Source organism: Mustela erminea, chromosome 11 (genome assembly GCF_009829155.1).
Source record: "Mustela erminea isolate mMusErm1 chromosome 11, mMusErm1.Pri, whole genome shotgun sequence".
In the NCBI taxonomy this organism is placed as follows: Eukaryota; Metazoa; Chordata; class Mammalia; order Carnivora; family Mustelidae; genus Mustela; species Mustela erminea.
This window is the reverse complement of record NC_045624.1, coordinates 91,481,190-91,613,345: the sequence shown is the minus strand read 5'-3', so window position 1 is coordinate 91,613,345 and position 132,156 is coordinate 91,481,190. Positions and strand designations below refer to the sequence as shown.

General features: G+C 39.4%; 2 gene segments (V, D, J or C); both read left to right on the top strand.

The window, feature by feature from the left end:
* Positions 1-7,407: 7,407 nt before the first annotated feature.
* Positions 7,408-61,648, top strand: LOC116568651. The segment is given in 9 exon segments: positions 7,408-7,780; positions 7,875-8,191; positions 16,818-16,822; positions 38,133-38,182; positions 45,052-45,381; positions 54,816-54,941; positions 59,387-59,434; positions 61,237-61,395; positions 61,520-61,648. Coding segments are annotated over 8 exon segments (1,062 nt in total).
* Positions 61,649-76,469: 14,821 nt separating this feature from the next.
* On the top strand, positions 76,470-128,173 carry LOC116568650. The segment is given in 7 exon segments: positions 76,470-76,512; positions 76,608-76,924; positions 104,116-104,179; positions 110,462-110,791; positions 119,906-120,031; positions 125,114-125,161; positions 127,575-128,173. Coding segments are annotated over 7 exon segments (1,071 nt in total).
* Positions 128,174-132,156: the final 3,983 nt, after the last annotated feature.

Sequence of the window (132,156 nt, the reverse complement as noted above, 5' to 3'; positions counted from 1 at the left end):
AAAACACTTTTAAAATACTCATTAGGATCACAGCTTTGTTCTTGGTGGCTGCTAAGGCATCCCTCCCACATCCTTAGTTGGAGCCGAAGCGAGGGAAAGGCGCCTTTGCCACCGCTGCCACAGCCACTGCCCCAATGCAGCTGGTACCAGGGCCTCTGTGCCTCGCCCCGCAGCCGGGCCCATCACACTGTGAGCCAGGGAGGGAGCCCTGCTTCGCGCGGGGGATGCCCTGCCCCTTGCACGCCCCATGCGCCCATAGCTATAAAGCATGAGCGGCGCCAGGGCGGGGACCTATAAAGGCCGTTGTCCCATTTGCCGCCATTGCTGTTGCGGGCTTTGGCGTTAGAGTCTGGCACTGGCAGCATCAGTTGGGTGGTGGCCCTGGGCCCTGGGCTCCCTATGCACGCTGGTGATACAGGGTGAGCAGGGGCGAGCTCAGCTTCAGACTGGGCATCAGCCCCACCTGCACGCTGCTGCTCTACCTGGACCATGGTGACTGCGACTTCCTGGACCTGCTGGTGGTGGACAGGAGCCAAAAATCAATCAATAAATGAAATAAATACAAAAAGCCAAAAATGCATATTGTTACAAGTATACCAAAGTTACAACACAAACATGTATTTAAAAGAAATAAAATCTAGAATAGAAAACTTGTAACCCGAAATGAAATATTCACTAGAGAGCTTAAGAGAATAGTTCCATTGGCAGAAGAAACAATATCAACACAGAGGAACACCTTCAACCTGATAAAGGACATCTATGAAAACCCACAGCTGACATCATACTTAACGCTGAAGGACTGAATGCTTTTCCCCAAAGAACAGGAACCAGACCTGGATGTTTGCTCTTGACCCTTCTATTCAACATGGTAATACAGATTCTAGAGAGTGCGACTAGAAAAAATATGAATATCTCTAGCAGATGGAAAAGGAAATGCCAAAATGTCTTCATCCACAGATGACATGGTCTTGTTTGTAGGTAATTCCATAGAATCTACACGCACACAAAACCAAAAGTAGAGCTCATGAACAAGGTCAGCATCATCACAAGGTACACAATCAATATACAAAATATCAGTTGTATTTCTATACACTGGCTTGACCACTTGAAAATGAAATTTAGGGCGTGCCTGGGTGGCTCAGTGGGTTAAAGCCCCTGCCTTCGGCTCAGGTCATGATCCCAGGGTCCTGGGATCGAGCCCCACATCGGGCTCTCTGCTCAGCGGGGAGCCTGCTTCCTCCTCTCTCTCTGCCTGCCTCTCTGCCTACTTGTGATCTCTGTCTGTCAAATAAATAAATAAAATTTAAAAAAAAATTTAAAAAAAAATAAAAAAAAATAAAAAAAAAAAGAAAATGAAATTTAGGAAACAACTTCATTTACAATAGAACCAAAAGAAATAAAATATTTAGGAATCAATTTAAGAAAAGAAGAGTAAATCTTGTATGTGGAAAATTACAAATATTGCAGAGAAAAAAATTGAAGAATATCTAAATAAGTCCAGAGAGGATCTTGTTATAGGTTAGAAGACTCAATATTGTCATGATGGTAGTTCTTAGCAAATTCATTAAAGATTCAGTGGAACAGGGATTTGGGGCACAAGTTATCAAGCGTACACTAAAATTAACATTAATACCCAAAACACCTTGAAGGAGAAGAAAGTTAGAGGAATGATAATGTTCACCCTTTAGAAGCAGTATGGGGAAGGGGCTCACCCAATATTAGGTTTGGAAGATGAGACTGATGATGCTGCACACAGAGGATGTAGAAAGCTTTGTCCCTGGCACATCAAGTCTGAGGGGCTATAGGTGGGCCTTTCTAGCACAGGCTTACAGCACCTATGAAACCACAGGGGACTCGAGGGTCGCTGACTCTTAGAGCTGCTGTCTCAGCTCAGCCTGACTGCTTTCCATCTCTCTTTCCCTGAGGGGCAGGGCCGTTCAGATGCTCACAGTGCTTAGTGTCCTGGGACTGGGATCACCAGGAACAAAGAGGCACTGGCTATTTCAGGTGTTGGAATGTCCTTTCCCCTGGGGCTCACACTGTCTTCTAGGGAAGCCTGGCCTGACAGCTGGAGAGAGGAGCCACGTTCTCTCCCCACCTTGTCTTCCAGCTGCTCTGGATTTCTTCTGGGCTCACTGAAGAATGGAGATCGGAGACCCACTTCACACACACACCCACACCCCTACCCCCGTTGAATGCAACTCCCTTCAAATCAGCCCTTCCAGGGTCTTCCTTCTAGCTCAGTCCCAGCTGCTCTCAGGAGCCTAAACCAGGGAGACACTAACTGGTTCTTCTTCTGCCTCTTGAAGTGATATTTGGAAATCAAGTAACCACATCAGCATCCAGGCAAGAAGGGAATGGGATGATGGGGAACTCCCAGCCGAAAGCCCCTGAGGAAAAAGCTAGAAGGATAGTCGTGACCAGGAGAGAGAATTGCAGTCTCCAGGAGCTCACACTGCAAAACGAGGCTTCACCATTATAGACAGTGATGGTACAGAACATATATGAGGCTGGACCTGTGACAAGATCACTTTGGGAGTAAAAGGCACTGGTCACTGCTATCATCAGCTGACAGACACATAATCCAGCACCATCTGAACTAGACATTTAACATTGGGAAGGCACCTGTTGCCAAAAGACACCTGTCTGAGTCAGAAGCTCCTAATGCCTAGAAAAGCTCTGCCAGGCTGGGCTCCTGCCCACATCACTCTGTCTCCAGCCCTTGAAAACACACCAGGCCAATGTGGGCTTCTCCGTGGTGCCACATCCCTCCCTGGATGTTGGTGCTCTCCCTCCTCCCAGGGTCCAGCAGGTTAGTATGTTGGCAAGCTAACTTTGTTTCCCACAAGATGCAGCAGGCAAAAGCAGTCTCCCCACAGAAGAGAGCCCTGAAATGCAGAGGTCAGGCTCCCCTACTTGTTGGGGAGCCCAGAAATCATCCCACAGGACTTTGACCCTCCATCCCCCAGCTAAGATTCCCAATAACATGACACCTGGCCAGAGTCATGTCAACAGTAGACTGACTGACAGCATGGGGGTCAGGGGACTCCCAGTGTACAGAGCCCCTGAGCTGTCAGGGACAGCCTTGCTGCTGACAGCCAGTCTGGGCAGCAGCACGAGTGTCTGTCACTGTTGGTGGATGAATTAATGCAGTGGCTGCAACCAGGGGCACCAAGAGCAGCACCGAGGAGCAATGAATTGGGGGAAAGACAGATGGACAGACATGGATTGACAGGAACGCTCTTCCATGTATATGAATGTAAATATTCATATTCACAAGCAGATCTCTGTAGTTTTTACAGGTACATATGACACCAAGCCTATCATTCTATTTTCTCATTTGAGGCTAGCGAAATGGGGCATTGCAAGGATGAGCCAATCACCGAAAACTACCACTCACACTGAGTACACAGTTGGAGAAAACAGTTTTCCTGCTTTGTATTTCTGGGCCCTTCCACTCCTAAGTGACTGTTTGCTGTAATAGACTTCACTGACCTGATGAGCAATACTGAAGATGATCAGGTGCAGGACGTACCTGCAATGGCCAGGAGGGGGTGGTAGAAGTCAGCATAAATAATAAAACAATGCAGTTCTTAAGAGGGAAGCACATTATTTAAAACAAATAAGAAACCTATCTAACCTATTAGGTTAAATCACAATTCGCATTCAAAGCAACAACTCAGAGAGAACGTACATTAATATCTTAGTGAAAAACATCCAACGTGTTACATAGTGCACATGCTTCATTAACCTATTAACCTGGCTGACTTGAAGACCTGGGTGAGCTCTTCTTAGTGGGGCTACTCAACCTCCTGAAGACTCTGTCATCTTCAGAATGAGATGAATTACACATACTTTAGACTTGCAAGGAAGGAATCCATATGTACTGTATATTGCATTCAATAAAGTGTATTTGACACTATTTAATGGATCAATGATTACTGTTATGAAATTAAAATATAAATATATATATATTAGTCTCTCTAGAAGGCAAGCAGCTATTAATTCACCAGTGCTAGAAGAATTTCTATTGTGTTCTGTGGTCCAACACTGTTACCGGAATGACGGCTCTTCAAGAACAGCTTCTGCTCTTTGCTCTCTTGACATGTGAGAGATATTGCTAAGTTCTGCAACCTCTCTGAAATCTTTCTCATGACCTTACTTACTTAAACGTAACTCTCTGTGTCTCTGTGTATGTGTATATATATATATATAGAGAGAGAGAGAGAGAGAGAGAGAGAATTCTATGTATAGAATGGATGCTGTGACAAGTTTGCATTTATTAGTCTTGTGTTTAAATCAAGGCTCCATTACTTATGTGACTGCACAGATGAAGTATTTTAAGATTTCAATGAGCTGCTCTGAAAAATCTGGTTGTTATAACTATGTTGGCATGTTATACGAAACAAGTGGTTATAAGAATCACATAGTACTTCAGACTGGCTGGTAATATTGATTTACAAAGCAACTAAATTGGCCCAATCCTAGGCCCATGGTGGATGGTGTCTGGAGATTGAGCATTATTATTCCCATTTACAGGGATTTTACTAAGGACACACATCCTCCAGGTGGCAGGGCATGGACTGGAGCCGTCATTCTATCCTTGTCAGTGCAATAAATCCTCCCAGGGTTACAAGGTATCATTCAGACTCTCCCAAGTATCGAATTTGGCACTCTGAACTGAGAGGGACGTCCCCCCTCAGCGCATCATTGATCAGACGACATCGTGGGCTGTGGAGGGAACCGGCCTCCCAGGCTGAACCCCATGTCTGGACATTCCCCAGGTCAGCAGGTCTGTAAGGCTTCCATGCACGTGGATCAATCTGAACCTGCTGTTCCCTGCAGACAACATATCAATGGCTTTCCTGGTTTGGGTTTTTAAGCTTTTCATGCTCACTAAGAGTTGACATCGCTTGTACATCCAACTTACTCCCTGTGACCTAGAGAAGAAGTCAAACTGGATTAGGTCTCACATTCTCCCAGGGGCAAAAGGGAGCTGTCCCTGATCAGGGAAAGCACACCTGCCTCTCTGAGTTTCGATGAAATGTCCAAGCTTCAGTACCTGGCTCTTTGCACAGGTCTGCCTGAGTCCACACCTGCTCTGACCCCCTGTCTCTCCCCTGGAGCTGAGGTCTGGGGGCATCAGAGCAGTTTCATTCATGGCAGCAGCAGGATGACCTGGGCAGGAAGTGTTGCTCCCACAAGGGCCACCTGATTTTCCTCTTCCTGGAGAACACAGGGTCTTGCTCAGGACCCTCCACTCTCTACATGAGTGGGGGGTAAAGTCTTGGCTACCCTTTGTGTCTTGCTCAAAAGTTTCCCTTATTATTTTTTTTTAAATATGCCCATCTTTAACATATGACCTTTCAGCACCACTTACACAAGAGCACAGATGCACCACAGCAAGAAGAGAAGTAAAAGAACACAACTGTCACCTGGTGAAATGCGTTTCCAGACCCAGGATGGATCCATTCCTGCCTGGGGGTTCAAGTCAGCAAACCGAAACTTAGGTAAATTCCCTGTCCCTGTAAATGTTGTCCTTGACCAAAAACACAGTATGTCCCAACTAGGCAGGCACCAAACACCAGGAATCTGCAATGATTCCCCTGTTCTAAGTAAGATCAGGTATGCAGCCCCGGCCAATCAACCTAAGCCAAACACTCTCTCCTTATCCACTGACTGACCTGCTATTCCTCCTTGTTTTCCCTTTACTGTTTTGAAGTCTCTATAAAACTCCCTCTTGCCCAAAATCCCTGGGGCAGAGTGTTCCCCTGCTTGTGAGACTCTGAGCTCCCCCAACCCAGGGCCTGTTCTCCTTTGAAGAAAGGGCACTACACCCTCCAGGCTGAATTGTTTTACTTTTGTCATTTGTCTCACCCAGGAGAGCATTTGGCTGGAGGTTTGGCAGGAACTAAGACTGCTCATAGCCAACAGGTGTTGAGCCCTTAATGTCAGCAGTGTTTGTAGACAAATGGGAACAGTAGTTGAGAGAAACAGAGTTCTGAATGTTGACAATGTGACATAAAATTTATTTTCATGAAAGAATAGAAGGTTATGGATTTTCTCCCCCAAAGGAAGATTTCCTTACTGGTGAAAATCTAGAAAAGAGAGAAAGCAAGAAGAGAAGAATCTATGGGCTTTCTCACCCCCCTACACTGCTCATCTTCCATATGCAAACTCTTTCCCCCTGTTGTTATGCTGTGCAGATGTCAGTCCCCATTGTCACCACCATTCTCAGTCTCTTTCCTACTTAACATTTAGCAGGGCTGCCCTAGACACCTGCTGAGTGTCTGAATGATGGGCCTGGATTATTCTTTTAGCAGAATATTCTACTCAACACCTCACCAGATTAGCACAACCTCAAAGCCTGCATTTTAGGACACTTGAGCCTTGAATCTTGGTTAGAGCTCAGCATGTGTGCCTCTCAGTGTTTACCAAGAGGAGGAGCTCAGAAGCTGGGTCTAGTAGTGGGTGTGAGGGACCCACACCTCCCTGCCCTAGTCAAGTCCCCTTCCTGCCTTCTACCAGGCAAAGAGGCTCTCATTAGCATAGCTAATTACCATAACTGGACCCAGGAGGTCCTCCTCTACTTTAGATAACTGGCAAGGAAACCTGTACTTACTTTACTAGCTTTACCTCTGAAAACTTCATTTCAGATGCCTGATGCCTTTCTCAGCTGACCCTCCTGAGGCCCTGCTTTTACCATTTCTAAGGATTTCACACAGGATCTGACAGGTCCTGCCCCCTGGTCGCCTCTGCCCCCTGGCTCAATGCAGGTTTCTTCCTTTGACCATACACCCCCGCCCCACACACACACAAACACACGCCTGGTTTTACAGGACTATCATATTTCCTGAAATTCTACACTATGGGGACCCCAGAAATCATTTACTGCAACCAATCCAGTTTTAAGATGAAACACGGATCCCCAACATTTCTTGAGCTTTTTCTATGCATTTGGGACAGACTACAAGCTTTGCTCACATTCCCTGCTCACTCTGCATGCAACCTAATAAGGTCCTTTTGACAAATGAGGAAAAGGAGAAGACTAGCTAGCCGGACTGCAGAGCTGTCATGTCACGTTAGGGCATTTCCATCTTCTAAAGAGACCTCTGGGAGAAATGGTCCAGGACTAGCTCAGGGGACCTATTGCTTTTTCAGCAGGGACCTCTGCACTGTGCTTATCCCTGCCTCCGGAGCAGCCTGCACACCCATTGCTCTGTCGGTACTGAGTGGCCATTGGAGGCTTGAGATGTGTCTCCAGCCAGACCTGGCTCACATCCCCACCGAATTCCCTGTAGGCATGCAGCCTCGGAAGAGTTACTTAAATAACAACCAGGATTTCCCCATTTCTAAATTGAGGGTAGTAACAGTCATGTCAAGGGTGACTTTCAGGATTTGGTCAAACAATGAGCAGAAACCAGTTAGTGTGGTGCTTAGGTCCAATCAAGGATTGCTGTTATATCACTGGTGCCCTCCTTGCACCAACAGTCCTCAGTGATTCTGAGCAGCCTAATCATTGATGTTCCCTCCTGCCTTGTGGTCAGACCTGTCCCAGCCCTCTGGCCCCTCCCTCTCTCCTCCCAGCCTCTTTCTCACTAGTAACTGCAGGTGCCTCTGGGAAACAGACACTCAGGTCTTAACCTGCCCTCTTCAACACACCCAGACAGTCTCTTCCTAGCAGGTGCCGCCAGGAGGTCACCCAGGGTTTCTCTTCACCAGGTGGGAGCCAGAACCATGCTGTGTCCCCTTGCCATCCTGTGTGCTCTCCTGTTTCCAGGTAGGTCCTGACTTGTTCCCAGTGCAGAGTACAGGGTTCACCCTGAGGTTCCTGGCCATCACTGTCTTACAGCTGTTCCCCTCTTCCCTGGCAGGTGGTGGAGCAGGGCTCAAGCTGCGTCAGACTGCTTTGTTGGTGGCACGTGTGGGCAGTTCATGTTCTCTGGATTGCCAAGTGGACAGCTTGGTCAGCTACATCCACTGGTACCGCCACCAGGAGGGTACGGCACCGAAGAGGCTCCTCTACCTAGACATGTCCAGGTCCCTTGTGCAACGGGATTTTGTCCTGAAAGCAGACAAAGTTTATGCCCAGAAGGGCAAGGATAGCTACAGCTGCACTCTGTCACTGCTGAAACTAGAGAAAAGCGACGAAGGCGTGTACTACTGCGCTGCCTGGGCATACCACAGCCCTGTGCTCTGACCAGGTCCCTGAGCAAAAAGGTCTCTGTCTCCCAGGGCACTGAAGACTGGCACATTCCAATGACTCTGGGTCTCTGGGGATGTCCTGGGGTCAGCTCTCAGCACCCCGACTCTCGCTAATGCCCCTTCCCTCTCCATTGGTGCACTGCACAGAAACCTGGAAACTAAGAAGCCCCTGGCATGCAGGCGAGCGCAAACCCAGGGAGTTGTCCAGTCTGTAGGGACTGCTCTGAAGGTCATCCAGCACTGTGTTTCTGAAGCATTTGGAGCAGAATCTAAGCTGCTCAATGCAGTGGCCACTAGCCACTAGCCACATGTGACTCCTGGGCACTTGAAACATAGCTAGTTCAACCTTAGATGGGCTGCTTGTATAACATACAAGCCATGTTCTGGACATTATTAAAAAAAAAAAAACATGGAATACCTTCTTAATAATTTTTATATTAATTACGTGTTGAAGTAAAGAAGTCGTCCTTGAGATGAATGCTACTACCCTCAATTTAGAAATGGGGAAATCCTGTTTTGATATCTCACAGTAAATAAAATAATCCTGAATTTTATTTGTTTCTTTAATGTTTTTGAAATGCAACTTTAGAAAATGTGTCTCATATTGTGACTTATCTTTATTTCTACTGAACGGATCTGTGACAGGCTGGTGATTGAAGATTCTGGCCATCTCCAAAGAAGAATGTGGGAGTAAAATATTGTGCAAATCATTTCAGAGAGAGATTTACCATAAAATAATTGAAAACTGAAATAGGAAGTTGACTCTTGATTCCAGTTTTCAAACTGTTGTCCTGCCCACTGCTTATTACTTTGCAGTAGAGACTCCATGAGCAAAGCACAGGAAGCAGTTGGTAGGACCTAACTTCTCAGCACCCTCATGCACTGGCATATTTGGTGATCAACTCATGTGGGGGGACATGATCCTCAGGCAGGTTGATGCAACAGCCCTGGATGAGACCTGGGGCCCTCACTTCCAATTCTCCTTGAATGTTACTCCATATGGGATTTGGGGGCCATATTCCTTGGACTTCTGTTATGTCATCTGTACAGGGAGGAAGTTTAAGTACGACAGTAATGGGGTCGATCCTCTGTAATAAACAAAATTACACCAATAAGATATCACAATGTTTACTAAATTCTTATAAAATTTGTCAACTTCTTGAGGGAAAAAAAAAGAAAAGAAAAACTATATTACTGATCCTCCAGTCCCAAACAGGAATATACCTGCTACCATACGTGGGGGGAAAGAAAAAGCTCTCTGAGGAAGTCAAAGCTGAAATAAATGCCTTTTCAATTGAAGATTCACAGTTTATGTACAACTTAATAGCACTGATAAACATGATTGCTGAAAGGAAAGCCCAAAACATTTGTAGGTAATTAGTCCCTCAGATTCATTAACTCCTCATATGTCTCCCAGAATTTTTGCACTAGGAGATTTATATTGAACACATGCCTGATTGTGAAAAAGGCCGACACCCCTTTCCTCTAAGGAAGCCTGGGTCAAGATGAAGACCTCCACCATGTACAGAAGGTGGAGGAGGGGGAGAGACTTACTTTTGCTCTGTTTGGGGGATATTCCTTCATTTGTCTTCCCCATATCCTAATACCCCTGAACCCTTTCCTCTCAGTGCCTGACTCCATAGGGGAGTGACTCTGAGACCTGAGTATTAGAGTTTTGTTAGAGAGAAATTAGCTACATATGAAGACACTGTCAGAGAAGTCATCCCAGGTCAATGTAAATCTCAGTTTTCAACATGGGTCCATAGTGTCTTTGAGTTACAACCTAAAAAGAGAGTGGCCCTGTGTGTTGAGCAAACAACCCCTATGTGGAAGGAAAAATGAGTCATATTTGGAGTCATTTCCTCTAGCTGCCCTTCTCCTTGTGGATAAGTGAAGCTTCACCAAGGACACTTGGGCCACACACAGTAAAGCTAAACCATCCAGAGACCAACAAAACCTCCTATCCTAAGTAAATGGTTGTTAATTAAATGGTTGTTTAAATGGCTGATTCTAACAACACTGAAAGCATCTTATTAGAATGTACAGGACCAAGTACAGTGTTGACTCCATTGATGTCTGCTGAACTGAGACTGACATTTTGACAATTAGAGAGGGGCTCACATTACCTCATGGGTGGAGGATTTTGCATAGATGGATACTTGAAGTATCCTGATGACCTGGGCTCAACTCATTTATTTCATTTTTGAGGTGGGTGAGACACAATGATTTTGACTAATAGAAGCAGCATTATATTATGAAATTAATGCTGAATAATGTCTAAGGACATCTCATAAAATCATGTTTTTTTTTCTTTCTTATGTTTTTTGTTGTTGTTGTTGTTTAGATTATTTATTTATTTGAAATAGATCACAAGGAGACAGAGAGGCAGGCATAGAGGAAGGAAAGCAGGCTCTCTGCTTAGCACACAGCTTGATGCAGGGCTTGATCCCAGGACCCTGGGACCATGACCTGAGCTGAGGTCAGATGCTTTAACCCACTGAGCCATCCAGGTGCCCCATAAAAACATAGTTTCCATAGTTCTATTATCCATTACCAACTGATCACACACATTAGTACTGTGGAAAAATTAATGTCTGTTACATCAGAGTCATTTTCTAAGAATCACAATTCTGAAAATTTCTGGGCACGCGTGGAGATCTATGTTGACTGTTTTGTGTTGGATGTTCTTCGTGTTCCACTCCCCAGAATGGGTTCAGGAACACAGTTTTGGGTAGAGGAAAGGCCACACCTTGGAGACGTCACTTCTAAACACTGGGAACAGGAGAGTTTTTACCATGCCACTCATACCCTTATTGATTCATAGAAAAACCTGTATGGCTTTTGATTTTTATATTCAAATTTACTGTTAAACAGAATTCACATTTTACTTAATATTCAAATTCTTGCATGTTACTGAGCAGTTAGGCATACCATGTGACATCTGATGGTTAGAAATATGTGGAATAGCCTTTGTCTTAACCACTCATTTTCTGCTCTTCTCCATAAAACTTTGCTTCATTTACAAAACAAAATCTTTTTTCTCTGCTGATTCCTACTGACTCCATGTGCCAAGTTAAAGACAAGGTTCATGCCCGCAGAGCTCTGTGTACCTTCGTGGCCTGAGTGTTTCTTTGTGTCTCTGTAGAACAGATACCAGGTATAGACGGTGACACCAATACTGAGTCTTCCTATTAACACTGTATTTTCATTTCCTCATTTTTGTTTTTATTTTTTTATATCTCTTTTGTCTATTTGCAGATGAGAGAATAAGACCATCTCAAGCAGAATTGTACGCAACCATAGTTTTGTTCAACAAAGTTGTTTCCTACTTTTTTTTTTTTTTTTTGCCTGAATGCCTTTCATAGAAGGTTGCTATAAAATCAACCTCATGTGTTCATCTGAAGACGGAGAGGAAGATACGCTTTCAAGTATAACCCTGTGTGTCTCCTGCTGTGGGGGCATGGATTTCTCTTCCAGGCAAATTAACAGTATGGATGCCGAGGGGCACAAAGAAGGGATATGTGAAATTTCCCGTTTCCTCCTCAGGATTAATGCTCCACTCTCCATCCCCCGGCCCCATTGCTCTGTGACCCAGGATCCTTAATCTTTGTGGAAACAGTCATGGGAATCTTTCTTCTGTTTTCAAATGGAAAGTTGACCAATGGAAACTGAAGCTCAAAAAAACAATCACCATGTCACCTGACAAAAGCATTTCTTCTTGGACACTAGAATTCCAAGCTAGTGGGCCCTGGGATAAAGAAACAAATCCCTCCGTGGGTTAAGTGGTATAAAAAGGAATGACTTCTCCCACATGCACTTCTTGTTCCTGAACATGAACCTCTGGTTGTGGCAGGAGTTGGCACTATATGTTGGCCCCTGTGAGAATGCAGTCCCCCTTCAGGGAGGGAACCCAGACCTCACTCTCTTCCACTTCCCAGTCTCTTGCTGATGCTTCCACTGGCTACTCCCAAACAGCAACCAGAGAATAAGGAAACCATCTGTGCAGTCCCTGAAGATCCACCTCATAATGCCCAGGGCAAGGTAAGGAGAGGACCACTGTCCACGTGGAGAAGCAAAAGAATAAAAATCAAGTAGTAGTCAAATAACTGTTTTATATTTGTCCCCAAATAAGTAAAACAAATTGCAGAGTTGTGATTTTATCTAGTTCCTTTCATTTCACCTTCCACAAAGCCACCAAAGTCCCATCTTTAACAGAACAGGATGTGCCCTGTTCCCTCAGTAAGAAAAGAGGAAACTATACAAGTATTGATAAATTATCTTTAAATGTTGTGCTTTTCTAGTTGACCAGCTTAATAGAGAGGAGTGTATAGATTTTTTTTAATGCTTTTATTCTTCAGGTAAATGAAGGATTCTGAGGGATTTGTCAAGTTATTAGTTAAGTCATCATCACCTATGTTGCAAAAAGTAAAGAGATCTCTATCTCTGTGTCAATAAGTGATTATAGGACTTTATGAACCAGTATTATGATGAATTCAATTCAGTGTTCTTGATGTTCTTTAATATAATAAACAAGTGTGAAGTAGTGTAACAATTGTAACTCTTACAAAAAGAAAGTAGAAAAATGCCTGCCACTTTCATGTCAATGAAAATCCAGCTTCTCACATTGCTTATAATTGATGTATCTTTTCTGTCCTTCCTTCATCTACCTTTTTCTCTTGTATGAGTAAATATTTAAATGTTTGATCACAAAACTACCTACTGCGAGTTCTGACCCTTTGAATTTTTTTTTAACTTTTAAATTGAAGTTACCAAACAGTGACCAAAAAGTCTAGTTTTATTCTGGAAGTGATAGAATAATAATAATAATAATAATAATAATAATAATAATAATCCATAGGTCAATAGATTTCTTTGATTCTTTCCTTTGTTCATTCAAAGAAAAAGAGTTAAGCTCCTTACGCAATTTAATAAACATAATGTTCCAGATAAGATGTTAATAATAGCTATTTTTTACTGAAAATTCCTTATAAACTAGGTAGGCATTCTATTAAGCAGTTTATACACATCTAGCTGTGTAATGCCTCAGTATCAGAGGAAAGAGAAAAGGGACTCTGATGGATTCAATTTACCCCCCACCACAGATGTCACTAACCCTGTCCTAAGTGTCTGGTTTGACATAATTTCCCATTACTTACATTCATAGTTGTAGACTATTATGTTGAAATTGTATGATTATCACAGAGAGAAGTAAGCTGTTCAGAGATTTTCAGTAGTCGTGAAAAGCTCATTCTGAAGGTGCTGGCAATGAACAAAATGGAATTCCACCCATTTAGCTGCCAGATAATATGCTTGATGTTCAGTCTCTGGAGGAAATCTCATGATCACCATGAGAATCCTACAAATGTTCATATTTCATGGCAGAAAGAATTGATGCTTCAACAAGAACAGAAGCTGCAGGGTGGAAACTTTACATCCCATGGCATGGTGTGAGTCAGTGGTGGGTTCAGAGCTGGTTATTGCACAAGAAGGTTCTGATGAAGAGATCGATCCCAAAGACCAGCAGGGCAAAGGGCTGGAAGACAGTGGGAGGAAGAATGGAAGAAGGAACTCTCTCCCCTTGCATAGTGATGTCATCATGAGAATGAGCACGAGACAGAGAAACAGAAACGATAAGGAATGTGCCCAAGGAGATTGTCCTAACTTGAAAGAATCTGTTCTAAACCAGAGGAATCGATTTTCAATTGGTAAGGTTAGCACCTCCCTCCAAAATCAGAATGAGAAAGAAATGACATGTATATGTTACTAACAATAATGACACTTCCTTCCCCTGTAGCAAACCCAGAGTTGCAGCCTCTGTTTGGTGTTACCAGTGTGCCCTGCTCATATATGCCTAAGTGAAGGGGCACCATGGGGGCCAAAACCCATCCCACGCCCACCCTACACCCTATACCCTGAGCAGGGCTATGTCAACCTGGAGCAAAAGTGACTTTTTCTAATTATTCTGCAAAGACTGTGTCCTTTTTGATTTACTTAAAAAAGGAAACTTCTGTGCTAAGAGACTGTTCAGAAGGTAGTAACTACATAGAGTTATGTAGAAAAGATACAGCATTTTAAAAAATTTAACCTGTAAGGTTTCTGACTCTTAAAAAAATAATTTATAAAAACATATTGTCAAAGAACCAATGAAAATACTATTGTTTGAATCTAGGAACCAAATTTTCCAATTTATAGCCTTCAGAAAAACTGACCGTCATGAGCAATACAGTAAAATAGCAACAACAAAAGTCAGTGTTTGCATAGACCCCATGGGTCCCAGACTGTAGAGTCAGAGTAGATCAGCTGGAGCATCTCCAGTTGTCTTCTGTGGAGGAGATGCTCCCTCCCCAGTAACTGCTTTCAGATTCAGAGATGAGAAATCCAAGAACTAAGCATACAGCCTAGAGGAGGACTCAGTATTATCATTGGTACTTCTTTTAAATTTCACATCTGTCTCTACTCCTTACCATGAAATAATTGGGACAATTAATTTAGAAAGGTCTTCCTTGACACCCATTTGCACTATTTCTATCTATACTAGATATACCTGTTTCTGCGTATCTGTCAGTGTCTGTCTCCATATCGATGTCTATCTACATATCTGTGTCTATATCTCTGTCTCACTCTCTCTCTTTCCAATTAGTAGCCAAAATGATACAACCAGAAATATCTATATCTATATCCACAGTAGAAAAAAAGATAATTACTCAATGCTGTATTTACAAAAAAGGTGATTTATTGGTACAAAAAAAAAAAAAAAAGAATCAGGCTTTGGGTATCTGATGTGTCAGATGTACTTGGTCTCCTAAGACACATGCTTAGAGGCATTATGATGAGAACAAGAAATAGGCAGCACTGAGACATCCTGTCCCCTCTACTGAAATTTTTTTTTACAGTCCAGAGAAAGAGTAGATGAAGCCACATGCAAATGTACAAAGTATTAGAGGAGCCTGACTGTCAGCCCCAGGAACCTCTCTTCAGTTCTGGACTCTCATCATTTCCACAGGACAACTTAGCCCAGTCTCAGCCTCAGCCTCAGCCCCCTCCCTGTGCTCTCTGACAGGTACCTCAGTCCTAGAATCAAGGGGGAAAGAAGCAGACAACCACCAGCTGTGCCCTCAGGATGCCAGGCTTCCTGCTGCAACTTCCCATTGACCTGATTGCCTACTGTGGAGAGCTTCTGCCTGAGAGTCAGGACATATCAGTTCTTTCCCTGAGATTTCCAGGGAATATCTATGGTTCAGGCTGCATGAGAAGGGGCTTGAAATGGAGAGAGGGCACAGGACTGAGGTCATAGACTTGAGTATGAGGGCCAGGTGTGGTGCCATATGAAGGAAGATGAATACAAGTGCTCCTGGGTTACAAGTGCTCCCAAGTAGGACCTTTTTCTCTGTGTCTGTGACCTTCCCAGGGTCTGTACAAGCCTTGTCTCTAGTGCAGCCTCCATACATTCTTGCCGAATTAATCTGTGAATCAATGAATCTTAGGAAGCATTACTGAGGAAGCACATTTAGAGTATTTCCTGTAATGAATCCTAAGCACGAATTCTGGTACATTAAGAGAAATATATAGACCCCTCTGAAAATACCTACATACTTATGTACATATACATGCATATTCTTATTACATAGTGGTATATAATATATTATATATTAAAAGTATTTATGGAAGAAATAAAATATCTTACTTAAGATTGTGTGTTCTAGACATAGATCCTCTGGTACAGATTATTGTTCTGCCACTTACTCATGTCAGACCTTTGATAAAATAACTGATGTGTCCAATGTCTCCATTTTCTCATATAAAATATGGAACCAATAATAAAATCACCCACTTAGTAGGCTTTGTGAAGATTAAATGAGATAATGGAGCCAATGTATCCACCTACCATGTAGAAAATGCCTACAATATTGAAAGCTATTAAAGTTATGAAAAATAAAAAAAATAAAATCTCTATTTTTGAAAGTGTTTAAAATAATAAATAAAAGATAAATTCTGCCTTTGTTTACCTCCATGTTTGAAATAATTCAAGATGAGAAAACACATTTTTCCATGAATGTGTCTGAAATGACCATTTATCTCCCTTCTAGGCTCCTAGCATCTGAAACCCTTATCTATGTTCAGGAAATACCACACCTTATGAATCTGAGTGAAAGAATGAACTTGTTCTCACTATAGGAAGGAAAAATGTCAGATACTGTTTCTCAGCCTTCCTTAACATACAGTCAGGTAGAAATTTTGGGTTCCCCCAATTAGACATATTCATACAACTGCTACCTCTTAATACAACACATACACAGAGACACACATATGCACAAACACATAGGACAGAGAGTGATGCAAATGCATATGCACACTCACACATGCACACACACAGACAGATATAAACAGACGTAAACACAAACACAGACACAGGGACTGTAAAGAAATGCCTAGTAGCCATGGTGGACCAGGGGACCTCTCTCCAGCGTGACCATGGATGCCTTCTTTCTGTCTCCTAGTCCTTTTCATTCCCAGGATGAACCTCCCAGCATAGGAAGAGTCAGTCCTCTTAGTTGTAGGCCATTGGCCTTCTGGTCTACCGTCCTCCACCTCCACAACATTCAACTACCCAGTATGGGTCACTTCAGAAATGGTATTTATTGGAAAAGAGGGAAAACAGAGCAGCTGCCTCAGGAGGAAAACTCAGCCATCCTGGCTTCTTCCTCTCTTTTCTCCTCAGGCAGGACTCAAGCCAGAGTTCACATCAACTTCACATGGTATGTGACAGAGCCACACACAAGTTTTAGGCAGAACTGTTTCAAGTTTTAAGTCATGCATACATTTAGAGAAAACCATATGGAAATCACAAAAGGCAAGCTAAAAAGCTCTGCCGAAGACAAGATGGAGGAAAACAGGAATATGGAGAAATAAATGCATAAAAATAAAATAATAATAATATGTGACTGATTTTCAAAGTTAGTACTACAAAAGGGTCACTGAAGCTTTTTCACATGAAAATTTGGTGTAAATAATAATGGTTGAAAATATGAGGACATTGAATTTGTGAAACAATAGCAGTAGAAAACATATAATTATTATCAAAAGTCTACTGTATTTCAGAACCTGGACTAGCAGTTATTAGACTGAAAGGCTCTTAGTTATTTAATGTACACTAACTTCTGTGATAGGATTGCTATCACATCTATTTTCAGATGAGAATTTTTGAGGCAGAAGGAGATTAAGAAATCTGCACAGATTCGGGCAGCTCCTAAGTGACATGAAAAAATGCTTTAGTGACATGGTGAGTTGCTCAGAATATAATGTGAACTGAAAGAAGAAGAATGCAAAACCCTGTGTGTATTGCATCTATGACTCATCAAGGAATTTGCAGCCTACAAAACAGCATTTATGTCCATGTATCTTCAAAGAAGAAATCGAGAAGTCCAGAGACCATAATAGAGAGAGTTTCCACTCCTGGTGAGATGTTCAAGGGAATTTTTATCATCATCTTTGTCTTTTTCTCTGTTTCTTCAAGGATAATATTTAACCACATGTCCTACTTAGCAGCTTTGTGAATTACCTTGATTCAGTTGTCACTCCTCTGACCCTCGTTGCCCTGTTCTATGGAATGAAAACTGCAAGCATCCATATCATGTAATTGCTGCGAGGATGGAAAAGGTGAAGGACATCTAGCATTATACTTCAAGAATAAAAAATACTTGTTAAGTATTAGCTCATATTTTAGAGGGGTGGGGAGAGGCAGAGGGAGAGAGAATCTTAAGCATGCTCCTCACTCAGCACAAGCCCAATGTGTGGCTCAATCTTAAGACTCTGAGATCTGAGTCAAAATCAAGAGTCAGACACTTACCAACTCAGCCAGCCAAGTGCCCTAAATATTTCCTCTTCTGACAGTTAGCATTTATTAAACATGCAATATTTTAAAATATTATATTGAGAAAGTATGTTCATAGAATAGCTCCTGGCAAGTAGAAAGAATTCTCATTTGCACAAAAATCAAGATTCTTTCATAGTCCCTTCACATTTATGTCAGCAGTCTTCCAGATACCACCAGTCTTATGTTGAGAAGGGCACAGCAGCAAGAAGCCTACAAAACACAGTGCCCTCATTCCCTCCAAGTCTGCGGCCAGCACTAAAGTGCCAGCAATCGACCTCATCAACCACTTTTTTCATCCTCCCCATTTCAGGCCATGCCCTCCTGCCACTAAGGCAGGAGGCATCCAGCCACCAGGTCCCCACTATCCTGCCTGCTTCTATAGGACACAGCCTGGCAGATAGAGTGTCATGGCTCTAAACATTCACTTTCTTCTTCTTCTGAGCTCTTGAGTCACACTCCTGGACCATTTCAATCTAGATGAGAGGGCAAAGACATTCTGTAATGTTTCTTATAATTATTAGAAGTTTGGGGAGCCTGGGTGGCTTAATTGGTTAAGTGTCATCCTTCATCTCAGGTCATGATCTCAGGGTTGTAGAATTGAGCCCTATGTTGGTTTCCTTACTCAGCAGGGAATATGCTTCTCCTTTCCCCTCTTCTCGCACTCTCTCTCTGTCTGTGTCTCTCTTTCAAATAAATAAATAAAATATTTTAAATGGAAGTTCATTGGAAATGCTCTTCTTTTATTTACAGTTCCATCAATGATGGAACATTTCCACATATGCATTTCACAAAACTAAAGAAAAAAAATTTTTAAGTAAAGAGACATATTGACATATATTGCAAGAAATCGAGAATGATTTTTGAAAAGGTAGTTATTCACTGATTTGAGCAAAAACACAATCAGGCTTTGGAACATCAGATTTTTGAAAGGTCAATAAAAATCCCTACTCAAAGTCATGTAGTTGGGAAGAACAAAGTTGAAGCAAAAGATTTCTCACATTATTACTTCAATCCCTGCCATAAATTTCAAGAAAAAGAGGATGTTGTCATTTACTACTGTTCCAATGGTACTCACCACCCTAGAACTGTGAAGACAACCAACAGAAGATCTTCTCGCATCTGTACAATCCACATCCTTCCCTACAGTGGCCACCACAACCAGCCTCCCAGCTAGGGTCCCAGCCTCACTCTCCCCTGGCCTGAAACTCTTCTGGAGCGTTCCAGGAAGCCATTTGGCATTATACTTGCACATATTTCCAGCTGACCTCAGGAGATGTGCTTTCAAAGTGCTCTTGGAGTGAAAGTTCTGTGGGGGTTGACAGCACACAGGCTGTACCACTGTCCATCATCTCAGCATCCAGAGACTGGTAAAGTTCATGCTGACAGGGAATCACTGTGTGCCATTATTAGTGCATGTAAAAGATCATACTGTAATTTAATTATTATTGGTTAATTTTAAAACTAAAAAAAATTAGAGCTTAATGAATTTAGGTTTAATGTTGAGCCAAAGGTATTAAGTTCATGCCTTCTGAACTGGAATTCACCAAAAGGTTTAAGGACTGCAATTCCTTAACTGAACACTAGAGGTCCAATAAATTAGCCCTTTTGCTGGGGGGTGTGGGGAGATTGGTGACAGCATGATGTCATCACAACAGAGCTCAAATTTCATTGAGGTTGTTAGAGGGGCCACCATATTGGGACACTGTTATTTTTCCTTGTGAAAGATGAGAGGGAACCTGCCAATACCAGAAAAGCCTACCTGCATGTGGATGGAGGGAGGGCTCAGGGAGGAGGTGGGTGTGGGTGGGTGTGTCCAAGTTCTCTCTCCATGTTCACATTCAGCACTTTTTAGCCCCTGTAAGCCAGATCACCTAAATGTTCTGTTGCAGTATTAGCAAGCACGTCTGACTCCTGAGGTAACTGAAGTACTACGGGGTCAGTGACTTGTCCAGGTCACAGAGCTAGTACAGGGTGAGGTGGCAGAGAAAGGGAGTGACCCAGATCAATTGGCTTCTCTTGATTATTGAACTAAACCATTCTTCACTGCAGGACAATACAAGGAACACTACATTGTCCCCAGCACCAGGGGCAGATTAATATAGAACATTGAGTGACACAGATCATTCCAATGTGTTACAACACAAATGCAGGTATTAGCTGTCTTCAGAGAATAAGTAAAATGCCAATAAGCCATCAATTGACTTTTCTATATAAAATACCTGTCTTCATGCTTCTGAGCAAGGTTCTGCAGTATGAGATTGCAGGGAATGATTGAGTGGGTATGAGAATGATCCTGCCAAACCCCAAAAAGATCCATTTACCAGGAATTCTTTTCCGGTCTGGGAGCCCACTTACACAGGGCACAGAAAGCCCCAGACCTGCTCACATCTGGGACAGATCAGGAACAACCCAGGGAAATACCTAAGCCACTACTTCTTCAGAGAAACTTGAAGCAGTCCCACCCTTCAGCCCCTGACCTGAGGAGTTCTGTAACAGGAACCTCACTTCTTACTTTGTCACTGGAAAGTCATCCCAGCCAACGAGATGCCACAGCTGAAAGTATTCATTTTCTTGTCTCCCGGGCCTATGACTTGTCCCCCAGGAATTTCTGTCTACAGAAGAAACTCAGGAAATTATTTATGTTGTTTTTTTTTTCCCCATATAATTTTTTCATAGGAATTTCTCTTCTTTGCTTGCAGTTGGCTTTGGGTAGGCAAAGTTGGAGCAACCCACATCAATCTCCAGAGCAAGAGATGAGTGTGCCCGTATATCTTACAAGGTTACCACTGAGGACATTAACAAAGAAGTCATATATTGGTGCTGACTGAAGCAAGATCGGGGATAGATTATCTCACATTTGTCTCAACACATCTTACCTAGGGTCACTTAAGTGGGAAGAACAACACTTCCACTTCAACCTTGAAAATAATTATCCTAAGGAAACAAGATGGGACCATGTACTTCTGTGGCAGCTGGATTAGGACCCACAGTATTAAAGCGGCCAAGAGACGCTGCACTAGAACCAACTTCTAGACTGACCCACCCACATGCTTCTTAATATGGGCAACCACAGAGGCTGCACAGCTGGGACCCGGGCCTGAGTCTCTCTCTCTGTTGTATTTCCTGAGGTTGGCAGGAAAACATCTTAGATTCTGTTCACATGGTGAGCCCATATGAGGTTGACAATTATGGTACAAATTAAAGTAGTTTGAACTGTTATCCCACTAAATTAGGCTGTCAGGGAACTCAAAATATACATAGTGAATGGTACAAAGGAAAACCCATTTGTCTGTTAATGCATGGTAAAGGGAGATTTCTAGTCCCTAAATGGCTCACAATAAAGACAGTAAGGCCATATAAAGACTACATAAGTATTTCTTATTATTACTTTCCAATTTTATTCATGGGCATTACAGTTTTTTGGAGTTACAATGATCTGTGAAACATAAAAATTCCATGCTTTTATTATCATCCTATGGTCATATTGAGGAGTCCACTGATTGTTATATCCCCAAGTAAATGGCAGGTATCTTAGTTATAGATGACACCAGGGTATAAATCTCGTACCATAGAGGTAGAAGCAACACTTCACTCCACATTCAGGGTCAATACTAGGACAAAAGGAGCACTACGCCATTGGAACATGTCCTTACTACATCAGGCACCTCCAACATGGTAGAAACACCTGTAAGAACTTTTTCTCTAGGATTCTGCAAGGAAAATAAAAATCCTGAATACAGATCAGATGATTAAAAAGGATAACATATGCTACTTTTATCTTGTAAAGAAAAGATGGTGAAAGACTTTCACAAATTACTAAGGTTAAAAATCATGGTTGAGAATAAAATTCTATAGTTAGTAGCTTGATGGTCACCAGTTTTCAACATAGTGATACACAGAAGTAATGTGTGAAATTACAAAGCCTCCTCCCCCATCTCCTTAGAGTCCACTTTCAAATGCAGAGGAAATATCTTTACTTCAGTAAAATTTGATACTTGTGGTAATTGGAGATCTGACCACATAGTCAGTATGCACAGTTTACCTTTGGTTCCCTGAGATCATGACAACAGCTTCATTCTCTGCTTCTCCTTCTAAGAATCAGGTGGTGCCATCAAGTGCAGAGATGTTATGGAAGCAGCATGAATTCCTGACCCAGCAATGTCAGAACCTTCTCAAGGGCAAACTGAGAATCTTTGTGTTCCATACCATGCCCATCATGATTCTTGTCTGGGGTGGGTTCCAGGGGAATGAATCTGAGGGCCTAGATCTCAACAAGGCCTCTCCTGTCTCCTAACACATCTACAGAAGAAAGGTCAGAAGACCCCCGAATGAAATATGGAGTCAGAGAACAATGAACTCTTTTAAGAAAGAAGTGAATGAAAAGAGGGATTAAGCTTCTCAGAGTATCTCTTTTGAATATTTTCCACAGATTATTCTATTTAATCCTCAGAAGAGTAGTACATGAATGTACTGAATTGCCCACTTGGGGAGATGGAGCCACTGTGACTTTTCAGTACAGGACAACCATGATAAACTACAATGATGAGTAGGAGTAAAAGGACAGACTTATTTATGTCGCTTTGAAGTGACAAGATACTATGCAGCCATTGAAAACCTGTTTTTAGAAGAATTATCAATGGAATTTACAAATTTAGTGAGGGCCAGAGCAAATTTTTTCCAATTTCAGCATTTCTAAGACGTGAATGTTAAGTTCCAAGAGACCCAGAACATGTCACCCCAAGAGAGGACTTGATCAAGATGGAGGGCAAAGGTAGAGTCAGTATTTTCAGCACTAATGCTGTCAATATTTTTGTTTGTTTTTTTGTGAATTTAATAATGATATTATTTATATAACAATGTAAAACATATTTGTATATATAACATTTAAAATGGTTATTTTTTTAACTTTTTTTGTTGTAATTTTTTTTTCAGAAGTACCCAGTGAACTTTTTATTTTTTATTTATTTATTTTTAATTTTTTTATTTTTTATAAACATATATTTTTATCCCCAGGGGTACAGGTCTGTGAATCGCCAGGTTCACAGCACTCACCAAAGCACATACCCTCCCCAATGTCCATAACCCTACCCCCCTTCTCCCAACCCCCCTCCCCCCAGCAACCCTCAGTTTGTTTTGTGAGATTAAGAGTCACTTATGGCTTGTCTCCCTCCCAATCCCATCTTGTTTCATTTATTCTTCTCCTACAAACTTAAGCCCCCATGTTGCATTACTGTTTCCTTATATGAGGGAGATCATATGATAGTTGTCTTTCTCTGCTTGACTTATTTCACTAAGCATGATACGCTCTAGTTCCATCCATGTTGTCGCAAATGGCAAGATTTCATTTCTTTTGATGGCTGCATAGTATTCCATTGTGTATACATACCACATCTTCTTTATCCATTCATCTGTTGATGGACATCTAGGTTTTGTTGTAATTTTTTAAAAAAAATTTTATAAATATATAATGTGTTTTTAGCCCCAGGGGTACAGCTCTGTGAATCACCAGGTTTACACACTTCACAGCCCTCATCATAGGACATACCCTCCCCAGTGTCCATAACCCCACCCCCCTCTCTCAACCTCCTACCCCCAGCAACCCTCAGTTTGTTTTGTGAAATTCAGAGTCACTTATGGTTTGTCTCCCTTCCGAATCCATCTTCTTTCACTTATTTTTTTTCTACCCCCAAAACCCCCCATATTGCATCTCTACTTCCTCATATCAGGGAGATCATATGATAGTTTTCTCTCTCTGATTGACTTATTTCGATAAGCATACTCTCTAGTTCCATCCACATCATTGTAAATAGCAATATTTCATTTCTTTTGATGCCTGCATAGTATTCCATTGTATATGTACACCACATCTTCTTTATCCATTCATCTGTTGATGGACATCTAGGTACTTTCCATAGTTTGGCTATTGTAGATATTGCTGCTGTAAACATTTGGGTGCATTGCCCCTTTGGATCACTATGTTTGTATCTTTAGGGTAAATACCCAGTAGTACAATTGCTGAGTCATAGGTTAGCTCTATTTTCAAGTTTTTGAGGAACCTCCATGCTGTTTTCCAGAGTGGCTGCACCAGCTTGCATTCCCACCAACAGTGTAGGAGGATTCCCCTTTCTCCACATCCTTGCCAGTATCTGTCATTTCCTGACTTGTTAATTTTAGCCATTCTGACTGGTGTGAGGTGATATCTCATTGTGGTTTTGATTTGTATTTTAATGATGCTGACTGATATAGAGCATTTTTTCATGTGTCTGTTGGCCATCTGGATGTCTTCTTTGCAGAAATGTCTGTTCACGCCCTCTGCTCATTTCTTGGCTGGATTATTTGTTCTTTGGATGTTAAGTTTGCTAAGTTCTTTATAGATTTTGGACACTAGCCCTTTATCTGATATGTCACTTGCAAATATCTTCTTCCATTCTGTCAGCTGCCTTTAAGTTTTGTTAACTGTTTCCTTTGCTGTGCAAAAGCTTTTGATCTTGATGAAATCCTAATAGTTCATTTTTGCCTTTGCTTCCCTGGCCTTTGGCGATGTTCCTAGGAAGACGTTGCTGCAGCTGAGGTCAAAGAGGTTGCTGCCTGTGTTCTCCTCAAGGATTTTGATGGATTCCTTTCTCACATTGAGGTCCTTCCTCCATTTTGAGTCTATTTTTATGTGTGGTGTAAGGAAATGATCCAATTTCATTCTTCTGCATGTGGCCGTCCAATTTTCCCAACACCATTTATTGAAGAGGCTGTCTTTTTCCCATTGGACATTCATTCCTGCTTTGTTGAAGATTAGTTGACCAGAGAGTTGAGGTTCTATTTCTGGGGTCTCTATTCTGTTCCATTGATCTATGTGTCTGTTTTTGTGACACTACCATACTGTCTTGATGATGACAGCTTTGTAATAGAGCTTGAAGTCTGGGATTGTGATGCCACCAACTTTGGCTTGCTTTTTCAATATTCCTTTGGCTATTCGAGGTCTTTTATGGTTCCATATAAATTTTAGGATTATTTATTCCATTTATTTGAAAGAATGGATGGGATTTTGATAGGGATTGCATTAAATGGGTAGATTGCTTTAGGTAGCATAGACATTTTCACAATATTTTTTCTTCCAAACAATGAGCATGGAACATTTTTTCCATTTCTTTGTGTCTTCCTCAATTTCTTTCATGAGTACTTTACAGTTTTCTGAGTCTAGATTCTTTGCCTCTTTGGTTAGGTTTATTCCTAGGTATCTTATGGTTCTGGGTGCAATTGTACATGGCATTGACTCCTTAATTTCTTTTTATTCTGTCTTTTTGTTGGTGTAAAGAAATACAACTGATTTCTGTGCATTGATTTTATATCCTGACACTTTACTGAATTCTTGTACAAGTTCTAGCAGTTTTGGAGTGGAGTATTTTGGGTATTCCACATGTAGTATCATATCATCTGCAAAGAGTGATAGTTTGACTTCTTTTTTGCTGATTTGGATGCCTTTAATTTCCTTTTGTTGTCTGATTGCTGAGGCTAGGACTTCTAGTACTATGTTGAATAGCAGTGGTGATAATGGACATCCCTGCCCTGTTCCTGACCTAAGAGGAAAAGCTTTCAGTTTTTCTCTATTGAGAATGTTTCATTTGCAGTGGGTTCTTCATAGATGGCTTTGATAATGTTGAGGTATATGCCCTATATCCCTACACTTTGAAGAGTTTTGATCAGGCAGGCATGCTGTTCTTTGTCAAATGCTTTTTCAGCATCTATTGAGAATATCCTATGGTTTTTCTTCTTTCTTTTATTAATGTATTGTATCACATTGATTGCTTTATGGATGTTGAACTAACCTTGCAGCCCTAGAATAAATCCCACTCGGTCTTGATGAATAATACTTTTAATGTACTGTTGGATCCTATTGGGTAGTATTTTGGTGAGAATTTTTGCATCTGTGTTCATCAAGGATATTGGTCTGTCATTCTCTTTCTTGATGGGATCCTTTTCTGGTTTGGGGATCAAGGTGATGCTGGCCTCATAAAATGAGTTTGGAAGTTTTCCTTCCATTTCTATTTTTTGGAACAGTTTAAGGAGAATAGTAATTAATTCTTCTTTAAATGTTTGGCAGAATTCATCTGAGATGCCATCTGGCCCTGGGTTTGGTTTGTTTGGAGATTTTTGATGACTATTTCAGTCTCCTTACTGGTTATGGGTCTGTTCAGGGTTTCTATTTCTTCCTGGTTCAGTTGTGGTAGTTTATATGTCTCTAGGAATGCATCCATTTCTTCCAGATTGTCAAATTTGTTGGCGTAGAGTTGCTCATAGTATGTTCTTATAATTGTTTGTATTTCTTTGGTTTTGGTTGTGATATCTCCTCTTTCATTTGTGATTTTATTTATTTGGGTCCTTTCTCTTTTCTTTTTGATAAATCTGGCCAGGGATTTGTCAATCTTATTAATTCTTTCAAAGATCCAGCTCCTAGTTTTGTTGATTGGTTGTATTGGTTTTTCTGGTATCTATTTCATTGATTTCTGCTCTGATCTTTATTATTTCTCTTCTCCTGCTGGGTTAGGCTTTCTTTGTTTTTCTTTCTCCAGCTCCTTTAAGTGTAGGGTTAGGTTGTGTACTTGAGACCTTTTTTGTTTCTTAAGAAAGGCTTGCACCACTATATATTTTCGTCTCAGGACTGCCTTTGCCGTGTCCCACCGATTTTGAACTGTTGTGTTTTCATTATCATTTGTTTCCATTCTTCTTCTGATTCCATTCTTCTTCAATTCTTCTTTAATTTCCTGGTTGACCCATTCATTTTTTAGAAGGATGCTGTTTAGTCTCAATGTATTTGTGTTCTTTCCAAATTTCCTCTTGTGATTGAGTTCTAGGTTCAGAGCATTGTGGTCTGAAAATATGCAGGGAATGATCCCAATCTTTTGATACCGGTTGAGACCTGATTTATGACCCAGGATGTGATCTATTCTGGAGAATGTTCCATGTGCACTAGAGAAGAGTGTGTATTCTGTTGCTTTGGGATAGAATGTTCTGAATATATCTGTGATGTCCATCTGGTCCAATGTGTCATTTAAGGCCTTTATTTCCTTGTTGATCTTTTGCTTGGATGATCTGTCCATTTCAGTGAGGGAAGTGTTAAAGTCCCCTACTATTACTGTATTATTGTCAATGTGTTTCTTTGATTTTGTTATTCATTGGTTTATATAGTCGGCTGCTTCCATGTTAGGGGTATAGATATTTAAAATTGTTGAATCTTGTTGTTGGATATACCCTTTGATTATGATATAGTGTCCTTCCTTATCTCTTATTATAGTCTTTGGCTTAAAATCTAATTGATCTGATATAAGGATTGCCACCCCAGCTTTCTTCTGATGTCCTTTAGCATGGTAAATTGTCTCCCCCCCCCACTTCCAAACTGGAGGTGTCTTTGGGTCTAAAATGAGTCTCTTCTAGGCATTATATTGATGGGTTTTGTTTTTTTACCCGTTCTGATAACCTGCATCTTTTGATTGGGGCATGTAGCCCATTAATATTCAGGGTAACTATCGAGAGATATGAATTTAGTGACATTGTATTGCCTGTAAGGTGACTGTTACTGTATATTGTCTCTGTTCCTTTCTGATCTACTACTTGTAGGGTCTCTCTTTGTTTAGGGGACCCCTTTCAATATTTCCTGTAGAGCTGGTTTGGTGTTTGCAAATTCTTTCAGTTTTTGATTGTCCTGGAAGTTTTTATCTCTCCTATTTTCAATGATAGCCTAGCTGGTTATAGTATTTTTGGCTGCACGTTTTTCTCATTTAGTGCTCTGAATATATCATTCCAGTTCTTTCTGGCCTGCCAGGTCTCTGTGGATAAGTCTGCTGCCAATCTAATATTTTTACCCTTGTATGTTACAGACTTCTTTTCCCAGGTGGCTTTCAGGATTTTCTCTTTGTCGCTAAGACTTGTAAATTTTACTATTAGGTGATGGGGTGTGGACCCATTCTTGTTGATTTTGAGGGAGGTTCTCTGCACCTCCTGATTTTGATGCTTGTTCCCTTTTCCATATTAGGGAAATTCTTTACAATAATTTTCTCCAATATACCTTCTGCTCCCATTTCTCTTTCTTCTTCTTCTGGAATCCCAGTTATTCTCATGTTGTTTCATCTTATGGTGTCACTTATCTCTCAAATTCTCCCCTCGTGCTCCAGTAGCTGTTTGTCACTATTATGTTCAGCTTCTTTATTCTCTGTCATTTGGTCTTCTATATCACTAATTCTTTCTTCTGCCTCATTTATCCTAGCAGTGAGAGCCTCCATTTTTGATTGCACCTCAATAATAGCTTTTTTGATTTCAACTTGGTTAGATTTTAGTTCTTTTATTTCTCCAGAAGGGGCTTTTATGTCTCTGGGTAGGGTTTCTCTAATATCATCCATGCCTTTTTCGAGCCTGGCTAGAACCTTGAGAATCGTCATTCTGAACTCTAGATCTGACATATTACCAATGTCTGTATTGATTAAGTCTCTAGCCTTTGGTACTGCCTCTTGTTCTTTTTTTTGTGGTGAATTTTTCTCCCTTGTCATTTTGTCCAGATAAGAGTATATGAGGGAGCAAGTAAAATACTAAGGTGGCAAAGACCCCAGGAAAATACACTTTAATGAAATCAGAAGAGATCCCAAATCGTGGCGGGGGGGGGGGGAGAAGGGAATAAAAAGAGGTTCAGAAAAAAAAAGAAACAATTAAAAAAAGAAAATGAACAAAGAAAAAATATAATAAAGAAATATATATATATATATATATATATATATATATAAGATAAACTAGTTTAAAAACGTTAAAAAAGAAAAGGGTAAAAGTTTAAAAAAGTTAGCAGAAGAAGAAAAAAAAATTTGAAAAAAAAAAGAAAAAAAATTAACTATAAGACTGATAGAAAGCCGTGAGTTCTGTGCTTTGCTTTCTCCTCTGGAATTCTGCTGCTCTCCTTGGTATTGAACCTTCACTCCTTGGTAGGTGAATTTGGTCCTGGCTGGATTTCTTGTTGATCTCCTGGAGGAGGGGCCTATTGTAGTGATTCTCAAGTGTCTTTGCCCCAGGCATAATTGCACCACCCTTACCAGGAGCCAGGCTGATTAATCAGCTCCGGTATGCTTTTAGGAGCTTTTGTTCCCTGAATGATTTCCGTAGAATTCTGGAGGACGGGAATGAAGATGGCGGCCTCCCAGTCTCCAGCCCCAAGGAGCCGAGAGCTTGGGGCCCCACTCCTAAGTGCACCCTCGAGAATAGCGCCCAATTACTCCCGTCTCCCTGGCCTCTGGCCGCACTCCGAGCTCACCGAGCCTGCGACCAGTTCAAGGTAACCCCAAGCTGAGAGCTCACTCCTCAGCTCTGTCTCTGTAGCCAGCTTCCCCGTTTTAATACCTGCGAGCTCTGTGACACCCAGACACCCCCAATCCTTCTGTGACCCTGCGGGACCTAAGCCCATGCTACCCTGCATGGGTTTCACCCTGGTTTAGCCTCTGGAACAATGTCCCTCAGTGGAACAGACTTTTTAAATGTCCTGATTTAGTGACCCGTTGCTCTGCTGCTTGCCGGGACCCGGCCCCTCCCCCTGCGGTCTATCTTCCTATTGCTTTGGATTCACTTCTCTGCTGGTCCTACCTTTCAGAAAGTGGTTGATTTTCTGTTTCTAGAATTTCTGTTCTTCTTCTCTTCGATCTCCCGTTGGATTTGTAGGTGTTTGCAATCTTTAGATAAGCTATCTAGCTGATCTCCTGCTATCTGATGTAGTCTCAGCCTGCTACTTCTCCGCCATCTTGACTCCTCCCTCAAAAATACATTTTAAATATGGAGGTAAGACATTTAAAATATCCCATAAGAAAATGACAAAAGATATGGAAAGGTTATTTATGAAAACAAAATTTACAAATGGCTTTTAAATTTATACAAAGTTAATAAAAGAATAAAAGTTTATAATTTCTCTGTTGATAAAGCTGTGAAAGAAAACAGGCAATCATACATTTCCAGTAAGATGTAAAATACAGCCATTTCATTGAGAAATTTGGAAATATTGAACAAAGGTTCATAGACATTTGCCTTTCAACCTAGCAAAAATACTTTCAGAAATTTACTTTAAAGGCACAATCTCAACACTTTGAAAAAATTATGCCAAAGTTATTCATTGGGTAACTGCAAAATGCGAAATTACATAAATATCCAGACATAGTAGACTGCTTAAGTAAATGATGACACATGCTCACAATGGAGGACTATACACTGTAAAATAGATGTGAGAGTCAAAATCAATTGTGTTTATATACTAGCAATTCACGTTTGGAAACTGAAATATTAAAAAATATGGGGGTGCCTGGGTGGGTTGAAAAAGTATCATTTATTATAGCCACTACTACAATATTAAAAAAAAAAGTTAAGATACATAGTGAAAATTTTTCTAAAAATATGAAGGATTTGTATGCTTAAAACAATAAAACTTTAATGAGAGAGTTGAAGAAGAACTAAATACATGGGGAGGTATACCATGTGCATAGATTGGAAGACTTAATATATATTAGATGTCAAAAGTCCTCCAAAGGGTAAGTAGATTCAGTGTAATCCCAATGAAAATCCAGGAGGAGTTTTCATAGAAATCAATAAGCTGGTTGCAAAATTCATACAGGTAGGTAAAGGGCATACCATCATCAGACCAGTTTGGAGAAGAGTTTTAACACTACTATAAAACTTCAAAGAGAAGACAGTAGAATATTAGTGACATAGATACATAGCTAAGAGGAAAATAATTCAGAGCTAATGTGACACATAAGTGCTTAACTAATTTTAAACATGTTACCAAGGTAATCCAATGAAAAGAAAATAGATTTTTCAACAAATGATATTGGAACCATTGTTCACCTATGTGAAGAAAACAACAACAACAACAAATAAAAAAGTAAAAATCAATACTAACCACCATATATACAATCTAATTAAAAATTTTTTATAGGTTGTAAATGTATAACTTAAAAAATGAAAGTTCTGGATGAAAATACAGAAGAAATTTTTTGTGACCTTGGGTTTAGCTAAGATTGCTCGATTAGGACACCAAAAACAAGTTCATAAAAGAAAGGTTTGAGAAACTGCACTTCCTCAAATTTAACATTTCTCATTTGCAAGACTTAACAAAAAAAAAAAAAAAAAGGAAAATAGGAAATGTCAGGAAAATGGAAGGAAAAGTCAAGTACTAGAAGAAAATATTTTAAAAAGACAAACCAGGGATAAGACTAGTGTTAAGAGTAGTAAGAGAAATGTCACAACTCAGTAAGGAAATAAACCCAATTTAACAATGGAAAAGACAAACAGTACAATTTAGGCGAAAATCACTTGAAAGTTACTTCTCTGAATTTTATTTTATTTTATTATTTATTATTATTCTTTAAATTTGAGAATATAAGACACTCTACAAAATGATAGGTCAGTGTCTTCAAGAAAAATAATCAAGTCATTGAGAACAAACAAGCAAAGTGCAAGCAGAATAGAAAAGAGAGAGAGGCAGAGGCAGAGGCAGAGGGGTCAATGCTGGACTTAACCCCAGGACCCTGGGATCATGTCCTGAGCTGAAGGCTTAACTAACTGAAACACCCAGGTGCCCAGCTTTTTAGACTTTTAATGGAAGGAAAATAGAAAAACAACAACAAATCAAAATATATTGCACAGGAGCCACCTGAGTTCAGAGATGTAGAGAGGTGAAAATGGCACTGCTACAATTTTACAATAATATTCAAAAAAAGTAGGAATAAAACTTAATAATTTGTTTGAGTCCTTCAGGGAATTGAGGTTGCAGTGTATATGAATTTTTGAAAAACTGAAGACACACAGGCACTTTCAGGGAGAAACAGGATATGAGCCTTTGCTCACCTTGGACAGATGTTGTCAAACACATTCACCTGATCAGATGATTCAAATAGAATTTGTTAATTCAATAATAAAAGCCCCAGAGACTGGAGGAAGAGTGTGAACCTTAGGAATATATAAGGGGTATTTTTGTGTCTTCTCCAGAACCCCACAAAATTCTTACATGGAAGATCAGGGACAATTCAGAGAAAGCTTCCCTTGGAGCTGCAAGAGGGGAACAAGAGCTATGATCCGTCCAGACCTAATCTACCCACCATAGAAAAAAGTGACTTCATTGCAGAGGAAGGCCCTGGTGGAATCCCATGGCAGTTGAAGGAAGGCTAAGGAGGCAATCACTGAAACTTTGCCCAGCAAATCTCCCCTCTGTCCAAAAGTAACACGTTTTCATCTGCTCAAAGATTGGCATCCAACCACAGCTTGAAGTTGGTAAGAACCTCCTTCAGATGGGGAGGGAGACAAGGATTGAAAATGTTGAACCTCTGGAAAAGAGGCAGGAATACTTGTGAAGGCCATGTCTTTAAGACCCAGTTTCACCATATCTGCTTAAAATTAGGACTTAGTAAAAATACCAGAGAATGTCTGCTTCCTTGACCACATTACTACCACATTAGCAAAACTTGGGCAAAAGTCACAGTGAAACAGAGCTCAGAGAGCTTCAAGAGACAGACTCTTTCTGGGGAGCAGAACAAGGAAAGGACAAAGACAGGTGAAGAGAAAAAGACAAAATACAACTAGAGGACTTTTAGGTGTCTGAACTCTGATAAGAACAAATTCAAACCCTCATAACATAACAACAAACTTCAAATCCAGACTACTGCTTACTACTTAAGACTAAGTGACCCAAAGTCACTTTATTTTTATCCTTACCTCTGTGAGGACAAGGTTGGCTTTTGGACATGTGATTTTTTTCTGTTTTTCCATCTATAAGAAGTTTCCCAGGAAGGAAGCCATCCCAGTGTGTATAATGTTATACAATGAATGGCTGAATGAATGATTGAAATTACAAAGCCTTTGGAGTGATAGAGAACTTGTTTGAATTCTTGCTCAGGCACTTAACTGCCACAATCCAGGGATGTTACTCAGTCTTTCTCATGGGGTTGTTGGGGACTGAAGAATGTGACATACAGGACGAGCCTAGCACAAGGTCAATACATCACAGTTCCCATTACAACTGAACTGCTTCACTGACCCAGTTCAGCTACCACAGGAATCAGGGACTCTTTAAATGTCACAACTTACATTGTTCTCCAAACAACAGTAATGTTTGCTTTCTTTTGAAAAACTAAGAATTGTGAATAGGAAGAGAGTCCAGGGTAGTAAAACAAAGGATTTGTTTCCTCCACCATTTTTCTTACCCACAACAGAGTGTTGTCACATCATAACACCTAAAGTAGTAACTATCGTAATTGTTTAAATTCTTCCAAATTTGTGAATTTTTTTCAGACTACTGATCTATAAAATATATAAAGTTGTGTATAAAGTTCATTTTATAAAGTATATAAAATGATAAAGTTCTGCATAAAGTTGTGGGATTATTATGTCATTGTTATTATATACAGTAATAGGTCTTTTCTTCTGTTTTTCTGATAGCCTTATACTTCTCCATACTCTTACCAAATATGGTGAGAAAGCCATAACTCAGAAAAAGAGTTCAAGGATAGGTGGGTTTGAAGTAAAATCTAAAGGAAAAAATGAAAGTGTTGTCCCCAAAAGGAAGATAACATTGAGTTATTATAACAGGGGTGTTTTGGTGCAGTCATCTGGGATCTGAGAATTCTCTACGCCAGGAACATAGTAAAATGCTACTGAGACATATCTTACTGTGAAGGCCTTTCATTGGTTTTAAAACAAAACTTCCTCCCCAGTCCTGCCTCTGAAGAACAAGTTTGCTACCACCTCCCCCGTCCTGATGCATGTCCATCTTGGAGAAAATTCTGACTACTCCAGGGCAACACCAACCCCATGAAATGGACATGTGTCTCCAGCTTGATTTGCAGGTTGACTATACTCCTGTCTCTTTTGTTCACTGTTTTCATGTCCACTGTCAATTTATGCAATTGCCTTTGACTTCTCTCCTTTGCTTTTCCAATGAAGATCACAAAACGAGAATTTCTCAGGATCAAGTCCCCTTTGCCAGAACAGCGGACAGAAGCATGCACCTATGATGTGGGCTCTCTGTGGTCCTTGGAGAGTCCATTCGACAGTGGTACCAAATCACAAGAGAACTGCTGAAATGAATCCTGGATAGCTCATCCAGGATGATGAACGACAGACACAAGCCCAGTTCCTGCTTGAGTTCAGATAAGAGTCTTTTCCTTGATAACCCTTAATGTCATGAAGTCTCAGGAAGCTCCCTGCTATTGTGCATGCTGGGATCTTGTAATGTCACAAAGTCAGAAGGGATCTGTAAGGAAACCTTCTCCATTACTAACCCTCAACTGCTTTCTCACTTGAGCAGCCACAGCAGACCCTTTCTGGGTCTTAATCACAGCTTCATAAGCTATTGGAACAGGAAGGGCCTTTTGCACATACGCAGCTTAACACTCACACAGCAAATGGGATGTGGGAAACCAGGAAGGGTAAATGCATTGTCCAAAGCTAGTTATCCACAGAGGCAAGGCCGCAGGTATATTTCCAAAGATCACAGAATAGCTTCCAAGAGGCTTCTTTTTTCAACATAACAGAGGATTTGTTTTCCCATTTGAGTTTTAATAAAGAATCTGTTTTTCTGTGGGAGATAGAATTCTACAATTTTTTTCCTTTTATTATAGGAAATTATTATCATCATAGAAAGTATTTTCTCCTTTTGCTTTCCCTGGTGAAGATTTGTGTTGCTGAATGGTAAAAGTGGCTTACTAAAAACTGGAGACCATCGTCCACATTTCTCAAGTATATTTCTGTTGACATGTTAGCTTTTTCAGTTAGTGAAGCCTGTCCCCTTCAGAAATATAACCGTAAACTGCTGACACAATAGGCCGGTGTTTGTGAGAACAGAAGAGGTTTCCTTTGATGCATCTCTGAGCAGTTTCACACACTAGAACCCCTGGAAATCAAAACCTCTTCATGCTCTGAACACTGTTTCTGGTAATTTAGAAAAGTCATTGGTTGACCACTTTATCCTGATCTTTCTTTTCTTTTTCACTTTCTTTCTCCTTCCCTCCCTCCTTCCAGTTCCTTCCTTTTCTCTCTCTCTCTCTCTCCCTTCCTTTATTCCTCTTTCTTTCTTTCTTTCTTCCTTTTTCTTTCTCTGTCTCTCTCTCTTCCTCCCTCCCTCCCTTCCTCCTTTCCTTTCTTCCTTCTCCCTCCATCCCTCACTCCCTCCCTTTCTCTTTCTTTTTATTTGCTTGCTTTATCTCTATTTTCTGTCAGCATTTTCCATGATAGTTGCCTCCATCAAAGCAGATATTTAGATCAATTAATCTGAGGAAAATTTATGAAATATTAGATGCCATGAAGCCTATATTCAAGAACTTTTAATGACCTCCAAAGACCACACTGCCAGTACAAGGTCAGTACCTGCTGACCCTGACACGAACCTCAGGGGAAGGCTTACATTTCTGCAGAAGCTCTGACCAGTGTGATAATCATTAACCAGGCTGGATCAAGATATCTGTGGAAGGAACTAAGCTTATAATGGTTTCTCCTGGTAAGTACCTTTGTTATTTTTAGGTACTATGAATGAAAAACTGATAGATACTTTTTAGAAAAAATATGTAGAATCAACTTAGACAGGAATTTTGCAGCTAAAACATGTTTCCTATATATAGTGACAAAACTTGTCACTATATATGTAAATAAAAGTACTTTGTGAATGGTTTATTTACTTCCTTTCTTCCAAGCATTTTAATATTCTACTTGTGAAGATATACACACAAAACTATAGATGCAGGCTTGAAGTTAAAATGTTTCTGAGACCATGACTGTGACATATTGTTATTTGTTCATGATGTTTTTCATGCAGGTGGCTTTTAAGTGAGACACTCTTTGATGAAGTACCTATAGTCTCAATACTGCTCCTTTCTTTTTTTTTTTTTTTTTTAAGATTTTGTTTATTTATTTGACAGAGAGAGATCACAAGTAGGCAGAGAGGCAGGCAGAGAGAGAGGAGGAAGCAGGCTCCCCGCTGAGCAGAGAGCCCGATGCGGGACTCGATCCCAGGACCCTGAGATCATGACCTGAGCCGAAGGCAGCGGCTTAACCCACTGAGCCACCCAGGCGCCCCAATACTGCTCCTTTCTTAATGAATAGTGTTCCTTTCTCTAATAATCTGCAACCTATATGATTGGTTTTAATCTCATCTTTAAGAGCAGTGCAAAAATTTAACTCTTCCAGTGAATAATTATAGAACATGAATAACTCAGCATAATGTTATTACTCTATTTTCTTAGTGGGTAGGCTGAATTTAGTCAAAATCTGTGCTCTGGTGGCTTTTGTAATATTGCATAGAGATGGTCCAATTTAATGGAATTTTTTAGCTTAGAAAACCATTTCATCTCCAGAGTCTATGAAAAGAAGCTGTCAGCATGGTTTTACATCCTTGGTTGTTCATTTCTTGAAGACAGTTTCTATGTTCGACACTAGAGGTAAAAGGGTGCACAAGACACAGTGACAACACTCAAAAAGCTTGTAGCTAGTGGATAAATAGTCTAGATTGCAACTTGATGGAGTCCCATGTATTTTGTCCTGTGATTCCCAGACATATAAAATGTTGGGCTCAGGAGCTCCTTTGCTTTCTTAATTTATATAATAAATACTTATTGCTTATAAAATCTACATTTTTTTAGTGGAAAATTTGATTATGGTGCCCAAAACCATGCAATTAAAGACAATAATACTATTAACTAATATTTAGTGAGAGTCAGACACCAAACTGCCTTGTTTCTGTGCCTTGTCTCAATCCTTAAGAGAATTATACAGGGGATCTTCTTATTCCAATTTCACTGATGGGAAACTGAGGCTTAGCGAGTTCAGTTATTTGCCTACATTCACATGACTAGTTACTATGGCAAAGTTTGGGATACAATAGATACTTGTTTGTTCCTTCCTGCATGGTCTAACCATTATATGCTATGAGAAACATTAAGCCATAAATGTATTCTGAATATATAGTCTTTTGTAGTCTGACCTTTTAAATAGACTATGCAGTTGAATGTGTAATAGTGATAGCTCAAAATCTGTATGACTCTTCATGCAGAAAACAATGCTTCTGTTTCTAATCATGGCACTAAAATTGCTTCTCTTCCTCCCAAGACATCAAGTAGGTCATGTTGAATATGCATTTATTAAATTGTCACAATGTGGTGCTTAGGGTATTTTTATAAAGGGACAAGTCCTTTTGACACCATTCCTTTCAATCTTTCTGTATTGGGATCAAATCTGCTGGAATTCTAGAAGCTGGCAGAAGAACAGGAGCAGTTGTACTGTATGTAGGACTCAGAAGCAAAACTCAGACATGCCTTTGCCCTTCTGCTGGGACAGAGGCAAAAAGACCAAACCGAATTAAGATCTTCTGATGAGCAGCTCAGTGTTTTAAATCAATATCCTGGAACTTCTTAGGGTAATTTGAAATTCAAAGAACAGTTTTTCAGCAATAAATGGGTTAATATTTCTCACTCTTTAATAACTCATCTGTTATTGTATCAGTGAAGGCTGAATTCTGGAAAGAATTTAATATATAATCAAGCCAGATAACCACTCCTCAGCGTGTAGAGATAAAAAGTATATATATATATACCTGTAGAATACTGAACATTCATATAAAAAATTTTTAAATATTAACTTAAAAATTATTTAATTTTTAAATATTTATTTTTTAAAACATTATTTATATCTTGTTTAAATCACTGAAATAGTAACTATAAATTACACTCTAGGAAAAAACTGATATGATACATGAAAACCTTTTAAGTAGAAAGATTTAGAAGTCCATGAACATGGTGACTAAAGGTAAAATCAGATTCTCCAATGTGTGTAATTGAGATGGGAAAGGCAGCTGTCCAGGCAGAGAGGGGTCAGGTCATCCATTCTTGACTATGTACATATCTAATGTGATTTTACTTGAGATTCATCTTTGTTTAATGTTAGCAGTGTCTATTTATATATATTTACATAAATATTGAAAGAATATGGGCACATTTGAAAGGAGTCACACAGGAAGTTTTCTGTAAAAGCTTTTCAGACAGTGTACCTGGGATAGCTGGTTGGCCATAAAAGTGTTTGGTCCTGGCACATTGCTCAGGGTTACAGGTAAGATATTTTAAAATTCTTCCCTATAAAGTGGGGAGAGGAGCTAGGTGATGTGGGTCGGGGGTGGGAGGCAGGGTAGGTGCTGGTGCTGGCTCAGAGTTCTAAGTTTGGTCCGAGTTTGGTCATAAATAGCAGAGGGTTACTAAGAGAGGTTGTTGAGCCTGTCCCAGTCCTGGGGGTAGTTGCTTCCTGATCTAGCTTGGAGGACATTAACAAGGAGCTATCTAGCTGGAGCATCTGGAGTTCCTAAGGGGGTAGAACCATTAATCCCTTAAGGATTTCTGTGTTGAGAGATTTGTACATAAATTTGTGCATCTTATTTTTTAGATTCTAAAAATAACCAAAGGAAAGGAATGAACAAAAAATTGATAAACTTGCATTTTTGTCTGAAGGCAATTCATATCAGGTATTGACATATTTAACTGCACAAACATATCCAAGAATGTCATAAGCTAGGTTTGGTTTTTCCAAATTTGGCCTAGTAAATTTTTTCATTCTTCATTAGACTTAAAGTTTTGGATGAGGAAGAACATCTCACACAGATGTTTCTATCCTACAGAATCTAGTTGAATAAATGTTTTCAAAGAATTTTCATAAGGCTGGTGAAACTTTGGAAAAATGAAAGGAATGATATATTTTGGTGTTTTTCTTGTCATCATAGGCAAACATGAATTCATAAGTTGATAAGCAACTTTTTTTTAAAGGATTTTATTTACTTATTTGACAGACAAATCACAAATAGGCAGACAGAGAGAGGTGGAAGCAGGCTCCCCGCTGAGCAGAGAGCCCGATGTGGGGCTTGATCCTAGGATCCTGAGATCATGACCTGAGCCAAAGGCAGAGGCTTAACCCTCTGAGACACCCAGGTGCCTGAAAAGAAACTTTCTAGGCCCGTTTTTTTCCCAATTGACTGCAATATAATTAGGAATCTAATTAAGTAATGGTGACACAGAGGTAATTCAGAAGGTCCTGAAAACTTTTTTTTGGGAGATAGTGGTGCAGAGAAAAATGTGGACTATGAGTAAGGATCTGCCACGTCCTATGTAATCATTCTTCAGCAAATAAATTTAGCTTCATTGGTTATCACTTTCTTAAAATTATAAAAAATAATATAGACCCATTAGGGAAAAATTGGAAATGAGAAAAAAATAAAGTATTAAAGATGTATAATGACATGTATTCTGTTAACATTTGCTATATTTCTACCCATTCAGTCTGTCAATGTAGCCACCATCTTAAGTAGGTGTTGTGGAACTTAATGAAATTAAATATGAAGGTATCTATTGCATAAGTTGGGACATGATCCATCATTTAAAAAGTAAGTTCTACAAATTCCAATTATCATCCAGTGGAGTTCTTCTCAAATCAGGAGTATTGAAAAATGTATTAATTTTTTTCTAGTCTGCAGGTCACTTTAGAATAATTGGTCAGTATTTGCAGAGTACTTTCAATTTCTAAGACTCATTGTTATATGTTTCTAAAAATAAGCAGAATGTAGTAAGCAATACCTCATATATTGTTAGCCTCAACCTAACCTGATCTCTCCCTTTCCAGTGGAAACTTCTGGATGTAAATAAGGGAGAGGTTTTGTAATTGTATATATAAAATTATACCTATGTACATAAAAATCGAATATTCACTTTTAAATAAAATGTTTTATTTTTTATTTATTTGAGAGACAGAGCATGCACACATGAGAGAGAGACAGAAAGCTAGAGCACATAGGAGCTAGGGGGGAGAGCAGACGGAGAAGGAGAAGCAGACTCCCAATGATCATGGATCCCAAGCAAGGTTCTCTATCCCAAGACTCTGGGATCAAAGGTTCTCTATCCCAAGACTCTGGGTCAAAGGCAGATGCTTAACAGAAGGAGTCACCCTGGCATCCCTCAAATATTCATTTATTTTTTATTTTTTATTTTTTTAAAGATTTTTTATTTATTTATTTGACAGAGAGAGATCACAAGTAAGCAGAGAGGCAGGCAGAGAGAGGAGGAAGCAGGCTCCTGGCTGAGCAGAGAGCCCGATGCGGGGCTCGATCCCAGGACCCTGGGATCATGACCTGAGCCGAAGGTAGAGGCATTAACCCACTGAGCCACCCAGGCGCCCCACAAATATTCATTTATAATTGTTTATATCTTCATTGGATTATGCCTGTAAATTAAAATTGTATTATTACAAATATCACCTTAGAAATACTGCTTTTTTTGCCTCAAATTTCTGTAAAACTTGTGTTCAGATTCTTTACATGCATTTAAAATGTATTCATTAAAACAAATTTCTGAGTCATCTTAGGGTAGGAATGTAAGTTTGGATGTACCTTGATGATGAGAACATTGGATATTTAATTGGAAGAGACATTAATCCACTTAGAAAATAAAAGCATTTTTTCATTTATTCTGTCATTATGTATATGTACAATGTAAGCTTTGTATTGTATAGTGACTTTAGTCCCAGGTAATGTTTACCAAATCCTTATGAAAGTTCTTAATTTTTTTTTTTTTTACTGGTACTACCTCTAAAATAGTTTTAATTGAGTTTATTTCCAGTTGATATCTTGTCCAAGTGCATTGTTTAATCAAAGTAGAGTATTACAAGACCATTGTTTAAAATGAGAAGTTGCCCAAACTGAAACATAAGGCAACCTCTGTTTTATGAGGCATAATTTGGGGGATGAAAGCTTCCTCTTATGCTCTGGCATTTCAGTGTGTTTGAATTCTGAATGCTTTGTATTTATATCACAGAGTGGGTTTTGCAAACATCGTCTCCCATTTTTCTTTTTTTATTATTATGTTAGTCACCATACAGTACATGATTAGTTTTTGGTGTAGTGTCTCCCATTTTTCATGTCAGCTTCAAGGTAGACTTCACTAAACTATCAAGCTCCAGGCAGAAATGGAAACAAGCTCTAATATACAAACTATTTCTCATTTATTTATACTGCCTACTTACAAAATCTGTTTGAGAGGCCTAAAATAAAATATGCAAGTACAGTTAGGCAATGAAATAAAAATAGAAGATCAAAAGCAATAAAGGAAGTAGAAGAAAAAAGGCTCGTGGTTATCTAGTACAAAGCGTAGGGTACAATTTTATGTTCAAAGGTAGGAGAAACATGTATTAGAGTACATACTTTTTATTAACTGAAAAAAAAGAAACACACCAAATTTTCCACATGTTTTCCCCACCACAAAATGAGAAAAAAAGACTTCAGTGCATGAGTCCTTTAGGAGGAATACGAAGTGAAAGACTGGGCATTTCCTTCCACATACATTTTACGAAATGGAAGAAATGATCTTTAACAAATGCATTTCATGCTCCCACTGCATCTTTGCTGTGGGCATCATGACATTTAATGTCATTCACAGATGGTGACCTTCAGCATACCTGATCAGGCAGGTGACAGTCTAGCAATCTAACATGACATAGGTCCAATTGTTATCCCCAAATACTGCATTCCCATTAGTAAGGGAAAGTTTGGCCCCATGAGAATAAAATGTCATATTGAAGTAACAATAATCACAAATAAATTGTTAATAATTGTGGTAATGTTAATTATAATTATAATGTCTCATTTTCATAGCATGTTTAGTTGTGGAAATCTTAGGAGAGATTTTTATACCAATCCTTCTGGTAAAGGTCGGCATTGACTACATTGTGCAAACACTGTTAAATCATCTGACCTTGTGTCCAAGTGGATTTGCATGAAGTGCTCCTGCAGAACATGCATAATTGTCTTGAAAGAATTTGACTCAGGAACAAAGTTGATCAGATAACTTGTGTGAGTTGACACATTGTCTCTTCTGATGGTGAAAGGGTGTTGTCAGAGAGTCTGGATGTTGGACTCAGACTGACCTGAGCTCCAACTCCACCACTTGCTTTTGCGAACTTGGGTGATTATTTTCTGGTCTCAGCTTCCTAATCCAAAAGATGGGATAACAGGATGTATGACCAGGGGCATATGAAAATTAAATGATAGACTGTAAATAAGGTACTTGGCACATAAGACTTAGGTGCTGCATACATATTGCCTCATTTCAAACCTAGAGGGAGAATTGCATCCAGGATGGAGAGTGGTTTGTAACCAATCATACTGACAGAGCAGAAATTCTCCAGAGCATTTGGCTCTACTTCTAACCACTCTAGTGGAAAGTTACCTACTGTCCACTGATATACAAAAAACCTGAATTTAGAGGTATTTGCTTAATGGACTTTTCCCTCACTTGGCATAAAAATGAAATTAAATTTGTTTTTTTTTTTAATTTTTAAGTTGATGTAGCTACATAAATTTTAATCCTTTATCTTATCATATCATGTCTAACACAAACATGGGCTTCATACTGCTATTTAGCAGAAAAACAACTAAAATTTATATTTTACTTAGAAAATACTTGGGAATATATTTAGAAATACAGTTACTACTTTTTTTAAACTACTTTTAAATCTACTTAGAAATGTCATCAACTTGAAAGTCATATTCACATAAGAAATAGCTTTAAGTATTTTTTAATAAAATGAGAAGAATAAAATAGAGGAATATTGAATTAGTATTAATATGCAGATTCAAATACCATACTTAATTGAAAATGTCATTGCATTTGGTTAATTTATATATGATTCATATAGCTTTATATTCATCAAATATATTAACTCAGGCAATTTACCTGAAAATTTTTCTGATTATGAATAATATAAATGTATTAGAAAAAAATATTTACTTTGTAAACCGGTTTCTATTTTGTAAATCAATGAAATGATTGTGGCCATAAAAAACACTCTTAATAAGTTTAATAAAGAACAGTGAGGGGCACCTGGGTGAGTCTTCTATAAAGCAACCAGTCATGATCTCATGGTAGTTGAGTTGAGCCCTGAGCTCTGTGTTGGACTCCAGGCTGAGTGTGGAGCCTGCTCAGGAATCCCGCTCTCTCCCCCACCACTCTCTCTCTCTCTCTAAAATAAATAAAATCCTAAAAACAGGAATGTTGAAAAAAATACGTAATAGAAATTCCATAAAACGTAGGCACAAACCATAAAATTAAGGAATATTATTTAATGCTCAGTTAACTATCACACTGAAAAAGTTATGGAAGTTCAAGGTAACTTTTTTTCCTGAAAAGAATGAGACTCCAGGACCCTTGATCAAGAAAAGTGAGAGGAGGTAGGCATAATGTCTTATCATCCAGATTTTCCCAAGCTCATGACTGGATTATCAAGTTCTTTACTATGATGAATTAGAAGTATTCCTAACAGAAACCAAACTTTGTAAGATGAAAATTAGATTCCTTAATGTATTGAGTAGGGGCAAAAATTATGGGAATACCATGTACTTTGAAAAATAAATCTTGCTTTATATAACGTGCTATTTATTTATTTATTTATTTATTTATTTATTTGACAGAGAGAGAGAGAGAGAGATCACAAGTAGGCAGAGCAGCAGGCAAAGACAGAGGGGAAGCAGGCTCCCTGCTGAGCAGAGAGCCCGATGCGGGGCTCGATCCCAGGACCCTGAGATCATGACCTGAGCTGAAGGCAGAGGCTTTAACCCACTGAGCCACCCAGGTTCCCCTATATAATGTGCTTTTTAAATTAAAAACAAAAATATATCGTTGAGGAAAAATAGAGTGTCTTTCTATTATAATCAGTAAAATACTATTTGTACTATCAGGAAGATGTACAAAATGAAAACAAGTGCATTATAATCTAATACATATTTACAGCATGAATTAAAAAACTCATTGTTTGTTTACTCATTTAGTATAAAAATCGGGAGCTCTGGTGCACAGGCAAAAATTCTGAAGAAATTTTTTTCCCTTTCTTCTCAAAGGAGAAATCGTAGTCATTACTAAGAAATGGCCATGGAATTATTATTCTAACTCCAATCTACTGGAAAGAAAAAATTAATAAAGCATTTGTGTTTCAGCTTGAACTCAAATTGGAAAGAGTATTACTATTTGTAATTTTAATCATTAATTAATAATAAATGTTTGACCAAAGGATATCCCAGTGTTCAAGTGATATGCCCTTGAGAACCATAATGTTTCACTATATAATTTGACATTATATTTACAAGAAACTCTGACCAGAGCTGATAACATTATATCCTTATATGTGACTTAATTCAGCAGGTTAAATGAAAGACAATTGAGGGGTACTGCAACAAGCTCAGCAGTCTTAGAAGACAGATTCAGATTTGGAGGGAAATGCGGAGAGTCAAAATGTGGTGTCTTCTCAGTAATGCTTCAACCTCAAAGGAAATTCCAATATAAAATTAGCTTTTAGTGAACATTTCCTGAAGCAAAACAAAATTCTGACCATTACATTAATTGATTAGGTTACTCTATGAACATTTCTGAAAATAATAATTTTTTAATAGAAGTTTTGGATATATGGCCATTTGGTTTCTAAATTTCAGGCATTGTAAATAATTTGGAGGTGCAGCATTCAACATTGTCCTACTCAAAATCCCTCAGTGGTTCAGATATGAGAACAAGATGTTCTATAAAATCAGAAATCAACGAGAAGAATCCTAGTATTCAGAAATGGGCTTGGAACCCATATTTGTAACTAAAAGGGTAACTTGATAGATTTCCATTCAATCAAGTGACTGTGTATTATTTAAAAATGTTCTGTGTTTTGATCTAGGCTCTTTCACTTAATGTCTGTGACTTTGTCATGTTTCATAACCTCTAGAACCTCTTTTCCCATGAAAACTAAGAAAATAAGCACCTTATAACACTCTGTGGATGAAAAGTTACAATAAGCATTAATTCTATAGCAACTTTCCTCCTCTTTACTATGTGCTGGTTGTTTCCAAACCACACAATGTTTGTGTTTTTCTGGATATGTTCTTATTGTTTTTCCATTTTCTTCAACAGATAAAACTCCTGATGAAGATATTTCTCCCAAGCCCACAGTTTTTCTTCCTTCAGTTGCTGAAATAAAAGTCCATAAGGCTGGCACATATCTTTGTCTTCTTGAGGATTTTTTCCCGGATGTTATCAAGGTAGATTGGCAAGAAAAGGATGACAAAACAATTCTGAAATCCCAGCAGGGAGACACCATGAAGACTAAGGACACATACATGAAATTCAGCTGGCTGACCGTGACTGGAGCGTCAATAGATAAAGAACACAAATGTATCATCAACCATCAAAGTAATAGCAGAGAAGTTGTTCAAGAGATTATTTTTCCTTCAATAAACAAAGGTATGTGCACATAAAAATGTATACAACTACACAGAACACTTTGTTTCAAAGGGAGAACCCTACCTTTTTGGTCAAGTATTTTTTTTTTTAAGATTTTATTTATTTATTTGACAGACAGAGATCACAAGTAGGCAGAGCAGCAGTCAGAGTCAGAGGAAGGGAAGCAGGTTCCCTGCTGAGCAGAGAGCTGGATGCAGGGCTCAATACCAGGACTCTGGGATCATGCCCTGAGCCTAAGGCAGAGGCTTTAACCCACAGAGCCACCTAGGTGCCCCTTTTCTGTCAAGTATTAATGAAAACACACACACACACACACACACACACACACACACACACACACACACACATATAATATTTTCTCTAATGTTGTGTTCTTTAATGATGGCATAAATGTCCTGCTATTTCCCAATGGAATTCAAAGAGTATGGGCTTTGAGGGCACCCGGATACCTGTTGTTTGAGCATCTGACTCCTCATTTATTTAGCTCAGGTCATGATCTCAGGCTCTTGAGATCAAGATCGCCGTCAGGCTCCATTGGTCTCCATGCTCAGCCCAGATTCTGCTGGAGTTTCTTTCTGTCTGCCTCTTCTCCCTGTACTCTCTCTTTCTCAAAATAAATAATGAATCTTAAAAAAAAAAAATAGTATGCCTATGGAACATACAGAGAAAAAAAGAAAAACTCACTTAGCTTTTCTCACATCAGTTTCATCATCCAAAATATTATTGTCACAGTGATATAGTTTCTACTTATTGTATGGATTAAATGAAACAATACATGTGAAAGCACCTAGCAACCTTGCACATAAGAAATGTTCTGATAGGGGCGCCTGGGTGACTCTGTTGGTTAAACAACTGCCTTTGGCTCAGGTAATGATCCTGAAGTCCCAGGATCAAGTCCCACATGAGGCTCCCTTCCCTATTCAGCAGGGAGTCACCTTCTCCCTCTGACCCTACTCCCTTTCATGCTTTCTCTCACTGTCTCTCTCTCGCTCTCTCTTAAATATAATTAAAAAAAAAAAACTTTAAAACTTTTTTCAGAGCAATATCCTCACTTTATTTTTTAATGTAATTTTATTTTATTTTTTCAGTGTTCCAAGATTCATTGTTTATGCACCACACTCACTGCTCAATGCAATATGTGCCCTCCTTAATACCCATCACCCAGCTGCCCCATCACCCACTCCCCTCCAAAACCCTCAGTTTCTTTCTAAGCATCCACAGTCTCTCATGAATCGTCTCCCCCTCCAATTTAGCCCAATTCACATTTCCTTTTCTTCCATTATTCCCCCTTTTATTCCTTATTCTCCACAAGTAAGTGAAACCATATGATAATTGACTTTCCCTACTTGGTTTATTTCACTCAGCATTATCTCCTCAAGTCCTGTCCATGTTGATACAAAAGTTGGGTATTCATCCTTTTTGATGACTGGGTAATATTACTGTTCAGTATATGGACCGTATTTTCTTTATCCATTCACCTGTTGAAGGGCCTATTAGCTCTTTCCACAGTTTGGCGATTGTGGCCATTGCTGCAAGGGCTACATATGGTCCTTCTTTTCATTACATCTGTATCTTTAGGTAAATACCCAGTATTCAATTGCAATTGCAGGATCATATGGTAGCTCTATTTTTAATCTCTTGAGGAATCACCACACTGTTTTCCAAAGTGGCTGCACTAACTTGCATTCCCAACAACACTGAGTGTTCCCCTTTCTCTACATCTTCTCCAACACTTGTTTCCTGTCCTAGTAATGTTGACCATTCTAACTGGCATAAGAAGTATCTCAATGTGGTTTTGATTTGAGTTTCCCTGATGGCTAATGATGATGAGCATTTTTCCATGTGTCTGTTAGCCATTTGTATGTCCTTTTTGGAGAACTGTCTGTTCAAGTCTTCTGGACATTTTTTGACCTGATTATCTGTTTTTTGGGTGCTGAGTTTGAGGAGATCTTTACAGATTTTGGATATCAGCCCTTTGTCTATAGCATCATTTGCAAATATCTTCTCCCATTCAGTGGGTTTCCTCATAGTTTTGTTGACTGTTTCCTTTGCTGTGCAGTAGGTTTTTATCATGATGTAGTTCAAAAGTTCATTTTCGCTTTTGTTTCCTTTGCCGTTGGAGACATGTCTTGAAAGAAGTTGCTGTGGTGGATGTTGAAGAGGTTATTGCCTATGCCCTCCAGGGATTCCTGGCTCACATTGAGGTCTTTCATCCATTTCGAGTTTATCTTATTGTATGGTATAAGAGAATGGTCGAGTTTCATTCTTCTATATGTAGCTATCCTATTTTCCCACCACCATTTATCGAAGAGACTGTCTTTTTTCCCCTGGATATATATTTTTTCCTGCTTTATCAAAGATTAGTTGACCATGAGGGAGGATCCATATCAGGGCTCTCTATTCTTTTCCATTGATCTATGTGTCTGTTTTTGTGCCAGTACCATGCTGTCTTAGCGATTACAGCTTTGTAATATAGCTTGAAATCAGGCAACATGATGCCCTGAGCCTGGTTTTTCCTTTTCAACATTTCCTTGGCAATCCAGGGTCTTTTCTCATTTCAAATAAATTTTAAGACTGTTTGTGCCAGCACTTTGAACAGTGCCTCTGAAATTTTGATCAGAATGGCATTGAAAGTACAGATTTTTCTGGGCAGTAGAGACATTTTAACAATGTTTATTCTTCTAATACATAAGCATGGAATGTTTTCCCATCTTTTTGTGTCTTCTTCAGTTTCTTTCATGAGTGTTCTATAGTTCTTCCAGTACAGATCCTTCACCTCTTTGGTTAGGTTTGTTTCCAGGTATCTTGTGGTTCTTGGTGCTCTAGTAAATGGAATCGACTCCCTAATTTCCCTTTCTATATTTTCATTGTTAGTATATAAGAAAGCACTGATTTCTGTTCGTTGATTTGGTATCCTGCCACATTACTGAATTGCTGTTTGAGTTCTAGTATTTTGGGTGTGGAGTCTTTTGGGTTTCCCATATAAAGTATCATGTCATCTGCGAAGAGAGAGAGTTTGACTTCTTTGCCAATTCGAATACATACTATTTATTTTTGTTGTGTGATTTCTGTTGCTAGGATTACTACTATGATGTTGAACAACAGTGGCAAGAGTGGGCATCCTTGTCGTCTTTCTGATCTCAGTGAGAAGGCTGTCAGGATTTCCATATGAGAATGATATTCACTGTGGGTTTTTCATAGACAAACTTTATGAAGTTGAGGAATGTTACCTCTATTCCTATACTCTAAAGAGTTTTAATCACAGAAGGATGCTGTATTTTGTCAAATGCTTTTTTGCATCGTTTGAGAGGACCATGTGTTTCTTCTCTCTTCTCTTACTGATTTGTTCTATCACATTGATTGATTTGCAAATATTGAACCAACCTTGTATCCCAGGGATAAATCCCACCTGGTCCTGGTGGATAATCTCTTTAATGTAATATTGGATCCTATTTGCTAGGATCTTGTTGAGAATCTTGGCATCCATATTCATCAGGGATATTGGTCTTAAATTCTCCTTTTTGATGTGGGCTTTACCTGGTTTGGGGTTTAGGGTAATGCTGCCTTCATAGAAAGAATCTGGAAGATTTCCTTCTGTTTCTATTTCTGGAAGGAATGTCAGGAGAATAGGTATTATTTCTGCCTTGAATGTTTGATAGAAATCCCCAGGGAATCTGTCAGGTCTGGACTCATGTTTATTGTGAGGGTTCTAATCACTGCTTCAATCTTGTTGCGAGATATTGGTCTATTCAGGTTGTCAATTTATTCCTATTTCAGTCTTAGAATTTATAGGTCTCCAGGAATGCATGTGCTTCTTTGTTGCTTAACTTATTGGCATACAATTGTTGATAAAAACTTCTGATGCTTGTTTCTATTTCCTTGGTGTTAGTCGTGATCTCTCCTTTTTCAGTTATAACTTTGTTCATTTGGGTCGTCTCTCTTTTCTTTTGGATCAGTCTGGCCAGTCGTTTATTGACCTGATTAATTGTTTCAAAGAACCAGCTTCTATTTCGTTGATTTGTTCTACTGTATCTCTAGATTCTAACTCATTAATCTCTACTCTAATCTTAATTATTTTAGTTCTTTTGTGTGGGTTGGCTTCATTGGCTTTTGATTCCCCATTCTTTAAGGTGTAAGGAGAGTTTGTGTATTTGGGAATTTTGAATTTTTTTTGGCTGACGCTTGGATGACTATATATTTTCTATCCCCTTAGGATTGCCTTTGCCGGACACCTGGGTGGCTCAGTCAGTTAAGGACCGCCTTTGCCTTATCCTGTAGGTTTTGGGGACTGATGTGTCTTCATTCTCATTGGTTTCCTTGAATTGTTTAAATTCTTTTTTGATTTTCTGGTTGATCCAAACATTTTTGAGCAGGATGGTCTTCAGTTTCCAAGTGTTCGAAATCCTTGAAGCTTTTTCTTGTGGTTGAGCTCCAATGTCAAAGCATTGTGTTCTAAGAACATGCAGAGAATAATCTTGGTTCAGCACTAATTTGCAACCCAGTATGCAGTCTATACTCGAGAAAGTACCATGTGTGCTCAAGAAGAATGAGTATTCTATTGTTTTAGGGTAGAATGTTTTGTATATATCTATGAGGTCCATCTGATCCAATGTGTCACTCAAAGATCTTGTTTCTTTGTTGATTTTTTGCTTAGATGATCTCTCTGTTGCTGGGAGTGGTGTGTTAAGATCCCCTACAATTAATGCATTCATATCAATATGACTCTTTATTTTGATTAACAGCTGGATTATGTAGTTGAGTGCTCCAATGCTAGGGGCATAAATATATTTTTTTAAATATATATATATTTTTTAAAGATTTTATTTATTTATTTGACAGAGAGAGATCACGAGTAGGCAGAGAGGCAGGCAGAGAGAGAGATAGGAGGAAGCAGGCTCCTGCTGAGCAGAGAGCCCGATGCGGGACTCGATCCCAGGACCCCGAGATCATGACCTGAACCGAAGGCAGCGGCTTAACCCACTGAGCCACCCAGGCGCCCTAGGGGCATAAATATTTAACAATTAATAGATCTTCTTGATGGACAGACCCTTTAAGAACAATGTAGTATCCTTTTGTATCTCTGAATACAGTCTTAAGCTTAAAATCTAATTCATTTGAAATAAGAATCACTACCCCAGCTTTCTTTTGAGGCCTGTCACTTCTGTCTGGGTTTATCTTTAGATTCCTAATATGTCTCTTATAGACAGCATATTGGTGGGTCCTGTCATTTTATACAGTCTGCAACCCTGCACCATTTTATGGGGGCATTTAGGCTGTTCACATTGAGAGTGATTATTGAAAGATAAGTTTTTATTGTCATGATGTTGCCTGTGAAGTCCTTGTTTCTATTGATTGTCTCTGTAAATTTCTGTTCTATGTTACTCTTGGGTTCTTTGTTCTTTTATAGAGCCCTCCTCAATATTTCTTGTAGTTCTAGCTTTACAGTCATATATTCTTCATAAATCTTGCCGGTTTGGGAAGCTCTTTATCTCTCCATCCATTCTGAATGTCAGCCTTGCTGGCTAAAGTATTCTTGGCTGCATGTTCTTCTCATTTAGTGCCATGAATATGTTTTGCTAGCCTTTTTTAGCTTGCCAGGTTTTGTGGACAGGTCTGTTGTTATTCTGATAGTCCTTCCTCTGTACATAAGGAATCTCTTCCCCTAACACATCCTCTCTGATTTTATGACTCGTGATTTTCACAATTAATTGTCTTGAGATCATTCTAGATGCATTGATTTTCAGGGGTGTCCTCTCTGCCTCTAGAAAACAAACACTTGTTTCATTCCCCAGATTAGGGAAATTTTCATCCAGTGTTTTTTCAACTGTATCTTCTAATTCTCTCTCTCTCTGCATCCCCTCAGGGATCCCAGTAATCCTGACATTGGAATGTTTCATGGCATAATTTCTTTTCCTAATTCTCTTTTCATGGCTTTTAAGCTGTTTGTTCTAGGTCTCCTCCTGGTACTTCTTTTCTATCATCTTGTCTTCCAGATCATTAAATTGGTCTTCTGCATCATTTACCCTAGCTGTTAGAGTGTTGAGATTAGATTGGATCTCATTGATAGCATTTTTAAGTTCTGCTGGATCAACTCTTACTTCTGTCCTTAGAGATTATGTTTTGCCTTTAATGGTGTTCTCCACCTAGCAATTGTCTGGATAATTTTTACCCTGAATTCTATTTCCAACATATTGTTTATGTCTATATCCAATGGTTCTGTGGAAGAGGTCACAGTCTCTGAATTTATCCTCTCTTGGGTGTTTCTCCTTCAAGTCGTTTTGGTAACAGATGGTTGAGGGGATGTATACTGGATATATCAAGCACGAATCAGTCAAGGTGCACCTTGCTTAGTTTTGGAGCAATCAGAAATCCCCACCAAAAAGAAAGAAGAAAGAAAAAAAAGAGAGAGAAAAGGCTAAAAAAAGGGGAAAAAACCAAGCCAAAATGAGCCCCAAAAGTAAGATTTATAAATAAATCTATAAGATTTACATAAACAACCAAAAAAAAAAAACTAAACAACAACAACAACAAAAAGAAAAAAACAGAAGACCAAGAAAAGTAAAAGAAAAGAAAAAAGAAAAATACAGGCAAAATGAACTCGAAGAATAAGATTTATATAGTACATAAACAGAAAAAAATACACCTTAACACTGACAGAATAAGATGGGAAAGGTGTTTATAAGCCCTTCATGTGGGCAAGGAAGGTTATTTCAGTTCGTCCTGAGTGTATCTTGTTACGTTTGTTAAAGGACTCAATGTTCCAGAGAGATAGGGAAATTAAAACTGGTTTATATATAGGGGTAGTATTGATTAGGGAAAGAAAAGACTACCTTGAAGCTTATATCTATATCTATATATCTATATCTATATCTATATATAAAAAAAAGAAACACAGATATATGTATGAAAAAAGTTCAAGAAGTTATCATGCAATGTGTTATAATAAACATCTAGTTGTAGTGCTAAGTAAGTTAAAAAAATAATAGGGTAAGAATGAGAACAAATTTTTAAAAAAGTTGTGTTTATGAAATATACAGTTTTGGGAGCAATAATGGGGGCTGAAAATATTGTTTTCCCACTATCACTGAGGTTTTCCAGTTTTATGGAGATGCTATGGTTATTGTCCTCATGTTCTTTTCGGTTTGTCTTCTGGGAGCAGGGCCTGTGCATTGTTCTTCAGTTAGTCTTGCGTGGGCTGCGTTGCCCTGCCAGCTATCAAGTGGCTGGGTTCTGTGGAAACAGGCTTTTCAGGCTTTTTCTTCTCTGGAGGCTTTTATTCTTTTACGGCTTTTTGTGGCTTTTTGGAGGGTTAGTGCAAAGTAAACTATCCACACCCAGACCTCCGCCTCAGAGAAAAGCTTCAGTCTACTCCCCTCTGGATTGTTCAAAATACACAGACTTCCCCTCTGCAAACTCCATTGAACACTGCACACTGCCACAGGCATTGCCTGCTCCCAACTACCACCTTGGTGGTCATCCTCAGGCCCACACTTGTCTCTACACCCCCGTGCCCTAAAACTGCGAGCAATATTGGTCCAGGCCAGCCTGATTCTGGGGACTGCTTTTGCCACCAGTCTGGAGTCCATGCCCATCCTGGGTGCACTCAGACCCAGTGATAGTGCAGGTCATGGAAGTCACTGGGCCCAGGGACCTCAGGCAGGAGCTTATACCAGGCTCTCTCAGTTATGGGCTGGAGTGTACCCAGCCCGAGTGGTGGTGCAAGCATTGGAAAGCTGCGGTCTCAGGGACCACTGGCAGAAGCCCCTGTCAGGCTCTCTCAGGCTTGGGCGGGTGCAAGCTGTGACCACCCTCAAACCATGAGCTTAGGTCCGTGCCTGTGGCCACCTAATTCTATCAATTGCCCTCAAGACCCATTGTTCTTTTTGTGTGGTTTTAACCAGACTTCAAGTTAATGCTGGTCTGTGAGCACAGGACAGTTTCATATTGTTGTATTACTTCCCAATGTGTCGCTTCTAGTGGCTCACACCCCTTCTGTTTATCCTCTGATATCAATCCAAACACTCTCACTCTGCTTTATCCCTCCACTGATGATCTTCTGCCCCCGCAGAAATTCAGAAGTATATAATCTTACACCTCAGGCCAATATCATGGTCTTCAGAGTGTTCTATTAGATATTTAGCTCACTTTAGGAGACCCTGAAACAGGGTCTCTTACTTCTCTGCCACCTTGCCAGAGTCCTCCCCCCCCATCTTTTTAAAATGAAATATCCAGAAGGTCCACTTTTCAGGACTTTACTTGATGAGGAAATAAGCACAATTATATATCTTTCAAGAATATTCTTCTCAGCATCACAGTCCTTCTCACTTTAAACTTGTTCTACTCAAAGTATGACCATTAACAATGAGTTACAGGGCACAAAATTCTGTTCATTTGATGGAGCCGAATCACAGCTCAACTTGAAATAGTAATTTGGCTACTGCGGTTTTAGTATGATCTTGTATTTTTCAGATTTGAATTTTATATACCAGAAAAAGGTGAAGTGTCATTAGTAAAGATTGGGTGAGGCTCACATGTATAACATTTCTTTCATTCTACACAATGTATATATTTCTTTCCATTAGTAAAGCTGTTCAGCAAATATTATGGCTGTCCTAGTGAATGCCAGGCTGGAAGTGGTACAGGATGAACTACTATCCCAATGAGGATCATTACCATAATGCAAATAGACTTTTGCTAATCACTCAGGGTCCCTTATGATTCAGGTATGACTCAGGCATGGTGTCCCAATGGTGCCCCATTGGTATAGACACCAGTTTAGACATTGTGGGCAGCCAACTGAAAGTGCTCTAACCCACTGTGATCCAGTAATTCAGTAGATTCAGTAACGTCCTGGAATAAACATCACAGACCAAGGCTACAGACGGCTCTTAAGAAGTAGTCAGTTTATACTTTTCTCTGTGATTCACAAGCAATTTTTAAGCAGTGGGAAACAAACATGTAAGAAGAACTGTGAAGAGCTTTCTATATACAAGTTAAAATTTCTGAAGTAAATCCTTGTCTTTGTGGAACATTGGGGGAAAAAAAAGAACCCACATACCTAAAATGGTAACACTCAGTTTAAGGCTCCAAGTCACTAAACAAAGACTTAATACCTAACCCAAGTACAATTTCAACCCTCCAGAAGAGTAACATTTACCCAGTCAACATGGGCATTTCCTGATCAGCCCCAGAAAGATTCCTGATGGATCCTCTCTTTCCCTTTGGGAAAGTGACCTTGCCTAAAACAATGGCTTCTTTCCTAAGAATTTTCATTTTCTGCTCCCTCGCTGTTGTTAAAAAGGTTTCCTTTCCTCTAATACTTTTGAGTTCCCCTCTACTCCTAGACGGGATGCTGAGTGATTCATTAATACATTGATTAATAATGCCATTAGATCTTTAACATTTACTTAGTTCCAATTTTTGTTCTTTAACAGGTTTGATGGCTGTGACAGAATCTGAAATGGACTCCCAGGGACATTCAGAAACAAAGCGAAACACAGAGGTGGTGACCGTGAGTCCTTTGAATTCAGGATATTTCTCACCTGATCCAATGGCTGTGGGTGAGTTTTTGGCTTTATGCTCCACTCTCTTTTTATTCAAACTTCTATTGTAGTTAATTTTGCATTACAGGGCAGACCAGCTTGGGCTGGCAGAATGTTATGCTAGTGTTAAGTTGAGGTAGCTTGTTTTTTTTAGCTCTGTTGAGTTAGTGTATTTGCCCAGAAGCCAACTGAACTGGCACACAACCAAGCCCCTAAACTTTCAGGCTGAGTTCCCCAGGTGGAACCCTCAGGAAGTGTCCAGGAGAATTGGTATTGCATGAGAGTCTTCTTTGGCCAGAGCTCAGTAACATCTCTTACTGGCCGTAAACTAATGTGTGCATAATTTTTAGTCTTTGGTGTAGACCATGAGTTATGGGGCAGAGGTAGAGGGAAAAGGAGACATCCCACTGAATAGGGAGCCTCAAATGGGGCTTGATCCCAGCACCCGGGATCAGGACATGAGCTGAATGAAGATGCTTAATAGACTGGGCCACCCAGGTGAGTCCAAATTGCAAATCTAAAACTCCTTTTGTCTTTTGAGGAATTGCCTTGGGAACCACCAGGTTGGAGACCTCAAAAGTACAAAACAGTTTACCATTGTCTTACCTGTCAGGTCCATAATTCTAGAACTGCTTACTTTCTAGAGTTTTCATACCTGCTCCCTCTCGGTTCCTTGAACACCTGCAGCTGGACTTCATTCCACTGCCAGTTGGTACATGTTGTCAATATGCCCTTGTCATTGTCTGCATATTTTCTGGGTGGGGTTAAGCCTTTCCCTGCCAAGAGGCTGATGTCCTAATTGTGGCAAGGACATTGTTAAAAATGGGTTTTTCCTTTGGGGGACACCTTATGTGATCTCCAGTGACTAGGGCACATAATTCACAAGAAAAATCACAGGAGCCTTTAGGAAACCTTGCAAAGTTCCTGGAATTGTCTCAGTGTACAAACTTCTGCTGATCCTTTGGATGTGAGTCCTCATTGTCTGATGTTCAAGCCTATAATCATCAGGTTACAGAAACCTTTTTAGAGGACAATTAAAGGGTCCTCTCAGTCACAGGGTGCAGCCCTGTGATTAGGTATGTAAGACACAACATTGGAAGAAGATAGCCCTGGACATTTTCAGCAGAAGAGGGACATTACCAAGTGTGCCTGCTATAAAACTAATAGTTGAACCTTGTACACAATCCACAGCTACAGAAGTCTCCACCTGACACCTAGTACTGCCCAGACACTGGAGTTTCTGAATCAAATTGAGGGAAAAAGAAGTAGCTGACATCCAAATAGACTGCTTTCATCTAGACAGGGGTTCAAAGATTCATACTTTAAATATGACATCCTTTCTCCCTCTTTTTTTTTTTTTTTCCTTTACTCTGTCAATGGTTTGTATCTCCCAGGTCAATGCCAAGAGGCCTAATCTCTGGAATAAGAGCAACCTAGTAGAAAATATAACCCTGGTCCTAATTTTTCTCAAGGTCAATATGACATCTCATTGGTTGATTACCATAATGTTATATTGGGAGTTAGTTAGGAATTACCAAGAAGCCACCGGGATTCACTCCTTTGGCTGGCCCTACTTTCTCAGTGAGGGATACTTATAAAGAAGTATGATTAAGACCTTTCCCTTCATTCTTCAAGTTGTTGCTGAAGCCCTCCTAAAGCAATGGGTAACCTCCCCCCAAAAAACAAGAAACAAACAAACAAACAAACAAACAAAATTTTTTGGCTCTGACCAAAGCAGTTCTTAAAAATAAAATAGCCCTTGATTATGACTCGACTGAGCAAGACTGGATCTCTGCTGTAGGCAACACCATGTTCTATACCAAGTTGAACACTATTGGGAAAATTAAAACCCAATAACATCAGATCATGGCACAAGCCATGTGGCTTAACAGAATTACTCCTTTAATAGGGTCTTTCTTACTTATTTGATTTTAATTGCTTCAATTCTTGGGGACTATGACAAACATGAGGAATTATCCTGTTTAGAAGCATCATAATAATCTGTCTGGTGTGTTATGCCCTCTCAAAAGCTTTCATGTAAACTCAAAGCCAGTAATCTCCAAGCAAATGTTCTAAGACTGGAACATTACAATGAATGAAGAGAATGACCAACTCAAAAATTGTAAAGCTGAAGTGATAAACTGTGAATATCACAAGGGTTAATTAAAAAGGTTAAGACCTGTTAATATCACCCAGAGAAACAGCAATTACTGTGAGAATGTCAGAGCAGTTGCTGAGAGTGGTGTTAATGTCTGCAGTTTAGAACCCATCTCTCAGTTCAGCTGAGAGTCTGATCAAAAGGCAGAGTTGTTATAAAGGAAAACCACAGGCTCAAAATGTACTCAGTTAGCTTAAGGCCACAAGTCATCAAAGTCTTCAGACCTACCCAGCTGCAGAGTCAACACCCAGAAATGCAACGTTCGGTGAGTGGACATGGGAACTTCCTGGTCAGCACTAGGAAGTTTACAGAGTGTCCGCCTCCATTCCCCGTAGAAGGATGACCTTGCCTCAGACAATAGTTTCCTTGCTGATAATTTCTTTTTCACTCCCTATCTTGAAAAACCTCTTTCCTATTGGCCTTTGAAGCTCCTCTCTACTTCCTGGATAGGATGATGCCTGACTCATGAATAGGTTTAAAATATAGCTAGTTAAATCTTTAAAATTACTCAGTTTTGAATTTTTGTTATTTCCCAGATTCCTAGGTTGTCCCATGACCAAATTCATGTTAAGCATTTACTTTTACCTGACCTATGATGAAGATCAAATGAAATTATGCCAGTGAAAATGCTTGTTGAAAACACAACATGGATAAGTTTATTCCTATATTCATCGTATTTATTTATATATTTTCCTAAAACTAACTTAAGTAAGATTATAAGTCAGCCCTAAGTTTTTTATTTCTACAGCTAACAGAAAAGTAGTAAACAAGCAAGTCATAAATTTAATGTAACCCCTTGGCTGAAGTATCCTGTTAGGTTTTGATTTCTCTAGTTTGCAAGAGAAAAGTAAAAAGTATATTAAGTTTCAAGGTGAGAATTATGTTAAGGGAGAAGTTCCTGTGTGTATGTGTTTTGCTTAGCATTTCTGAAAGGAATGTCTCCAAGTTCTTCTCATAGCAACAAAGGTAACAAAAGCATTTCTGTTAATGCAATTCTATAGCACATTTCTAATACTGGTTCATGGAATTTTCTTTTTTTTTTTTTTAATATTTTATCTGTGTATTTGAGAGAGAGAGAAAGAGAGAGAGAGAGAAACAGATTCCCTCCTGAGAAGGGAGCTTGATGTTGTGCTAGATCCCAGGACCCAGATATCATGACCTGAGCCAAAGGTAGATGCCCAACTGACTGAGCCACCCAGGCATCCCTAATCCTCTGATTAGTGGGGAGTCTGCTTCTCCCTCTACCTTTGCCTTTCCCCTGCTCATGCTCTCTCCCTCTCGAATAAATAAATAAATTTTTCTAAAAATGAGCATCCATAATGAAAAGGTCATTTACTAAGATGACAGGCTAAGGTATCTGGTGTTTGACAGTGCACAATGGGGAGTTATGTTAGATTTCTATGGGGTGTTTTACACGGTGCTTTTCACATGTTCTCACTCATCTAAATACCCACAACCATCCTTTGAGGGCTGGCTCTAACAATCACTGCTATGATTTTGCAAGGGACATAGCCTCTAAATCTTATTTCCTTCTGGGTAAGACAGACTCCTCCAAATTCAGCTTATATCAGTGTAACTGGGGGATCAGATGACATAATACATGTGAACCTTTAACACAGTGTCTGGCAGAGTAATAATCATTTAATAGGTATTAGCTTTCATTCATATTGTTGTCATGTCTGCAAATACCACCACTCCAAAAAATCATGTGCAGTATCTGGGGATACTGAAGCTTGTGTGATTTGAAAGGTAGGACTGCTTTCTTTTGCTTAGATGGGATATTGACCTAACCAGACTCCTTCCAACATGTAAGATTCTGCTGTGATTCTAGGGTTGGATGGACTCATCTTGGTAACAGCACTTCATGTCAGCAGTGGGTGCTGAGGACTGTACAGCAGCCAGTTTCTGGTTATTTTTCCATACAACACGTTTTCATACGACACCCACTTTGCAGTAGGCACTGTGCTAGGAGCTATGAGCAGAGAAGGAAAACAAGATAGTCTTAGGCATTTACCCTCCAGCTGTAGGGGAAAAAAAGAAAGAAATGCATAATTCATGAAGTTTAACATCTTCATGTGCAGAAATACAATTTTGAATTGATTTACTAAATTACACAGACTCAGAACAATCAATTTTGGAATTGTGGGGCTCATATTAGTAAAGGCTCCTCTCTCTGCTTACTAACTGTTATCTATCATCTACCTATCTATCATCTAATTATCTATCATTTATCTATCCACAACACAGACACACATCAAATAATGGATTTGAACAATTGAATAATACTTGCACTCATTTCTTTCAGAGTTTGCTGCTATTAACTCCACAAAATCTTCTCTGAATGATGAAAATGGTAAGATTTTGTCTATCTTTGCCTTTATGTTCTGCTGTAGCATTTTTTCCTCCTCATCAACATCACCATTGAACTGTCCTGGCTTCAGGAAAAACCTCAGAATGGCTGGATCTTGAACAATAGACTGAGTGATGTTTTAAGACAATCGAATATCTCTCAGGAATCATCATCACACAGTGAATGCTGGGTTTGGGTGTGAGAGGACTATAAATTAGGGGTGCAATGATGTGATCTGAATTCTTTCAACAATGGAATTCATTCACTTCTGTGACCTTTGTTACTACTGACTGAGGAAAACAGGTTATCAATTGCTTCTGGATTTTTTTTTTTTTTTTCAGATTGCTTCTAGGTTAAAAAAAAAAGAATTGTTCTTGCTGGATGTTAATAACACGAACTGACACTGAGAGCTTCTCATACAGAAGGGGTGCTGCACTGTGAGTGCATTTTGTTTAATTCTCCTAATACTCACTGTGAAGGATTTTATTCCCATTTTACATAGGAGGACAAAGAGCTGAATTTATTTGTCTCCATACCACACAGCAAGATCTAGGGCTTCATCCCAGACCATCTGAATCGAAAGATCATATACTATCTTAGTTTCTGTTCTTCCTCTAATTCCCAAAGCCAAGACCCTGAGACAGGTGTACACATCGGGAGGGAGTGTGAGTGAAGGCCTTCTGGTGCCACAGAGTGGACTTAAACTCCACTCTTTTAATTATCAGTTGCATGACTATGGCTAAACTATTTATATTTTCTGAACACACCAAAAATGACACAAATAACATCTAACTCGGTCATAGAAGATATAACGTGACATATGTGAAATGTCTAGCATAGGTATCTAACTTAGCTGCTACATCGTAAGTACAACCTCCGGGCGTTTTCTTCCCTCATATGAAAAAGGTAATGATGAAGAGCGTTGGTTTTAGCCCTGCTGATCCAACCTCCTTGTCCAGTGTCAAGGGACTTGTGGGCTCTAACCATCATACCTTCCTCATTATCATCATCCTAATTTATAGTTTTGCTTAATCACTTTGATGTCTTTGTTATGTTTTGTGTGTGAATATGCAGAATTATATAGAGAGCTGAGAAAGTGTTCTTAAATGGCGTGTTGCTGGGATTGAAATCTGGCTTCTGGTACTTACTAGTTGCATGAAATCAGCCCTTCTCTCTCTGTCTTCAGTTTATTTGTAAAAAAGGGAGTGAAAATAATAGTAATCTCATAAGTTATTGAAAAATTAAATAAGATTTAAGCTTTGTATACAAAGTTGCCAAAATTAGTAACAGCTAGTTTGTACTTAATGGATGTTGCCTCTTATTCTTTTTTTTTTCCATGAGTCAGATTTATAAGACCCAAACACAATTTTGATGTGTTACAAAGTCCAGATATTGTATCTGTTTTAAACTAATTGCTATCAGTGAAATTTCTACAGAACATATATTGCCTCTTATTCTTACTTTGAAACATGGTAGGGAAGAAGTAATGTTAAAAGCTATTTATCACCAATGACTTTTTCCCACTGGATTCATTCATTATAAACACAACCTTACTTTTTATTACTTGGGAACATTCTAGGTGAATTTCATAGATGTTTGAGTGACTTGATCAGCAAACTGTGTCTGAGTTGTCTTGGAGACGGTGGTGGTGGAGATGGAGATGTAGGTGTTTATTCTCCAGTTGTGCTGGTGTGAGTGTGTCACTTTAACTTAAGTCATCAGAAGTATATACTGTCACCTTTCGCCTATTAAGAAGTCCTAGCCTTTCAAAACAACACGTGAAATTAATGAAATGCTTCTTTTAGACACCCTGCAGCTGCAACTTGGGAACACATCTGCCTACTATACCTACCTCCTCCTCCTCCTGAAGAGCCTGGTCTACTCCGTCTTCCTTGTCATCTGTCTGCTTGGGATACCAGCACTCAGTGGCAGTGGGAAGAGTTCCTAACACATGGTGGCACAAGGTGTCACTTCTTGACATTGGCTAGTGTCCCTAAGAGTATCTGCTGAGGATCTAGTGAGCCTTCTTTGAGATTGGGTTATTTCAGTTCACATGTGTCTTCTTCTTGTGTCATTATCTGAGAACAGGCTTACAAACCCCTGGGCAAACAGAAGCTTTCACTCTGCAGCTAGAACAAATTCTTCCATGACTCTGGGCTGGAGTCAAGGGGCATCCACAGAGTCTTCTGCACCACCCCCTCATTGTTGTCCACACGCTGGCAGTCATCTAGTCCCCATACCTCTGGGTACAGCCACCATACATCTTACAACTGCATTCCTTGAACTCTTTAACCAGATAGCTGCCTTGAAGTCTTTATTTTAATACCTGGAAGCCAACATGCTTATTACCTGATATTTGTGTGTTTTTCATAATAGTTACAATAAAAAGCAATCAAAAGTCTACTTTGACTTCTGTGTAATTTATTTGGTGCTAACTGAGAGTCCAACGTAAAGGACGGCATGACAACTGAGTCTTCCAATTCAGCATCACTTGTAATAAGTGATCAATTCTACATTTCTAATTCTTTCTCTGAGATTGTCCTTATGATGCTTTCTTTGGGCCACTGATCCTACGTGAGCCACAGAGAGTGAAGGTTTCCACGTTATTTCTCCTGCAAACTTTAACAGATTCAGACTCATTTGGTTGAATACACTCTGGTGGTGACAGTATTACATGTTGCAATACTGGTGGCTGTACTCAGACCTGTTCCAGTGTGTCACAGGCACCATGTTTCCTGATTTCACAAGAATCCCAAGAGAGTTTCACTAACACTGAAAAGATAGAATGGCAGAGGGGTTAATTGCTTGACTTCTGAACTCCAAATGCTTGGGCTTAAATCTTGGTTCTATAGCTATTGAACTCTCTGTAACATAATTTTCTCATTTGTCAAATGGAGTTAAAATGAACCATCCCTTGGAGTTGTGTGCATAAAATGAGTTAACTTTCCTGGGTACCCATGAGTGCTCAACAATATTAGCCTCTACTATTGGGAGATCTAAGTTAGAAATAAGAGAAACACACATGTACACACGTACACACACAAACAATTAGGGCACTCATTAATATGTGTGTGTGTATTTCTATTCACATGGATGTAAAACAAAATATTCAGTATGTGGCAAGTGATGAAAAAGGTAGTGATGGTTTATTTTTCTATTTTTGTTAACAAATCCACTTAATGTAGGAACTTTAATATATTAGAATTTAAACAATATCTCATTTAAATTGGGAAGGATTTTTTTCTTTATTTACAATCAGATTCAGTTCTCGGGAAACAGGTGCTTTTGGAAACCAAGTAGAGGTTCTCATGTGGAAACAACATAAAGCCCACAAGATACAAGAAAAAGGAAATTTAATTTTGATTTACTCCTTGTCAAAAATTTCTTCAGATCTCTTAGGACACATGTCCGGGCCTTTACTCAGACCTGTGGAACTATTTATGCATGTGGAAAGCATGGCAGCACAGAGAGGAAAATAGCAAATAACTTAAGCCGTGTGTGCTAATGTCACTGCTGGGGTCCTAGGCGCTGTGTCCTGTGTCTTCCAACTCTCCAGCATGTTCCTTCCCCAACTGGACCTGGGCTGCCCTGGACTGGGAGGTGCAAAGAGGGGGAGGGTGGGAGGGTGGTGGTCCTGGAAACAGTGTGGGTGGAAGGAGGGCGCTATGTTCTCCTTCAAATGTGGTTGATTCCTGGAAGTGCTTGAAGTCAAGCTGGCCCCTGCTGGTTGGGGCTCTGCAACCACTGGCTCTGGTGCTGAAAGATGAAATAAGAACAGTTAAACCACAGCCAACTTTGCTCCTTTGCAAAAGGCCACAGCTAATGGCAAGAAAAGATCCACCTGCACACATGTTTCTGCTCTCAAATGTTCTCTTTGGCTGTGGGTGAGGGTCCCTCTATTTATACCACGTTCATTCTTGTAGGTGCTATGTGAGTTAGGATTGTAAGCCCAGGGCTGTTGAGTTGCTGCACACTCAGTCCACTCTGATGACAATGTTCTGAAGGAAACAGCAGAGATTTCTTGTAGCACTAGGTGATCCCCGACATTCCACCAGGATCTGTGCTTTTCCATGGCATGTGATTTACTGAGGCTCAGACTTTTGGTCTCATTTTGTCCGTGTAGGCAGGGTGACATGAGACCCATTCCCATGAGGTTACTAGCACAGAGTGACCATAGACAACACAACAGTAGGTTCTTCTTCCCTCACAAGAACACATGGACATACAGAGACTCTGAGTTCAACTGTGTCACTGAATTTCACAGACTGAGTCATGCCAGTCCCCTACAGGGACAAGTGACTGCTAAGCATTGGCAGGCTGAGCAATGCTCAGTAGAAGACTTGCACAACAGATAAGTGTGTTTGAGGGGGGGTGCCCAGCAGAGGAGGGGTGTTCAGTGATGTGAGCATAAAAAGTAAGTGTCCACTCAAACATGGAACAGAGATTGTGCCCAATACCGGGATCCATTCTGTTCAGGCTTTGGGGAAACAAAACTCTACTGCAGAGATCACAGCTTTGGCTTTTACAGTCTGACATCATAAAGCATATTCTCACCATAGACTTCACTCCTCTGGTTCTCTACAGAGAACCAACTTCAATGTGAGCTCTGGCTTCCGTGAGCATGGGCCCATGTTACTCCTTCAGCCCAGCATGTGTGGGAGAAAGCTCTTTCTCAGGGTACATTGTAAATTCACCTCTTGCTTAGACATCATCAGTGGACCTGGTGTATATGTGACTCTCCACCTGACACAGGATATTATGTGACCACACCACCAAATTCTGGAGATGTGGATCCCAACGCCAGAATGTACATACCCTTCTCATCCCCTTCTCCACCTTACAAAACTCTTTCTGGTTAGTCCTCAGACTCCCACTCCCCTCCTGATGGCACTTCTGTCATTTGGTCTATTCTCAGAACAGCAGAGATGGAGCTTACCTGACCTGCACAAATACACACATTTGTTTCATTACATCCAGCAGTTTTTTATTCATGAAATAGCTGTGACAAAATAATACTCATTTTCCATCAGGAATATTTTTCTCTAAAACCAGAAAAAGTAAAAAATTCTAAGAATAGATGAAAAGTTAAATAATTATTACATTTCCATGAAATATTTTGCAGAAAAATTTTATTTATGTGTTAGGCAACAATTCGGTAAATACTCATGCTGTCAAGCAAAAGCAAATATGTAATGAAAAACCTGTATATCCCATAAGACCATATTTATAAGAATAAAAACCAATACATGTATGTGTGTGTTTTTGCAAATCAGAAAAAGGAAATAACCTGGTGATTTCAATCATTTCTGGGAATTCCAAAATATCTACAGCAAAATGACTTTATTACTTTTACATGAGAATTTAAAACAAGATATGAATAATATCGGTGTTATGACCACAGGTAAAAAGCCTGTATTACTGTCACAATCAAGGAAGGCTCATAACAAACGTAGCCGTGGGAAGACCAGGGTAGCAGGTGAGGGATAGAGCCGATTCACACGAAGGAAGCAGCCTGTCTCACAGTTGCTTTAATCTTCTCAGATAATATACCTCAAAGAGGATATTTTCTTTTTCTGAGAGTGTCTGCTTCATTATAGCCAAGAACCTATCTGGTACAGGCAAATAAATACCAGAGAACCTTTAGAAAAGATGTGTTCCACATCTTAACCTCATAAATGTCCCATCATTCAGGAGAAGTTTGTGGTAAAATACACAGACAAGTTATCGCTGTTGGGAGGCTTCACTTTCCAGCCAATTAAACTGCTGTAGCGACACTGGGGCAGATTACATGCCTTCTCACATGGAAACGAGTCTGAGGAGATGGTCACACCACGTCTTCCTGTTTCTAGGCTCACTGCCCACCTGTCAAGATAATGGCGTTTGAGCCTCATGGGGCCGGCATGTCTTGGGATTATTTGGGAGTTCTAAATAAAGCCAAAGATTGGATTAAAACATAGTAATATGTATAGTTTACATAATTTAAAAGTGAACGGTAGCAAGGTCCTCTTTATGGTCAACAAATCTTCCCATGAATACTAGAAATAAAACCAGACTAGAGCAACAAATGTGACTATTTCGGTGGTTGGGAAATGTCCAAGTTGCACAATTGTCTGAGAATGGTTTATAGCTAAAAACCTACAGAATTCAGGAACGACAGCAGTGCACTCGTCTGCGTTGCTCCTGTTCTTCCCCCAGCTCCCACAGCGAGCATAGTGAGCTGGAAGTTTCCTCCCAATTAGGAGAGGCCTTGTGAATGGGATCCGAAGTCACACAGTGTGAGGAGCTGGGTTAATGTGGGATGCAGCGATGCAAAGGGGAGCTGACAAGCTGTGTGGTGTGCAAGCAGGAAGGCCAGGGGCTCTGCTGGTCTGCGGCTGGGGTCATGACTGCAGCAAGCATGTGCTCGGCTGAAGCTGTGTGCGTGCTTAGCAGGGACTCAAAAAAGCCCAACCCAGCCACCCATGGCTGGTTGACAGTGAGGTGATCGTCTTATGCAGAGGAACCATGAAAAGTCTCAGAAAAAGTATAGCTGAGAAGACGTACCGTTTAGCACGTACAACCTATGTGCTAATTGTGAAAAATAGGAATGTGCTACCCAAGACCTACAACAAAACCATCTGGCAGAAGCGAAGTCTTAATCAAGTTGCTGGGATACATCCCTAAGAAATCTTGGAACCATGAAGCTGTGTAGACCCAGGGTGATTTGCAGGAAGCTAGGCTGAAAACTAAAATAACTAATAAAAGAAAACAGGAGAGTCTTGAGCAGTCACATACCGCAGGAGACAGACTATCACAGGTGAAGTCCAAGCAACTTTCTCAGCATGCAAACAGCAATGAAAGCAACCTTCTGGAGAAAAGTCACAGTCTCAAGTTGCCACAATATATTTTCAACAAATTATTTTTCAATAAAATATAATAAGACTGTCAAAGAATCACAAAAGTGTGACTATTGTTAAGGGGTTTTAACCCCTACCACTCAATCCAAACTCTTTGAAGTGTGCGGTTACTTCGAAGTAGCTGTAACAAGTTCATGTTCTAAAACACATTTAAAATACTCAAGAGGATCACAGCTTTGTTCTTGGTGGCTGCTAAGGCATCCCTCCCACATCCTTAGTTGGAGCCCGAGGCAAGGGAAAGGCCCTTTCGCCACCGCTGCCACAGCCTCTGACCCTATGAAGTTGGTACCTGGGTCTCTGCGCTTCCCCCGGCAGCCGGGCCCATGGCACTGTGAGCTGGCGAGGGAGCCCCTGCCCCCTGCCCGCCCCATGCGCGCATAGCTATAAAGCCTGAGCGTCGCCAGGGCGGGGAGCCTATAAAGGCTGACTTCCCATTTGCCGCCATTGCTGCTGCAGGCATTGGCATTGGAGTCTGGAGCTGGCAGCATCACTTGGGTGGCGGCCCTGGGCCCTGGGCTCCCTATGCGCACTGGTCATACAAGATGAACAGGGGCGAGCTCAGCTTCAGACTGGGCATCAGCCCCACCTGCACACTGCTGCTCTACCTGGACCGTGGTGACTGCGACATCCTGGACCTGCTGGTGGTGGACAGGAGCAAAAAATAAATAAATAAATGAAATAAATACAAAAAAGGAAAAATGCATATTGTACGCAGTATACCAAAGTTACAACTCAAACATGTATTTAAAAGAAATAAAATCTAGAATAGAAAACTTGTAACCTGAAATGAAATCTTCACTCACTAGAGAGCTTAAGAGAATAGTTCCATTGGCAGAAGAAACAATCTCAACACAGAGGAACACCTTCATCCTGATAAAGGGCATCTATGAAAACCCACAGCTGACATCATACTTAATGTTGAAGGACTGAATGCTTTTCCCCAAAGAACAGGAACCAGACTGGGGTGTTTGCTCTTGACACTTCTATTCAACATGGTAATACAGATTCTAGAGAGTGCGACTAGAAAAAATACGAAGATCTCTAGCAGATGGAAAAGGAAATGCCAAACGTCTTCATCCACAGATGACATGGTCTTGTTTGTAGGTAATTCCATAGAATCTACACGCACACAAAACCAAAAGTAGAGCTCATGAACAAGGTCAGCATCGTCACAAGGTACACAGTCAATGTACAAAATATCATTTGGATTTCTATATACTGGCTTGACTACTTGAAGATGAAATTTAGGAAACAATTTCATTTACAATAGAACCAAAAGAAATAAAATATTTAGGAATCAATTTAAGAAAAGAAGAGCAAATCTTGAATGTGGAAAAGAACAAATATTGCAGAGAAAAAAATTAAAGAATATCTAAATAAGTCCAGAGAGGATCCGTGTTATGGGTTAGAAGACTCAATATTGTCATGATGGTAGTTCTTAGCAAATTCATTAAAGATTCAGTGAAGCAGGCATTTGGGGTACAAGTTATCAAGCATATACTAAAATTAACATGAACACCCAAAACACCTTGAAGGAGAAGAAAGTTAGAGGAATGATAATGTTCACCCTTTAGAAGCAGTATGGGGAAGGGGCTCACCCAATATTAGGTTTGGAAGATGAAACTGATGATGCTGCACACACAGATTTATTAACAAATAATATTTATTAACAAAACAACTAACTCGGCCCAATCCTTGGCCCATGGGGGATGGTGTCTGGAAAGTGAGCATTATTATCCCCATTTACAGGGATTTGACTAGGGACACACATCCTCCAGGTGGCAGGGCGTGGACTGGAGCCGTCATTCTATCCTTATCAGTGCAATAAATCCTCTCAGGGTTAGGAGGTATCATTCAGAATCTCCCAAGTGTCCCATTTGACAGCTCTGAACTGAGAAGGACGTCCCCCCTCAGCGCATCATTGATCAGATGACATCGTGGGCTGTGGAGGGAACCGGGCTCTCAGGCTGAGCCCCATGGCTGGGCATTCCTGAGGTCAACAGGTCTGGAAGGCTGCCAGACATGTAGAGTCAGTCTGAACCTGCTGTTCCCTGCGGACCTCGAGCACCGGCAGCCTGAGATCCTGAGGGAAAAGCAGGCAGACGGGAAGCTTTGGCTGAGGTTCTGAAGTCTATTCCTCTTACTACCATTTTGTTTTAAAATACTTTCTCTGCTTCAGTGTGATGACAATTTTATATTTTCCTAATTTTTAAACCACAAGTTAGAAGGATTTCCAGGGCTATAAGACACTGAGATTGCCTGGAAGAGTCTGCTCTCAGAGCTGCTCCTGGGGCAACCTTCTGTCCCTGACACATGGGGTCCCTGAGGAAAGGATGGTCAGCCAGACACTCTTTTCTTCCTCCTTCCCAGCTTCTGTGATGAAACCTGTCATTTCTTTGCTTTTTGATAATAGCCATTATAACAGGTGTGAGTGAGATGACATCTCATTGTGGATTTGATTTACATTTCCCTGAATTTCGGATAAAAAACAAATACTTTTGCAGTTTGTGTTCAAATATCGCATAGCACTTTGCAACCTTTTTCCCCCATTAAATCTGACAACCCTATGTGAACCTGCCTTTTTCCTTTAGGAACAAAAGAAATTATCTAGCAAATTAATTTTGTATGCACATACACACATACACTCACACACACTCCCTCACACACATTTCCATATATCCTTTGAGGAGAATCCAATATATAACAAGATAATTGATCTTCATTTCTTCTAATAAACCCTATTCAGGGATTATCAGATTTGTTAAACTATTTGGAAAGTCCGAAGTGAAGAATTTTCAAGGAACCTGTCATCATGTGTTGACTGAGAGTACCATTGTGCCTACAGAATTTTATTTTCAAGGGTTAAAAAAATGGAGTTTATGTTTGGAAAGGTGCCTGGCCCTGTGCCTGACATGTGGGGGGTGCTCTGCATGTAGTGACTGAATTTGAAATGCCAGATCCACTCAGTGAGATGTGCACAGAGTAGAGAGGAGGGGGTGGGGGTTCTAACCCTGCCTCAGCAGCTCAAGGTCCTGTCATGTTGGGACTTGGGAGCTGTTTTCTCATCTTTAAAGATGAGGACTAATGAGTCTTCTGGAATGGAGGCTTTCCTTTTCAACTTAAATGTCTAAACCTCTATAATCCTATAGCTGGTGAAAGGCCAGGATACTACCAATCACCTCTTTTAAAAAATGGGGTTGCTAATCTAACAAATGAGAAACATTTTTAATAAAAAGTGTGTATTCGACACGAAGTATTAAAACATCTAAATTAAAGATGAAAAGAGGTGTGCCTGGGTGGCTCAGTGGGTTAAAGCCTCTGCCTTCAGCTGAGGTCATGATCCCAGGGTCCTGGGATCGAGCCCCACATTGGGCTCTCTGCTCAGCAGGGAGCCTGCTTCTCCCTCTCTCTCTGCCTGCCTCTCTGCCTACTTGTTATCTCTCTCTCTGTGTCAAATGAATAAACAAATTAAAAAAAAAAGATGAAAAGAATATCTTATCTAGAGTTCTCTCAAACATACACATCAATGGCTTTCCTGTTTTGGGTTTTTAAGCTTTTTGTGCTCACTAAGAGTTGACATCGCATGTACATCCAACTTATTCCCTGTGACCTAGTAAAGAAGTTAAATTGGATTAGGTCTCACATTCTCCCAGGGGCAGAAGGGAGCTGTCCCTGGTCAGGGAAAGCATGCCAGCCTCTCAGAGTTTCAATGAAATGTCCAACCTTCGGCACCTGGCTCTTTGTACACGGTCTGCCTGAGTCCACAACGGCTCTGAGCCCCTGTCTCTCCTCTGGAGCTGAGGTGAGGAGGCATCAGAGTGGTTTCATTCATGGCAGCAGAGGGATGACCTGGGGGGACAGGAATTGTTGCACCCTCAAAAGCCACCTGATTTCTCTCTTCCTGGAGACCATAGGGTCTTGCTCAGGACCCTCCACTCTCTACATGAGTGTAGAATGATGCCTTGGCTACCCTTTGTGTCTTGCTCAAAAGTTTCCCTTATTATTATTTTTTTAAATATGCCCATCTTTAACAATATGACCTTTCAGCACCACTTGCACAAGAGCACAGATGCACCACAGCAAGAAGAGAAGTAGAGAAACACAATTATCACCTGTTGAAATGCATTTCCAGACCCAGGATAGATCCATTCCTGCCTTGGGGGGGCCAAGTCAGCAAACCAAAACGTAGGTAACTTCTGTAAATGCTGCCCTTGACAAAAACACACTATATCCCAACTAAGCAGGCACCAAACACCAAGAATCTGCAATGATTCCCCTGTTCTAAGTAAGATCAGGTATGCAACCCCGGCCAATCAATCTAAGCCAAACACTCTCTCCTTATCCCCTGACAGACCTGCTATTCCTCCCTGTTTCCCCTTTACTGCTTCAAAGTCTCTATAAAACTCCCTCTTGCCCCAAATCCCTGGGCAGAGTGCTTCCCTGCTTGGGAGACTCTGAGCTCCCCAACCCATGGACTGTTCTCCTTTGAAGAAAGGGCACTACACCCTCCAGGCTGAATTGTTTTACTTTTGTCATTTGTCTCACCCAGGGGAGCATTTGGCTGGAGGTTTGGCAGGAACTAAGACTGCTCATAGCCAACAGGTGTTGAGCCCTTAATGTCAGCAGTGTTTGTAGACAAATGGGAACAGTAATTGAGAGAAACAGAGTTCTGAATGTTGACAATGGACATAAAATTTATTTTCATGAAAGAATAGAAGGTTATGGATTTTCTCCCCCAAAGGAAGATTTCCTTACTGGTGAAAATCTAGAAAAGAGAGATAGCAGGAAGAGAAGAATTCATGGGCTTTCTCACCCCCAACACTGCTCATCTTCCATATGCAAACTCTTTCCCCCTGTTGTTATGCTGTGCAGATGTCAGTCCCCATTGTCACCATCATTCTCACTCTCTTCCCTACTTAACATTTAGGAGAGCTGCCCTAGACACCTGCTGAGTGTCTGAATGATGGCCCTGGATTATTCTTTTAGCAGAAAATTCTACTCAGCACCTCACCAGCTCAGCACAACCTCAGAGCCTGCATTTTGGGACACTTGAGCCTTGAATCTTGGTTAGAGCTCAGCATGTGTGCCTCTCAGTGTTTACCAAGAAGAGGAGCTCAGAAGCTGGGTCTAGTAGTGGGTGTGAGGGACCCACACCTCCCTGCCCCAGCCAAGTCCCCTTCCTGCCTTCTCCATCCAGGCCAACAGGTTCTCATTAGCATAACTAATTACCATAACTAGACCCAGGAAGTCCTCCTCTCCTTTTGATAACAGGCAGGGAAACTTGTACTTACTTTACTACCTTTACCTCTGGAAACTTCATTTCAGATGCCTGATGCCTTTCTCAGCTGACCCTCCTGAGGTTCTGCCTTTACCGTTTCTAAGGATCTCACACTGGATCTGACCTGTCCTGCCCCCTGGTCTCCTCTGCCCCCTGATTCAATGCAGGTTTCTTCCTTTGACCACATACACACACACACACACACACACACACCCCTTTGGTTTTACAGGACTATCATATTTCCTGAAATTCTACACTATGAGGATGTCAGAAATCATTTACTGCAACCAATCCAGTTTTTTTTTTAATTAATTTTTTATTTTTTATAAACATATATTTTTATCCCCAGGGGTACAGGTCTGTGAATCACCAGGTTTACACACTTCACAGCACTCACCAAAGCACATACCCTCCCCAATGTCCATAATCCCACCCCCTTCTCCCAAACCCCCTCCCCCCAGCAACCCTCAGTTTGTTTTGTGAGATGAAGAGTCACTTATGGTTTGTCTCCCTCCCAATCCCATCTTGTTTCATTGATTCTTCTCCTACCCACTTAAGCCCCCATGTTGCATCACCACTTCCTCATATCAGGGAGATCATATGATAGTTGTCTTTCTCTGCTTGACTTATTTCGCTAAGCATGATATGCTCTAGTTCCATCCATGTTGTCGCAAATGGCAAGATTTCATTTCTTTTGTTGGCTGCATAGTATTCCATTGTGTATATATACCACATCTTCTTGATCCATTCATCTGTTGATGGACATCTAGGTTCTTTCCATAGTTTGGCTATTGTGGACATTGCTGCTATAAACATTCGGGTGCATGTGCCCCTTTGGATCACTACGTTTGTATCCTTAGGGTAAATACCCAATAGTGCAATTGCTGGGTCATAGGGCAGTTCTATTTTCAACATTTTGAGGAACCTCCATGCTGTTTTCCAGAGTGGCTGCACCAGCTTGCATTCCCACCAACAGTGTAGGAGGGTTCCCCTTTCTCCGCATCCTCGCCAGCATCGGTCATTTCCTGACTTGATGATTTTAGCCATTCTGACTGGTGTGAGGTGATATCTCATTGTGGTTTTGATTTGTATTTCCCTGATGCCGAGTGATATGGAACACTTTTTCATGTGTCTGTTGGCCATCTGGATGTCTTTGCAGAAATGTCTGTTCATGTCCTCTGCCCATTTCTTGATTGGATTATTTGTTCTTTGGGTGTTGAGTTTGCTAAGTTCTTTATAGATTCTGGACACTAGTCCTTTATCTGATATGTCGTTTGCAAATATCTTCTCCCATTCTGTCAGTTGTCTTTTGATTTTGTTAACTGTTTCCTTTGCTGTGCAAAAGCTTTTGATCTTGATGAAATCCCAATAGTTCATTTTTGCCCTTGCTTCCCTTGCCTTTGGCGTTGTTCCTAGGAAGATGTTGCTGCGGCAGAGGTTGAAGAGGTTGCTGCCTGTGTTCTCCTCAAGGATTTTGATGGATTCCTTTCGCACATTGAGGTCCCTCATCCATTTTGAGTCTATTTTTGTGTGTGATGTAAGGAAATGGTCCAATTTCATTTTTCTGCATGTGGCTGTCCAATTTTCCCAGCACCATTTATTGAAGAGGCTGTCTTTTTTCCATTGGACATTCTTTCCTGCTTTGTCGAAGATTAGTTGACTGTAGAGTTGAGGGTCTATTTCTGGGCTCTCTATTCTGTTCCATTGATCTATGTGTCTGTTTTTGTGCCAGTACCATGCTGTCTTGATGACAACAGCTTTGTAATAGAGCTTGAAGTCCGGAATTGTGATGCCACCAACGTTGGCTTTCTTTTTCAATATCCCTTTGGCTATTCGAGGTCTTTTCTGGTTCCATATAAATTTTAGAATTATTTGTTCCATTTCTTTGAAAAAGATGGATGGTACTTTGATAGGAATTGCATTAAATGTGTAGATTGCTTTAGGTAGCATAGACATTTTCACAATATTTATTCTTCCAATCCAGGAGCATGGAACATTTTTCCATTTCTTTGTGTCTTCCTCAATTTCTTTCATGAGTACTTTATAGTTTTCTGAGTATAGATTCTGTGCCTCTTTGGTTAGGTTTATTCCTAGGTATCTTATGGTTTTGGGTGCAATTGTAAATGGGATTGACTCCTTAATTTCTCTTTCTTCTGTCTTGCTGTTGGTGTAGAGAAATGCAACTGATTTCTGTGCATTGATTTTATATCCTGACACTTTACTGAATTCCTGTACTAGTTCTAGCAGTTTTGGAGTGGAGTCTTTTGGGTTTTCCACATGTAGTATCATATCATCTGCGAAGAGTGATAATTTGACTTCTTCTTTGCCGATTTGGATGCCTTTAATTTCCTTTTGTTGTCTGATTGCTGAGGCTAGGACCTCTAGTACTATGTTGAATAGCAGTGGTGATAATGGACATCCCTGCCATGTTCCTGACCTTAGCAGAAAAGCTTTCAGTTTTTCTCCATTGAGAATGATATTTGCGGTGGGTTTTTCATGGATGGCTTTGATGATATTGAGGTATGTGCCCTCTATCCCTACACTTTGAAGAGTTTTGATCAGGAAGGGATGCTCTACTTTGTCAAATGCTTTTTCAGCATCTATTGAGAGTATCATATGGTTCTTGTTCTTTCTTTTATTGATGTGTTGTATCACATTGACTGATTTGCGGATGTTGAACCAACCTTGCAGCCCTGGAATAAATCCCACTTGGTCGTGGTGAATAATCTTTTTAATGTACTGTTGAATCCTATTGGCTAGTATTTTGTTGAGTATTTCCGCATCTGTGTTCATCAAGGATATCGGTCTATAGCTCTCTTTTTTGGTGGGATCCTTGTCTGGTTTTAGGATCAAGGTGATGCTGGCCTCATAAAATGAGTTTGGAAGTTTTCCTTCCATTTCTATTTTTTGGAACAGTTTCAGGAGTATAGGAATTAGTTCTTCTTTAAATGTTTGGTAGAATTCCCCCGGGAAGCCGTCTGGCCCTGGGCTTTTGTTTGTTTGGAGATTTTTAATGACTGTTTCAATCTCCTTACTGGTTATGGGTCTGTTCAGGCTTTCTATTTCTTCCTGGTTCAGTTGTGGTAGTTTATATGTTTCTAGGAATGCATCCATTTCTTCCAGATTGTCAAATTTATTGGCGTAGAGTTGCTCATAGTATGTTCTTATAATAGTTTGTATTTCTTTGGTGTTAGTTGTGATCTCTCCTCTTTCATTCATGATTTTATTTATTTGGGTCCTTTCTCTTTTCTTTTTGATAAGTTGGGCCAGGAGTTTATCAATTTTATTAATTCTTTCAAAGAACCAGCTCCTAGTTTCGTTGATTTGTTCTATTGTTTTTTTGGTTTCTATTTCATTGATTTCTGCTCTGATCTTTATGATTTCTCTTCTCCTGCTGGGCTTAGGGTTTCTTTCTTGTTCTTTCTCCAGCTCCTTTAGGTGTAGGGTTAGGTTGTGTACCTGAGACCTTTCTTGTTTCTTGAGAAAGGCTTGTACCACTATATATTTTCCTCTCAGGACTGCCTTTGTTGTGTCCCACAGATTTTGAACCATTGTATTTTCATTATCATTTGTTTCCATGATTTTTTTCAATTCTTCTTTAATTTCCCGGTTGACCCATTCATTCTTTAGAAGGATGCTGTTTAGTCTCCATGTATTTGGGTTCTTTCCAAACTTCCTTTTGTGGTTGAGTTCTAGCTTTAGAGCATTGTGGTCTGAAAATATGCAGGGAATGATCCCAATCTTTTGATACCGGTTAAGTCCTGATTTAGGACCGAGGATGTGATCTATTCTGGAGAATGTTCCATGTGCACTAGAGAAGAATGTGTATTCTGTTGCTTTGGGATGAAATATTCTGAATATATCTGTGATGTCCATCTGGTCCAGTGTGTCGTTTAAGGCCTTTATTTCCTTGCTGACCTTTTGCTTGGATGATCTGTCCATTTCAGTGAGGGGAGTGTTAAAGTCCCCTAATATTATTGTATTATTGTTGATGTGTTTCTTTGATTTTGTTTTTAATTGGTTTGCAACCAATCCAGTTTTAAGATGAAACATGGATCCCCAACATTTCTTGAGCTTTTTCTATGCATTTGGGACAGACTACAAGCTTTGCTCACATTCCCTGCTCACTCTGCACGCAACCTAATAAGGTCCTTTTGACAAATGGGAAAAAGGAGAAGACTAGCTAGCCGAAGACTGCAGAGCTGTCGTGTCACATTAGGGCATTTCCATCTTCTGAGGAGACCTCTGGGAGAAATGCTCCAGGACTAGCTCAGGGAACCTCTTGCTTTTTCAGCAGGGATCTCTGCACTGTGCATATCCCTGCCTCTGGAACAGCCTGCACACCCATTGCTCTGTCAGTACAAAGTGGCTATTGGAGGCTTGAGATTTGTCTCCAGCCAGACCTGGCTCACATCCCCAGTGAAATCCCTGTAGGCATGCAGCCTCGGAAGAGTTACTTAAATAACAACCAGGATTTCCCCATTTCTAAATTGAGGGTAGTAGCATTCATGTCAAGGGTGACTTTCAGGATTTGGTCAAATAATGAGCAGAAACCAGATAGTGTGGTGCTCAGGTCCAATCAAGGATTGCTGTTATACCACTGGTGCCCTTCTTGCACCAACAGTCCTCAGTGATTCTCAGTGATTCTTGATGTTCCCTCCTGCCTTGTGGTCAGACCTGTCCCAGCCCTCTGGCCCCTCCCTCTCTCCTCCCAGCCTCTTTCTCACTAGTAACTGCAGGTGCCTCTGGGAAACAGAGGCTCAGGTCTTCATGTCCCTTATGCAACACAACCAGGCAGTCTCTTCCCAGCAGGTGCAGCCAGAAGGTCATTCAGGTTCCTTTCCACCAGCTGGGAGACAGAACGATGCTGGGTCCCCTTGCCATCCTGTTTGCTCTCCTGTTTCCAGGTAAGTCCTGACTTGTTCCCCAGTGCAGAGTACAGGGGACACCCTGAGGTTCCTGTCCATCACTGACTTACCGCTGTTCCCCTCTCCCCTGGCAGGCGGTGGAGCAGGACTCAAGCTAAGTCAGTCTGCTTTGTTGGTGGCACACATGGGCAGTTCACCTTCTCTGGATTGCCAACAGACAGCTCGATCAGCTATATCCACTGGTACCGCCACCAGGATGGTACGGCACTGAAGAGGCTCCTTTATCTAGACATGTACAGTTCCAATGTGCAATGGGATTTTCCTATGAAAGCGGACAAAGTCAATGCCAAGAAGGGCAAGGATAGCCAACAGCTGTACTCTGTCAGTGCTGAAACTGTATAAAAGTGACGAGGGCGTGTACTACTGCGCTGCCTGGACATCCCACAGCCCTGTGCTCTGACCAGGTCCCTGAGCAAAAAAGTAGCCCTTGAGAGGAATACTACTACCTTCAAGTTAGAAATGGGGAAATCCTGGTTTGGATATCTCACAGTAAATATAATAATCCTAGAATTTATTTGTTTCTTTAACTTTTTTATAATGCGACATTAGAAAATGAGTCTCATATTGTGACTTATCTTTGTTTCTACTGAACAGAGCTTGACAGGCTGGCAATTGAAGATTCTGGCCATCTCCAAAGAAGAATGTGGGAATAAAATATTGTGAAAGTCATTTCAGAAAGAGATTTACCATAAAATGATTGAAAACTGAAATGGGTTGTAGACACTTGATTCCAGTTTTCAAAATGCTGTCCTGCCCACTGCTTATAACTTTGCAGTAGAGACTCAGTGAGCAAAGCACAGCAAACAGTTGGTAGGACTAATGTCTCAGCACCCTCATGCACTGGCATATCTGGTGGTCAACTCATGTGGGGGGACATGATCCTCAGGCAGGTTGACGCAACAGCCCTGGATGAGACCCGGGGCCCTCACTTCCAATTCTTCTTGAATGTTACTCCATATGGGATTTGGGGGCCGTATTCCTTGGACTTCTGTTCTCTCATCTGTGCAGGGAGGTAGTTTAACTACCACAGTAATGGGGTCGATCCTCTGTAATAAAGCAAAATGATACCAATAAGATATCACTTTGTTTACTAAATTCTTATAAAATTTGTCAACTTCTTGAGGGAAAAAAAAAAGAAAAGAAAAACTATATTACTGATCCTCCAGTCCCAAACAGGAAAACACATGCTGCCATATGTGGGGGGAAAGAAAAAGCTCTCTGAGGAAGTCAAAGCTGAAATAAATGCCTTTTCAATTGAAGATTCACAGTTTATGTACAACTTAATAGCACTGGTAAACATGATTGCTGAAAGGAAAGCCCAAAACATTTGTAGGTAATTAGTCCCTCAGATTCATTAACTCCTCATATGTCTCCCAGAATTTTTGCACTAGGAGATTTATATTGAACACATGCCTGATTGTGAAAAAGGCCGACACCCCTTTCCTCTAAGGAAGCCTGGGTCAAGATGAAGACCTCCACCATGTACAGAAGGTGGAGGAGGGGGAGAGACTTACTTTTGCTCTGTTTGGGGGATATTCCTTCATTTGTCTTCCCATATCCTAATACCACTGAACCCTTTCTTTTCAGTGTCTGACTCCATAGGGGAGTGACTCTGAGACCTGAGTATTAGAGTTTTGTTAGAAAGAAATTAGCTACATATGAAGACACTGTCAGAGAAGTCATCCCAGTTCAATCAATGTAAATCTCAGTTTTCAACATGGGTCCATAGTGTCTTTGAGTTACAACCTAAAAAGAGAGTGGCCCTGTGTATGGAGCAAACCACCCCTATGTGGAGGGAAAAACGAGTCATATTTGGAGTCATTTCCTCTAGCTGCCCTTCTCCTTGTGGATAAGTTGAGCTTCACCAAGGACATTAGGCCACACACAGTAAAGCTAAACCATCCAGAGACCAACAAAACCTCCTATCCTAAGTAAATGGTTGCTAATTAAATGGTTATTTAAATGCCTGATTCTAACAACATGGAAAGCATCTTATTAGAATGTACAGGACCAAGTACGGTGTTGACTCCATTGATGTCTGCTGAACTGAGACTGACATTTTGATTATCAGAGAGGGGCTCACATTACCTCATGGGTGGAGGATTTTGCATAGATGGATGCTTGAAATATCCTGATGATTTGGGTTCAACTCATTTATTTCATTTTTGTGGTGGGTGAGACACAATGATTTTGACTAATAGAAGCAACATTATATTATAAAATTAATGCTGAATAATGTCTAAGAACATCTCATAAAATCATAGATTTTTTTTTATAGATTATTTATTTATTTGACAGAAATCACAAGGAGGCAGAGAGGCAGGCAGAGAGGAAGGGAAGCAGGCTCTCTTCTGAGCAGAGAGCCTGATGCGGGGCCTGATCCTAGGACCCTGGAATCTTGACCTGAGCTGAAGGCAGAGGTTTTAACCCACTGAGCCACCCAGGTGCCCCATAAAATGATAGTTTCCATAGTTCTATAATGTATTACTAACTGACCACACATTAATACTGTGAAAAATTCATGTCTGTTACATTAGAGTCATTTTCTAAGAATCACAATTCTGAAAATTCCTTGGCACACCTGGATATCTATGTTGACTGTTTTGTGTTGGTTGTTCTTTATGTTCCGCTCCCCAGAATGGGTTCAGGAATACTGTTTTGGGTAGAGAGGTCACTTCCAAATGTTGGGAACAAGAAAGTTTTTACTATGTCACTCATACCCTTATTGACTCATAGAAAACCTGTATGGCTTTTGTTTGTTTGTTTGTTTGTTTGTTTTAGAAATTTACTGTTAAATAGAATTCACATGTTAATTAATATTAAAATTCTTGCATGTTTTTGAGCACTTAGCTGTACCATGTGACATCTGATGGTTAGAAATATGTGGAATAGTCTCTGTTTTAACCACTATATCCCCCCTCTCTCCATCAAACTTTGCTTCATTTACAAAACAAAATCTTTTTTCTCTGCTGATTCCTACTGACTCCATGTGCCAAGTTAGAGACAAGATTCATGCTGGTGGATCTCAGTGTACCTTCAAGGCCTGAGTGTTTCTTTCCCCATCTGCAGAACAGATACCAGGTATAGACAGTGACACCAATACTGAGTCTTCCTATTAACACTGTATTGTCATTTCCTCATTTTTTAAAATCCCATTTGTCTACTTGCAGATGAGAGAATGAGACCCTCTAAAGCAGAATTGTACACAACCATAGTTTTGTTCAACAAAGTTGTTTCCCACTATTATTGCCTAAAAGCCTTTCATAGAAGGTTGCTATAAAATCAACCTCATGTGTTCATCTGGAGACGAAGAGGAAGATATGCTTTCAAGTATGACCCTGTGTCTCCTGCTGTGGGGGCATGGATTTCTCCCCCAGGCAAATTAATAGTATGGATGCTGAGGGGCACAAAGGATGAACACTGTGAAATTTCTCCTTTTCTCTTCAGGATTAATGCTCCACTCCCCCAACCCCATTGCTCTGTGCCCATGGACCTTTGAGGAAATAGTCATGGGAATCTTTGGTCTGTTTTCAAATGGAAAGTTAGCCAATGGAAACTGAAGCTCAAAAAACCATCCCCATGTCACCTGACAAAAACATTTTTTCTTGGACACTAGAATTCCAAGCCAGTGGGCCTTGGGAAAAAGAAACAAATTCCTCCAATGGGTTAAGTGGTATAAAAGGGAATGACTTCTCCCACATGCACCTCTTATTCCTGAGCATGAACCTCTGGGTATGGCGGGAGTTGGCACTATGTGTTGGCCCCTGTGAGAATGCAGGCCCCCTTCAGGGAGGGAACCCAGACCTCACTTTCTTCCACTTCCCAGTCTCTTGCTGATGCTTCCATTGGCTTCTCCCAGACAGCAACCAGAGAATAAGGAAAACCATCTGTGCAGTCCCTGAAGGTCCACTTTGTAATGTCCAGGGCAAGGTAAGGAGAGGTCCACCGTCCATGTGGAGGCGCAAAAGAATAAAAATTAAGTAGTAATCAAGTATATGTGGGTTATATTTGCCCCCAAATAAGTAAAAACAAACTGCAGAGTTGGGAGATTTTATCTAGTTCCTTTCATTTCACCTTCCACAAAGCCACCAAAGTCCCATCTTTAACAGAACAGGATGTGCCCTGTTCCCTCAGTAAGAAAACAGGAAACTGGAAAAGTATTGAGAAATTATCATTAAATGTTGTGCTTTCTAGTTGACTAGCTTAATAGAGAGAAATGTATACATTATTTTTAATGCTTTTGTTCTTCAGGTAAATGAGGGATTCTGAGGTATTTCTCGAGTTATTACATATGTCATCACCACCTAAGTAGTAACAAATAAAGAGATCTCTATCTCTGTGTCAATAAATGATTAGAGGACTTTATGAACCAGTATTATGATGAATTCAGTTCAGTGTTCTGGATGTTTATTAATACAATAAACACGTGTACAGTAGTGAACCAATCCTAACTCGTACAAAAAGAAAGTAGAGAAATGTCTGCCACTTCATAATATACACTAAAATCCAGCTTCTCACATTGTTTATAATTGATGTATCTTTTCTGTCTATTGGGATCCTCGTGCCTAGAAGCGGTTAACCCAATAGAGCAGCAGTTCTTGGGAACCTCTTAACCAAGGACTTTTATGGGTGGCGAGCTAGAGTGCCACCGTGTTTCCCTGGATTGTTATGAGAATATTGTAAGGTTTGACTTGTTGCCATTGCAGCTGCTGTCTCAAGACTAAGTTAATAAGGCTCCTGTGTTTTGAGAATATTGAGTTATAGCCTAAGTGTCCAAACCACGAAGGTCAAGGCTGTCTGATATCTCTGCATGGCCAGCTACTCTCAGGCCAAAATAGAAACTAGATGTACAGAAGGCGATTCTCTTACTGTGTGGTATAAATCAGAACTCTGCAAAATAAACTGACACTTTCTTGATACATTCGCCTGTGTCCCTCCTGTCCCCACATTGCCTTTCTTCATTCTCCTGTCCTTCAACCCTGCTCCCTCTTGTCGCGCCGGCCAGAATATCTGTCCTTCCTTCATCTACCTTTCTGTCATGTATAAAAATGTTTGATCACAAACTGATCATCCCTATCTACTGTGAGTTCTGTCCCTTTGATTTTTTTAAACTTTTATACTGAAGTTACCAAACAGTTACCAAAAATCCAGTTTTATTCTGGAAGTGGTTGAGTCAGTATTTGTAATCCATAGGTCAGTAGATTTCTTTGATTCTTTCCTTTGTTCATTCAAAGAAAAAGAGTTAAGCTCTTTATGAAACTTAAGAAACATAATGTTCCAGATAAGATGTTAATAATAGCTATTTTTTTTTTTTTTTACCAAAAACTCCTTATGTACTAGGTAGGCATTGTATTAAGCAATTTATATACTTCTTTTTATATAATGCCTCAGTATCAGAGGAAAGAGGAAAAGGAGTCTGGTGGATATCAATGTAAACCCCACAGATGTCACTAACCCTGTCCTAAATGTTTGGTTTGACATAATTTCCCACTGACTTGCATTCCTAGTTATAGACTATTATGTTGAAATAGAATGATTCTCTCAGAGAGAAGAAAGCTGTTCAGAGATTTTCAGTAGTTGTGAAAAGCTCATTCTGAAGGTGCTGGCAGTGAACAAAATGGAATTCCATCCATTTAGCTGCCAGATAATATGCTTGATGTTCAGTCTCTAGAGGAAATCTCATGATCACCATGAGAATCCTACAAATGTTCATATTTCATGGCAGAAAAAAATTTATGCTTTGACAAGAACAGAAGCTGCAGGGTGGAAACTTTACATCCCATGGCATGGTGTGAGTCAGTGGTGGTGAGTTCAGGAATGGTTATTAAACAAGAAGATTCTGATGAAGAGACCACTCCTAAAGACCAGCAGGGCAAAGGGCTGGAAGAGGGTGGGAGGAAGACTGGAAGAAGGAACTCTCTCCCCATGCATAGTGATGTCATCATGAGAATGAGCAGAAGACAGACAGAGAAACAGAAACGATGAGCATTGTGCAAAAGGAGATTGTCCTAACTTGAAAGAAGCTGTTCCAAACCAGAGGAAACTATTTTCAATTGGTAAGGTTAGCACCTCCCTCCAAAATCAGAATGAGGAAGAAATGACATGTATATTTTATCAACAATAATTACACTTTCTTTCCCTGTAGCAAACCCAGAGTTGCAGCCTCTGTTTGGTGTTACCAGTGTGCCCTGCTCATATATGCCTAAGTGTGGAGGCACGATGGGGGCCAAAACCCATCCCATGGCCACCCTCCTCTATACCCTGAAAAGGGCTGTGTCAACCTGGACCGAAAGTGACCTTTTCTAATTATTCTGCAAAGGCTGTGGCCTGTTTTATTTACTGAATAAAGGAAACATCTGTACTACAGAGACTGTTCAGAAGGTAGAAACTACAGAGTTATGTAGACAAGAAACAGCGTTTTAAAAACCTTAATCTGTGAAGCTTTCTGACTCTAAAAATAAACTAATTTTCAAAAAAGTATTGTCAAAGAACCAATAAAAATACTATTGTTTGAATCTAGAAACCAAATTTTCCAATTTAAACCCTTGAGAAAAACTGACCATCATGAGCAATACAGTAAAACAGCAACAACAACAAAAGTCAGGGTTTGCATAGACCCCATGGGTCCTGGACTGTGGAGTCAGAGGAAATCAGCTGGAACATCTCCAGTTGTCTTCTGTGGAGGGGATGCTCCCTCCCCAGTAACTGCTTTGAGATTAAGAGATGAGAAATCCAAGAACTAAGCATTCAGCCTAGAGGAGGACTCAGAATTATCATCAGTACTTCTTTTAAATTTCACATCTGCTTCTACTCCTTACCATGAAATAATTGGGGCAATTAATTTAGAAAAGTCTTCCTTGACACCCATTTGCAATACTTCTATGTATGCTAGTCTTACCTGTTTCTGCATATCTGTCAGTGTCTGTCCCCATATCTGTCTCTATCTCCATATCTGTGTCTATATCTCTGTCTCACTCTCTCTTTCCAGTTAGTAGCCAAAATGATACAACCAGAAATATCTATATCTATATCCACAGTAGAAACAAGGATAATTACTCAATGCTGTACCTACCAAAAAAAGTGATTTATTGGTACAAAAAAAAAAAAAAAAGAATTAGGCTTTGGTTATCTGATGTATCAGATGTATTTGGTCTCTTAAAACACATGCTTAGAGGCAATATGATAAGAACAAGAAATAGGCAGCACTGAGACATCCTGTCCCCTCTACTGAAATTCTTTGTGTATAGTCCAGAGAACACAATAGATGAAGCCATGTGCAAATGTACAAAGTATTAGAGGAGCTGACAGTCAGCCCCAGGAACCTCTCTTCAGTTCTGGACTCTCACCATTTCCACAGAACAACCTCCGCCCCAGTCCCAACCTCAGCCTCAGCCCCCACCCTGTGCTTCCTGACAGGTACCTCAGTCCTAGAATCAAGGGGAAAAAAAGCAGAGAGCCACCAGCTGAGCCTTCAGGATGCCAGGCTTTCTGATGCAACTTCCCATTGACCTGATTGCCTCCTGTGGAGAGCTTCTGCCTGAGAGTCAGGACATATCAGTTCTTTTCCTGATATTTCCTGGGAGTATCTATGGTTCAGGCGGCATGAGAAGGGGCTTGAAATGGAGAGAGGGTACATGACTGAGGTCATGGACATGACAATGAGGGCCAGGTGTGGTGCCAAATGAAGGAAGATGAAGACAAGTGTTCCTAAGTAGGAACTTTTTCTCCGTTTTGGTGACCTTCCCAGGGTCTGTGCAAACCTTGTCTCTAGTGCAATCTTCATACACACTTGCTGAATTAATCTGTGAATCAGTGAATCCCAGGAAGCATTACTGAGGAAGAACATTTCCTGTAATGAATCCTAAGAACACATTCTGGTACATTGAGAGAAATGTAAATATATACATACTTATGTACATATACATGCATATTTTTATTACATAGTGGTGTATGATATATTATATATTAAAAGTATGTATGGAAGAAATAAAATATCTTGTTTAAGATTGTGTGCTCTAGACATAGATCCTCACAGATTATTGCTCTGCCACTTACTCATGTCAGACCTTTGATAAAATAACTGGTGTGTCCAAAGCCTCCATTTTTTCATATGAAATATAAAACCAATAATAAAATCACTGCTTAGTAAGCTTTGTGAAGAATAAGTGAGAAAATGGAGCCAATGTGTTCACCTATCATGTAGAAAATGCCTTCAATATTGAAAGCTCTTAAAGTTATGAAAAATAAAGAAAATAAAATCTCTATTTTTGAAAATGTTTAAAATAATAAACAAAAGATAAATTCTGCATTTGTTTACTTCCATGTTTGAAATAATTCAAGATGAGAAAACACATTTTTCCATGAATGTGTCTGAAATGATAATTTATCTCCCTTCTTGGCTCCTAGCATCTGAAATCCTTGTCTATGTCCTGAAAATATCACACCTTACGAATCTGAGTGAAAGAAAGAGTTTGTTCACAGTATAGGAAGGAAAAAGATCAGATACTTTTTCTCAGCCTTCCTTAAGCTACAGTCAGGTAGAAGGTGTGGTCTCCCCCAATTAGAGACATTCACACAACTGCTACCTCTTCATACAACACTCACACAGAGACACACATATGCACAAACACGCAGGACAGAAAGCGATGCAAGTGCATATTCACACTCATCCATGCAAACACACAGACAGGTACACACAGACATAAACACAAATACAGACACAGGGTTTGTAAGGAAATTCCTAGCAGCCATGGTGGACCAGGGGACCTTTCTCCAGAGTGACCATGGGTGCCTTCCTTCTGTCTTTTAGTCCTTTTCATTCCCAGGATGAAGCTTCCTGCATAAGAAGAGTCAGTCCTCTTAGTTGTAGGCCATTGGCCTTCTGGTCTACCGACCTCCACCTCCACAACATTCAATTACCCAGTATGGATCACTTCAGAAATGGTATTTATTGGAAAGGAGGGAAAATAGAACAGCTGCCTCAGGAGGAAAACTCAGCCATCCTGGCTTCTTCCTCTCTTTTCTCCGCAGGCAGGGCTCAAACCAGAGTTCCCATCAACTCTACATGGTATGTGACAGAGCCACACACAAGTTTTAGGCAGAACTGTTTCAAGTTTTAAGTCATTAATACATTTAGAGAAAACCATATGGAAATCATAAAAGGCAAAAGAGAACAGATGGAGGAAAACAGGAATATGGAAAAATAAATGCATAAATGTAAAATACTAATAATATGAGACTAATTTTCAAGGTTAGTACTTCAAAGGGTTCACCATAGGTTTTTCGCATGAAAACTTGGTATAAATAATAATGGTTGACAGTATGAGGATATTGAATTTGTGAAATGATAGTAATAGAAAACATATGTAATTACTATCAAAAGTTTACTATTTTCAGAACCTGGATTAGCATGTATTAGACTGAAAGTCCCTCAGTTATTTAATGCACACTAACTTCTGTGATAGGATTGTTATCACATCTATTTTCAGATGAGGATTTGAGGCAGAAAGAGATTAAGAAATTTGCAGAGATTCAGGCAGCTCCTAAGTGACATAAAAACATGCTTTAGTGACAAGGTGAGTTGCTCAGAATATGAAGTGAACTGAAAGAAGAAGAATGCAAAACACAGTGTATATTGTACCTGTGACTCATCAAGGAATTTGTAGCCCACAAAATAATATTTATGTCCATGTATCTGCAAAGAAGAAATCGAGAAATCCAGAGACCGTAATGGAGAGAGTTTTTGTTCCTGGTGAGATGCTCAAGGGAATTTTTCATCTTCATTGTTGTCTTTTTCTCTGTTTCTTCAAGATAATATTTAAACACATGTCCTACTTAGCAGCTTTGTGAATTTCCTTGATTCAGTTGTCACTCCTCTGACCCTCGCTGTCCTGTTCTATGGAATGAAAACTTACAAGTATCCGTATCATGTAATTGCTGTGAGGATGGACAAGGTTAAGGACATCTAGAATAAAACTTCAAGCATAAAATATTCTCGCTAAGTATTAGTTCATTTTTTAGAGAGGTGGGGAGAGGCAGAGGGAGAGAGAATCTTAAGCATGCTCCACACTCAGCACAAACCCAATGTGTGGCTCAATCTTAATACTCTGAGATCTGAGCCAAAATCAAGAGTCAGACACTTACCAACTCAGCCAGCCAGGAGCCCCAAATATTTTCTCTTCTGAAAGTTAATATTTTAAACATGCAATATTGCAAAATATTATATAGAGAAATCATGTTCATAAAATAGCTCCTGGCAAGTAGAAACAATTTTCATTTCCACAGAAATCAAGATTCTTTCATAGTCCCTTCACATTTATGCCAACAGTTCTCCAGATACCACTAGTCTTATTTTGAGAAGGGCACAGCAGCAAGAAGCCTACAAAACACCCTCATTCCCTATAAGGCTGCAGCCAGTACTAAAGGCCCAGCAATCGACCTCATCAACCACTTTTTTCATCCTCCCCATTTCAAGCTATGCCCTCCTGACACTAAGGCAGGAGGCATCCAGCCACCAGGTCCCCACTATCCTGCCTGCTTCTGTAGTACACAGCCTGGCAGATGGGGTATCTTGGCTCTAAGTATTCACTTTCTTCTTCCTCTGGGCTCCTGAATCACACTCCTGGACCATTTCAGTCTAGATGAGAGGGCAAAGAAATTCTGTAATGTTTCTTATAATTATTAGAAGTATGGGGAGCCTGGGTGGCTTAGATAGTTAAGTGTCATCCTTTGTCTCGGGTCATGATCCCAGGGTCCTAGGATTGAGCCCTGTGTTGGGTTCCCTACTCAGCAGGGAATATCCTTCTCCCTTTTGCCCCTTCTCGTACTCTCTCTCTCTCTGTGTCTCTCTCTCAAATAAATGAATAAAATCTTTTCAAAGGAAGTTCATTGGAAATGCTCTTCTTTTATTTAGAGTTCCATAAAGATGAAACATTTCCACATATCCATTCCACAAAAGTAAAGGGAAAAAATTAAGTAAAGAAAAATATGCAATATATTGCAAGAAATCCAGAACAATTATTTAAAAGGTAGCCATTCACTGGTAGGGGCAAAAACACAATCAGGATTTGGAGCATTGGATTTTAGAAAGGTCAATAAAAATCCCAACTCAAAGTCATGTAGGTGGGAAGAGCAAAGTTGAGGAGAAAGGTTTCTCAAATTTTTACTTCAATCCCTGCCATAAATTTCACAGAAAAAGAGGACGTTGTCATTTACTACTGTGCCGATGGTACTCACCACTCTAGAACTGTGGAGACAAGCACCAGAAGATCTTCTTGGGTCTGTACCATTCACATCCTTCCCTACAGTGCCAACCACAATCAGCCCCCCACTAGGGTCCCAGCCTCAGTCTCTCTTGGTCTGAACCACTTCTGGAGCTTTCCAGGAAGCCATCTTGGATTATATTTGCACATATTTCCAGATGACTTCAGGAGCTGTGCTTTCAAAGTGTTCTTGGAGTGAAAGTCTTTTGTGGGGGCTGACAGCACACAGGCTGCACTATTGTCCATCATCTCAGCATCCAGAGACTCTGTATGTGGGTAAAGTTCACGCTGAGACAGGGAATCACTGTGTGCCATTATTAGTGCCTGTAAAAAAAAAAAAAAAAATTCTTCTGTAACTTAATTACTATTGGTCATTTTAAAACTAAAATAAAATAGAGCTTAATGAATTTAGGCTTAATGTTGAGCCAAGGTATTAAGTTCATGCCTTCTGAACTGGAATTCACTAAAAGATTTAAGGACTGCAATTCCTTAAATGAATGCTAGAGGTTCAATAAATTAGAATTGAAACAAGGTCCTTTTGTGGGAGGTGTGGGGAGATTTGTGCCAGCATGATGTCATCACAACAGAGCTCAGAATTCATTGAGGTTATTAGAGGGGCCACCATATTGGGCCATTGTTAATTCTCCCTGTGAAAGATGAGAGGGAATCTGTCAAGAGCAGAAAAGCCTACCTGCATGTGTGTGGAGGAAGGGTGTAGGGGGGCTGGGTATTGGTGGGTGTGTCCGAGTTCTCTCTCCATATTCTCACATTCAGCACATGCTAGCCCCTGTAACCCAGATCACTTAAATATTCTCTTGCAGTATTAGCAAGAACGTCTGACTCCTGAGGTCACTGAAGTACTACAGGGTCAGTGACTTGTCCAGGTCACACAGCTGGTACAGGGTGAGGTGGCAGAGAAAGGCAGTGACCCAGATCAATTGGCTTCTCCTGATTATTGAACTAAACCACTTCTTCACTGCAGGACAATACAAGGAGCACTACATTGTCCCCGACACCAGGAGCAGATTAATATTGAACATTGAGTGACACAAATCATTCCAATGTGTTTACAACAAATGTAGGACCTGAGGGATTAGCTGTCTTCAGAGAATAAGTAAAATGCCAATAAACTATCAATTGAATTTTTAATATAAAATGCCTGTCCTCATGTTTCTGAGCAAGGTTCTGCAGTATGAGATTGCAGGGGAATGGTTGAGTGGGTGTGAGAATGATCCTGCCAAACCCCAAAAAGATCCATTTACCAGGAATTCTTTTCCGGTCTGGGAGCCCACTTACACAGGGCACAGAAAGCCCCAGACCTGCTCACATCTGGGACAGATCAGGAAAAACCCACAGAAATATCTAAGCCACCACTTCTTCTGAGAAACTTGAAGCAGTCCCACCCTTTAGCCCCTGACCTGAGGAGTTCTGTAACAGGAACCTCACTTCTTACCTTGTCACAGGGGAGCCAGCCCGGCCAATGAGATGCCATAGCTGAAAGCATTCATTTTCTTATCTCCAGGGCCTAGGATTTGTCCCCCAGGAATTTCTGTCTACAGAAGAAACTCAGGAAATTATTTGTTGTTGCTTTTTTTCCATATAATTTTTTCTTGGAAATTTCTCTTTGCTTGCAGTTGGCTTTGGGCAGGCAAAGTTGGAGCAACCCACAATATCAATCTCCAGAGCAAGAGATGAGTATGCTGGAAATCTTGCAAGGTTACCACTGAGGACATTAACAAAGAAGTCATCTATTGGTACTGACTGAAGCAAGATCAGGGATAGGATATCTCACATTTGTCTCAACACATCTTACATAGGATCACTGAAGTAGGAAAAACAACAAACTTTCACTTCAACCTTGAAAATAAATTTCTTAAGGAAACTAGATGGGTCCATGTACTTCTGTGGCAGCTGGATTAGGACCCACAGCATCAGAGTTGCCAAGAGAAGCTGCACAAAAACCATCTTCAGGTCTGACCCACCCACATCCTTCTCAATATGGGCAACCACAGAGGCTGCACAGCTGGGGGCCCAACCTGAGTCTCTCTCTGTTGTATTTACCAAGGTTGGCAGGAAAACATCTTAGATTCTCTTCACACAGTGAGCCTATATGAGGTTGACAATTATGGTACAAATTAAAGCAGTTTGAACTGATATCCCACTAAATTAGGCTGTCCGGAACTCAGAAAATACATAGTGAATGGTACCAAGGAAAACCCATTTGTCTGATAAAATGCTGGGTAGAGAGAGATTTCTAGTCCCCAAATGGTTCAAAATGAAGACAGTAAAGGTGTATAAAGTCTACATAAGTATTTCTTATTATTACTTTCCAATTTTATTCATGGGCATTACAGTTTTTTGTAGTTACAACAATCTGCAAAACATAAAAATTCCATGCTTTTATTACCATCCTATGGCCAAATTGAGGAATCCACTGATTGTTATATCCCTAAGCAAATGGCAGGTATCTTAGTTACAGAAGACACCAAGGTAAAAAACCTGTACCATAGAGGTAGAAGCAACACCTCACTCCACATTCAGGGTCAATACTAGGACAAAAGGAGCACTACTCCATTGGAACATGGCCTGAGTACATCAGGCACCTCCAAGATGGTAGAAACACCTATAAGAACATTTACTCCAGGATTCTGCAAGGAAAATAAAAATCCTGAATACAGATCAGATGATTAAAAAGGATAACGCATGCTCCTTTTATCTGTAAAGAAAAGATGGTGAAGGTCTTTCACAAACTTCTAAGATTAAAAATCGTGGTTGAGAATAAAATTCTGTAGTTAGTAGCTGGATGGTCTCCATCAACATAGTGATACACACAAGTAATGTGTGAAATTACAAAACCTCCTCTCCCATCTCCTTAGAGTCCACTTTCCAATGCAGAGGAAAGTTCTTTACTTCAGAAAAACTTGATACTTTTGGTAATTGGATATCTGACCACATAGTCACCATGCATACAGTTTACCTCTGGTTCCCTGAGATCATGACAACAGCTTCATTCTCTGTTTCTCCTTCTAAGAATCAGGTGGTGCTATCAAGGGCAGAGATGTTATGGAAGCAAAATGAATTCCTGACCCAGCAATGTCAGAACCTTCTCAAGGGCAAACTGAGAATCTTCATGCTCCATACCCTGCCCATCATGATTCTTGACAGGAGTGGGTTCCAGGAGAACGAATCTGAGGGCCTAGGTCTCAACAAGGCCTCTCCTGTCTCCTAACACATCTACAGAAGAAAGTTGAGAGGACCCCCTGAATGAAATATGGAGAGAGAACAATGAACTCATCCAAGAAAGAAGTGAATAAAAAGAGGGATTAAGCTTCTCAGAGTATCTGTTTTGAATATTTTACACAGATTATTGTATTAATCCTCAGAAGAGCAGTACATGAATGTATTGAATTGCCCACATGGGGAGATGGAGCTACTGTGACTTTTCTGAACAGGACAACCATGAAAGCCTGAAATGTTGAGCATTTGGCCATCTATCAAATATATTTATCAGTCATTGCCCTAGAATAACATACAGTGAGTGACATTTATTTTATTTTGTTTCCTTATTTCTCAGTATTTCCTCAATGACTGTTTGTGACATATCCATCCTGCCCATACTGTCCTACTCTAGATAAATTGCTTAAAATATCCTTGATTCATTTTCCTCACTTGAAAATAGAAAATATAATCATATTTAACTGAAGAAACTGTTTAGGGGAGTAACTTAAATTATACACACAAAATTCTTCCAAGTGTTTGGAGCATATCTAATGCTCACTATATTCAGGTTTTACATTGTTTATGTGGGTTATTATGGCATATTTGAATGTAATATAGCAAAATATGAAACAAAACCCATAACCTACTCTTTTCTTTTTTTATTTTTAGTAATACAAATAGAACACCTGCTGACATTTATGGAATGCTTCCATGCCTATTCATTTCCTAATTGTCTATGACTGCTTTTGTGCTACAATGGCAGATATGAGGACTCAAAACAGAGACCTTAGGCCAAAAAACTAAATAAAATACTTGTTATCTGACCCTGCAGAGAACATTTGACAACCCTCTCTGTGCAAGAAAGAGTGACGAAATGAGTTTGTGACTATAACTAAAATCCAAGATGAAATAAGAGAAAATATTGACAAGTTTACTCCATGAAAATGAAAACAAAGTTTTCATGGCAAAAGGCCCTATACGTTAAAAGACAAATGACAGACCATGAGGAAATATTTACAACCTGTATAGCACATAATGTTCAACTATCCTCAAATTAAAAATACATTTTAAAAATGGAGGTAAGACATTTAATACACCCTACAAGAAAATGGCAAAAGATATGAAAAGGTTATTTATGAAAAGAAATATACAAATAGCTCTTACATTTATACAAAGTTAATAAAAGAATAAAAGTTTATAATTTCTCTGTTGACAAAGCTGTGAAAGAAAGCAGGCAATCATACATTTCTGGTAAGATGTAAAATACAACCATTTCATTGGGGAATTTGGAAATATCAAACAAAAGTTCATAGGCATTTGCTTTTCAACCTAGCAAAAGTACTTTCAGAAATTTACTTTAAAGGCACAATCTCAACATTTGAAAAAAATATGCCAAAGGTATTCATTGGGTAACTGCAAAATGTGAAATTATATATATATATATATATATATATATATATATATATATATATATCCAATTACATATCCAGAAATTATATATCCATAAATCTCCAGACATAGTAGACTGCTTAAGTAAATGATGACACATGCTCACAGTGGAGGACTATACACTGTAAAATTGATGTAGAGGGGCAAAATCAATTGTGTTTATATACTAGCAATTCATAATTGGATATTGAAATATTAAAAAGGTATCATTTATTATACCCACAACTACAATATTTAAAAAAAACTTTAGGATACACAGTGAAAATTTTTCTAGAAATATGAAGGATTTGTATGCTGAAAAAGATAAAACACTAATGAGAGAGTTGAAGAAGAACTAAATACATGGGGAGGTATACTGTGTGCATAGATTGGAAGACTTAATATATATAAGATGTCAAAAGTTCTCCAAAGGGGAAAAAGAACAAGAAAGAAATCCTAAACCCAGCAGGAGAAGAGAAATCATAAAGATCAGAACAGAAATCAATGAAATAGAAACAAACAAACAAAAAAACAATAGAACAAATCAACAAAACTAGGAGCTGGTTCTTTGAAAGAATTAATAAGATTGATAAACCCCTGGCCAGATGTATCAAAAAGAAAAGAGAAAGGACCCAAATAAATAAAATCATGAATGAAAGAGGAGAGATCACAACTAACACCAAAGAAATATAGACAATTAAGAACATACTATGAGCAACTCTGCGCCAACAAATTTGACAATCTGGAAGAAATGGATGCATTCCTAGAGACATATAAACTACCACAACTGAACCAGGAAGAAATAGAAAGCCTGAACAGACCCATAACCAGTAAGGAGATTGAAACAGTCATCAAAAATCTCCAAACAAACAAAAGCCCAGGGCCAGATGGCTTCCTGGGGGAATTCTACCAAATATTTAAAGAAGAACTAATTCCTATTCTCCTGAAACTGTTCCAAAAAACAGAAATGGAAGGAAAATTTCCAAACTCCTTTTATGAGGCCAGCATCACCTTGATCCCCAAACCAGACAAGGATCCCATCAAAAAAGAGAGCTATAGACCAATATCCTTGATGAACACAGATGCGAAAATTCTCACCAAAATTCTAGCCAATAGGATTCAACAGTACATTAAAAGGATTATTCACCACGACCAAGTGGGATTTATTCCAGGGCTGCAAGGTTGGTTCAACATCTGCAAATCAATCAATGTGATACAACACATTAACAAAAGAACAAGAACCATATGATACTCTCAATAGATGCTGAAAAAACATTTGACAAAATACAGCATCCCTTCCTGATCAAAACTCTTCAATGTGTAGGGATAGAGGGCACATACCTCAATATTATCAAAGCCATCTATGAAAAACCCATCGCAAATATCATTCTCATGGAGAAAAACTGAAGCTTTTTGGCTAAGGTCAGGAACATGGCAGGGATGTCCATTATCACCACTGCTATTCAACATAGTACTAGAAGTCCTAGCCTCAGCAATCAGACAACAAAAGGAAATTAAAGGCATCCAAATCAGCAAAGAAGAAGTCAAACTCTCACTCTTTGCAGATGATACTATACTATATGTAGAAAACCCAAAAGACTCCTCTCCAAAACTGCTAGAACTTGTACAGGAATTCAGTAAAGTGTCAGGATATAAAATCAATGCACAGAAATCGGTTGCATTTCTCTACACCAACAACAAGACAGAAGAGAGAGAAATTAAGGAGTCAATCCCATTTATAGTTGCACCCAAAACTATAAGATACCTAGGAATAAACCTAACCAAAGAGGCACAGAATCTAGACTCAGAAAGCTGTAAAGTACTAATGAAAGAAATTGAGGAGGACACAAAGAAATGGAAAAATGTTCCATGCTCCTGGATTGTAAGAATAAATATTGTGAAAATGTCTATGCTACCTAAAGCAATCTGCACATTTAATGCAATTCCTATCAAAATACCATCCATTTTTTTTCAAAGAAATGAAACAAATAATCCTAAAATTTACATGGAACCAGACCTTGAATAGCCAAAGAATATTGAAAAAGAAAGCTGAAGTTGGTGGCATCACAATTCCAGATTTCAATCTCTATTACAAAGCTGTCATCATCAAGACAGCATGGTACTGGCACAAAAACAGACACATAGATCAATGGAACAGAATAGAGACCCCAGAAATAGACCCTCAACTCTATGGTCAACTAATCTTCGACAAAGCAGGAAGGAATGTCTAATGGAAAAAAGACAGCCTCTTCAATAAATGGTGTTGGGAAAACTGGACAGCCACATGCAGAAAAATGAAATTGGATCATTTCCTTACACCACACATAAAAATAGACTCAAAATGGAAGAAGGACCTCAATGTGAGAAAGGAATCCATCAAAATCCTTGAGAACACAGGCAGCAACCTCTTCGACCTCAGCTGCAGCAACGTCTTCCTAGGAACATCGCCAAAGGCAAGGGAAGCAAGGGCAAAAATGAAGTATTAGGATTTCATCAAGATAAAAAGCTTTTGCACAGCAAAGGAAACAGTTAACAAAACCAAAAGGCAACAGAATGGGAGAAGATATTTGCAAGTGACATATCAGATAAAGAGCTAGTGTCCAATATCTATAAAGAACTTAGCAAACTCAACATCCAAAGAACAAATAATCCAGTCAAGAAATGGGCAGAAGACATGAACAGACATTTCTGCAAAGAAGACATCCAGATGGCCAACAGACACATGAAAAAGTGCTCTATATCCCTCAGCATCAGGGAAATACAAATCAAAACCACAATGAGATATCACCTCACACCAGTCAGAATGGCTAAAATTAACAAGTCAGGAAATGACAGATGCTGGCTATGATGCAGAGAAAGGGGAACCCTCCTCCATAGTTGGTGAGAATGCAAGCTGGTACAACCACTCTGGAAAACAGCATGGAGGTTCCTCAAAATGTTGAAAATAGAACTATCCTATGACCCAGCAATTGCACTACTGGGTATTTACCCTAAAGATACAGATGTCATGAAAATAAGGGCCATCTGTACCCCAGTGTTTATAGCAGCAATGGCCACGGTCACCAAACTATGGAAAGAACCAAGATGCCCTTCAACGGATGAATGGATAAGGAAGATGTGGTCCATACACACTATGGGGTATTATGCCTCCATCAGAAAAGATGAATACCCAACTTTTGTAGCAACATAAACCGGACTGGAAGAGATCATGCTGAGTGAAATAAGTCAAACAGAGAGAGCCAACTATCATATGGTTTCACTTATTTGTGGAGCATAACAAATAGCATGGAGGACAAGTGGTGTTAGAGAGGAGAAGGGAGTTGGGGGAAACTGAAAGGGGAGGTGAATCATGAGAGACTATGGACTTTGAAAAACAATCTGAGGGGTTTGAAGTGGTGGGGGGGTCGGAGGTTGGGTTTCCAGGTGGTGGGTATTATAGAGGGCACGGATTGCATGGAGCACTGGGTGTGGTTAAAAAATAATGAATACTGTTTTTCTGAAAATAAATAAATAAATTTAAAAAATTAAAAAAAAACTGTAATTAAAAAAAAAAAGATACAAACATAGTGATCTGAAGGGGCACGTGCACCCTAATGTGTATAGCAGCAATGTCTACAATAGCCAAATGATGGAAAGAACCTTGATTTCCATCAACAGATGAATGGATCAAGAAGATGTGGTATATATTCACAATGGAATACTATGCAGCCATCAAAAGAAATGAAATCTTGCCATTTGCAACAACATGGATGGAGCTAGAGGGTATCATGCTTTGCGAAATAAGTCAATCAGAGAAAGACAACTATCATATGATCTCCCTGATATGAGGAAGTGGAGATGCAACATGGTGGGTTAAGGGGGTAGGAGAAGAATAAATAAGATAAGATGGGATTGGGAGGGACACAAACCATAAATGACTCTTGATCTCACAAAACAAACTGATGTTTGCTGGGGGGAGGGGGTTTGGGAGAAGGGGGGTCGGGTTATGGACATTGGGGAGGGTATGTGCTATGATGAGTGCTGTGAAGTGTGTAAACCTGGCGATTCACAGACCTGTACCCCTGGGGATAAAAATGTGTTATATGTTTATAAAAAATAAAAAAAAATTAGAAAAAATAAACAACAACAACAAAAAGTTCTCCAAAGAATAAGTAGATTCAGTGTAATCTCAATGAAAATCCAGGAGGAGTTTTCATAGAAATCAATAAGCTGTTTACAAAATTCATATAGGAAGGCAAAGGGCATACCATTGCCAGACCAGTTTGGAAAAGAGTTTTAACACTACTATGAAACTTCAATGAGAAGACAGTTGAGTATTAGTGAATTCATAGATACATAGCTAAGAGGAAAATAATTCACAGCTAATGTGACACGTAAGTGCTTAACTAATTTCAAATATGATACCAAGGTAATCCAATGAACAGAAAATAGACTTTTCAACAAATGATACTGGAACCATTGTTCATCTATGTGAAGAAAACTACAACAACAACAAATAAAAAACAGTAAAAATCAATATTAACTACCATGTATACGAACTAATTAAAAATGTTTTATAGGTCACAAATGTATAACTTAAAAAATACAGAAGAAATTTTTTTTGACCTTGGATTTGGCAGAGTTTGCTCGATTAGGACACCAAAAACAAGTTCATAAAAGAAAGGTTTGAGAAACTGCACTTCCTCAAATTTAACATTTCTCATCTTGCAAGACTAAAAATGGAAAATAGGAAATGTCAGGAAAATGGAAGGTAAAGCCATGTACTAGAAGAAAATATTTTCAAAAGACAAATCAGGGATAAGACTGGTGTTCAGAGTACTAAGAAAAATGTCACAACTCAGTAAGGAAATAAACCCAACTTAACAATGGAAAAGACAAATAGTAGAATTTAGGCTAAAATCATCTGAAATTTACTTCTCTGAATTTTATTTTATTTTATTATTCATTATTATTCTTTAAGAAAATTTCTTTGAGGAAATTTTAAAAAAAATTTTAGAATATAAGACATTCTACAAAATGAAAGGTCAATGTTCTTCAAGAAAAATAATCAATGTCATTAAAAACAAACAAGCAAAATGCAAGCAGTATAAAAAAGAGAGAGAGAGGCAGAGGCAGAGGGGGGCAATGCTGGACTTAACACCAGGACCCTGGGATCATGTCCTGAGCTGAAGGCTTAACTGACTGAAACACACAGGTGCCTAGGCTTTTTGGGCTTTTAATGGAAGGAAAATTAAAAACAAACAAACAAACAAAAAACATAAATAAGACAGAGGAGCCACATGAGCTTAGAGATGTAGAGAGGCAAAAATGGCACTGATAAAATTTTACAATACTATTTTAAAAAGTAGGAATGAAACTTAATAATTTGTTTGAGTCGTTCAGGGAATTGAGGTTGCAGGGCATATGAATTTTAGAAGACCTGGAGACAGACAGGCACTTGCAGGGAGAAACAGGATGTGAGCCTTTGCTCACCTTGGACAGATGTTGTCAAACACATTCACCTGATCAGATGATTCAAGTAGAATTTGTTAATGCAATAATAAAAGCTCCATAGACTGGAGGAAGTGTGTGAACCTTAGGAATATATAAGGGATATTTTTGTGTCTTCTCCAGAACCCCACAAAATTCTTACATGGAAGATCAGGGACAATCCAGAGAAAGCTTCCCTTGGTGCTGCAGGAGGGGAACAAGAGCTATGATCTATCCAGACCTAATCTACCCACCATAGAAAAAAGTGACTTCATTGCAGAGGAAGGCCCTGGTGGAATCCCATGGCAGTTGAAGGAAGGCAAAGGAGGCAATCACTGAAACTTTGCCCAGAAAATCTCCCCTCTGTCCAAAAGTAACACGCTTTCATCTGCTCAAAGATTGGCCTCCAACCACAGCTTGCAGTTGGTAAGAACCTCCTGCAGATGGGGGAGGGAGACAAGGATTGAAAATGTTCCACCTCTGGAAAAAAGGCAGGAATACTTGTGAAGGCCATGTCTTTACGACCCAGTTTCACTGTATCTGCTTAAAATTGGGACTTAGTAAAAATATCAGAGGATGTCTGCTTCCCTTACCATTCACCACCACGTTAGCAAACCTTGGGCAAAAGTCACAGTGGGACACAGTTCAGAGAGCTTCAAGAAACAGACTATTTCTGGGGAGCAGAACAAGGAGAGGACTCAAAGATGGGTAAAGAGACAAAGACAAAATACAACTAGAGGACTTTAGGTGTCTGAACCCTGACAAGAACAAATTTCAACCCTCATGACATAGTAACAACCAACTTCAAATCCAGCCTACTCCTGACTACTTAACTCAAGCCCAGGTGACCCAAAGTCACTTTATCTTCATCTTCACCTCTGTGGGGACTAGGTTGGCTTTTGGACATGTGAATTTTTTCTGTTTCTCCTTCTATAAGACGTTTCCTGGGATGGAATCCATCCCAGTGTGTATAATGTTATACAATGAATGAATGATTGAAGTTACAAAGCCTTTGGAGTGATAGAGAACTTGTTTGAATTCTTGCTCAGCCACTTAACTGACCCAGTCCACGGAAGTTACTCAGTCTCTATCACGGGGTTGTTGGGGACTGAAGAAGGTTGCATACAGGACGGGTCTAGCACAGGGTCAATACATCGCAGGGTCCTTTCCCCTTACAATGGAACTGCTTCACTGACCCAGCTCAGCCACCACAGGAACTCAGGGACTCTTTAAATGTCACATTGGGGTGCCTGGGTGGCTCAGTGGGTTAAAGCCTCTGCCTTCGGCTCAGGTCATGATCCCAGGGTCCTGGGATCGAGCCCCGCATCGGGCTCTCTGCTCAGCAGGGAGCCTGCTTCCTCCTCTCTCTCTGCCTGCCTCTCTGTCTACTTGTGATCTCTGTCTGTCAAATAAATAAATAAAATCTTTTAAAAAAAATAAAATAAATGTCACATATTACATTGTCCTCCAAACAAGAGTAAAAGTTTGCTTTCTTTGGAAAAGCTAAGAACTGTGAATAGGAAGAGAGTCCAGGATAGGAAAACAAAAGATTTTTTTTCCTCCAAGTTTTTTCTTACTCACAGCAGAGTGTTGTAACATCATAACACCTAAGGTAATAACTATAGTAATTGTTTAAATTCTTCCAAATTTATGAATTTTCTTCAGACTACTGATCTATAAAATGTATAAAGTTGTGTATAAAGTTCATTTTATAAAGTATATAAAATGATAAAGTTCTGCATAAAGTTGTGGATTATCTCATTGTCATTTTACACAGTAATAAGTCTTTTCTTCCAGTTTTCCTTATAGCCTTATACTTCCCCCACACTCTTACCAAATATGTTGAGAAATCCACAACTCAGAGAAAAAGATTTCAAGGATAGGTGGGTTTGAAGCAAAGCCTAAAGGAAAAAAAGTGAACGTGTTGTCCCCAAAAGGAAGATAACATTGAGTTATTGTAACAGGGGTGTTTTGGTGCAGTCATCTGGGACGTGAGAATTCTCTATGTCAGGAACATAGGAAAATGCCACTGAGACATATCTTACTGTGAAGGTCTTTCATTGGTTTTAAATCAAAACTTGTTCCCCAATCATGGCTTCTGAAGAACAAGTTCGCTATCACCTCCCCAGTCCTGATGGATGCCCATCCTTGAGAAAATTCTGACTACTCCAGGGCAACGCCAACACCATGAATGGACATGTGTCTCCAGCTTGATTTGTAGGTTGACTACACTCCTGTCTCTTTGGTTCACTGTTTTCATGTCCACTGTCAATTTATGCAAGTGCCTCTGATTTCTCTCCTTTGTTTTTCAAATGAAGATAGAATTTCTCAGGATCAAGTCTCCTTTGCCAGAACTGCAGGCAGAAGCATGCATCTATGATTTGGGCTCTCTAGGGTTCTTGGAGAGCCCATTCGACAGTGGTACCAATAAAAAAGAGAACTGCTGAAATGAATCCTGGATAACTCATCCAGGATATTGAATGACACTAGCCCAGTTCCTGCTTGGGTTCAGGTAAGAGTCTTTTCCTTGATAACCCTTAAGGTCATTAAGTCTCAGGAATCTCCCTGCTATTGTGCATGCTGGGATCTTGCAATGTCACAAAGTCAGAAGGGATCTGTAAGGAAACCTTCTCCATTACTAACCCTCAACTCCTTTCTCACTTGAGCAGCCACAGCAGACCCTTTCTGGCTCTTAATCACTGCTTCATAAGCTGTTGGAACAGGAAGAGCCTTTTGCACATACTAGCTTAATGTTCACACAGCAGATGGGATGTGCGAAAACAGGGAGGGCAAATGCCTTGTCAAAGCTAGTTATCCACAGAGGCAAGGTCACAGGTATATTTCCAAAGATCACAGAATGGCTTCCAAGAGGCTTCTTCTTTCAGCATAGCAGAGGGTTTGTTTTCCAATTTGAGTTTTAATAAGGAATCTATTTTTCTGTGGGAGATAGAATTCTACAATTTTTTTTCCTTTTATTCCAGGAAAGTAGTGTCATCCCAGAACGTATTTTCTCCTTTTGCTTTCCTTGGTGAAGATTTCTGTTGCTGAATGGTAAAAGTGGCTTACTAAAAACTGGAGACCATTGTCCACATTTCTCAAGAATATTTCTGTTGACATGTTAGCTTTTTCAGTTAGTGAAGCCTGTCCCCTTCAGAAATATAACTGTAAACTGCTGACACACTAGGCCGGTGTTTGTGAGAACAGAAGAGGTTTCCTTTGATGCATCTCTGAGCAGTTTCACACACTAGAACACCTGGAAATCAAAACCTCTTCATGCTCTGAACACTGTTTCTGGTAATTTAGCAAAGTCATTGCTTGACTCTTAGTCCTGATCGATCTTTCTTTCTTTCTTTCTTTCTTTCTTTCTTTCTTTCTTTCTTTCTTTCTTTCTTTCTTTTCTTTCTTCTTTCTTTCTTGCATTCTTTCTTTCTCCCTTTCTTTCTTCTTTCTTTTTCTCTTATTTCACTTTCCTTCTCTGTCCCTCCCTCCCTCCCCTTCTCTCCCTCCCTCTCTCTCTCTTCCTCCCTTCCTTTCTTCCTTCTCCCTCTCTCCCTCCATTTCTCTTTCTTTTTACTTCATCTCTATTTTCTATCAGCATTTTCTATGATTGCTGCCTCCATCATAGCAGACATTTTGATCAATTAATCTGAGGAAAATTTATAAAATATCACATGCCATTAAGCTTATATTCAAGAACTTTTAATGACCTTGAAAGACCAAACTGCCAGTACAAGGTTTTTACCTGCTGACCCTGACACAAACCTCAGGAGAAGGCTTACATTTCTGTAGAAGCTCTAACCAGTGTGGTAACCGTTAACCAGGCTGGATCAAGATATTTGTAGAAGGAACTAAGCTTATAATACATTTTCCTGGTAAGTAACTTTGTTATTTTTAGGTACTATTAATGAAAAACAGATAGATGCTTTTTAGAAAAAATGTGTAGAATCAACTTAGCACTTAGACAGGAATTTTGCAGCTAAAATATGTTTCCATATATAGTGACAAAATTTGTCACTATATATATATGGAAATAAAACTACTTTGTGAATGGTTTATTTACTTCCTTGCTTGCAAGCATATTGAAATTCTACTTGTAGAAAATATACACACAAAACTATAGATGCAGGCTTGAAATTAAAATATTTCTGAGACCTTGCCTGTGACATATTTGTGTAAGTTATTTATTCAAGATGTTTTTCATGTAGGTGGCCTTTTAAGTGAGACACTCTTTGATGAAATACCTATAGTCTTAATAGTGCTCCTTTCTTAATGAATAGTGTTCCTTTCTCTAATAATCTGCAAAGCCTATATTATTGTTTTGGTCTCATCTTTAAGAGCAGTGCAAACATTTAACTCTTCCAGTGGACAATCATAGAACATCAATAAATCAACATAATGTTATTACTTTAGTTCCTTAGTGGGTAGGCTGAGTTTAGTCAAAATCTGTGCTCTCATGGCTTTTGTAATATTGCCTAGACATGGTCCAGTTTAATGGAATTTGTGAGCTCAGAAAACCATTTCATCTCCAGAGTCCATGGAAAGAAGCTGTCAGCAGGGTTTTACATCCTTGTTTGTTCATTTATTGAAGACAGTTTCTATGCTTGACACTAGAGGTAAAAATGTGCACAAGACACAGTCACAACACTTGTGCACAAGACACAGTCACAACACAAAAAACTTGTAGCCTAGTGGAAAGTGTTATAGATTGCAACTTGATGGAGCCCCATGTATTTTGGCCTGTGATTCCCAGGCACATAAAATGTTGGATTCAGGAACTCCTTTGCTTTCTTAATTTATATAATAAATACTTATTGCTTATAAAATCTACATTTTTTAGTGGAAAATTTGGTTAAGGCACCCCAAACCATTCAATTAAAGACAATAATACTATTAACTAATATTTATTGGGAATCAGATACCATACTGCCTTGTTTCTGTGCCTTGTCTCAATCCTTAAGAGAATTATACAGGGGATCTTCTTATTCCAATTTCACTGCTGAGAGTTCAGTTATTTGCCTACGTTCACATCGCTAATTACTATGGCAAAGTTTGGACCCAATAGATACTTGTTTGTTTCTTACTGCATGGTCTAACCATTATATGCTATGAGAAACATTAAACCATAAATGTATTCTGAATATATAGTCTTTTGTAGTCTGACCTTTTAAATAGACTATGCAGTTGAATGTGTAATAGTGATAGCTCAGAATTTGTATGACTCCTCATGCAGAAAACAATGCTTCTGTTTCTAATCATGGCACTAAAATTCTTCCCAAGACATCAAGTAGGTCATGTTGAATATGCATTTACTAAATTCTCACAATGTGATGCTTAGGGTATTTTTATAAAGGGACAAGTCCTTTTGACACCATTCCTTTCAATCTTTCTGCAGGAGCATCAAATCTGCTGGGACTATGGAAACTGGCAGAAGAACAGGAGCAGTTGTACTGTATTCAGGACTCAGCTGCTGAACTTAGAGCTGCCTTTGCCCTCCTGCTGGGACAAAGGCAAAAAGACCAAACCGAATTAAGATCTTCTGATGAGCAGCTTAGGGTTTTAATTCAATATCCTGGAACTTGTTGGGGTAATTTGAATTTCTTAGGAATAGTCTTTAAGCAATAAATGGGTTAATAGTTCTCACTCTATAATAACTCATCTGTTCTTGAATTCTGGAAAGAATTTAATTTATAATCAAGCCAGATAACCACTCCTCAGTGTGTAGAGATAAAAAGTATATATATATACCTATAGAATATTGAACATTCATATATTAAATTTTTAAATATTAACTTTAAAAGTATTTAATTTTTAAATATTTATTTCTTAATATTATTTCTATCTTTATTCTTGTTAAAATCACAGAAATAGTAACTATAAATTACACTCTAGGAAAAGAACTGATATGATACATGAAAAACTTTTAAGAAAAAATATTTAGAAGTTTCAGGAACATGGTGACAAAAGATAAAATCAGATTCGCCAATGTGTGTGATTGAGATGGAAAAGACAGACCCAAGCTGTCCAGGCAGAAAGGGGTCAGGTCATTCATACTTGACTAAGTTCATATCTAACATGATTTTGCTTGAGATTCATCTTTATTTAATGTTAGCAATGTCTATTTACATATATATAGAAATATTGAAAGAATATAGCTACATTTTAAAGGAGGCACATAGGAGGTTTTCTGTAAAAGCTTTTCAGACAGTGTATCTGGGGTGGCTCGTGGTACAAAAAACTGTTTGGTCCTGGCACATTGCTCAGGGTTACAGGTAAGATATTTTTAAATTCTTCCCTATAAGGTAGGGAGAGGACATAAGTGATGTGGGTGGGGGGTAGGGAGCAGCAGGCTAGGAGCTGGTGCTGGCTTAGAGTTCTAGGATTGGTCCGAATTTGGTCATAAATAGCAGTGGGTTACTAGGAGAGGTTGTTGACTCTGTCCCAGTCTTGGGGATAGTTGCTGCCTGATCTAGCTTGGAGGACATTAACAAGGAGCTAACTAGCTAGAGGATCTGGAATTCCTAAGGGGTAGAGCCTTTAATCCCTTAGGGATTTCTGTGTTGAGAGCTTTGTAAAGAAATTTGTGTATCTTATTTTTTAGATTCTAAAAAAAAAAAAAAAAAAAAAAAAGGAAAGAAATAAACAAAAATTGATAAACTTGCATTTTTGTCTGAAGACAATTCATATCAGATATCGACATATTTAACTGCACAAATATCCAAGAATGTCAATGCTAGGTTTGGTTTTTCCAATTTTGGCCTAGTAAATTTTTTCATTCTTCATTAGATTTAGAGATAAAATTTTGCCTGGATGAGGGAGAACATCTCACACGGATGTTTCTACCCTACAGGATCTAGTTGAATAAGTGTTTTCAAAGAATTTTCATAGGGCTAGTGAAACTCTGGAAAAATGAAAGGAATGATATATTCTGGTATTTTTCTTGTTGTCATCATAGGCACACATGGATTCACAAATTGAAATGCAAATTTCTAGTCCTGTTTTTTCCCAATTGACTGCAATATAAACTTTAGCAATCTAATTAAATAATGCTGACACAGATGTAATTCAGAAATCTTAAAAACTTTTTTTTGGAAGATTGTGGTGCAGAGAAAAATGTGAACTGTGAGTCAGGATCTATCACTTTCTATATAATCATTCTTCAGCAAATAAATTTAGATTCATTGGTTATTACTTTCTTAAAATTATAAAAATAATACATGCCCATTAGGGAAAAATTGGAAAAGAGAAAAAATTAAGTGTTAAATATTTATAATGACACATATTCTGTTAACATTTGCTATATTTCCATCCATTCAGTCTGTCAGTGTAGCCCCCATCTCAAATAGATGTTGTGGAACTAAATGAAATTAAATATGAAAGTATCTGTTGCATAAGTTAGGACCTGAAAAATCATTAAAAAAGTCAGTTCTACAGATTACAATTATCACCCAGTGGAATTCTTCTTAAATCAAGAGTATAGAGAAATATATTAATTTTGATCTAGTCCACAGGACTCTTTAGAACAATTGGACAGTATTTGCAGAATACTTTCAATTTCTAAGACTCATTGTTAGATGTTTCTAAAAATAAGCAGAATGTAGTAAGCAGTACCTCATATATTGTTAGTCTCAACCTATGCTGATTTCTCCCTTTCCAGTGGAAACATCTGGATGTAAGGAAGGGATAGGTTTTGTAATTGTATATATAAAATTATACTAATATATATAAAATCAAATATTTACTTTTTTCATAAAATGTTGTATTTTTTTAATTTATTTGAGAGACAGAGCATACACACATGAGAGAGAGACACAGAGAAAGAGAGAGCACACAGGAGCTGGGGAAAGAGCAGACAGAAAAGGAGAAGCAGACTCCCAATGATCAGGGATCCCAAGGAAAGGTGTTCTATCCCAGGACTCTGGGGTCATTACCTTGGTCAAAGGCAGACATTTAACAGACAGAGCCACCCAGGCATACCTTAAGTATTTAATTTTAATAGTTTAAATCTTCATTGGATTATGCCTATAAATTAAAATTGTATTATTACAAATATCACCTGAGAAATACTGCTTTCTTGGCCTCAAATTTCAATAAAAATTGTGTTCAGATTCTTCACATGCTTCTAGAATGTATACATTAGAACAAATTCCTGAGTCATCTTAGGGTCAGAATGTAAGTTTGGGGATGCCATTATGATGAGAGCATTGGATATTTAATTGTAAGAGACATTAATCCACCTAAAAAATAAAAACATCTTTTCATTTATTCTGTCATTATGTATATGTACAATGTAAGCATATAGTATAGAGGCTTTAGTCCCAGTAATATTTACCAAATCCATATGAAACTTCTTAATTTTTTTTTTACTGGTACTACCTCTAAACTAGTTTTAATTGAGTTTATTTCTGGTTGATATCTTGTCCAAGTGCATTGTTTAATCAAAGTAGAGTATTAGAAGACTCTAGTTTAAAATGAGAAGTTGCAAAAACTGAAACATAAGGCAACCTCTGTTTTATGAGGCATAATTTGGGAGATGAAAGCTTCTTCTTATGCTCTGGCATTTCAGTGTGTTTTAATTCTGAATGTTTTATATTTATATCACAGAGTGGGATTTGCAAACATCTTCTCCCATTTTTCTTATTTTTTTTATTATTGTGTTAATCACCATACTGTACATGATAAGTTTTTGATGTAGTGTCTCCCATTTTTCATGTCAACTTCAAGGTAGACCTCACTAAACTATCAAGCTCCGGGCAGAAACAGAAACAAGCTCTAATATACAAACTATGTCTCATTTTTTTATACTGCCTATTTACAAAATCTAATTGAGAAGACCTAGAATAAAATATACAAGTTCAGTTAGGCAATGGAATAAAAATAGATCAAAAGCATTAATGGAAGTAGAAGAAAAAAGGCCTGTGATTATCTAGTACAAAGCGTAGGGTACAATTTTATGTTCAAAGGTAGGAGAAACATGTATTAGAGTACATACTTTTTATTAACTGAAAAAAATGAAACACACCAAATTTTCAAACATGTTGTTTTCCCCACCACAAAATGAGAAAAAAAGACTTCAATGCACGAGTCTTTTAGGAGGAATGCAAAGTGAAAGACTGGGCATTTCCTTCCACACACATTTTACGAAATGAAAGAAATGATCTTTAACAAATGCATTTCATGCTCCCACTGCATCTTTGCTGTGGGCATCATGACATTTAATGTCATTCACAGATGGTGACCTTCAGCAGACCTGGTCAGGCAGGTGACAGTCTAGCAATCTAACATGACATAGGTCCAATTGTTATCCCCAAATACTGCATTCCCATTAGTAAGGGAAAGTTTGGCCCCATGAGAATAAGATGTCATGTCGGAGTAACAATAATCACAAACAAATTGCTAATAATTATGGTAATGATAATTATAATTATAATGTCTCATTTTTGTAGCATGTTTAGATGTGGAAATCTTAGGAGAGATTTTTATACCAATCCTTCTGGTAAAGGTCGGCATAGACTACATTGTGCAAACACTGTTAAATCATCTGACCTTGTGTCCAAGTGGATTTGCATGAAGTGCTCATGCAGAACATGTGTAATTGTCTTGAAAGAATTTGACTCAAGAACAAAGTTGATCAGATAACTTGTGTGAGTTGACACAATGTCTTATCCGATGGTGAAAAGGTGTTGTCAGAGCATCTGATCTTTGGACTCAGACTGACTTGAGCTTCAGTTCCACCACTTGTTGCTTTTGCAATCTTGAGTGATTATTTTCTGGTCTCAGCTTCCTAATCCAAAAGATGAGATAACAGGCTGTATGAGCAGGGGCATATGAAAATTAAACGAGAGACTGTAAATAAGGTACTTGGCACATAATACATAACAGGTGTTGCATAGATGTTGCCTTATTTCAAACCCAGAGGGAGAATTGCATCCAGTATGGAGAATTGTATCCAGTATGGAGAGTGGTTTGTTACTAATCATACTGACAGAGTGGAAATTCTCCAGAGCATTTGGCTTTATTTCTAACCACTCTAGAGGAAAGTATCCTTACTGTCCACTGATATACAAAAAACCTGAATTTAGAGGAGTTTGCTTAATGGATTTTTCCCTCACTTGGCATAAAAATGAAATTCAAACTTGTGTTTTTTTTTTAATTTTTAAGTTTTGTAGCTACATAAATTTAATCCTTTATCTTATGATATCATATCAAACACAAACATGTGCTTTATACTGGTATTTAGCAGAAAAACAACTAAAAATTTAAATTTTATTTAGAAAATACTTAGGAATATATTTAGAAATAGTTACTACTTTTTTTACTACTTTTAAATATACTTAGAAATATCATCTGAATGTCATATTTACATAAGAAATAGCCATAAGTATTTTTTAATAAAAATGAGAAGAATAAAATAGAGGTATTTTGAATTAATATTAATATGCAGATTCAAAGTACCATACTTATTTGAAAATGTCATTGCATTTGGTTAATTTATATATAATTCATACAGCTTTATATTCATCAAATATATTAACTCGGGCAATTTACCTGAAAATTTTTGTGATTATGAATAATATAAATGTATTAGAAAAAACATTTACTTTGTAAACTGGTTTCTATTTTGTAAATCAATGAAATGATTGTGGCCATAAAAAACACTCTTAATAAGTTTAATAAAGAACAGTGAGGGGCACCTGGGTGGCTCTTCTATAAAGCAACTGGTCATGATCTCATGGTAGTTGAATTGAGCCCTGAGCTCTGTGTTGGACTCCAGGCTGAGTGTGGAGCCTGCTCAGGAATCCCGCTCTCTCCCCCACCACTCTCTCTTTCTAAAATAAATAAATAAAATCCTAAAAAGAGGAATGCTGAAAAAAATACGTAATACAAATTCCACAAAATATAGGCACAAACCATAAAAAATGTAGAATATTACTTAATGTTCAGTTAACTATCACATTGAAAAAGTTATGGAAGTTCAAGATACCTTTTATCCTGAAAAGAATGAGACTGCAGGACCCTAGATAAAGAAAAGTGACAGGAGGTAGGCATAATGTTTTACCATCCAGATTTTCCCAAGCTTAAGATTGGATTATCAAGTTCTTTACTATGATGAATCAGAAGTATTACTAACAGAAACCAAACTTTGTAAGATGAAAATTAGCTTCTTTAATATATTGAGTAGGGGCAAGAATTATGGGAATACCATGTACTTTGAAAAATAAGTCTTGCTTTATATAATATGATTTTAAAATTAAAACCCAAAATATACAGTTGAGGAAAAATACAGTGTCTTTTATTATAATCAGCAAAATACTATTTATACTCTAAGGAAGATGTACAAAATTAAAAGAAGTATATTATGATCTAATACCTACTTACAGCATGAATTAAAATACTCATCATTGTTTGTTTACTCATTTAGTATAAAAATTGGGAACTCTTGTGCACAGGCAAAAATTCCGAGGAATTTTTTTCCCCTTTCTTCTCAAAGGAGAAATCCTAGTCATTTCTTGGGAAACAGCCATGAAATTATTATTCTAACTCCAAACGACTGGAAAGAGAAAATCAATAAAGCATTTGTATTTCAGTTTGAACTCAAATTGGGAAGAGTATTATTATTTATAATTTGAATCATTAATTAATAATAAATATATAACCAAAGAATATCCCAGTGTTCAAATGATATGCCCTTGAGAATCATGAAGTTTCATTATATAATTTGACATTATATTTACAAGAAACCCTGACCAGAGCTGTTAACATTATATCATTATATGTGACATTATTCAGCAGGTTAAATGAAAGAAAATTGAGGGGTACTACAACAAGTTCAGTAGTCTTAGAGGGCAGATTCAGATTTGGAGGGAAATGCGAAGAGTCAAAATGTGTTGTCTTCTCAGTAATGCTTCAACCTCAAATGAAATTCCAATATAAAATTAGCTTTAAGTGAACATTTCCTGAAGCAAAACAAAATTCTGACCATTACATTAATTGATTGGGTTACTCTAAGAACATTTCTGAAAATAATCAATACATTTTTTTTTTTAAATAGAAGTTTTGGATATATGGCCATTTGGTTTCTAAATTTCAGGCATTGTAAATTATTTGGAGGTGCAGCATTAAACATTGTCCTACTCAAAATCCTGCAGTGGTTTAGATATGAGAACAAGATGTTCTATAAAATCAGAAATCAAGGGGAAGAATTCTAATATTCAGAAATGGGCTTGGAACCCATATTTGTAACTAAAAGGGTAACTTGATAGATTTCCATTCAATCAAGTGATTGTGTATTGTTTAAAAATATTCTGCATTTTGATCTAGGCTCTTTCACTTAATGTCTGTGACTTTGTCAAGTTACATAACCTCTAGAACCTCTTTTCCCGTGGAAACTAAGAAAATAAGCACCTTACAACCCTCTGCAGATGAAAACCTACAATAAGCATTAATTCTGTAGCGACTTTCCTCCCCTTTACTATGTGCTTGTTGTTTCCAAACCACACAATGTTTGTGTTTCTCTAGTTATGTTCTAATTGTTATCCCATTTTCTTCAACAGATAAAAGTCCTGATGAAGATATTTCTCCCAAGCCCACAGTTTTTCTTCCTTCAGTTGCTGAAGTAAAAGTCCATAAGGCTGGCACATATCTTTGTCTTCTTGAGGATTTTTTCCCGGATGTTATCAAGGTAGATTGGCAAGAAAAGGATGACAAAACAATTCTGAAATCCCAGCAGGGAGACACCATGAAGACTAAGGACACATACATGAAATTCAGCTGGCTGACCGTGACTGGAGCATCAATGGATAAAGAACACAAATGTATTGTCAACCACAAAAATAACAGAAGAAAAGTTGATCAAGAGATTCTTTTTCCTTCAATAAACAAAGGTATGTGCACATAAAAATGAATACAACTACACAGAACACTTTGTTTCAAAGGGAAAACCCTACCTTTTCTGTCAAATATATTTTTTAAAGAATTTATTTACTGATTTGGCAGACAGAGATCACAATTAGGCAGAGAGGCAGGCAGAGAGAGAGGAAGGGAAGCAGGCTCCCTGCTTAGCAGAAAACCTGATGCATGGCTCAATCCTAGGACTCTGGGTAATGACCTGAGCCTATGGCAAAGGCTTTAACCCACTGAGCCACCTAGGTGCCCATTTTCTGTCAAGTATTAATGAAAACAAGTACATATAATATTTTCTCTAATGTTGTTTTCTTTAATGATGGCATAAATATCCCACTATTTTAAATAGAATTTGAATAGTATGGGCTTTGAAGGAACCCAGATACCTCAGTCAGTTGAGCATCTGACTCCTCATTTATTCAGCTCAGGTCATGATCTCAGGCTCTTGAGATCAAGATCGCCGTCGGGCTCCGTCGGTCTCCATGCTCAGCACAGGCTCTGCTGGAGTTTCTTTCTGTCTGCCTCTTCTCCCTGTACTCTCTCTTTCTCAAAATAAATAATGAATCTTAAAAAAAGAAATAGTATGCCTATGGAACATACAGAGAAAAAAAAGAAAAACTCACTTAGCTTTTCTCACATCAGTTTCATCATCCAAAATATTATTGTCACCGTGATATAGTTTCTACTTATTGTATGGATTAAATGAAACAATACATGTGAAAGCACCTAGCAACCTTGCACATAAGAAATGTTCAGAGGGGCGCCTGGGTGACTCTGTTGGTTAAATGACTGCCTTTGGCTCAGGTGATGATCCTGAAGTCCCATGATCAAGTCCCACATGAGGGTCCCTACTCAGCAGGGAGTCAGCTTCTCCCTCTGACCCTACCCCCTTTCAATTTTCTATCACTCTCTCTCTCTCTTTTAAATAAATTTTTAAAAAATTTAAAATTTTTTTCAGAGCAATATCCTCACCTTATTTTTAATATAATTTTATTTTATTTTTTCAATGTTCTAAGATTCATTGTTTATGCAATAGTGTCCTCCTTAACACTCATCACCCAGCTGACCCATCACCCACTCCCTTCCAAAAACCCTCAGTTTCTTTCAAAGAGTCCAGTCTTTCATGATTCATCTCCCCCTCCAATTTACTCCAATTCACATTTCCTTTCCTTCTCCTAATATTCTACCTGTTATTCCTTATGCTCCACAAATAAGTGAAACCATATGATAATTGACATTCTCTGCTTGGTTTATTTCCCTCAGCATAATCTGCTCAGGTCCGGTCCTATGTTGATACAAAAGTTGGGTGTTCATCCCTTTTGATGATGGGGTAATATTACTGTTCAGTATATGGACCATATCTTCTTTATCCATTCATCTATGAAGGGCCTATTGGCTCTTTCCACAGTTTGGTGATAGTGGCCATTGCTGCTATGAACATTGGGCTACATATGGCCCTTCTTATCATTACATCTGTATCTTCAGGGTAAATACCCAGTAGTACAATTGCAGGGTGATATGGTAGCTCTATTTTTAATTTCTTGTGGAATCTCCACACTGTTTTCCAAAGTGGCTGCACTAACTTGCATTCCCAACAACACTGAGTGTTCCCCTTTATCTATATCCTCTCCAACACTTGTTGTTTCCTGTCCTGATAATTTTGACCATCCTAACTGGCATAAGACAGTATCTCAATGTGGTTTTGATTTGAGTTTCCCTGATGGCTAATGATGATGAGCATTTTTCCCTGTGTCTGTTAGCCATTTGTATGTCCTTTTTGGAGAACTGTCTGTTCATGTCTTCTGGACTTTTTTGACCTGATTATCTGTTTTTTTGGGTGCTGAGTTTGAGGAGTTCTTTATAGATTTTAGATATCAGCCCTTTGTCTATAGCGTCATTTGGAAATATCTTCTCCTATTCCGTGGGTTTCCTTATAATTTTGTTGACTGTTTCCTTTGCTGTGCAGTAGGTTTTTACCATGATGTAGTTCAAAAGTTCATTTTCACTTTTGTTTCCTTTGCCTTTGGAGACATGTCTTGAAAGAAGTTGCTGTGGTGGATGTTGAAGAGGTTACTGCTTATGTTCTCCAGGATGTTGAGCCTCACATTGAGGTCTTTCACCCATTTCAAGTTTATCTTTTTGTATGGTATAAGAGAATGGTCGAGTTTCATTCTTCCATACATAGCTCTCCTATTTTCCTAGCACCATTTATTGAAGAGACTTTTTCTCCCTCCACCCACTCCGAATGTTTTTTCCCGATTTATCAAAGATTAGTTGACCATGAGTTGAGGATCCATATCAGGGCTCTCTATTCTGTTCCACTGATCTATGTGTCTGTTTTTGTGCCAGTACCATGCTGTCTTAGTGATCGCAGCTTTGTAATATAGCTTGAAATCAGGCAACATGATTCCCCGAGCTTGGTTTTTCCTTTTCAACATTTCCTTGGCAATACGGGGTCTTTTCTCATTCCAAACAAATTTTAAGACTGTTTGTCCCAGCACTTTGAAAAATGCCTGTGGAATTTTGATCGGGATGGCATTGAACGTATAGATTGCTCTGGACAGTAGAGACATTTTAACAATGTTTATTCTTCCAATATAGGAGCATGGAAGGTTTTCCCATCTTTTTGTGACTTCTTCAATTTCTTTCATGAGTGTTCTCTAGTTCCTCCAGTACAGATCCTTCACCTCTTTGGTTAGGTTTGTTCCCGGGTATCTTGTGGTTCTTGATGCTCTAGTAAATGGAATCGATTCCCTAATTTCCCTTTCTATATTTTCATTGTTAGTGTATAAGAAAGCAAGTGATTTCTGTTCCTTGATTTTGTGTCCTGCCACATTCCTGAATTGCTGTCTGAGTTCTAGTATTTTGGGTGTGGAGTCTCTTGGGTTTCCCATATAAAGTATCATGTCATCTGTGAAGAGAGAGAGTTTGACTTCTTTGCCAATTTGAATACATTTGATTTCTTTTTGTTGTCTGATTGCTGTTGCTAGGATTTCTACTATGATGTTGAACAACAGTGGCAAGAGTGGGCATCCTTGTCATCTTTCTGATCTCATTGAGAAGGCTGTCAGGTTTTCCATAGGAGAATGATATTCAGTGTGAGTTTTTCATAGACAGATTTTATGAAGTTGAGGAATGTTCCCTCTATTTCTATACTCTGAAGAGTTTTAATCACAGAAGGATGCTGCATTTTGTCAAATGCTTTTTCTGCATCAATTGAGAGGACCATGTGTTTCTTCTCTCTTCTCTTATTGATTTGTTCTATCATGTGGATTGATTTGCAAATGTTGAACCAAACTTGCATCCCACGGATAAATCCCACCTGGTCATGGTGGATAATCTCTTTAATGTATTGTTGGATCCTATTTGCTAGAATCTTGTTGAGAATCTTGGCATCCATATTTATCAGGGATATTGATCTAAAATTCTTTTTGTTGGGGGCTTTACCTGGTTTGGGGATTAGGGTAATGGTGCCGTCATAGAAAGAGTCTGGAAGTTTTCCTTCTGTTTCTATTCCTTGAAAGAATGTCAGGAGAATAGGTATTATTTCTTCCTTGAATGTTTGATAGATGTCCCCAGGGAATCTGTCAGGTCTGGACTCTTGTTTATTGTGAGGGTTCAATTCACTGCTTCAATCTCGTTATGAGATATTGGTCTATTCAGGTTGTCCATTTCTTCCTGTTTCAGTCTTGGAATTTATAGGTCTCCAGGAATGCATGCACTTCTATGTTGTTTAACTTACTGCCATACCGTGGTTGATAACAACTTCTGATGATTGTTTCTATTTCCTTGGTGTTAGTTGTGATCTCTCCCATTTCAGTTATAACTTTGTTCGTTTGGGTCCTCTCTTTTTTCTTTTGGATCAATCTTGCCAGTGGCTTATCAACCTTATTAATTGTTTCAAAGACCAGCTTCTATTTCGTTGATGTGTTCTACTGTATCTCTAGATTCTAACTCATTAATCTCTACTCTAATCTTAATTATTTTAGTTCTTGTGTTTGGGTTGGCTTCATTGGCTTTTGATTCCCCATTCTTTAAGGTGTAAGGAGAGTTTATGTATTTGGGATTTTTGAATTTTTTTGACCGAGGCTTGGATGACTATATATTTTCCCCTTAGGACTGCCTTTGTCATATCCTGTAGGTTTTGGACTGAGGTGTCTTCATTCTCATTGGTTTCCTTGATTGGTTTAAGTTCTTTCTTGATTTTCCGGTTGATCCAAACATTTTTGAGCAGGATGGTCTTCAGCCTCCAAGTGTTTGAATTCCTTCCAAACTTTTTCTTGTGGTTGAGCTCCAACGTCAAAGCATTGTGTTCTAAGAACATGCAGAGAATAATCTTAGTGTTTTGGTATTGGTTCAGCACTGATTTGCAACCCAGTATGTGGTCTATTCTGGAGAAAGTTTCATGTGCACTCAAGACGAATGAGTATTCTATTGTTTTAGGGTGGAATGTTTTGTATATATATCTACGAGGTCCATCTGATCCAATGTATCATTCAAAGATCTTGTTTCTTTGTTGATTTTCTGCTTAGATGATCTCTCTGTTGCTGGCAGTGGTGTGTTAAGATCCTCTACAATTAATGCATTCATATCATTATGACTCTTTATTTTGATTAACTGCTGTCTTATATAGTTGACTGATCCAATGGTAGGGGCATAAATATTTACAATTGTTAGATCTTCTTGGTGGACAAACCCTTTAAGAATGATGTCATGTCCTTCTGCATCTCTGAATACAGTCCTTAGCTTAAAATCTAATTTATTTGATATAAGAATCACTACCCCAGCTTTCTTTTGAACCCCGTTGGCCTGAACGATGGCTCTCTATCGCTTCAGTTTCAGTCTGGTTTTATTTTAGTTTCCAAATATGTCTCCTATAGACAGCATATGGGTGGGTCCTGTCGTTTTATCCAGTCTACAACCCTGTGCCATTTTATGGCTGCATTTAAGCCGTTCACATTGAGAGTGATTATCGAAAGATAAGTTTTTATTGTCATGATGTTGCCTGTGAAGTCCTTGTTTCTATAGATTGTCTCCATAAATTTCTGTTCTGTGTCACTCTTGGGTTCTTTCTTCTTTTATAGAAACCTCCTTAATATTTCTTGTAGTTCCAGCTTTATGGACGCATACTCTTAAACCTTGCCGTTCTTCGAAGCTCTTTATCTCTCCATCCATTCTGAATGTCAGCCTTGCTGGATAAAGTATTCTTGGCTGCATGTTCTTCTCACTTAGTGCCCTGGCTTGCCAGGTTTCTGTGGACCAGGTCTGACGTTATTCTGCTAGTCCTTCCACTGTACATAGGAATCTTCCCCTAACTGTCCTTAACACATCCTCTCTGATTTTATGACTCATGATTTTCACAAATCACTGTCTGGAGCTCTTTCTAGACTTGTTGATTCTGGGGCGTGTCCTCTCTGCCTCTAGGAAGCAAACACTTGTTCTATTTGCCAGATTATGGAAATTTTCATCCAGTATTTTTTCAACAATATCTTCTAGTCCTCACTCTCTCTCTCCACACCTTCAGGGATCCCAATTATTCTGACATTGGATGTTTCATGGTGTGATTTATTTCCCTAATTCTGTTTTCATGGCTTTTAAGCTATTTGTTCTAGGTCTCCTCCTGATACTTCTTTTCTATTCAGCTTGTCTTCTAGATCATTACTTCAAACTTCTGCCACATTTACTTTAGCTGTTAGAGTATTGAGATTAGATTGGATCTTATTGATAGCATTTTTAATTTCTGCTGGATCAACTCTTACTTCTATCCTTGAAGATTCTTTTTTTGCCACTAATGGTCTTCTCCAACCTAGCCATTGTCTGGATAATTGCTACCCTGAATTCTATTTCCAACATATTGTTTATGTCCATATCCAATAGTTCTGTGGCAGAGGTCATAGTCTCTGAATTTCTCCTCTCTTGGGTGCTCTTCCTCCTAGTCATCTTGGCGAGAGATGGTTGAGGGGATATACATTGGATATATCAAGCATGATCTAGTCAAGGTGCACCTTGGACAGTTTTGGAGCAATTGGAAATCCCCACCAAAAAGAAAGAAGAAAGATAAACAGAGAGAGAAAAGGAGAAAAAAAGGGGAGAAAAAACCCAGCCACAATGAGCCTCAAAAGTAAGATTTACATAAGTAAACGTAAGTAAGTAAGTAAGATTCACATAAGTAAGACTTACATAAAAGAAAAGGAGACCAAGAAAAAAAAAAAAAAGCAGCCAAAATGAGCTCCAAGAATAAGATTTATACAATACATAAACATAAACAACTACACATAAACACTGACAAAATAAGATGGGAAAGGTGTTTATAAAGCCTTGATATGGGTGAGGAAGGTTATTTCAGTTCATCCTGAGTGTATCTTGTTATTTTTGTTAAAGGACTCAACTTTCCAGAAATACAGGGAAATTAAAACTGGTTTATATATAATGGTAGTATTGAATGGGGGGGGGGAGACTACCTTGAAGCTTATATCTATCTATCTATCTATCTATCTATCTATCATCTATCTATCATCTATATCTATATCTATCTATATATACATATTTTTTAAAAAAGAAACACGTATATGTAAGAAAAAAGTTCAAGTTAAAAAGTTATTATGTAATGTGCTGTATTAAACATCTAGTTGTAGTGGTGAGTTATTTTAAAAAATAACAAAATAAGAATGAGAACAAATTTTTAAAAATTTGTTTATGAAATATACAGGTTTGGGGGTAATACTGGGGTCTTAATATATTGTTTTACCCTTATTGTTGGGGTTTTACAGTTTTATGGAGATCCTGTGGTTATTGTCCTCTTGTTCTTTCAGCTTGTCTTCTGGGGGCAGGGTCTGTGCATTGTTTTTCAGTCAGTCTTGCCTGGGCTGAGTTGCCCTGCCACCTGTCAAGGGGCTGGGCTCTGTGAAACCAGCTTTTCAAGCTTTTGTCTGGAGGCTTTTGTTCTTACATGGCCTTTTGTGGCTTTTTGGAGGGTTAGTGCAAAGTAAACTGTCCACACCCAGACCTCTGCCTCAGAGAGAAGTCTCAGTCTACTCCTCTCTGGATTGTTCAGAATACAGACTTCCCCTTTGCAAACTCCATTGAACACTGCAAAATGCCACAGGCATTGCCTACTCCCATCCACCACCTCGGTAGTCACCCTGAGGTCCACACTTGTCTCTGCACCCCAGTGCCCTAAAACAGTGAGCAATATTGGTCCAGCTGAGCCTGATTCTGGTGACTGTTGTTGCTGACTGTCTGGAGTCCATGCCCATCCTGGGTGCACTCCGACCCAGTGGTAGTGCAGGTCATGGAAGGCTGTGGGCCCAGGGACCTCAGGTAGGAGCTTGTACGAGGCTCTCAGTTGTGGGTAGGGGTATGCCCAGCACCAGTGGTGGTACAAGAAGTGGAAAGCTGCGTTCTCAGGGACCACTGGCAGAGCCCCTGTCAGTGTCTCTCAGGCTTGGGTGGGTGCAAGCTGTGACCACCCTTGAACCATGGGCTTAGGTTTGTGCCTGAGGCCGCCCAATTCTACCAATTGTTCCTCAAGACCCTTTGTTCTTTTTGTGTACTTTTAACCAGACTTCAATTTAATGATGGTCTGCAAGCACAGGACACTTTAATATTGTTGTATTATTTCCCAATATGTTGCTTCTGGTGGCTCCCTCCCCTTCTGTTTATCCTCCGATACAACTCTGAACACTCCCACTCTGCTTTTCCCCTCCACTGATGATCTTCTGCCCCTATAGAGATCCAGAAATGTATAGTCTTATATCTCAGGCTGATTTCATGGGTGTTCAGAGTGTTCTAGTAGATATTTAGCTCACTTTAGGGGACAGGTAGAAACAGGGTCTCTTACTTCTCTGCCATCTTTCCCAGAGTGCCCCGCTCATTTTTAAAATGAAATATTCAGAGGGCCTACTTTTCATGATTTTACTTGATCAGGAAAGAAAAACAATTATATATCTTTCAAGAATATTCTTCTCAGCATCACAGTCCTTCTCACCTTAATCTTGCTCAACTCAAAGTATGACCCACCAGCAATGAGTTACAGGGCACAAAATGGTGTTCATTTGATGGAGCCGAATCACAGCTCAACCTGAAATAGTAATTTGGCTACTGAGGTTTTAGTATGATATTGAGGTTTTCAGATTTGAATTTTATATACCAGAAAAAGGTGAAGTGTCATTAATTAAGCTTGGGTGAGGCTCATATGTATAAAGTTTCTTTCATTCTACAAAATGAATACATTTCTTTCAATTAGTAAAGCTGTTCAGCAAACATTATTGCAGTCCTAGTGAATGCCAGGCTGGAAGGGATGCAAGATGAACCACTATCCCAATGAAGATCATTACTCTAATGCAAATAGTCTTTTCCTAATCACTCGGGGTCCCTTATGGTTCAAGTATGATTCAGGTGTGGTGTCCCAATGGCACCCCATTGATGCAGACACCAGTTTAGACCTTGTGGGCAGCCAACTGAAAGTGCCCTAGCCCACGGTGATCCAGTAACTCAGTAGATTCAGTAATGTCCCGAAATAAACATCACAGACCAAGGCTATAGAAGTCTCTTAAGAAGTAGCCAGTTTATACTTTTCTCTGTGATTCACAAGCAATTTTTAAGCAGTGAGAAACAAACACATAACAAGAACTGTAAAGAGCTTTCTATATACAAGTTTAAATTTCTGAAGTAAATCTTTGTCTTCTTGAACGTTGGGGGAAAAAAATAGAATCCACATGCCTAAAATTGTAACACTCATTTTAAGGCTCCAAGTCACTAAACCAAGACTTAATACCTAACCCAAGTACAATTTCAACCCTCCAGAAGAGTAACATTTACCCAGGCAACATGGGCATTTCCTGATCAGCCCCAGAAAGATTCCTGATGGATCCCCTCTTTCCCTTTGGGAAACTGACCTTGCCTAAAACAATGGATTCTTTGCTAAGAATTTTTTTTCTTCTCCCTCACTATTGTTAAAAAGGTTTCCTTTCTTCTAACCCTTTTGAGTTCCCCTCTACTTCCTAGAAGGGATGCTGAGTGATTCATTATAGACTGATTAATAACACTATTATATCTTTAACATTTACTTAGTTCCAATTTTTGTTCGTTAACAGGTTTGATGGCTGCGACAGAATCTGAAATGGACTCCCAGGGACATTCAGAAACAAAGCGAAACACAGTGGTGTTGACCGTGAGTCCTTTGAATTCACGATTTCACTCACCTGATCCAATGGCTGTGGGTGAGTTTTTGGCTCTATGCTCTACTCTATTTTTGTTCAAACTCCTATTGTAATTGATTTTGCTTTACAGGGCAGGCCAGCTTGGGGTGGCAGAGTGTTATGCTAGTGTTAAGTTGAGATAGCATGTTTTTTTCAGCTCTGTTGAGCTAATATATTTGCCCAGAAGCCAACTGACTTGGCACACAACCAAGCCTCTAAACTTTCAGACCGAGTTCCCCAGGTGGAACCCTCAGGAAGTGTCTAGGAGAATTGGTGTTGCACAAGAGTCTTCTTTGGCCAGAGCTCAGTAACATCTCTTACTGGCCACACACTAATATGTGCATAATTTTTAGTCTTTGGTGTAGACCATGAGTTGTGGGGCAGAGGGAGAGGGAAAAGCAGACTTGCCACTGAACAGGGAGTTTCAAATGGAGATTGATCCCAGCACCCCAGGATCAGGACATGAGCTGAATGCAGATGCTTAACAGACTGGGCCACCCAGGAGAGTCCAAATTACAAATCTAAAACTTCTTTTGTGTTTTGAGGAACTGGCTTGGTAACCAACAGGTTGGAGACCTCAAAAGTACAAAACAGCTACCCTTGTCTAACCTGTCAGGTCCATAATTCTGGAACAACTGCTTACTTTCTGGAGGCTTCATGCCTCCTCCCTCTAGGTTCCTTGAACACCTGCAGCTGGACTTCATTCCACTGCCAGTTGGTACATGTTGTCAATATGACCTTGTCATTATTTGTATATTTTCTGCGTGGGGTTAAGCCTTTCCCTATCAAGAGGCTGATGTTCTCATTGTGGCAAAGACATTGTTAAAAATGGGTTTCCTCTTTGGGAGACACCTTCTGTGATCTCTAGTGACTAGGGCACATAATTCACAGGGAACTGTCACATAATTCACAGGGAAAATCACAGGAGCCTTTAGGAACACCTTGCAAACTTCCTGGAATTGTCTCAGTGTACAAACTTCTGCTGATCCTTTGGATGTGAGTCCTCAGTATCTGTTGCTCAAGCCTGTCATCACCAGGCTACAGAAACCTTCTTAGAGCACAGTTAAAGGATCCTCTCAGTTACAGGGTGCAGCCTGGTGATTAGGTATGTAAGACACAACATCAGAGCAAGATAGCCCTGGACATTTCCAGTAGAAGAGGGACATTACCAAGTGTTCCTGCTATAAAACTAATAGTTGAACCTTGTACACATTCCATAGCTACAGAAGTCTCCACCTGATCCCTGGTCCTGCCCAGGCCCTGGTGTTTCTGAATCAAATTGAGGGAAAGAGAAGTAGTTGACATCCAAATAGACTGCTTTCATCTAGACAGGGGTTCAAAGCTTTATACTTTAAATATGAAATCCTTTCTCCCTCTTTTCTTTTCCTTTACTCTGTCAATAGCCTGTATCTCCTCCTGTATGCCAAGAGGCCTAATCTCTGGAATCAGAGCTACCTAGCAAAAAATATAACCCTGGTCCTAATTTCTCTCAATGTCAATAAGACATCTCATTGGTTGATTACCATAAAGTTCTATTGGGAGTTAGTTAGGAATTACGAAGAAACCACTGGGATTCACTCCTTTGGCTGGCCCTACTTCCTCGGTGAGGGATAATTATAAAGAAGTACAGTCAAGACCTTTCACTTCATTCTTGAAGTTGCTGCAGAAACCCTCCTAAAGCAAAGGATAGCCTCCCCCCAAAATCAAAAAACAAATAAACAAACAAACAAAACCCTTTGACTCTGACCAAAGCAGTTCTTGAAAATAAAATAGCCCTTGATTATGACTTGGCTGAGCAAGATGGATCTTTGCTGTAGGCAACACCAAGTTCTATACCAAGTTGGACATTATTGGGAAAATTAAAACCCAATAACATCAGATATTGGTGTCAACAATGTGGCTTAACAGAGTTACTCATTTAATAGGGTCTTTCTTACTTATTTGATTTTAATTGCTTGAAGTCTTGGGGACTATGACAAACATGAGGAATTATCCTGTTTAGAGGCATCATAATAATCTGCCTGGTGTGTTATGTCCTCTCAAAAGCTTTACATGCAAATTCAAAGCCAGTAATCTCCAAGCAAATGAGCTAAGACTGGAACATTTCAACGAATGAAGAGAATGACCAACTCAAAAAAAAAAAAAATCAAAAATTGTTAAAGTTGAAATTGAAACCTGTGACTATCACAAGGGTTAAGTAAAAAGGTTAAGACCTGTTAATATCACCCAGAGGAACAACAATTACTGTGAGAATGTCAGAGCAGGTGCTGAGAGTGGTGTTAATGCCTTCAATTTATAACCCATCTCTCAGTTCAGCTGAGAGTCTGATCAAAAGGCAGAGTTGTTAAAAAGGAAAACCACAGGCTCAAAATATACTCAGTTAGCTTAAGGCCACAAGTCATTAAAATCTTCATACCTACCCAGCTGCAGAGTCAACACCCAGAAGTGCAACCTTATTGAGTGGATATGGGATCTTCCTGGTCCGCACTAGGAGGTTTACTGATGGTCCCCCTTCATTCCCCATAGGAGGATGACCTTGCCTCAGCCAATGGTTTCCTTGCTGATAATTTCTTTTTCACTCCCTATCTTGAAAAACCTATTTCTTATTGGCCTTTGAAGCTCCTCTCTACTTCCTAGATAGGATGATGCCTGACTCATGAATAGGTTTATAAATATAGCCAGTTAAATTTTTAAAATTATACAGTTTTGAATTTTTGCTATTTCCCAGATTCCTAGCTTGTCCAATGACCAAATTCGTGTTAAACATTTATTTTATCTGACCTATGATGAAGATCAAATGAAATTATGCCAGTGAAAATGCTTGTTGAAAACACAACATGGATGAATTTATTCCTATATTCATTGTATTTATTTATATATTTTCCTAATACTAACTTAAGTTAGATTATAAGTCACCCCTAAGTTTTTTATTTCTATAGCTAAGAGAAAGGAAGCAAATGAGCAAGGCATAAATTTAATGTAACCCCTTGGCTGAAGTATCCTGTTAGGTTTTGATTTCTCTAGTGTGCAAAGAAAAGGAAAAAGTATAGTAAGTTTCATGGTGATAATTATGGTAAGGGAGAAGTTCCTGTGTATATGATGTGTTTTACTTAGCATTTCTGAAAGGAATGTCTCCAAGTTCTTCTCATAGCAACAAAGATAATGAGGCATTTCTGTTAATGCAATTTTATAGCAGATTTCTAATACTGGTTCATGGAATTTTCTTTTTTTTAAAGATTTTATTTATTTATTTGAGAGAGAGAGAGAGAGAGTGAGAGAAGCAGATTCCCTGCTGAGCAGGGCACCTGATGTGGTGCTAGATCCCAGGACCCAGATATCATGACCTGAGCCAAAGGCAGATGCCCAACTGACTGAGCCACCCAGGCATCCTTGTTTTTGTTTTTGATAAAAACATGTATATATGTATATAAAAATAAAAAAGAAAATAGAAAAGAAAAAGGGTAAAACAAAAGAGCCTTGCGACTCTCTCTTCCTGTATCCTGTGGTCAATGATCATTTTACTGATTTTTATCTTTGCATGTATGTTGGGTGCTTTTGTGTTTTATTTTGTCTTCTACACTATGGGTAAATACAACTCATTTTTTGTGTGTGGTCAGATGGCTCTATATGTGACTTAGTCTTCATTCTAACCCTGCAAATGAGTTCACATTCAGGGGCGAATGGGTGGTTCAGTTGGTTAAGCACAGGCCTTTGGCTCAGGTCTTAATCCCAGCCAGGGTCATGGGATTGAGCTCTGCATTGGGCCCCCTGTTTATTTTTTAATATTTTTATTTATTTATTTATTTATTTGACACCGAGAGAGAGAGAGAGAGAGAGAGAATGAGGAAGAGAGAGGGGGGGGCCTAATTAGGGGGAGCTACAGGCAAGCAGAGGGAGAGGGAGAAGCAGGATCCCCACTGAGCAAGGATCCTGAAGGGTGGCTGGATCCCAGGACCCAGGATCATGATCTGAGCCAAAGAAAGCCACTTTACCAACTAAGCCACCCAGGTGCCCTTGGGCTCTCTGTTTAGTGGGGAGTCTGCTTCTCCCTCTACCTCTGTCTCTTTCCCCTTCTCATACTCTCTCCCTCTCAAATAAATAAATAATTTGTTTAAAAAATGAGCATCTGTAATGAAAAGGTCATTGGCTAAGATGAAAGACTAAGATATCTGGAATAGATGGTGTTTGACAGTGCACAATGGGGAGTTATGTTAGATTTCTATGGGGTAGTTTAAACGGTGCTTTTCACATGCTCTCACTCATCTAAGCGCCCACAACCATCCTTTGAGGGCTGGCTCTAACAATCACTGCTATGATAGACTCTTGAAATCTTATTTCCTTCTGGGTAAGATGGAGTCCTCCAAATTCAGCTTATATCAGTGTAACTGGGGGATCAGATGACATAAAACATGTGAACCTTTAACATAGTGTCTGTCATAATAATAATCATTTAATAGGTATTAGCTTTCATACATATTGTTGTCATATCTGCAAATACCACCACTCCAGAAAATCATGTGTGGTATCTGGGGATGAATCACACTGAAGCTTGTGTGATTTGAAAGGTAGGACTGCTTTCTTTTGATTAGATGGTAAATTTACCTAAACCAGACTCCTTCCAACATGTAAGATTCTGCTGTGATTCTAGGGTTGGATGGATTCATCTTGGTAACATCACTTCAAGTCAACAGTGGGTGCTGAGGACTGTGCAGCAGCCAGTTTCTGGTTATTTTTCCATTCAACAAGTTTGTATATGACACCTACTTTGCAGCAGGCAGTGTGCTAGGAGTTATGAGCACAGAAGGAAAATAAGATAGTCTTAGGCACTTACCCTCCAGCTATGGGGGGAAAAAAAAGAAAGAAATGCATAATTCATGAAGTTCAACATCTTCATATACAGAAATACAATTTTAAATTGATTTACTGAATTACACAGACTCAGAACAATCAATTCTGGAATTGTGGGGCTCATATTAGTAAAGGCTCCTCTCTCCTAATTGTTATCTATCATCTATCATCTACCTATCTATCTATCTACAACACAGACACACATCAAATAATGGATTTGTACATTTGAATAATACTTGCAGTCATTTCTTTCAGAGTTTGCTGCTATTAACTCCACAAAATCTTCTCTGAATGATGAAATTGGCAAGATTTTGTCTATGTTTGCCTTTATGTTCTGCTGTAGCATTTTTTCCTCCTCATCAACATCACCCTTGAACTGCCCTGGCTTCAGGAAAGACCTCAGAATGGCTGGATCTTGAACAATAGACTGAGTGATATTTTAAGACAATCCATCATCTCTCAGGAATCATCATCACACAGTAAATGCTGCTTTGGGTGTGAGAGGACTATAAATTAGGGGTGCAGTGATGTGATCTGAATTCTTTCAACAATGGAATTCATTCACTTCTGTGACCTTTGTTACTACTGACTGAGGAAAACAGGATATCAATCGCTTCTGGATTGCTTTTCAGATTGCTTCTAGGATAAAAAAAATTGTTCTTGCTGGTGGTTAATAACATGACCTAACACTGAGAGCTTCTCATACAGAAGGTGTGCTGCACTGTGAGTGCATTTTGTTTAATTCTCCTAATACTCACTGTGAAGGATTTTATTTGTCTCCATACCACACAGCAAGATCTAAGGCTTCATCCCAGACCATCTGAATCGAAAGATCATATACTATCTTAGTTTCTATTCTTCCTCTAATTCCCAAAGCCGAGACCCTGAGACAGGTGTACACATGGGGAAGGGTGTGAGCGCAGGCCTTCTGGTGCCACAGAGTGGGCTTAAACTCCACTCTTTTAATTATCAATTGCATGACTATGGCTAAACTATTTTACTGTAAGGGCTTACTTGATCAGTACTGGCCTCATCCCCATAGAATAGCCATCCCGATATATAGGTAGTGAACTTAGATTGACCCTGCCCCTTCCCCCAAGAGGAAGGTGCTTAGAAACAGAACCAGTGAAATATAGTCAGCTGGTGAAATACAGCCAGCTGGTAAAATATGGTCGAATAGCCCCCGATAACGGAGCGCAAATACCAGGACATGTCAATCATGGTGGAGATAATGGGTCCAGATACCAGGATATGTTTGGCCAGGTGGAGACATCCAATCCGTAAAAGCACACCTATTACCTCTCTACCCGCTAAGGAATGTGAGCCCCACCTTTCAGGCGCCAAACTAAGGTGCCAATTCTAGCGAAGGTGATAGGCTGAATTAAATGACTATCATAAGGTAGGGTGTAATCCGATTGGCCGACCGTGTGTAACCTAGCTTGATTGTATGACGTTCTCTGTGTGCCACATTCTCATTGGCCAGGCTCAACTCTATGGCTTTTACTCAATAACTGGCCTATGAGAATAGGAGGGGGTTGCCTTCCCTTTGTGAAAGGCGACCCCCACGGGTGGGTTTGGTTCTCAGTGCTGGCACAAAATAAAACCCTGCTTAACTTTTCCTTTGTATGGGTCTCGTCCTTTTGTCCATGGACCCTTCATTTACATATTCTGAACACACCAAAAATGATACAAATAACACCTAACTCAGTCATAGAAGATATAACGTGACATATGTGAAATGTCTAGCATAGGTATCTCACTTAGCTGTTACATCGTAAGTACTAGCTCCTGGCGTTTTCTCCCCACATATGAACAAAGGTAATGATGAACTTTGGTTCTAGCCCTGCTGATCCAACCTCCGTGTCCAGTATCAAGGGACTTGTGGACTGTAACCGTCATCATCACCATCTTCATTATCATCATCCTAATTTATAGTTTTGCTTAATCATTTTGATGTCTTTGTTATTTTTTGCATGTGAATATGCAGAATTATATAGAGCAGCTGAGAACGTGTTCTTAAATGCCGTGTTGCTGGGATTGAAATCTGGCTTCTGGTACTTACTAGTTGCATGAAATCAGCCCTTCTCTCTCTGTTCTCAGTTAATTTGTAAAAAAGGAAGTGAAAATCATAATAATCTCATAGTTTATTGAAGAATTAAATAAGGTTAGGCTTTGCATACAAAGCTGCCAAAATAAGTAACAGCTAGTTTGTACTTAGTGGATATTGCCTCTTACTCTTTCTTTTTTCATGAGTCAGATTTATAAGATCCAACACAATTCTGAAGTGTTACAAAGTCCAACAAAGTTGTATCTGTTTTAAGCTAATTGCTATCCCTGAAATTTCTACAGAACTTATATTGCTTCTTATTCTCACTTGAAAACATGGTAGGGAAGAAGTAATGGTAAAAGCTATTTATCACCAATGCCTTTTTCCCATTGGATTCATTCATTATAAACACAACCTTACTTTTTCTTACTTGGGAATGTTCTAGGTGAATTTCAGGTGTTTGAGTGACTTGACCAGCAAACTGTGTCTGAGTTGTCTTGGGGACGGTGGTGGTGGAGATGGTGATATAAGTGTTTATTCTCTAGTTGGGCTGGTGGGAGTGTGTCACTTTAACCTAAGTCATCAGAAGTGTACACAGTCACCCTTCGCCCATTAATAAGTCCTGGCCTTTCAAAGCAACACGTGAAATTAATGAAATGCTTCTTTTAGACACCCTGCAGCTGCAACTTGGGAACACATCTGCCTACTATACCTATCTCCTCCTTCTCCTGAAGAGCCTGGTCTACTCCATCTTCATCGTCATCTGTCTTCTTGGGAGACCAGCACTCAGTGGCAGTGGGAAGAGTTCCTAACACATGGCGGCACAAGGTGTCACTTCTTGCCATTGGCTGGTGTCCCTAAAAGTATCTGCTGAGGATCTAGTGAGCCTTCTTTCTGACATTGGGTTATTTCATTTCACATGTGTCTTCTTCTTGTGTCATTATCTGGGAACAGGCTTACAAACCCCTGGGCGAACAGAAGCTTTCACTCTGCAGCTAGAATAGATTCCGCCATGACTCCAGGGTGGGGTTATGGGGCATCCACAGAGTCTTCTGCACCACCTCCTCATTGTTGTCCACCAGCTCTCAGCCACCCAGTCCCCATGCCTCTGGGTACAGCCACAATACACCTTATAACTGCATTCCTTGAACTCTTTAACCAGATAACTGCCTTGAAGACTTTATTTTATAAACCTGGGAGCCACCATGCTTGTTACCTCAGATTTGTGTGTTTTTCATAATAGGCACAATAAACGCAATCAAAAGCCTTCTCTGGCCTCTGTGTAATTTATTTAGTGCTGAGAGTCCAAAGTAAAGGACAGCATGACAACTGAGTCTTCCAATTCAGCATCACTTGTAATAATGGTCAATTCCACATTTCTAATTCTTTCTCTGAGATTGTCCTTATGATGCTTTCTTTGGGGCACTGATCCTAGGTGAGCCACAGACAGCGAAAGTTTCCAGGTTATTTCTCCTGCAAAGTTTAGCAGATTCAGACCTATTGGGTTAAATACACTCTGGTGGTGACACTATAACATGTTGCAATACTGGTGGCTGTGCTCAGACCTGTTCCAGTGTGTCACAGGCACCATGTTTCCTGATGTCACAAGAACCCCAAGAGAGCTGCACTAACACTGAAAAGGTAGAATGGCAGAGAGGTTAAGTGCTGGACATCTGAACTCCATACGCTTGGGCTTAAATCTTGGTTCTATGCCTACTTGAACTTTCTGTGACATAGTTTTTTCATTTGTCAAGTGCACTTTAAGTGACCCATCTCTTGGAGTTGTGTAGATAAAATGAGTTAACTTTCCTGGGTACCTGTGAGTGCTCAACAACATTAGCCTCTACTGTTGGCAGCTCTACATTAGAAATAAGAGAAACACACATGTACACATGCACACACACTAACAATTAGGGCACTCATTAATATGTGTGTGTATATTTCTATACACATGGATGTAAAATAAAATATTCAGTGTGTGGTAATTGCAAAAAAGGTAGTGATGGTTTATTTTTCTATTTTTGTTAACAAATCCATTTAATGTAGTAACTTTAATATATTAGAATTTAAACAATATCTCATTTAAAATTGGGAAGCGTTTTTCTTTATTTACAATCAGGTTCGGTTCTTGTGAAACAGGTGCTTTTGGAAACCAATTTGAGGTTCCCATATTGAAACAACATAAAATCCATCAGATACAAAAAAGAGGAAATTTAATTTTCATTTACTCCTTGTCAAAAATTTCTTCAGACCCCTTAGGACAAATGTCTGGGCCCTTACTCAGACATGTAGAACTATTTCTGCATGTTGAAAGCATGGAGGCACAGAGAGGAAACTAGCAAATTACTTAAGCCGTGTGGGCTAATATCACTGCTGGGGGACCTAGGCACTGTGTCCTGTGGCTCAACTCTCTAGCACGTTCCTTCCCCAACTGGACCTGGGCTGCCCTGGACTGGGAGGTGCAAAGAGGGGAGGGTGGTTGTCCTGGAAGCAGTGTGGGTGGAAGGAGGGCGCTATGTTCTCCTTCAAATGTGGTTGATTCCTGGAAGTGCTTGAAGTCAAGCTGGCCCCTGCTGGTTGGGGCTCTGCAACCACTAGCTCTGGTGCTGAAAGATGAAATAAGAACAGTTAAACCACAGCCAACTTTGCTCCTTTTCAAAAGGCCACAGCTAATGGAACAAAAATATCCACCTGCACACAAGCTTCTACTCTTAAATATACTCTTTGGCTGTGGGTGAGGGTCCCTCTATTTATACCAAGCTCATTCCTATAGCTGCTATGTGAGTTAGGATTGTATGCCCAGGGCTGTTGAGTTGCTGCACACTCAGTCCATTCCAATGACACTGTTCTGAAGGAAACAGTAGAGATTTCTTTTTTTTTTTAATTTTTATTTTTTTTTTTATAAACATGTATTTTTATCCCCAGGGGTACACGTCTGTGAATCGCCAGGTTTACACACTTCACAGCACTCACCAAAGCACGTACCCTCCCCAATGTCCATAACCCTACCCCCCTTCTCTCAACCCCCCTCCCCCCAGCAACCCTCAGTTTGTTTTGTAAGATTAAGGGTCACTTATGGTTTGTCTCCCTCCCAATCCCATCTTGTTTCATTGATTCTTCTCCTACCCACATGGGGGCTTAAACAGTAGAGATTTTTTATAGCACTAGGTGATCCCCGACATTCCACCAGGATCTGTGCTTTTCCATGGCAGGTGATTTACTGAGGCTCAGACTTTTGGTTTCATTTTGTACGTGTAGGCAGGGTGACATGAGACCCATGCCCATGAGGTTACTAGCATAGGATGACCGTAGATGACCCAACAGCAGGTGCTTCTTTCCTCACAAGAACACGTGGACATACGGAGGCTCTGAGTTCAACTGTGTCACTGAATTTCACAGACTGAGTCATGCCAGTCCCCTACAGGGACAAGTGACTGCAGGGCCAGGCTGAGCAATGCTCAGTAGAAGACTTGCACAACAGATAAGTGTGTTTGAGGGGGGGTGTGGAGCAGAGGGTGGCTGTTCAGTGATGTGAGCATAAAAAGTAAGTGTCCACACCCACACCCCACCCAAACATGGAACAGAGATTGTGCCCAATCCCGGGATCCACTCTGTTCAGGCCTTGGGGAAACAAAACTCTACTGCAGACATCACTGCTTTGGCTTTTACAGTCTGACTTCACAAAGCATATTCTCACCAAAGCCTTCACTACTCTTGTTCTATACAGAGAACCAACATCTGTGTGAGCTTTGGCTTCCATGACCTTGGGCCCATGTTACTCCTTCAGCCCAGCATGTTTGGGAGAGAGCTCTTTCTCAGGGTACATTGTAAATTCATCTCTTGCTTAGACATCATCAGTGGACCTGGTGTATATGTGGCTCTCCATTTGACACAGGATATTATGTCACCACACCACCGAATTCTGGAGACTTGGGTCCCAATGCCAGAATGTACATACCCTTCTCGCCCCCTTCTCCACCTTACAAAACTCTTTCTGGTTAATCCTCAGACTCCCACACCCCTCCTATTGGCACTTCTGTCATTTGGTCTGTTCTCAGAACAGCACAGATGGAGCTTACCTGACCTACACAAATGCACACATTTGTGTCATTACATCCAGCAATTTTTTATTCATGAAATAGCTCTGACAAAATAATACTTGTTTTCTATCATGGATATTTTTCTCTAAAACCAGAAAAAATCAAAAATTCTATGAATAGAAGAAAAGTTAAATAATTATTATATTTCCATGAAATATTTTGCACTAAAATTTATATTTATGTAATAGGCAATGATTCTGTAAATATTCATGCTATCAAGCAAAAGCAAAAATGTAGTGAAAAACCTGTATATTCCATAAGACCATATTTATAAAAATAAAAACCTATACATATATGTGTGTGTTTTTGCAAATCAGAAAAAGAAAATAACCAGGTGATTTCAATCATTTCTGGATCTTCCAAAATCTCTACAGCAAAATGACTTTATTAGTTTTACATTAGAATTTAAAACAAGATATGAATAATATCAGCGATATGACCAGAATTATGTGAACGTGCAAACACACAATGAGAGACGAACTGTCCACAGTGATGTGTCACAGAGTTCTATGATTCTTTTTCTCTGCAAATTTTTTTTTTTTTAAAGCCTGTGTTACTGTCACAATCAGGGAAGAGACATAAAAAAAGTAGCCGCGGGAAGACCAGGGTAGTAGGTGAGGGATAGATCCAACTCACACGAAGGAAGCAGCCTGCCTCACAGTTGCTTTAATCTTCTCAGATAATATACCTCAAAGAGGATATTTTCTTTTCCTGAGAATGTCTGCTGCATTATAGCCAAAAACCTGTCTGGTATAGGCGAGTAAGTACCAGAGAAACTTAAGAAAAATGTGTTCCACATCTTAAACTCATAATGTCACAAAGTTCAGGAGAAGTTTTTGGTAAAATACACAGACAAGGCATCGCTGTTAGTAGGCTTCACTTTCCAGCCTATTAAACTGCTGTAGAGACACTGGGGCAGATTACATGCCTCTCACCTGGAAACGAGTCTGAGGAGATGGTCACACCACGTCTTCCTGTTTCTAGGCTCACTGCCCACCTGTCAAGATAATGGCGTTTGAGCCTCAAGGGGCTGACATGTCTTGGGATTATTTGGGAATTCTAAATAAAGCCAAAGATTGGATTAAAACATAGTCATATGTATAGTTTACATAATTTAAAAGTGAATGTTAGCAAGGTTCTCTTTATGGTCA